Source organism: Felis catus, chromosome E3, assembly GCF_018350175.1.
Source record: "Felis catus isolate Fca126 chromosome E3, F.catus_Fca126_mat1.0, whole genome shotgun sequence".
Taxonomy (NCBI): Eukaryota; Metazoa; Chordata; class Mammalia; order Carnivora; family Felidae; genus Felis; species Felis catus.
In genome coordinates this window covers 5,896,372-6,017,105 of record NC_058383.1, presented here as the reverse complement: position 1 = coordinate 6,017,105, position 120,734 = coordinate 5,896,372, and the positions used below count along the sequence as shown (strand labels likewise).

The window sequence follows — 120,734 nt, the reverse complement described above, 5'->3', positions numbered from 1 at the left end:
AACTTGGTTAAAAAGTTATTACTAGTTTGGGAAGTTCACTGCATCTTAAATTAAAAAAACAAAACAAAACAAAACAAAAAAAACAAGGCTGTAGGGGCACCTGGGCAGCTCAGTGGGTTAAGCATCTGACTTCGGCTCAGGTCATGATCTCACGGTTTGTGGGTTCAAGCCCCGTGTTGGGCTCTGTGCTGACAGCTCAGAGCCTGGAGCCTGCTTCAGATTCTGTGTCTCCCTCTCTCTCTGCTCCTCCCTCACCCATGGTCTGTCTCTCTCTCAAAAATAAACATCAAAAAAAAATTAAAAACAAAAGCCTTTTTATTAAGGAAAATTTCAAATACAAATAACAATAGAGAAAGTAAATGTCAAGTACCCCCCACCCCCACCCCCACCTCAGCTTCAGTAAGTGACCAACTTACAGTCACTCCCGAGGGAGAAACTTAGCATGTCTGACTCCATGTTGCTAAGGTTTCCCTTGCTGCTGTGACCTATTAGCTTAGGAACTTTTTTTTTTTTTTTAAGTTTATTTTACCTTGAAAGAGACAGAGATAGTACTAGCAGGGGAAGGGCAAAAAGACAGAGAGAGAGAGAGAATCCCACGCAGGCTCTGCACTTTCTGCACAGAGCCGGATGCTGGGCTCGGTCTCATGAAAACGTGAGATCATGACCTGAGCCGAAACCGAGAGTCACGCTTAGAGTTCCTCTAGCTCAGGAACTTTTCCGATTAGCCCTGCACATAGGCCTGCTGCTCATCGAAGGAATTTTGCTTACAGCTCAGATTTGCAAAAGCTGCTTTTTTACCCAAAACCTACCTCACCTGAGGAGGCAAGGAAGACAGAAATGACTCCATGTTTAAGATTTATGGGAATGGCATGACCAGATTCCTGTACCCCCACATCAACTGACTGAGAACAAAAAAGTTGCGTGACCTCCCGCCCCAGGCTACAGAGGTTAGTGATCTTTTGACTCCAATGCCCCTCACTCGTCCCCCTTTCTGCGGGCAGAAAAGAAGTTTGAATTTCATGGCGAGAGGAGTTGTTTCTTTGGGACAAGAGCCCACCACATGCTCTGTTTGCTGGCTTTCCGAGTAAAGTTGCCTTCCCTGCCCCCAGCATCTTGTTCCTTGACTTACTGGCCCGTCCGGTGAAAGGAAGGAGCTTGGGCTCAGTTACACTCGTGTTCCACCTCTGTCCCCCACGTCACACCCACCCTCCCCACCCGGGGCTGTTTTGAAATAAACTCCAGCCATCATCTCTCATCAGCAAATGTTTCGGTAATGTGTCTCTAACAGATAAGGTTTTGCTTTTTTTTTTTTTTTTAATGTTTATTTATTTTTGAGAGAGAGAGAAAGGCAGAGAGAGGGGGGACAGAGGATCCGAAGTAAGCTCTGTGCTGACAGCAGAGAGCCCAATGCGGGGCTCGAACTCACGAACCGGAAGATCACGACCTGAGCCGAAGTCTGCCACTTAACTGACTGAACCACCCAGGTGCCCCAAAGACTTGTTTTTTAAAAAACATGACCACAGTATTATTATTATACCTAAAAATTTAACGTTAAGTCCCCAATACCACCAATATTTTCAAGCATTCGATTTTCTCATTTCCCCAGTTCTCTTAAAAATGTATATATTTTCTACAGGCTATTTGACTTTTTTTTAACTAAACATTGTTTTTAAGTTTATTTATTTTGAGAGAGAGAGTGAGGGAGGGGCTGAGAGAGAGGGAGACAGAATTGCAAGCAGGCTCCAGGGAATGCTGTCAGCACAGAGCCCAATGTGGGGCTCAAACTCACGAACCGTGGGATCATGACCTGAGCTGAAATCGAGAGTCGGATACTTGGCTGACCAGGCGCCACCCAGACGCCCCCACTACAGGCTGTTTGAATCAGGATCCAGATGAGGTCCACACATTGCAATGGAATCATCCTATGTCTCTTTTATTGTGGAGAATTTCCCCTCCCTGGATCCTTCTCTTTATTTTCTCCCCTCCCTCCTTTGTGATTTATTTGTTGAAGAAACTCGGCTGCTGGCTCCGTTGGATTCCCCAATCTGGATTTTGCTGATGCAGCTACCTGGTGTCCTGTAACCTGTTCCCTGTCCCCTGCACTTAAGTCAATCAAGTAAATCCAAAGATTTGTCCGATTCAGGCTGAGATTTTGGCAAGATCGCTTCATGAGTGACGGCAGGACATGTTTTATGGCAGATGGCCTCTTTTAAAGATTGTGTCACTGCTTAGTTTGCAACGTCTATGTTCTCTTCTGTGTGTATTAGCTGGAAGATTTCTACAAAGGAAAAAATGCCCTTAACTATTTGGTTTTTCTGAGGAAACATTTATACAGAAAAGGCAGGATGAATGCTTGATTTTTTTTCCCCTGCTTTTATTAACCAACTTCCAAAAGAATCGGTTATTTCAATCATTGCAATGATTTCTCTCACTGATGTTCAAAATCCCCTCTCTTAAGAAAGCAGATATTTAGTGAGGACCTTGGAAAAAAAGCGCAAACCAAAGGGATCAGCTGGGGTGGGTTTGGTGGAGAAACCCCTTGATTGGGGTTTCTGTTCTTCACTTGGGGACTTTATATTTGAAAAGTCGGCTCGATCTAACTTGTTATCAACATGTTAAACACTCTCCAGGGAGGGCTCCTGGGTGGCTCATTCAGTTGAGCATCTGACTTTGGCTCAGGTCATGATCTCACAGTCTGTGAATTCAAGCCCTGCATCAAGCCCTGTGCTGACAGCCCAGAGCCTGGAGCCTGCTTTGGATTCTGTGTGTGTGTGTCTCTCTCTCTGTCCCTCCCTCACTCATGTTCTGTCTCCCCCTCTCTCTCAAGAATAAATATAACATTACATTCTCCAGGGAGAGCTCTCAAAGATTATTAGGCCTCAGATGCCGGATCTTACTTTTGAACGAACCTCAGAATAAAGCTACTTACATTTTATACCATAATTACCCCGTTGCATTAAATTCAGTAACTCTTCTTTCAACGGCCACGCAAAGCTACGCACGGGCTTGGGTTTGGTATATAAATGATATCTTGGTAGTGAAATTATCACTAACATAATATGTAACTCTAACACGAAGCCTGCTTTAATTGCATGACAGACAAGTGGGCCATTTTGCCAGAATGTTGTACTTTGGTAAATGTATCCAAATGTCTTTATAATGCAGAATGCTGTATTACGGGCTGGTTCTGTTAATTTTACAAATTTGAATCTAACCAGAACACTGTAAAGTCATTTCCTGAATTTTGAAACACTATAAACTTTAAGCTGAGAAACAGCTGCTTGTATCTTCAGTGCGTTTCCTTTGCCATGTGACAAGTCATTCCCCAGCAATTGCTGTGACATCGATCCGTTTATTTAATTTAAATGCTTAACTACCTTTTCCTTTTTGAAATAAATGGGACCTCGTGAAGTATTTCTTTACATGGAGTCCTGTACATGACGTGATTAATTTCCTGCCCTGATATGAAACACAAATCCCAACTATTAATAATCCGGTGGCATGGGAAAGAAACACTAATCACAACATGAAATTGCCCTGAAGCTTTTATTTATGGGAAATCCTTCTTTCTGGTGTCAAAGGGTCGGCCGGATGTCCCAAAACACAATCCAGTAAAAAGTAATTTGTTTACTGGCAGAACACCATCAGCAATTAAAAAGTATTTCTGACATCCAATTATTTCCGTGATTTTGATGTGGCATATGGAGTATTCTGTTCCAAGCAAATCAGGCCTTCCCTTTAATTTGCGATGTTTAATGTAAGCGATAACGTTCGGCTCCAGTATATTGCGGAACAGCTAACGAGGGCTTGTCTGTGAGCCACTGAGACAGATGATCCCTGGATTATGTGAAAATCAGTCTCTGTCTACTTAAGATATCATTTGGTTTGAGATTTTTAAAATACGTCTGAAAAAGAAGCTCGAATCTTAAGGCCTGTGGTTTCTTTCTGTAACTGTAATAACGTTCCAGCCACACAGAAGATTCACTCTTGCTTGTATTTGATAGAAGGTTGGCTGGTTAACATCCCGCATGCTAAGCTTATCCTGGAAAAGCTGATGCTCTAATGGCAGCATATTTCTAAAAATTCCCGAATCTTGTTGGGGCTCCTGGGTGGCTCAGTTGGTTAGGCGTCTGACTCTTGGTTTCAGCTCAGGTCACGATCTCACTTTTCATGGGTTCGAGCCCCATGTCGGGCTCCGTGCTGTCAGTGCAGAGCCTGCTTGGGATTCTCTCACTCCCTCTCTCTCTGTCTGCCCCTCCTCTGCTCTCTCTCTCTGTCTCTCTCTCGCTCAAAATAAATAAGTAAAAACATTTTTTCAAAATTCCTGTGTCTTGTTAAAGTCTCAGCCATGCGATCCGTGGCAAATTACATGTACAACTTTTATTTCGAGATGCAGTCACTTTCGTTGATAAGTAGCCGTCGGATGCGGCTTCATCTGACACGCACAATAGGCACAGAATCCATGGAGTGATTCTCCAAGAGCTGAACAACTGGTTCAATGCGCCACAAAATGCAGAAGTAACAAACGCCATGAAGAACGAGGATCCGATCACGGGGCATGGGGCCATGCGGTGACCTGGGTCGCTGGGCACCTGTTGGCCCATCAGAAGCACCCTTTGTAGCTGTCTGCAGAAGTCCAGGAAATCGGTGCCACCCTGTGGCCCGGGGCATCCCATCACACCACTGGGAGGCTGATCCGCTGATCCCTTGGGTGACTGACTGAGCTCCAAGTCCCTGGGAAGCCAGGTCTGGCCAGCAGGCCATGCAGGTGCTCGCTGAAGGTGAGCACAATCCTCCAGCTCTGGCCACAGAGCTGAAGCAGCTCCACCTTTGAGCCACATGCCCTTGTGGGGGGGGTTCTGCAGCAAAAGCGCCAGCTTCTCCGGTCCCCACGGGTCCTAGTCTCCTGGCAGGCCTGGTCTGTCCTGCCTGCCTCCCCTCCCCTCCAGCTCATACCTGCCACTGGCCAGGTCAGGAGCCACAAGCCCCTCGGGTCCTCAGTGGGGGAAAGGGTCAACCCTATTGTATGAGTTAACCAGCGCTGCATGCCTGAGGCTTAAACAACAGAATTAATTTTCTCACAGTTCTGGAAGCTGGAAGTCCAGAATCAAGGCACTGGCGGCATTGGTTTCTTTGAATTACCTCTTTCAAGAGTCTATTTCCAAATACAGCCACATTCTGGGGTACCGGATTTCAACCTGTGAGTGGGTTGGGGGAGACACAATTCAGCCCATGACACTGACAGTAAGTCTCCGTATGGATCGCTCTGTGGCTCTGATGTAGCCCTGACTCATTCGCCACCACCCACTGTTCGTGTCCTCTTGAGTTGACCCAGTGGCACCCCTGCAGGTGTATGGGGGTGGGGGCGGGGGTGGGGAGGCACGTTTGCCTCAGTGGGTTGTGTGTTCCTCCAGAGCATCTAGCCTGTCACCTTCTCTGTCACCATCGACCTTTGATTATTCACTCAACAAACCCTAGTTGAGTACCTACTAATGTCAGGCCCCGTGCTAGGCCCTGGGGTCTTCGTAATCGGGAAGGCAGCCCAGGCATTTGCATCCAATAGGGCGGGCAGACAGTGGACCGCACATCCATCACGGGGCACAATCACTTCAGACGGTGGTGACTAGAATCAAAAAGGAAGGGACCAGCCATGGGAGGATTCGGAAGAGGCCCTTGGTGGGGAGGGCTGCATGTGGCCAAGAAACAAGAACACCGGGGCCCCAGATGGTTCGGCAAGCCCCAATCGTTAGGAGCCTAGATTTAATTGTAAGAGAAATGGGAAATCTTCAGAAGGCTCTAAGCAAGAGACTATCTGGTTTATACTTTAATAAGGTTACCCTAAATGGGTATAGAGTTTGTTTCGCAAGATAAAAACGTTTTGGAGACCGGCTGCGTAACAACGTGAATGTATTTGTTTTTTTTAATTTTTTTTTTTAATGTTTATTTATTTTTGAGACAGAGAGAGACAGAGCATGAACGGGGGAGGGGCAGAGAGAGAGGGAGACACAGAATCGGAAGCAGGCTCCAGGCTCCGAGCCATCAGCCCAGAGCCTGACGCAGGGCTCGAACTCACAGACCGTGAGATCGTGACCTGAGCTGAAGTCAGACGCTCAACCGACTGAGCCACCCAGGCGTCCCATAACGTGAATGTATTTAACGTGACTGCACTGTACCCTTAAGAATGGTTAAGATGGTAGTTTCTGTTATGTGTATTTTGCCACAATTAAAAAGAAATCTACGTGTGAACTTTACCCATATAGGTATTTGATAATTTTGTTTGATTTTCTCCTCTGATTTGGGGGGTAAGGAGAAAAAAAATGGGATGATTTAAAGAGAGTTTGTTCGGGGGTGCCTGGGTGGCTCAGTCGGTTAAGCATCAGAGTTCGGCTCAGGTCATGATCTCATGGTTCGTGGGTTCGAGCCCTGCGTCGGGCTCTGTGCTGACAGCTCGGAGCCTGGAGCCTGTTTTGGAGTCTGTGTCTCCCTCTCTCTCTGACCCTCCCCTGCTCACACTCTGTCTCTGTCTCTCTCAAAAATAAATAAAAACATTAAATGATTTTTTTAAATAAAGAGAATTTGTTCAATATATGCATAGAATGATTAATTCTCTAACCACAATAAGGAGCAGTATGAAGACCTTCGTTATCCTGAAAAAAAATTCCAAATATCCAAAACAAATGTATGGCCTAAGCTCATTTTAAGGTGCCTGTGTAATTTAGATATTTTCGTTAAACAAGTGACATATCATTCATTGGTACCATTGAAAATGTTAACGTTTACAAGCATACAAGCAAATTTAGTTATTGTGCAGAATAGGTTGGGGGTATCTTATTTTTTTCATAGGAGAATGTACTTTACTTTCTGACAACCTGGAGTCAGTGTTAAGGGGCACCTGGGTGGCTCAGTTAGTTAAGCGTCCGACTTCGGCTCGGGTCATGATCTCACAGTTTGTGAGTTCAAGCTGTCTCCTGTCAGCATGGAGCCCGCTTCAGATCCTCTGTCCCCTTCTCTCTATGTCCCTCCCCACCCTTTTGAAAATAAACTTAATAGCAAAAAAATGTTTAAAGGACTTAGTATTAATAAATTAATAATATATATGTATATGTGTGGTTTTTCGGGTGTTAATATTCAGGGAAGCTGGTGAAGAGAATACAGGAACTCTGTAGTATCTTTGCAACATTTCTGTAAGTCTACAGTTACTCAAAAATAAAAAGTTAATTAAAAAAGAAATGATTCTGCATCTCCATTAGGATGGCTAAAAGACAATCAAATACTGTCACAGATGCCAAACACATAGAAACTTCACATCAACAGGTGGGAAGGTCAACTGGTATACCACTTTGGGAAAGAGTTATTTCAGCAGGATCGACTGAAGTCATTGATGCTGTATGACCCAATGATTCCAAACCTGGGTGTACATCCAACACAAATGACTGCTTATGTTCATGGAAAGACCTGTACGTGAAGGTCCATGCAGCAGAATGCTTTCTCTTTTTAATGTGTATTTTTGAAAGAGAGACAGAGCATGAGCAGGGGAGGGACAGAGAGGACACAGAATCCAAAGCAGGCTCCAGGCTCTGAGCTGTCAGCACAGAACCCGACTCGGGGCTCAGACCCACGAACCACAGGATCATGAGCTGAGCGGAAGTCAGATGCTTAACCTACTGAGCCACGCAGGCACCCCTCTTTTATACGAAGTTTGAAACCATGGAAGACAAATCTTAGGCAACAACAGTCAGAATAGTGGTTTCCTTAGGGCTGCCGGATAGGAAGGAACATGAGGGGTCCCTCTGGGGTGACAGAATGCTCTACATCCTGATCTGGTGGTGGTTACACGGGGCACATGCACACACATTCACTGAGCTGTGAGCGTAGATCTGTCCACTTTATCAGAAGTTATATCTCAATAAAAAAGCAGAAACAAAGAGGGAAGAGAAAGAGGAAGAACAGACAAGGCCCTGAATCGTGTGAACGATGCCTCTGGTGTCTCATGTCTCCACGTCGAAGGCGTCAGCTTTACTGACCTCTGAGGGACAGTGAAATTCCCTCTTCGATGTGATGAGTCCCTACCTCTCACGCCCACCTCCCAACAAAGTACCGACAATAGCACGTTAGGCTTGTAAAACTTGAAAGGAGATGGATTAATATATCAAGGCCACAGAAATGAGTATTTAAAACACGAAGTGCACCCAAACATCAGTCTGAGGCTAAAAATCGAGTCTGACTTTCTTGAACACCGATGTTAAGAGCCTGGGTAGCTCCCTTTCATGAAAGGGCCGTTTAAATATTGCATGCCGGGCCCCGTCTCCCCGGGATGCGCTGAGCCACGTTTCATCTTCTGTTTCCATCAAAGGCGGGATGGCTTCATCACAGATTCAGAGCGTGCCGTTGTCAGCCCCCTGGGCCAGCCCACAGAATTAGCATTTTCTGCATGCAACTGATGAGACCTGGAACGAAATAAGGCGGACGTGCTCAAGAGAGAAATGAAAGCTCCGGCCGCCGAGGGCTGCAACTTTGTAGGAGAGGGTGGTCCCTGCGGTGGGTGCAGTCAGGGGAGGCCTCTTGGAGGAGGTGGAGATTGAGATGGGACCCCGTTGACTGCTGCTGCTACTCCTACTAGTATATGGGGGTCTTAATTGGAATTCTGCCTAGAAGTAGACCCTGAGACAAGGATTCAAGCGCATGCTGTTTATTCAGGAAGCCCACGGAACATCGGTGGAAGAGAGGGGAAGTGAGATGAGGAAGAGAAGGCAGCCAGCAGAGGGGGTGACGCCAAGCCGGCCTCCCCCCAGGGACAACTGGAGCTTCACCCCACTGAGGACTCTGGGAAGCGCTATGAAACACGCACCTGGATACCCAGACCCAAGTGTGAGGGGGCTGGTGTTCACACGTGGTTGGCGGGAGGCTGTTGGAATAGGGGTGGCTGTATGTCCCTGTCTATTGTGCCATGGGCACCATCAGAGCTTCCAGGAAAGCCACAGGCAGAGGGACGCAGATGGTGCCGGGTGGAAGGTGCCAGCTGCAGGACGTCCCAGCGCTGTGTGCTCATCACGGACCGGGCGCTGGGCAAAGTGCTCTACCTGCACATCTCATTTGGTCCTTGCAGCAGTCCACGTGGAGGCATTCGCGAGGAAACTGAGTTCCGGAGAGGGTGTGGAGTTAGCCCAGGTCGGAGTGCAGGGAATGACCCAGAGTCTGTGTTAGCCACTGGCAGGTGTGGGCCGGCCACCTGTGAGGCTCCATCCGTATCCACAGCTGTTCCGCCTCACCCGGCCCCTCCCTCCTCCAGACCTGAAATGTCCCCAGGACAGAGTTTGAATCCTGATCAAGGAAAATGTGTCCTGTATCTTCAAGGAGAAACACACTCTTGGGTCTCAAAAAAGCCAGTGGCAGGAAAGACAGAACTCAAGTGTCCACCAGCAGATGGATAAACACAGTGGAGTACATCCGTACAACGGGTTCAGACATAAAAATTCAGACATAAAAATGGATGAAGAACTGGGGGTGCCTGGGTGGCTCAGTCGGTTGGGCGTCCGACTTCAGCTCAGGTCATGATCTCACAGCTCGTGAGTTCAAGCCCCGCGTCGGGCTCTGTGCTGACAGCTCAGAGCCTGGAGCCTGCTTCGGAGTCTGTGTCTCCCTCTCTCTCTCTGTCCCTCTCCCCACTCACACTCTGTCTCTCCATCTCTTAAAAAATAAATAAACATTAAAAAAATTTTTTTTAAATGAATGAAGAACTTACTGACACGTGCTACGACATAAATGAATCTTGAGGACATTGTACGAGGTGAAAGAAGACAGACACAAAAGACCGTGTACCCTGTGATTCCGCTTATGTAAAGTATCTGGAATAGGCAAATTCGTAGAGACAGAAAGTAGATCAGAGGTTACCGGGAGGCTGGGGGAAGGAGGGTGGGGGGGTGTCGGTTACTGGCTAACGGATACAGAGTTTCTGTCTGGAGTCATGAAAAAGCTTTGGAAATAAATAGTGGTGATGGTTGCATAGCATTGTGGGTACACTTCATGCCACTGAATTATACACCTACACATGATTAGAATGGCAATTTTTACGTGATCTGTATTTTATCACAATTTAAAAAATTTTACATAATATGCTAGAGATCACTGGCTCGTCTGCTTTGAGTGGGTGTAGTGTGGAGTATGTGACTTATATCTCAATAAAGCTATTTAAAAAGTCCAGTGGCAGGGGCGCCTGGGTGGCTCAGTCAGTTAAGCGTCCGACTCTTGCTATTGGCTCAGGTCACGATCTCACAGTTCGTGGGATGGAGCCCCACGTCAGGTTCTGCGCTGACGGCGTGGAGCCCGCTTGGGATTCCCTTTCTCCTCTCGCTTTGCCTCTATCCCACTCTCCGTCTCTCAAAAAAAAGAAAAAAAAAAATCCAGGGGAAGGTGTCAATCCAGAGTCAGGCCTTCAACCCCTGCCTCCTCTGGCTTCTACTACCATTTGTGGAAGAAAACGCAGGTCCTGTTGGAGGGGGAAGGTCATGCCGGTGGTCACACACCCACATGACCAGTGGCTGATCAGGCAAACGGTGGGACTCACAGAGGATCCCCTGAGGGTCAGGGCCATGGAGGGAGGCGAGTGAAGGCTGTTCCCGAAAGCCACATCCTTGGAGGTCACTGCAGAGCCCCGGACACAAGGCTGGGGACCCTGGTCCAGGAAAGAGTCAATAATTGAGAGGTTGCACCTAGCCGTGGGCTTTGGGATGACTGACTCACTGTAGCATGACCCTCTGCTCAGCGAGGACCGCTCAAAACAGTTTTTTTTTTAAGCAAAAATTTTTAATAAAAACTCTATAAAAAAGCTTGTCCTGTTTTCTGGTTATATAAAAATACCTGATAATTGTAAAGAAAATTGCAAAAACATAGACAATTATAAGGAAGAAAAACCACCTACATTCGATCACAAACATTTTGGAGACCAACTTCTCACGAAAATCTCTTTAAATATTTACACATATTGGTGAGGATGCGGAGAAAGGGGAACACTTTTGCACTGTTGGTGGGAATGCAAACTGGTGCAGCCACTCTGGAGAACAGTGTGGAGGTTCCTCAAAAAATTAAAAATAAAACTACCCTACGACCCAGCAATTGTACTACTAGGTATTTATCTGAGGGATACAGGTGTGCTGTTTCGAAGGGGCACATGAACCCCCATGTTTATAACAGCGCTTACCAACAATAGCCAAAGTATGGAAAGAGCCCAAATGTACATTGACTGAGGAATGGATAAAGAAGATGTGGTCTATATGTACAATGGAGTATTACTCGGGAATCAAAAAGAATGAAATCTTGCCATTTGCAACTACGTGGATGGAACTGGAGGGTATTATGCTAAACTAAATAAGTCAGTCTGAGAAAAACAAACATGTGATCTCACACGTGGAATTTAAGAAACAAAACAGATGAACATAGCGGAAGGGAAGCAAAAATAAGATAAAAACAGGGAGGGAGACAAACCATAAGAGACTCTTACATACAGAGAATAAACTGAGGGTTGCTGGTGGAGTATTGGGTGGGGGATGGGCCAAATGGGTGATGGTACTAAGAGGGTACTTGTTGGGATGAGCCCTGGGTGTTATATGTAAGTGATGAATCACTAAATTCTATGCCTGAAATCATAATTACATTATATGTTAACTAACTTGGATTTAAATTAAAAAATAAATTAATTAATTTTTAAAAACCAAACATTTACACACAGACACACAGCACACTGAATCATGGGAAACTTTTCTTTGGCTTATCTTCTCTCTCTCTCTCCCCCATTCCTTCCCTCCCTGCCTTCCCTCATCTCTGACCAATGTCAACAGCCTGGCATACATCTCAACCCATCCGTTCTCTGTTCATATTACCTTGAACAAACATATAGCTATATATCTCATTATCTGTTGCTGCATAATGAGCTATCCTAAGCTAAGTGGCATGAAACACAAATGTTTTAGAAAGCTCACGGTGTCTGTGGGTCTGGAATCCAGGCAGGGCACATGCTGCACTCCACACGTCTGGGGCCTCAGCTGGAAAGACTCCTACAGCGACAGGGGACTGGATTGTCTGGAGGTTTCTCCACTCACGCAGCCACTGTCTGAACTGGGATGTCTTGAAGGCTGGGCCCACCTGGAAGTGATGTTCCCGAAGTGCCTAAACGTGACCTTGCGTGTGGCGTGGGCATCCTCACAGCATAGCAGCCAATTTGCGCACGGAGTGTCCCAAAAGGAACTGGTCTGGAGAGGAAGGGTTTCAAGAGTCTCCGAGTCATAGGCTTCCCTTTCCCCTCCGTTTTATCAGTTAAAAGTGAGTCACAAGGCCAGCCTAGGTTCAAGGGCAAGAGAATTAGACCCTCCCAGCCTTTGGTAAGGGAGTATCGAGGTCACACTGCAGGAGAGCTGGCAGGGAGGAAATGAGGTTTCAGCCATCTCTGGAGCATAGACTCATCCTCACTGTAAGGGTATCTATGACCACACACACACAATCTTAAATGTAAGATCATGCTGCAAATCCTCTTCTGGCTCCGTCCTTCTTCGTGCTAAGACTTGGAGTGAGTCACGTGGTGAAGCTTCATCCGCTGCTCCTGTGGCCGCATTGATATAGCGCATGCATTCAGCTACTCGAGGGCAGCGTCTTGGCTGAGAATGAGCTGACCCCGTGCCGCTTGTACAAGCATGGAACTTACACTTGGCCCTGACCACAGAGCATGGAAATCTGTGTCCCTTGGCTCACCCTGTTTGGGCATCAGACCAAAGTGGAGAAAGCCCAGAGCTCTGGGGGCAGTTCAACCAACTGGTAGACCAACGACATGGGAGGAAGCACACAGCCTCTAGAATTTGTTGCTGATGTTTAAAGAATAGCAGTGGTAGTAAGAAACAGACATATTATGAAGCTAATGAAATTCAGGCTTCAGCTCCCTCCCTTGCAAGGGCCCGTTCCAATACCTGCGTCTTTCTTTCTTTTTAATTTTGTTTTAACATTTATTTATTTTTGAGAGACAGAGACAGAGCATGAGCAGGGGAGGGGCAGAGAGAGAGGGAGACACAGAATCTGAAGCAGGTTGCAAAGAGCCCGATATGGGGCTCAAACCCACGAGAACCGTGAGATCACGACCTGAGCTGAAGTCGGACGCTCGGCCAACTGAGCCACCCAGGTGTCCCTCCAATGCCTGCTTCTAATGCTTTTGTGATAGTTTTGCATTCTCTTCTTAGCCCCCAAATCATAGGTGCTTCAGAGCCTGCAAAACCTAGACCCTGCCCTGCCCTGCCCTGAGAAGTGCGATCCCAAAATTGTACTTAGAGTGGGGTGCCAAGCCTGTAACTTCAGAAATTTTCTAGCAATTCCCAAAGGACAGTGGTGGAGAAACCCCCAGCTGCATTTTTAGTTGTTGAGTCTTTGCTCGTTCTTATTTCCGTCAGGGGCACAAAGTTTCACAAAGGGAAAGAAGTGGGGAAATGGGAAATGTATTTGCATGCTATCAGATTATTAAAAATAAATACTTATCACACTGTATTCGCTTCCCAAGTCCAAATGCAAATGCGGGCGGAGATCCAGCCTTTGGAAAAGAGCCCTCTTTAAAAAAGGCAATTTTAAGATTTCATTTTCAACAGTGTCTTTTATTGTCAAGCCCTTTGGCAAAAAGTTGACAAGCAAGCCAAACCTGTAATGGGTGCAGTGACAAGTGGCATGTTAATTCATGGGCTCTCGTTCAGACCGAGAAAGTCACAATCTTGGACATTCCCAGTACGCCAGAAATCAACATACCAACCTACTGTGCTCCAAGCTGTGTCCTGATAGAAACAGACTCAGCAGGGCTCCTGGGTGGCTCAGTCGGTTAAGCATCCGACCTCGGCTCGGGTCATGATCTGGCAGTTTGTGAGTTTGAGCCCCGCATCGGGCTCTGTGCTGACAGCTCAGCCTTGAGCCAGCTTCAGATTCTGTGTCTCCCTCTCTCTGTGCTCCTCCCCTGCTCACGCTCTATCTCAAAAACAAATAAACATTGAAAAAATTGAAAAAAAAAAAAAAGAAAAAAGAAACAGACTCAGTGGATGTGGCTGATGCAAGCAGGAAAGGAGGTCACTAAAAGGAGGTTGAGTGGCTCCAGGATCACAGGCAGGATTTGAGGAAGCTGGTCCAGAGTCAGTCACAGGCCTGACATGGTGAGGCCCCTGCTGCTGGGCTCTAAAAAATCCAGTGGGTTGGGCTTCACTTCAACACTTGATAGAGGTCACTAGTCAATGTGTGTGGCCACTGGTACCACGGCAGCTGGTGTTACCACCAATGCAGAAACATCCCTACTTGTCCAATCACCAGCTCAGAAAGCACAGATTGGGCCGGGTGCCTCGGATTCATCAATCCTAGATTTCACGAGTACAGGCTAGCTGCAAGGGAAGCTGGGAAAGTGACACTCAGGATTTTTTTTTTTTCTTTTTGGTTTATGTGGGAGGCAGGCTTTAAAACCATAGGAGTGGACAGGAGATTTGAACAGACCTTTCACAAAAGCAAATGCATGAATAGCCAACAAGCACATGAAAAGATGGTCAACATCATTAGCTGCCAGGGAATTGCAAACTAAAACCACAGTGAGATGCTACTGTACACCCACTAGAGTGGCTAAAATTTAACACTGACAACACCAAATGTTGACAAGGATCTGGGGCAACTAGAACTCTTATACCTTGTCGGCCAGAACGTGAAATGCTACAACCACTTTGGAAAACAGTTTGGGAGTCTCTTATTAAGTTAATTATACACTTATTGTACAACTCAGTGATTCCACTCCTAGGTATTTACCCAAAAGAAAACATATGTCCACACAAAGACTCATACACAAAGGTTCATGAAAGCTTATTCATAATAACCCAAATCAGACAATGTTCGAATGTCCATCAACAAATGAACAGACTGACAAATTACAAATTGTGATACATCCGTGAAATGGAATACTAGTGAGTCTTAAAAAGGAATACAACAACATGGGTGAATCTAAAAACATCGAGGTGAGTGAAAGAAGCCAACCTACTAAGAGCACTTGTAGTCTAATTCTTTTATTACACTTTAGGAAAGAAACTCTATTCCATTTGGACAGCAGACCAATGGTTACCTGTAGTTTGCAGTGAGGGTGTGTTTAGTGGGAAGAGGTTCTTACATATATATATATATATATATATATATATATATATATATATATATATACACACACACACATACACACACACACACACGATGTATATGTATATATATGTATATATATATATGTATATATGTATATATGAGTCCCTGTGATGAGTCTTATACATCAAATATGGGGACTCATATTGGTTCATTCTTCATCATAATCCTTAAGATTCACCAATGAGAAAATGGAGACTCTTTGTCACTTACCACAACTAATAAAATATTAAATTATTAAATTGCAAATAATGACGTATTTACTCAACCAACATTTATGGAGTGCCTACTGTGAACAAGGCTATGTGCCAGGATTCTGAGCTCCCACATCCAGCAACTCAGAGCTGGTGAGTAAGGGCCTTAGCGGATAGCAGCGATCCAACGGGGAGGGATGTGTGGGTGTGGAAACAGGGCTGCGCAGATGAGGGGAGCCTCCTTGAGTCTTGAAGCTTAAGTGGGAGGGATTTATGGATTTGGGAAGATGAGAATGTGGGGGGGGGGGAAGACTTCCAGCTGTTTAGAACTATGGGCCCAGGCACAGCTTTCCCATGGATGGGGATGGTGTGGGCAGATGACTTCAGGTCACACAGGCTCAGAATTATTATGGCAGGAAATAGGGAGTCATAGCAGATGTTTGAGCAGCACAATGATGCGATCAAGGAGCAGATAGAGAAAGATCTTCCTTACAGTGGCATTCATCTGGAAAATTTCTTGCCCATTCTGGTCTAGCTGAGATGCCACCTCTTTAGAGAAATCATGAAAAAAAAAAAAGCGCAGGGCCCCATGTAGAGCATCCTCTAAGGCTTTATGGGCAATGTATCACATTGTATCACAATGTAAATACATCACAGTGTATCTCAGTCAAAAACAGTAACAGCATATATCAAGCACATATTACATGCCAGGCATCTGGCACACATTATTTAACTTAATGCCCCTAACGGCCAGTTGTGTTATCCTTCCCTTCTTGTGAATGAGGAAGCTAGATTATAAGAAGGTTAACTTCTTTCTATTCACAAGGCTGGTAAATGGCAGAGCCACGATTTGAAACCTGATCTGCCCGGTTTTGATTTCACAAAGCAACTTTTTGATTAGGAGAGCAAACTTTCCCTATTGGTCCTAGAGGGCTCACACATCAGGACCAACAGGCTTGCTGGGGAAGCTGGTCTGACCTGTTGTAGATGCCCCTGCCTGGTTCCTGGAGGGAGACGCAGCCGGGAGCTGTGTTTGCACCCCACGCCATGGACCAGGATTCCGTCTCCTGCCCTGGGGGCCCTCCCCCAGGCTCCTCCAAGCTGCTCTCCGCCCAGGACTGCTCTGTGCCGGCCACACCCTGAGGCTCCCTGCCCTCTGGCTTCTTGTCAGGTTTGGCAATGGGGAGCCCAGCAGGTGATAGAGTGGGGGCAGAGAGCGGGGTCTGGGATTTGTTTCTCAGCTCTTTATGGGCACTGTCAGCACCAGCTGGCTGCTCTTTGGACCAGGGCCATGGGTTCTGTCAGGTGGTTCCCTCCCCTCTGATCCCTCTGATGCCAGTCTCAGTGACCATGGCGGTGCCTGGCCCCCGCAGGCCTAGGGGCAGTCACAGAACCCAGGGCACCGCCTCAGCCTCACGGTTTTCCTCTCCCCCTGCTCACGCCTCTGATGAGTCTCTAGTCAGCTCTCTTCAAATTATCCTACTAATGCTACTGGTATCAACCCATTACTCCTTTTTTTTTTTAATGTTAATTTATTTACTTTGAGAAAGAGAGAGAGCAAGAAGGGGAGGGGCAGAGAGAGAAGGAAAGAGACAGAATCTCAAGCAGGCTCCGCACTTTTGGCACCAAAGCTGACGTGGGGCTCTGACTCACAAACCGTGACCCAACCTGAGCCAAGGCCAAGCATCACAGGCTTCACCGACCGAGCCACCCAGGCGCCCCTCAACCCATCACTCCTTTCTAACCACACTCAGCTCCTCCTCGTGTGGCCATTTGGTACATACGTGAGTCATTCACCTAAGCCAATCAGGCCCCGGCCGGGTTGGTCCCATCAGAGCCGAGCTCAGGACTCCGAGGGTTGTGGGAGGCTATTCTGCTCACTCCCCCCAACCTTCCCCACGGGAAGGAGGAGGTCTGCAGCCACGTGCCTCCTGCCAGGCCTCCTGGCAGCCGTGTTGTGACTGGGAGGGAAACCAGTGTGAGAAGGAAGCCGACAAGCCGAGGAAGGGAGATGAGGGAATGGCAGAGAACCGGGTCGGAGGCCGCTCGGAGAGCCCTGCCACAGAACCCTTCAGATTTGTAAGATGACAAAAGTTCTGGATGTTCAAGCTAGTCCGTATTGCATTTCCACCACTTGCAAAACACGGCCTCAAGAGACGTACCTACCCCCTCCTCCCCCCCCCCCCCCACGGATTCCACACTGCTCTTCTCCCATTTGCATGTGGCTCCTAGATGCGCCACCGATTAGATCACTTCTAGAATGAAACCCAGGGCTTATCTTGTGTAAGCAACCACCTTCATTTCAGGCCTGCGCAATCACTTTTATTCTTACCCCGGAGTCTGGAACCATCTTCCATTAACGTGTCAGCGTGGAGCTCCCTGAAATAAAGTACCGGGGCACAATTGTTGAGCTGGGCTAATTAAAGATGTGTATCATTGGTGGAATTGTCTCTTTGGAACCAAAAAATTAATTATGTTTCTTTGGCCTGGTGACCAGATGTGAAAAACAAACCAACAGATACACATAATTGTTTGCTATCTCCTCTTCCCCCAATAAATTCTCTCTCCAGAACTCATTTGCTTTTTTTCAGATTCTGTGGGTACCAGGTGGGGAACGTCCAATGGGATCTAAAGAAACTGATCTCACGCGGTCCGCGGTTTCTTGGAAACGTTCACTTTCCTCCGGGGACACGTGACGGGGGAGGAGAGGCAGGTGCGAAAACGGAAGGGCGGATGAGACTCAAAGGGCCCTGTCCCAAGGAGGGTCCGTAACTCTGCGGATCAGGAATGTGCCTGTTTCTTTGTTTGTTGGTTTCTGTGCGAGGACCCAGGTGGCAGCGACCTGTTCTTCTGAAGAGAAACAGCTTCCAGAAAGGTCCTCAAGGGACTTCTCCCTCGTCCTCCCTCATCTCCTCCAGGTGCAGGTGGCCGGTGTGAGCTAGACTGAGCATGTATTCTGCAAATGGTAGAAAACCCAGTTGCGGGCCTGGCCATTTCCAGAGTCAGGGGAACAGTCCACGAGTCTTTACTTCTGACGTCAGTGGTACCCAAGACCACCCTCAGGTTTGGTTAATTCACTGAGAGGACTCACAGAATTCGCCAAGAGCTGTTACACACAAGGTCAAGGTTTATTACAGTGGAAGAATACAGATGAAGATCAGGACAAGGAAAAGGCTCATGGGGCAGAGGAGAGAAAAGATGCAAACACAGAGTTTCCAGCTGTCACCTATCAGTGGAGTCAAGGGCAGTGCAGATGTCTCCCAGTGACATGTGACAATATGCATGAGCAGGGAAGCCCCCCAGCCTCGGTGTCCAGAGTCTTATATTTTTATTTTTATTATTTTAGAAAGAGAAAGAGAGAGAGCACGCAGATGGGAGAGAGGGGCAGAGGGGAAGACAGAGAGAGAGAGAGAGAGAGAGAGAGAGAGAGAGAGAGAGAGAAGCCCAGCACAGAGCTCGACACAGGGCTGGATCCCACGGCCCTGGGATCATGACCTGAGTCAAAATCAAGGGTTGAATGCTCAACCGACTGAGCCACCCAGGCGCCCCCAGGGTCTTTACTGGGGATCCATAACACAGACATGGTTGACTCCCTGTATGGCTGACCTCAGTCTCCAGCCCTTCTGGAGGTCAAGGTGACCATTGTGACCCAAAGCCCCCATCCTAAATCATATTACTAGACTGTCTGCCATTGCCCAAGGCCTCCAAGTAAGCAAAGACACTCTTATCAGGTGGAGCATTCCAAGGGCTCAGCGGATCTTTGCACACATAGCCAGGTGGTCACCCCCCAGATGAAAACACGGAACGCCTTGTCTCTTTCTATCTGTCCAACAGAATCCCACCCAGCTGGAGAGGTGACCACCGGTCTGTCTCCTCCTGGAAGACCTCAGAGACCTTCAACAGTTTGGATCCCCCCCCATCCCCCACAGCCTCCCCAGAGGGCAGCCGACACATAGGATTAGCTGCAAAAGCACTGGGAAATCTGCACACAAGTTACCCCCCCCAAACCCCAGCTCAGCCCCCCAACAGACTCTCCCTCCAGGGTTTCAAAGAGCCTGCAAGGGCCAGGCTGAATCAACCTGACTTGGCAAATGGGTAACAAGAGTATCTCCCCAGAGTCATTTGAGCACTGAGCAGCCAAAATGTCCTGGGTATCTGTTTCTCAGCCTTTTTACCCAATTCCGGACTGGTTCCTACAAGGTGGGGTTAAAGGACTGTTACAGAAGCCATGTCCTAGGGAGTAATCAGGGTTTTAGAATTTTACGGGACGGGGCGGGGGGGGGGGTGGTGGTTCTTACAAGGAGGCAGCCTGGATCAAACCCCTCCTTTACAGGAGAAGGAATGGCTCCAGGAGGGGGCAGGCTTGCTTTTTAATCCACCTGCCCCCCCCCCCACCCCAAGCCACCACCACTCTGTCTGCTTCAGGTAGAACCAGTAGTTCAAGGGCTTTACAATTAAAGTAATGAATGTCATTCCGTGGGCCTTCTGCAAAATTGCCAGCTTAGAAAGGCTAAAGTCAGATCTTGTCTGATCACATTTTAAGCTCTGTGATTAACCAACAACACGGCTGGAAGCCACACAAAGTGCAAGAAATGCTCTCAGCCAGCACAAAGCTTTCGCCGACGTTAGTGGCTGAGACGTGGGGAGGCCGCCAAGACTGGGCACTGCCTGACTTCAAGAAGAAAGGGCAAGACTGCCGAATCACAAAAGAGCCCCCAGATCACCGAGTTCGTGGAAACAGACACCCCACCAATGGCAGCTTCCACACGCACACAGCAGGCACCGTGATATCTTTTATGGCTTTGCCGAGTCTTTCGCTTTGCTACCAGAAGCGTGCTCTTTAGGTCTGTGTCCAATTTACGGATGCACGCGTATAATTACACCCGTATTATATGACTGCACATAAAAGCTGGTGCCTGTGGAATCTTATTAGTTTTCACTCTGGTAAATCACCATCTTAGCTCAACTCAACAAAGAAGTGGCTTGTCCGGCCGACAGGTTCGCCCGCCAGAGCGCTCCCTGATTACGATACACACTCAAGGGCTCATTAGGAACTAAATTACATCCCAGTCATTGAGGGAGCTGACTTCTTGCTTTGCAAGGAAGCGCCCTGGTTGGATGAAGGAGCGTTGTTGTATCATTCATTCCTTCCTTCACTCACCCACTCACTCGTGCGTGCATTCATTCAAAGTACCACACTGCACATGCTCAGTGATTGGCCACGGCCTCCTTGGTCATCTGTGCAAGCTAACTTGCACTAACTATGAGGTACTGCCCTGTAACCTTTCAGTGAAGGACGAGTTGGAGAATATGGCACCACACATCCTGAGAGTTGCTCCGAGGGACACCCAGGCTGTTGCGTGGAACCCAGGAGCATCTCTGTGTCACCTCCACACCCAGGATCCCTCACGGGAACGGCTGGGGCTGTCCATCCTGTCTCCGCTGACTCTTCTTCTTATGGCTCTGGCCCCTCGTCTCTTGGCCAGACCAGTGCGACAGCAAATCTTCCTATCTCCCCCTGAGCACCGCCTCCTGCAGCCCCCACCCCACAACAGTGAACTGTCCCCAGGATGGCACATCCCACTTTCTAGTTCTCACTTTAGATCGTGGCCTGCCCTTGCTGAAAGCCCTCAGGTGGCTCCCTATTGCCCCCAGGTAACCTCCAGACTCCGGATGACCCGGGTTCTCGCTCTTTCTGTTCTCATCCCATCTCCCTGCCTCTGTGGGCACAAAGCCCTCTGGTGCCCCCGTCCCCAAGTGCTCACTACTCCCTGGGTCCCGGGCTCCTTCCCGAGGCTGCTTCCTCTGCCCTGAGTGCCCTTCCCCGAGACAACTCACCTCTCCTCTCCCTTCCAGACTCAGCTCATGCACCCCTCCTCTATGATGCCTTCCTGATGTGAGTGAGGATGTGGAACAAAGTCTCATTCGAAGGGTGGCAGGGAGCACGGGAACTCAAGAGGAGAGACTGAAATGCCAACCAGAGGCCAGACCGTATGTGAAGACAGAACTTGAACCCCCCCGCAGCAACGGGCCCCAGACGGCCAGGACTTCATCGGCTGGCCGCTTCGCTCGTTTTTGTTCCTGATTCCAACTTAGGACAAACCAGAGAAAGCCAAATACGGCCCCCTAACCGATCACATAGAATGTCCCACTTCTAGGGAGCCCGCCTCCAGCTTCCTCAGGCCCCCCAGCCAGGGCAAGTCTGAGTCTTCCCTGTGGCCCCTTGTAAAACTCCACCACCCCGCTGCCCGCCTTTGCATCTCTGCCAAACACGAATGACGGGTTTATTTGCTTTAGGAGGCTCTGAATAAATAGCCGTGACTGGTCCTCATTTGGGGGGGCCTTCATTTTTGTCCACACTGACCCCCCCCCTTCTCCTCCCTGAGCACGAGGCCTCACCCTCCACAGCTCACCCCTGCCACTGGTGTCTCCTAGCTGGGTTAGGGTCGCCTGTGAGCGCCCAGCACGGGGCCCGCACAGCGAGTGCTGGTGGATGGAGGGAGTGAATGAAGGCATCGATGACGCGGACGTTGACGGGCTGGGCGTCACAGTGCCGGCACGCACAGAGGCCTTGCCCTGCACCCGCGTGGGTATCAGGCCAGTGAGGACCAAAACCTGTACTGCCCCGGCCTCTAACTTCAAGAAACAGGCATTTGAATGCTTCTCTGTAGCACTTGGCACCACTGTGCATTTACATGTGTGATTCCTGAGGGTAACTCCCCTCCTCCAGGCCGTGTGCTTCTTGACCGTGTGCTTCAAGGACGTGGCTGTGTCGTTGGTGATATTTGGTATCTTTATGGGTACTTGGCACGTAGTGGGTACTTACTAAAATTTTTTTAAAGTTTATTTTGAGAGAGACAGAGACAGCACAAGTGGAGGAAAGGCAGTAAGAGACAGAGAGAGAGAGAGAGAGAGAGAGAGAGAGAGAGAGAGAGAGAGAGAGAGAGAGAGAATCCCAAGCAGGCTCCATGCTGCCAGCACAGAGCCCAATGTGGGGCTCGAACCCACAAAGCTGTCAGATCATAACCTGAGCCAAAACCAAGAGTCGGACGCTTAACCAACTGAGCCACCCAGGTGCCCCTAGTAGGTATTTATTAAATGTTACAGGAAGGGGACACCTGGGTGTCCAACTCTTGATTTCAGCTCAGGTCACGATCTCACAGTTTGTTAGTTGGAGCCCCATGTGGGGCTCTGTGTTGGCAGTTTGGAGCCTGCCTGGGATTCTCTCTCTCTCTCTCTCTCTCTGCCCCCCCCCCCGCTCTCCCTCTTTCAAAATAAATAAATTAACATTTAAAAAAAATTTTGTAGGGGCGCCTGGGTGGCGCAGTCGGTTAAGCGTCCGACTTCAGCCAGGTCACGATCTCGCGGTCCGTGGGTTCGAGCCCCGCGTCGGGCTCTGGGCTGATGGCTCAGAGCCTGGAGCCTGTTTCCGATTCTGTGTCTCCCTCTCTCTCTGCCCCTCCCCCGTTCATGCTCTGTCTCTCTGTGTCCCAAAAATAAATAAACGTTGAAAAAAAAAATTAAAAAAAAATTTTGTAAAATTTTTAACATTTTTTTTTGAGAGACAGAGTGTGAGTGGGGGAGGGATAGAGAGAGAGGGGGAGACCCAGAATCTGAAGCAGGCTCCAGACTCTGAGCCGTCAGTGCAGAGCCCGACACGGGGCTCGAACTCACAAACTGCAAGATCATGACCCGAGCCGAAGTCAGCCCCTTAACCGACTGAGCCACCCAGCTGCCCCATCTAAAAAAGTTTTTAATGTTACAGGAAGGAAGGGAGGAAGGGAGGAAGGGAGGAAGGGAGGAAGGGAGGAAGGGAAGGAGAGAAGGAGGAAGGCTGGCAGAATCTTGGGTCTCCTGGGGTCCCCCTCTCCCCTCCACCTTTACCATCTTCAAGACTCTCCCCTCCTCCCTGGTTTCTTCCGGCTTCTGCCAGACACACGATGAAGGTCAACGCAGGACAGTTGTGAGGATTCCAAATGAATTTGCCGGAGGCTAACACGTTTCTGAGCATCTTTAAATGGGGTTTTAATCCCACCACTGACCCAAATTCCCAGGCCAGTGCCGCCAGGAGAGCCCGGCCACACGCCCCTAAGGAGGGCACGATCCCCGGGCAGGTGTGCCTGACCCCGGTGAAGGCGGCAGGGAGGGTGCACCTTCTCGAAGGCTGGGAGCCTCTACTGCAAACACCACCAAATGCTAGGCACCACAAATTATTCTGTGATTTCTACAGGAACCATAAATATTACATAGCACATTTCCTCAGTTCTACAAGCACAGGAAGCAGGTGCTACATGCCCTCCAACACGGTAATTAGGAGGACTCAGCCAGAGGACCAGCTTGCGCTATAAAAACACCGCCACTTGCTGTCTCCAGGCCTGTCATTAGGAGAGACCACAGTGAGAAGAATCCAGATTCAGAGAACGTCCGGAGTTGACTTGTGGGTTATCTCATAAGAGCTCCAGATTTTATTTTAGCTCCAGTGCTATCTGAGACTGATAACGGCCCCACCAAATCCAAATGAAATACATATTTTAGGGATTTTAATCTAAGCAATACCAGCAAATGTGCCACTTTGGGGATGAATTATTTATTTGTTTGAGGCTAAGAGAAAATCCACACAAGCAGACCAAGGCCCCGAAATAGCGGAAAGTAAATTAAAGCGGCAGCCTGTGGCCGGCTTAATGGGCAGACAGCCCCTCACCGCCCTTAAGTGTCACCAGAAATGAACTAGATGGGCCCCACCCGGGAAATGTTTAAAGATGCGCTGGTCTCAGACTTTGCTTTTCCACACGTTCTTGGAAGCATTGGTCTCTGAAGAGCATATTGAAATGTTTAGGTTCCAAGGCCCCATCTGGAACACAAAGGTCTAGGGGGAATATTGAATCAATCCACCTTCTCATTCTGGGCTTTCTTGCCCACGTCGTTTGCAGAATTGTGTTTGAGGGTTGTAAAGGCATTACGAGTTTCACAGATGGGGGTGCCAGGCGGAGCGTGCGTCTCCACCCCAAACCCCTCGGGGGTGAGGTGAGGGTCCGAGTCAGCATCCAGACGGGTCCCAATTCATTGTTAATAAGCACCCCTGTCCAAAGAACACAAAGGCTGGGATCTGTTGTGTCCAACAGAAGTCTCTGCCCAGTGGGATGTTCTCGATCTACGCTGCCCAGTTATAGTGGTCACTGGCCCCAAATGTTGTTAGAGTGACCAAGGAGCTGAATGCTTCATTTAAAATTTTTGTTTGTTTTGTATTCATTTAAATGTTAAAGTAGATGCTTGACACAGTTCTTGGAAAACCCTCAAGGATGTTTGGAACAACTTGGACATTTGAATCTGCTTAAAAAAAATTTTTTTTTAATGTTTACTTTTGAGAGAGAGAGAGAGAGAGAGAGAGAGAGAGAATGAGTGGGGGAGGTGCAGAGAGAGGAGGAGACACAGAATCTGAACAGGCTCCAGGCTCTGTGCTGTCAGAGCCCAACGCGGGGCTCGACCCCACGAACTGCAAGATCATGACCTGAGCAGAAGTCAGACGCTTAACCAACTGAGCCACCCAGGCGCCCCATGAATCTGTTTTTTTCAACCACAAATTTTATGAAGTCTAAATACAGATCAGGTGTTTCTGGTGAAAATTTAGGGGTCTGAATAGGGATATGCAGTAAGTAAAACATTTCATTAATAAATCTTACATTGATCATATGCTGGAATGATAAGCATTTTGGGTATTTTGGATTACATAAAATATAATATTAAAATCCTTCTCCTCTGCTGCATTTGCTGTTTTAAAATGGCTCTTAGAGAATTTAGATCACACGTGTGGCTGGTGTGATGGTTCTGGTGGCCGTGTTGATGGCCCGGCCTCAGCTGGGCACGCAGCACAGGGGTGATAAAGACTCAGCTCACATGGGGCTCGGGGTTGGAGGGACACGGACAAGCAAATGAAAAGCATGAGAATAGCAGGAAGGCAGGAATGCTCTGGAGAAATCCCCGTGCATGGAATCCTCTAGGACCATGTGTCTATGACCCTGCACAACTGTAGACAACAGACCTGTTGGGGGTCCCAGATGCTGCAGCCCACCCCCCCCAAATCAAGAGTAGAAAAGTCAACAACCAGGACCGAGGCAAAAAGTCCTGACACAGGGACCGCTGACACAGATGCCACCGAGGCCTCAGTGACCTCAACTTCAGAACACAAATCAGACCCCACGTCTGGCAGCAAGATCGCCATTTGGAGTGTCACGTATCCTGGGAAACCTGGACATCACCTGTGAGGTAGCCTCCCCCAACTCCCAATTCCCTTCCTGAACTGGCACTGCCCACGGCTGTCACCACACTGCTACCCTGGGTTAATGGCCTATGTTGCACCACGGGGCCCCAACCTTAATCAGGGGGAGGACCCCTTTGTAATGTCAGAAAAATCCACTTAGCCTGTGGATGGAGACACCAGTAGAGAACAGCTATTCGAATGAATTCAGGCACACTTTTTTTTTTAAAGTTATACCTCAGTTAGTTAGCATATAGTGCAACAATGATTTCAGGAGTAGATTCCTTAATGCCGCTTATCCATTTAGCCCATCCCCCCACCCACAACCCCTGCAGCAACCCTCAGTTTGTTCTCTATATTTAAGAGTCTCTCACGCTTTGCCCCCCCCCCGCTTTTATATTATTTTTGCTTCCCTTATGTTCATCTGTTCTGTATCTTAAATTCTACGTGAGTGAAGTCGTATATTTGTCTTTCTCTAATTTCACTTAGCATATTACACTCTAGTTCCACCCTCATTGTTGCAAATGGCAAGATTTCATTCTTTTTTATTGCTAATATTCCACTGTGTATATACACATATATCTCACCTCTTCTTTATCCATTCATCTGTTGATAGACATTTGGGCTCTTCCCATACATTGGCTATTGTCAATAGTGCCACCATAAACATTGGGGTGCAAAGGCACCCCACATTTTATTTATTTTTTTTAAAATTTTTTTTTCAATGTTTATTTATTTTTGGGACAGAGAGAGACAGAGCACGAACGGGGGAGGGGCAGAGAGAGAGGGAGACACAGATATCGGAAACAGGCTCCAGGCTCTGAGCCATCAGCCCAGAGCCTGACGCGGGGCTCGAACTCACGGACCGCGAGATCGCGACCTGACTGAAGTCGGACGCTTAACCGACTGCGCCACCCAGGCGCCCCGGCACCCCACATTTTAAAAAAGAATTTAAAAGTTATTTATCACACCATCTCCATGCATTTGAAAACTAATCCACTGTGGGGAGACTGTATCTATGCCAGCTGCAGAGTGGGAGTGAAGGGCAGATTCTCTACACTGGTAGGAACTCGGACGCATGCTGGGAACAGGAGTGGACAGGGAAGGGTGTGGGTGCCCTTGGGATCTTCAGGCCTTGAGTGCTGACACCAGCCTGGATTCAGGAGGGATTTTCTGCTCAGGAAAGAGGAGGTGAGTTTCCTGGGGAGGTGAGAGACCCATAGAAGAAGCAGGCCCTCAGGGCTGGATGAGCTGTGTGTGTGCAGCCCCCCCCCCCCCCTCCCAGGCAGTGATACTCAGAGAGGAGGCAGGACCACATGGTGAAGACTGACTTTCCCTGTGTCTTCGTTTGGGCCTCTAGAAGCTGACTCAGAGACAAGGATTTGAGGACAAGTGGCTTATTTGGGAGGGAAGGGTATGGGGTGGGAGAGTGAGATACAGGAAGTAATCCCGTGGGGACACCCCAGGACTCGGGCGGAGCACCACCTCCCAGTCACCCCATCAGCGTGCAATGCCCTCTGGTGGGGTTTTATACGCGACATTAATCATCTATTGCGGCATTAAAAAGTCATCCCAACACTTGGCTTAAAACAAGAGTACTTACGAGGCGCCTGGGTGGCTCGGTGGGTTAAGCATCCGACTCTTGGTTTCGGCTCAGGTCATGATCTCACAGTCGGTGAGTTCGAGCCCCGTGTTGGGCTCTGCGCTAACAGTGCCGAGCCCGCTCGGGATTCTCCTTCTCCTTCTCTCTCTTCGCGGCCGCTTGCGCCCTCTCTCTCTCTCTCAAAAATAAATAAACATTACGCGCTGCCTTTGAGCCCCTGCCGCGCCTGCGCGTGGCGCCGGGTTCAGGCTGCACGCATGCGCTTGCGCATAACTGGACCCGCCAGGTCCTCCCCCCCCCCGGCGGCCCTTATAACCGTGAGCTACACGAGGACACCCGGCTGCGAGCGGGTGGGGGTCCTTGTGGAAGGGGCCCCGGGGAGACGTCCTATAGGCCCTGCTACTCCGTGTCCGCACGTTCCTGTTCCTTTTGTGGAAGTGCTGTCCTCTCCGTGATCATCGGGACCTGCGGGTTAACCGCGTCGTGGGGGGCCCCGAAGGGAGGGCAGTGAGGGGCCGGGAGCAGTTTGAGGACCGCGGTCTACTTGACAGGAGCTGGTCTCGGTCCTGAGGCTGCGTGAATTTAACTCACCTGGCCGAGGTGGGGCAGTGACCTATTTGAGAACAGCTACCGTTTAGGGCCAGCTGCTTGTATGGATACTGTACCAAGCATGGGAATAAAAGCTTTGGACAAAAATTAAATAAATAAATCTAGATAGATAGATTGATGATAGATAGATAGATAGATAGATAGATAGATAGATAGATAGATAGATAGATAAAATATATAAACCAACCAACAAACAAACATTACCCGCAAGAGTACTTATGATCTTGCTTTCTGTGGCTTGGGAACTTGGGAGTGATGCAGCTGGGTGGTTCCAGCTTAGGGTCCAGGTGATTGCAGTTGAGACATCAGTGGCAAGTCTCACCCGGGGCTGGAGGATTTGCTTCTAAAATGGCTCCACGTGGCTTGTGAGTTGGCTCCCTGCCACCTGACCTCCCTGTGGTATCGCTCCAGTGTTAGCTTGCTGCGGGGCTGGGAATCCAGGAAGGCTTCTCAGAGGAGGCGGCTGTGGAGAGGCATTTTCCGAGGAAAGAAAGCATTCCCACCAGGAGGATGTGGTTCGTTAGTTCGTTGGCTTCGGGGATCGTGGCAGGTGCTGCAGCTGAGGGGAGCAGTGGCGTGTGGGGAGGGTGGAGGGTTGGCGGGAGATGCCGTGTGGCCTTCAGGGCAAGACGGCTAGGAGGACAGGCCATCCCTACAATGACAGCGACGTTCCTTTGTTGCTCCTCTGTGTAGGGCTCAGTTCTGAGGCTCTATGTGTATGACTTCATTTAACTGTTACACGTTCTTTAAGAGGGGCAATATTACTATCACCCCCAGTTTACAGAAGGGGAAACAGAGGCACAAGATGGTAAGTGACTTAACAAGGTCGAGCGGCTGTGAGTGACAGAACTGAGCTCAGAGGCCACGCCGCCCAACCTCTGGGCCCAGTCGATGCACCAGACGCCTCCCAGGGAGGTGGGATGCTTGGCTTCAAAGGTCACTGCCCTTCTCAAGGGAGCAGGACCCAGGAGGGGTAAGTTATGACAGAAACAAGAAGAAGCCTGGAAACTTCAAGAGAGTGGGGCTAGATGGAAGGAACACGAGATGTGGAGACCCAACACCTGGATTTGAATCCTGGCACTGACTCATTTTGTGGACTTTGGCAACTCTGTTAGCCTCTGGGCCTCCGTTATATGATCTGCCAAATAGCGTTCTTTCATTTGCTCGATAATGTTTACTGAGCACTACCACGTGCACGTTCCTTCTGGGTACTGGGGTCACGACACCGGTTCCCGGGTGAAGGGAGGAGGATAGTGAACAAATCAGCAGCGGAGAAGGAGACGTCTCAAGGTAAGTGTTAGTAAAGAATAAAACAGGAGAAAGGGCATAGGGGTTGAGTGACCACTCTTAGTTAGGACGTCATGACATTTGTGCTGACAGCTAAAGCCTGAGAAAGCGCCTTGTGAAGATCTGGGGGAGAACCCATTCCCTGGCTGAGGGCCGAGCAAGTGCAAAGGGCCTGAGGCATGAATGACCTTGGAGGTTAATGAGAAGCTCAAATAAATGAGTCAAACCTGCTTATAGGTCAGGCTCTGGGGATGGGTGGGGGCTGGCAGGGGGAGGGATGGACGGATGGACGCTATTCCCCCTGTCCCAGCTTAGCCCACAGGCCCCAGAAGGAGGCCCTATGTGTCAGTTAACAGCCTCTGGTTTCTTTCCCAAATCCAACCTCACGTGGGGAGGCTGATTCCCCAAGAGAGCCAGCTGCTTGGTGTCTGTTTGGATTTGCCATTAGGACAGGAATACTCCTAATTTAATTTCTCCTTTGTGTCTCTCTGAGCGACTAACTCCATGAGTCGTCTCTAAGAAGAACGTGCCGGAGATGAAAAACAGCAGATTTTAAATGAAAATCGAGAGCTGCATACAGACCTTTGGCAGCCTCCAACGCTGGGCGCTGACCCCTTCTGGCCCAGGGCCGTGCACACAGATGGTGCTCAATGTATGCTCACTAGGCGTGCGTGACCTCACCAGTCAGGATGCTCTGTTTCTAGTCCCCCTTTGGCTCTCCTGCTGCAAAGGCACACTGGAGGAGGCGGGCCAGCTGGGAGGTGGCAGGACAGAGGTCACTCATCAGAGGGAGTCAGGCCAGGCATCCAGCCAATTCAGTAGTGGCTGTGTGCATTTCCTGGAGCGGCACCTGACATCTGCCACCCCAGCCCGATTTCTGGAGCACCTACAACATCCCGGATACTGCGTCTACCCACTCGGCCCACACGGATTGTGGCTGCTGCCTCTACACGACCCCAGGACACTTCCACGTCCCTTCCTTAGGATCAGCGGTGACGGGGCTCCTAGGAGACAAGCCCCAACCAGAATGGTCTTGGGGGCGCCCAATGGTCGATCCGTCCATTCTCCCACTCTTGACCCCTTGGGGCTCCCTGGGCCAGAGGAGCAAAGACTGGAACTTTCCTCCCCAGGAGTTCAGCCTGCCTGCTCTTCTCATTCTCTGGTTCTCATCCTCACGGGACCCCAGGGCAACCAGGGCTGCAGCCCGCGGCTCCAAAGGGCAGTCAGTTCAGCTGCTGCTTCCTGCTCGGAGATGTTTCCAGTGGCCCGACCAGCCGCCCCCAGCTTTCTTTCATCTTTCATCTTTCATCTGTTTGTTCCAAGAAAAAAATGCATCATAGTGAGTGGGGGTGGGGAGGGTCCCAGCTCTGTGGGGGGTGGGGGGGTGGTAAGGGTGGGCCAGGCAGGCGGCTGGGTTCCTGCGGCTCTGTCACTCTTCTGTCTCGTCCGGTCATGAGTCCTGCAGGGGCCAGGCAGGCTCAGAGCTATGGCCCTGGGAGCGCCCCACCCCGGTCACACTCTCCTGTTTCCTCCCTGCTCTGCTCCCCTACAGGCTGCGGAGGGAAGCAGGTTAGGGGTTTCCACCTCACCCTCAGGCCACTTCAAGCAGAACTCTAAGCTACCTCTACAGGGACTTTTGGAATACGTTTCTGTGTGATTTGGGATAGTTGGGTAATTTTCCAGAAATATATTAACTGGGTCTGCTGCCTGCCTTTTACATAAATATTGTTTTCCCATTGTAATAATTAAAATAATATTTACCATGTATTCACTATTTTCTGTATTCCAGGCATCGCGACTCTGGGAGGGAGGCGCTGTAATTGTCCTCATTTTCCAAGTGAATAAATAGAAGTTCAAAGGAATACTTTGTGCAAGGTCATTGTAAGTGATGTTGCCAGATCTGCCTGTCTCTGGCAGCCAGAGAGCATCCGGTGCCCAGAGCCATTCCCGACCTGCTTTCTTTCTCTCCCAAAGAGAATGGAAAGCTAAAACACTCATCTCGTCAGACTTCCTTGCAGCTAGAAGTGACCAAGTGACCAGTTTTGGCCACCGACGTGTAAGCGAAAAGAACCAGGAAGAAGCTCTTGGAGCAAATTCAGCCTTTCAAATTTTGCCCTTTAATTCTGTCTGGAGTCCAGGTATGATACCTGGAGGCGTAGCAGCCATCTTGTAACCATGAGGTCAAATCCCCATGCCAAGGATGGCAAAGTAGGAGTGTAGAAATAATCTGGATTTCTGATGACATCCATGGGTAGCCCTCCCCAGGCTCCTTGTTTCATGATGCAAAGACATTTCTTACTTATTTCATCTACCATTTATTGGATTCGTAGCTTCTTATGAGCAAATAAAAATAATTGACCCCTGGCCTCCACAGCCCATGGTGTTGCACACTTTTGAGGCTGCTCATCAAGGGGGCATTGGGCAGGGCCCTGGAAAACAGCATTAGAATGAACTTCAATTTGTCAAAAGCCAAGAATTCTGACTTTAAAACACCACAAGAGTGTCCAGAGAGTTTTAGGGGTAGAAATTTCCATTTTTTCAGTGGCTCAACCGCGTCATGACTGGGACAAAGATTTTGAGGTCTCTGCAGAGAAGCTGCTCCCCGCAGGAGAGCTGGGAATCTGGTGTTGATCTCAGTTTGTACCCTGCTGGGCCGCTGCCACCACTGCCCCCTCCCCCTCCGAGGAGACTGGAGTCCAGCCCCAGCCAGCTCTGGGGGAATCCAAGAAGCTCGGGGTCTGCTTTCTGTGTCCCAATCAGTGCTATTCATCTGGAGGGGGCACCCACTGGATGGCTGTGCAGGCCTTGGGCAAGTCACTTCATTCACCTGAGCCTCAGTTTTCTCATCTGTAGAAGGGGGATAAGAGTAGATCGCCGTGAGGATTCAATGGGTTCACACACAGCAGCTGGATCACGGTGAGTGCTGCGAGGGGCTGGCTGTGGGGGGCATTACTACTGCCCCCCACCCTCCACCTCTCCTCTCCTTCTGACCCCGAGGATGCTTGCACCTTCCTGCCTTCCTCTGGAACCAGGCATGGATGTGTCATTTGCCTTGGCCAATGAAATGGGAGCAGCAGGGTCATGTGACCTTCCATGTGAAACCCTGTGAAAGCTAGTGTGACTCTCCAGGACCCCTTTTCCCTGGGAAGGTCGTGCTGACGGGGAGACTGAAGACCACAGAGCTTGTATCCGTCAGGACAACATATAGAGGAAGGTTGTCTGGGGAGTCACCCGGACCAGCCACGGAACTTATGTGAGCAAGAAATTAACATCAACTGGGTTAAAGCCATGAGATTTGGGAGCATTTATTACTGCCATAGAGCCTTGCTTAACCTGACTAATATGCTCTCCCAGGTAAACTACTCAGTAAACTGGTAACAAGATCCAGGATCCTTGCTGGGGTGATTGCTACCATTGCAAACGACATTCTGTTCTAGGCTTTTTGTTCCTAGGGTAGAAAACCAATACCATGTTTCCCCAAGAGGGAGCATCAAGGGCATTCTGGAAGGAAGTCGTTGGCTTTTATCCACTCATGAGGGCTGTCCCAGGCACACAAAAAGCAGTGGCTCTGGGGCGCCTGGGTGGCTCAGTTGGTTAAACATCCAACTCTTGATTTCAGCTCAGGTCATGATCTCACAGTTCGTGAGATCGAGCCCCATAGGGGGTTCTGCACTGGAACCTGCTTGGGAGCCTCTCTCTCTCTCCCCCTGTCCCCCGCCCTCTGCCTCTCTCTCTCTCTCTCTCTCTTAAAAAAATAAAAATAAAAAGGCAGTGGCTGTGTGAGGGCTGATACTCAAGATGCAAACAGGCTTTGCTAAGGGCTGGCCTGGCCTGGAAGGCACTGCCTGGGGAAGCTGTTTGGGCGGATGTCCGGCTCAGGGCAGAGATGGGGCCCCTGTGCCCAGGGGATGGAGCAGAAAGGATGTTCTGTCTGGACCAAGGAAGTCAGGGAAGGCAGAGGACAGAGGCACGGGCCCGTGGGTAATTTGCTCCCTCAATACAGAAACAGGCAGTGGCTCCGTGCATTTGCTGCACTCTCACCACGCAGAGTGCAGGGGCTAATACCCTGGCAGAGGGTATTAGAGGCAGTGGGCCAAAAAGCCCCTGCAACAAGGGGTCGCATGACAAGAGAACCTTTCATGAGCCAGCTGGGACAAAGCCACTGCGCACTCTGCGTGCGATGATCCGGATGAGCACGATGGGACAGGAAGAACGAGTGTCATTAATCAGCCATCAGAAGGTGAGGGAACCCAGGTTCGGGGAGACCGTGGCCTCTAAAAGGATCTGGGATTTGTTGGGATGAGCACTGGGTGTTGTATGTAAGCGATGAACCACGGGAATCTACCCCCAAAAAGCAAGGGCACACTTTACACCCTGTATGTTAGCCAATCTGACAATAAATTATATTAAAAAAATAAAATAAGAAAAGGACCTGGGACAATGATTTAAGCACGAGCCCGAGACCCCGGTGCAGACCCGACCCCGGAGCTCCGAGCCAAGCTCAGACCCAGGAAGCAGAAAGAAACTCAGAATATGCGATTGAGCAGAGCCAGTCCAGGCTCCTTGGTCCCCCGTCTGCAGGGGACAAATTGGTTCCTGTGGAGGGTCACCCTCCCCCCCGACCCCACTCCCCCGCTTGCCTGACACTCCTTCCACAGACTGTCAGCAGAAGGCAGGCGACACTTCCCTTGGTACCTTTGCATTAAAATATTGTCTGCATATGGTGGGGAAATTAATGTCCCTTTTCCTTTTTTGTGTTTTAATGACTTAATATACAACAAAAGGAGAATTTTTCTCCTGGGAGGTTTCAACAGATGTTGCTATTTCAGTGCAGGCTGTTCCTCTCTTCCAGCTGCCTATCCCAAATAAGGCATATTATCCAAATAATCTGGAAACTCGGTGGTGACGCTCCCGTGTCAGAACACAATCAGGATGCGACCCAGCCAGGCAGTGGGGTCTGTTGGATCCAGTTTGGGCTGTTTCGTGATGGGGGTGGGATTCACGTTGCCGTCAGGTGTGGCTGGTTTTCTCCCAAATTGAAATGATAGTATGAACAACAGCAATGCTGGCTCATAACCAGCCTCTCGGGGACTCTTTGTCTGCCTGAAGAAAGCCCCAAACAGCCTTCCTGGCTCCTGTTCCCCCCCGTTCCCACCTGCAGCCTCCCCCGGCTCATCTCTGTTCAGACATCAGTGTTTGCGGTCACTTCCCTTGAGCTCTTCCCAAGCTGCATTAGCAGGTCTCTGCTGCAGAGAGAAAATCTCACTGTAGACGGGCTAAGAGCATGGGCTCTGAAGCCAGCCCACCTAGGTTTCTGGTCCTGTGTTGGGTGACCTCGGGGGACCATGTGCTGCTGACGTTTTGACATCTGGAGCCTGCTGACCCTGGAGAGACTGGCCCATCCCAGGGCTAAGCCAATTCCTGGGGCCTCTCAAGTGCTCACCTTGTGTCTTTCACATGCATACCAACCAGTCTGGAGCTCATACCCTCAACCCCCTTGTCTATCAGGCTCTCACCTTCTGGGCCACGACCCCCTGCCCTCATTACCCCACAGCGAGGTACCAGACAACTAGCGATAGCCCTATGCCCCGGAGCCTTCTGAACTTATTCAAACTAGCCAGTCCTAAGCCCGCCTTCCCCTGGAAGCCACAATAAAGTCTCTTGCCCATGTTTCTCCCTAACTGCCTCTGCCTTCTGACCAATGATAGTGATTTCCCGTGTAACCTGCGTAGCGTGGCATGGTGTGGCGTGGCCTCTTGGGAACTATGAGAAACAAACTATCTTTTCTTTTTTAAATTTTTTTAACGTTTATTTATTTTTGAGAGAGAGAGAGAGAGAGAGAGAGAGAACGTGAGCAGGGGAGAAGCAGAAAGGGAGGGAGACACAGAATCCGAAGCAGGCTCCAGGCTCTGAGCTGTCAGCACAGAGCCTGACATGGGGCTCGAACCCACAAACCAGGAGATCGTGACCTGAGCCAAAGTTGGACGCTCAACCGACTGAGCCACCCGGGCGCCCCAACAACCTATCTTTTCAATGGCAATTGTCTCCTGATCTGGTGGCCTCAACACCCCTGAATGCTAATACAATCTACATTTTTTAAAAAAAAAAATTTTTTTTTTCAACGTTTATTTATTTTTGGGACAGAGAGAGACAGAGCATGAACGGGGGAGGGGCAGAGAGAGAGGGAGACACAGAATCGGAAACAGGTTCCAGGCTCTGAGCCATCAGCCCAGAGCCCGACGCGGGGCTCGAACTCACGGACCGCGAGATCGTGACCTGGCTGAAGTCGGACGCTCAACCGACTGCGCCACCCAGGCGCCCCTACAATCTACATTTTAAAAAAGTTCCTTAACCATCTGGACCTTAATTTCCTCATCTTTATTTTTTTTTTTTAATTTACTTATTTTGTGTGCGAGAGAAAGAGAAAAGTAAGTGCGAGCAGGAGAGGGGCAGAGAGAGAGAGAGAGAGAGAGAGGGAGAGAGAGAATCCCAGCACGGAGCCCAACAGGGGAGCTCAATGTCACAAACCGTGAGGTCATGACCTGAGCCAAAATCATAAGTCAGACGCTCAACCTACTGACTTTGACTCAAGTCATGGTCTCATGGTTCGTGAGTTCAAGCCTTGGACTGGGCTCGCTGCTGTCAGCACAGAGCCTGCTTCGGACCCTGTGTCCCCCTCTTTCTCTGCCCCTCCCCAGCTCCTTCTTTCTCTAAAAATAAGTAAACTAATAAAAAATGTTGAAAAAAAATAAAACGGAGATAAAAATTTTTTTTTATTGTAGGGTTGTAATTAGTGGAGATAAAAATAGTATTTGCCTCCTAGGGTTGTAATTAGGATCAAATGAGTTAACAACTCTAATTGCTGAACACACGGTCCGGCATCCAGTAAGTGTCCGTTAAATGTTGGTGGGGATGATTACAACAAACAGCGTAATTACTATGGGATTGCTGTAGAAAGAACATGATTCTGGGGTCCGAACTCTGACACTCCCAAGCGGGGTGACTGGGTTATTCGACTTTCGGGGGACTTCAGTTTTCTTACAGAGAAAATGGAGATTTAAAGGATCAATTGCATGGGGTCCCCTGAGTGGCTCAGTCAGCTGAGCATCCAAGTCTTGGTTTCAGCTCAGGTCACGATCTCACGGTTGGTAAGGTCCCGCCCCAAGTCGGGCTCTGTGCTGAGTATGGATTCTGCGTGGGATTCTCTCTCTCCCTCTCTCTGCCCCTCCCCTGCTCACACGCTTCCTCTCTCTCTCTCTCTCTCTCTCTAAAAATAAAATCTTTTTAAAAAATATCAATTGCATGATATTGCTGAGATAAATCACCTAAGGTGTGCTGAATGCTGGCACCTAGATCACTCCTAAAAGAGAGAGCTATCCTGGGAACAGGATATATTTTTGACAAACATGAAAGACTAGGTTTTAAGTCCGAACTATTGATTGAGAGTTTATTTTGATCCCAGCCTACAAGAATAGTCGGTCTCTCTTTAGTCTCCAGTCCTGACTTTGCCACTTGGGGTTTCCTGAGGTGTGTGGTAACCCAACCCTCACAGCACCCGCTGGTTATAAAAAGCTCTCACCTTTGAGAAGAGTGACTCAGGGTTCCTGTTCTGGACGCCCTGGGCCCGGGTTCACGTCCTGCCTCCACCACACTTACCACCTGGCCAAAGTGCCACCTGGTCAAAGTGACTTTATCTCAATGTGCCTTGGTTTGCTCATCTGTACAATGGGCTCTGGTGGTGCCGGGCTGGTCCATCCGTGCAAAGTGCTCAGCATGGTGCCGGCCTGTTGCCACATGGGGCCCCACATTTCTCTGGCCTTCTTGCTCAGACCTACGCTCGGGGAACCCAGGGAGCAGAGGAGATGCTCCAGGTCCTGCTTCGTGCTCGAAAACGGAGGAGCTGGGGGTGTTTAGCCTAGAAGTGGGAAGGCGCAAACATAGACACACAGCTATTGAGCACCTACTGTGTTACTAAGTGCTCTCCTGGATGCTAGGGATTCAGCAGGGAGCGAGATGAACCCAGTTTCCGCTCTGATGGAGATGACATTCTAGCCGGGGAGAAAGACGATAAAGAAACAAGGAAAACCTACAGAAAAACTTCGCATAAGGATGTGAGCTATGGCGAAGAGAAAACCGGGTTCTGAGAAGAACCCGGAAGGGGCAATCTGGGAGAGTGAGATCGGGGAGGAGGGTGGCCCGTGAGCCGAGGCCGGGACCCCGGACATCCCACATGAGAGGTCTGCGTTCTGTTCCAAGCTGTCCTGGGATCACTGCAGAATCACGCTGGCCTTCCCTGCCGGGGCCTCCTCCAGCCAGAGGGAGAGGCCAGAAAGCCCCAGGAGAGCAGGAAAGCCCCTCAGAGCTGTTTTAATTGAAAGATCGCTTCTTCCCTGTGTTCTCTGTAGGCAGCGGGGGCTTTGAATTAAACATGAGTGGTGATTTATTTATCAAGTCTTTGAAAAAGTCTCTGTGATTCAGTGCACTCTTCTCCAGTTAACCCTTCCGGCCTCTGACCAGGGCGGCCGAGAGCACCACATGCTAAGTCCCTGCAGGACATGTGTGCTGGTGGCAGGGAGGGGGGACTATGCAGACTCACGTGGAGAGGGGGTGGGATGAGCCTGCAGAGGGAAGGGGCCTACTCCCCACTCTGTTTGCCCATCCAACTACCCCCACCTCCCTGGGCTTCCAGAACCTGACTCTGAAGACTATCCGCCCCCTTCCCTAGTTGATGGATCACCGCTCCTGTTTCCTCACTCCCCAATAACAAAAATACACCCCCATGCTCTTGCCATGGCTTGGTGGCAGGCAGAGTGGTCCTCCCCACCCACTGACCTGGCCAACGGGAAGCCAACGGACGTGAGGAACTCAGGCTAAAATGCGCTTGCCTTCCTGTGCTTCTATTCGGCCACGACAAGGACGCGCCCTGGGTACCGGCTGGGCCACAGGACGAGATATGAGATAGATGGAGCAGAGCTGCCCCATTGATCGGAATATCCTTGAATGTGGGAATAAGTGATTGTTGTTTGAAGCCACTGAATGTCACGTTACCAGCATGATAATGACAATAGCTGACCAGTGCACACCCAGGCTCTGTTGGAAGGCCTCACCAGATCAGATAGCTGGAGGAAGGATGTCAGGGTATCACTGCCCCATCACCAATGGGCCTGCCACCCCTCTGCTTCCTTGTGGTTCTAGAAGCTACAGTTCCTGCTGAGCAGCCCCAAACACTCCCTGGACTCTGCTACCTCCTCTCCTTGACCTTGCCCATCAGGCCTTGGAGGTGGTAATGACTTTCCACTCTTGGGAGTCTCTGGGTGTATCATCATTTTTTGTTGGTTCTTCCATTTTGCCCCTAACTCTGTCAACAGACCCTTCATTCAAGTCTCTTCAGAAATCCCTGGTGAGTAAACCCGTGTTCATCACATTATCCATAATAGCTAAAATGTAGACGCAAGCCGGGTATCCATCGACAGGTGAATAGATAAACAAAATGCGGTCTATACTTACCATCGAATATTATGCAGCCTTTAAAAAGGAAGAAAATCCTAGGGGTGCCTGGATGGCTCAGTTGGTTGAGTGTCCGACTTTGGCTCAGGTCATGGTCTCACGATTCATGAGTTTGAGCCCCGCATCGGGCTCTCTGCTGTCAGCCCAGAGCCCGCTTTGGATCCTCTGCCCTCCTCTCTCCCTGTCCCTCCCCCACTGGTGCTCCCTATCTCAAAATTAAATAAACATTTAAAAAAAAAAAAAAGGAAGAAAATTCTGACACATGCTACCACATGGATGAACCTTGAAGACATTATGTTATGAAATAAGCCAGGCACAAACATGCACATACTGTATCATTCCACTTATATGAAGGACCTAGGAGAATCAGATTGTAGAATGTTCAGAGGAAGTAGAATGGTAGTTGCCAGGGGCTGGAGGAGGGGGCTGGGGAGTTAGCATTTAATGGGGACAGAGCTTCAGTTTGGGAAGATGACTCTGGGTTCACCCGCCCCCACGGGCAGCCCCTGGACACACTGGCAGCTTTGCCTCTGGTGCCCGGGAAGGAGCCGAGCCCGTGGGCAGAGAAGCTCAGGCAATCCAGGGACTTAACACCCTCGGAATCAGCATCAGCTGTGGAGGAAAGGAACATGGATGAGAAGTAGCTAAATAGTCTCTTGGTGGGACAATCGTGAGTCCCAGTTCCCACAGGAGCCCGCTCATTAACACTCCCCTCACTGATTCCCTGTCCGCCTTGCTCTCCCTGCTCCTTAATCCGTGCCTACCTGGCGCACCTCCCCAGTCACCACCTGCACCTGAGTCCTTGTTCCGGGTCTGCTCCTGGGGAACCAAAGCTAAGACACATACAGGACAGGGATAGAAGAGCTTTTGCAGCTTCTGGGTGGCCATTTGGCACCTCGGCCCAGACAGTACGCTCTGCAGGGAGAAGGGAGGTGGTGGGAGGGAAATCCAGAGAATCCAGAGCGGCTGGGCTCTGGTGGGCAAGCGAGCCTGCTCTCTGACCCTGGGGTCTGACGTGCCAGCCAAGTAAAGGATAAATTTGCCTGGTGGGTGCCCACCAAGACAATGGATCACTGGCCCCTGTGGATGAGGGGGTCGGGCCTGCCAGGGAACTGGGTGGGGGCCATAGCAGTCCTGCAGCTCGGGAAGCCAGTCCTTCTGAAAGTCCTTGCTACTGTGCTGACTGCCTCACCCAGTCTGGACTATCAGCTCTGGGAGCACAGGAATGTGGTCTGGCCGACCCACCGCCCGGAAGGGTGGCAGGAGCCCACGACACATCGGTGGGAGAGCAGACGCTCTTCGGCCAATGGCAGCCCTTTGCTCCTCTTTCTCCTGCGCAGGAAGCTCAAGAGAAAAGGAGTATGGGAGTTGGCGGGAGGTCCTGACTGAGCTTGCTGCCCTGCGTGAGGTGATGAACTCCGAGGGCCTCCGGGCTCTGCCAGGGTCTCCCGTCCTGTTACCTGCGGGCATCTCTGTGCTCCTCCTCCACTGAAAAACACCTCTCACTGGGCCCAGCGTTGATCCAGGAGGGCCAGATGGCTCCAAGAAGCAGCAAGGCACGGCTGGACAACTTGATTAGCTTGCCTAACGAACTCTGAATTCACTCCGTCTTTCTCCCACGACACCTGTATTTTCTCCCTAAAATTGCCATTGATTCCTCATATTTAGGGGCGTAGGTGTAACGGGAAAGAGTGTTCTGCCCATGGCGGACAAGGAGCCAAATTGTGGGAGGTGGAGAGAGGCCGAGGTGGGTGAGGGGATGACTCTGTGTTTCTCTAGCCAAGAGGTCGGTGGATGGCCTCTTCACAAGACCTGGCCGTAAATCCTAGTGGCGGGAAGCAAGCTTTAGCAAATGAAAGGTTGCCAGACTTAGCAAATAAAAACACAAAACACCCCACCACGCTTAATTTCAGATAAACGGCAAATACCTTGGTATCATTAAGTATATCCCATGCAGTATTTGGGATATACTTATACTACCAAATTATTTGCCGTTTATCTGAAATTCTGATTTTACTGGGCATCCCGTATTTAACTGTTAACCCTAAGAGTACGGCGTGTTGTGCCCCCCTGGTGCCAAAAGCTAGACTGTAGCCCAGACATACCCCCGCCCCCAAAGCTGGCCGGGGCAAAGATCCTCCTCTGCAGCAAGACCTACAACAGTCTTCCTGTCATTCCTTCTTTCCATCCACGATATCCTGTGATGCAAGGGGCGGGGCTCATCCTCCCTGGTGAATTCCACAGATCACGTCCCCACCTGGGCACGGTGGGGAGCGGAAGCTGCTATTTCTAAGAGCCTACTCTGTGCCGGGCCCTCCAGGCAGACCTCTGTGGGTGAATTCAGGCCTTCATGATGCTGTTGCTCCCATTTGTCAGGTGAGGACAAAGCAAGGCTAAAAAGTAGCAGAGCAGGACTCGAACCCCGGCCCCCCTGGACACAGAGGTCTCATCTAGAGGCTCCCCACAGAGAGTCACTATATGTCTCGGCTGCGGTGTGTCAGGGTAGGAGGAGGACAGAGGGGACAAAGCAGAGTGGGTCAAGGTGCAACCCTCTGGACAACCCTCTGGATGTCCCCGGGGGTGGGTTGGCAACAGAGAGGGATCTGTGTTCGTTTCCTGGGGCAAAGCGCCTTGAAACCGTGCAGCTTCAAAAACAGAAATTTATTCTCTCCCAGTTCTGCAAAATCAGGTATCTAAAGGGCCATGCTCTCTCTGCAGGCTCCAGGAGAGGACCTGTCCTCACCCCTGCCAGCTCACAGGTGGCACTCCTTGGCTAGTAACTGCATCCCTACTTCGGTGACCACATCACCTCTTCCTCTGTGTCTCTGTGTCTCCCCCTTACGAAGACACCGGTCACTGAACGCAGGGCCCACCCGAATCCAGTATGACTTCATCTTAACTGCGAAGCCCCTATAACTGAGGTCACACTGAGGGGCCACGTGGACATGAATTTGGGGCGGAAGGTATTCAACCCAGCACACTTGGCAGGTGGTCGCCTGTCTCCCTCCTTCCCAAAGCGTGCTGGATGCCACACTGCGCATTTTCGTCCTGTCCCCAGCTGCTCCTACTCAGTTCCTTTCCTCTCCTGACCTCTTAAACTGGGGTGTTCAGGACCCAGCGCCCCCTCAGGCACCTGGGTGCTGTATGGCTTCATGTTGATGTCTGCGCCTCAGCTCCCACATTCCCATCCCCAGCCTGACTCTTTGTCTCTGGACTCTGATGCATGTTCCCACTGGATGCCTACAGACCCCTCCAGCTCCAGCACCCACACCGGCCACGCCACGTCCCCAGATCCACTGCCCCTATTCTCAGGGTCAGCACACAGCACCAGCACACCCCGGGCTCTGCCCCAAACCCTCATCCTCACAGCCAACCTGCAGGGAAACCCTGGCGGCCCTACCTTGGGAGTCAGTCTGGAAGCTAAGCCCTTCTCGCCAACTCCCCTGCCACCACCCGTGGCTCAGCCACCGCCATTTCTGTCTTGAATTGCTAGACAGGCTCCCCATTCTCCTTGCCTTCTCCCTGGGTTCCCACGGCCTGTCCCTGCAGAGCCAGGAGGCTCCATGGTCTCATCTGTGTCTCAAAATATAATGGCTATTCCATTGGGCATGGCAGGGGCTCCCCACCAGAAAGTGGCAGCTTCCTCTCTCCTCCTTCATTCACTTTCCTACAGAAACGTTCGTGAGAACCTACCGGGTGCTGGCACGGGGCTGGGCTCAGGGGATACAGAACCAGGCGGGGAGACACAGTCCAGCTTCTCCTAGAGCCCTCGGCCCTATGGGAGACGGCAGGTGAACAAGCCATCCTAAATGCAAGGTAATGGGCACAGCACCATCTGTGCCCTGCAGAAGGCAAAGCAGGGTAGGGGTCAGGGGAGGAGAGATGGGGCCCTGGAGACGGGGACTTCTCTGGGGGCCGTGTCATTTGAGTAGGTTCTTGGGTGATGGAAGGGAGGTGGCATGTGGAGAGAATCTCATTCCAGACTGCATCTTCCAAGCACTTGAGCGATTGTTGAATTCATCCCTGGGCCCCAAAAAGGGTGAATGAGGCTTCGAGAATACAGGTGAGTAGCAAGGTGCTCAGGAGAACGCACGAAAGTGACTGGTGCCTGGAATAGACTCATATCAGAAGAAACCCTAAGAAGCCAAGCAGAGCTGCTCCCAAGACTTCACAGTGCATGTGGACACAGTGTGCATGGGACAAGCAGCTTTAGAGGGAAGCTCCAAGGACAAGAGTGCCCAGGGTGTCCCCGCCACCACAGCCTGCCTGTCTGCTCCGTGGCGTGTCACCTGGATCTGGCCGTAAGTGACGGAGGCTGTCCCGGCCCTATCTGTGCCTGGCCCCCGCCAGTCTCCCCTTGAGGGATCCCCTCCTGCCCCTCCTGCTGGCGCTGTAAGTCTGGTCACCGAGTCTCTTTGCCTGGCCCAGGGAACGTGTCTCAGCTGGCACCTGGAGCCTTAGTTCTCAGCCTGTTATCTTTCCCGCATTCCCTTCTCCAACCTAAGTCATTGTAAGTGCTGCATAACAACTGTATCGCCTCCCGTACACCGGGGCACTGGGTGGGCCCTTTCCAGGGGTGGTAGCCTACCTCCAAGATGGAGCCCCGCGATCTCCACCTCCTGAACACACAGCCTTGAGTAGCCCCACCTGCCCCTGTATCACATCAGGGCTTTCGGAGCCGTGTAGCACACAGCAGAAGTGATGGCACGTCCCCCGAGATTAGGTTACGACAGACACCACTTCGGTCAGATCTGCTTCATCGCGAGCAGCCCTTTGGAGAGGCCCACGTGGTGAGGACCTGGGGTCTGCCAACAGCCGTCTTGAAGTGGCCCCTGCGGCCCAGTCAAGTTTTCAGAGACCACAGCCCCAACCATTGTCTTAATCACAAGCTTGAGATTCTCAGCCAGAACCACCCAGCTAAGCCACTCCTGGATTCCCGGCCCACAGAACTGGCGAGACAATAAATATCTGCCTGGCTTCAGACCTTCCGCTTTGGAGTAATTCGTTACACAGTAACAGATAACTGATACACGCATTTTTAGCTCCTTCAGTTCTTGGAACAGCCCAGTGCTGTCCATTGTTTCTCTTCCATCACACAGGCAGGAAACTGCAACTCAGAGACGTGGAGTCCCCGGCCCCAAGTCACCCAGGGGAGAGGTTGTGCAAAGAAACTTGGGCATTTGCATCTATTAGAACCAGACCTCTGGGCCTCCCATCCACTGACAACCACGCTTTCCTACTCAGAAAACATGTCCTCCTCTGAAGGCTTCACTCCTCCAAATAAGCCCTGGAGGGCTAAATTGCCCTTCTTTTATAGATGAGCAAACTAAAGGCTCAGAGAATCGAGATTTTCCCCGGGCTCACACCTGGGATGGAGGGTGCCCGATCAGAAATCAGGCCCCAGTCCGCAGTCCCCTGGCGTCACTGGAAGCTGGGTCCCCGCTGCCCAGAGGAGGCACCTCTTTAGAGCAGAAACCACCCCCGGGTGTCCCCATAAGGGGGCCTGCGTGGCCTCAAGCTCTTCTTCCCCCACCTGGGACTGTGGGGCCCTGGTGCGACCCTGGAGCCCTGCCTCCACCACTCTCAACGCCTCCGCCGGCAAGGGCCTTGCAGTCTGGAGTGATGGGAGCACTGTCACCTGCAGGACTGAGCTTTCGAGAAGCAGCTGTTTACTCTGGGTCTTGAATTTTAAAGAGGTTTAAAGTCCGACTTGGACCCTTAGCTCCTGGGATGCCTGTAACCATGGCAGCACCTCGCTGAGCAATAGCAAATATTTGCTGAAGGAGAGAGAAAGAGCCAGGTAGGAAGGAGAAGAGACCTGAGGATATGGGAACGAGGCTTTGCCGTGGGTGCCTGCAGCTGGCTGGGGGCTGTCCCCAGGTCCTCAGGGGGAGGGGGCACTCAGATGCCTCTAGTAATACCCAGGGGTACGTGCCCCACTTCATGCTCCTATTCCCCAAGTCTCTGGGTGAAATATGCCTGCAGGACAGCATGTGCAAGGCCAGATCCTGGGTGGGTCTCCTCTGTGTCAGTAAGCCCCTTCTTTTGCTTGGGTCTCATTTTCCTCATCTGTGAAATGGGAACAACAAACCTGCCTGCCTTTTCAGGGATGCCACGTAGCTTAAATGAATTCCAGCCCCCTGGAACATCCCCATGAGGGATTATTATAAATATCCCCTCCAGCTGGGTTCCAGGACAAAGGGATGTCGAGATCTCTGGGCCACATTCCAGATAGCCCAGAGAGGGGAAGTGGCTTACTCAAGGCCACACAGCAAGTGCAGCAGAGCCCAGAACCAGCCACCCGGCCCTGCTGTCATCTCAGGGCATGAGGCCCCCCTGACCAACTGTCACCAGCTGAGTGGCTGTGAATGATGGCATCAGTGTGCTGCCCTGTGGATGGGCTCAGGGCTTAGCCACATTCTGGGTCAGGGCTCGGGGTGTGCCAGGCACGTGGACAGTTTCTGCCAAGTATGTCTCAGCAGAGAGAGCCAGGGAAGCGGAGCCCGTGGCCCTGCACTGCCGGGGGGGGGGGGGGGGCTCAGTGTTCTGCAGAAACCTGAAGAAGGGACCTGGGGCTCTCCCTGCGGGCCGTCCCTGTCACCCCGGGTTGCAGGTTAACGGGTCCAGGTACACACCTTGATTTGTAAGTCAGCCAAAAGCTGCATCTATTTTTAAATTACGTCCTAGGGAGTAAAAAAGATTACATCCTATTACCAAGAGAATAATACGTGTAGACCAACCATGCAGGGTATACTACTAAGAGGCCTGAGATTGAGTCTTGGCTTTTCTGGAAGTCTGGTGCCTCAGTTTCCCCACAGGTAAACGGCCCCTACCCTCGCCCACCTGGGAGTGAGTCTGATTCTTCTCAGGAGACACTGTTCTCAAAGTCTCCTTGCAGCCATCTACACTCTGCCTCCTCTCTCTGCCGGAACACAAATATATGTATTTATTCCTTTTTTCCTATTTCTTGCACCGGAGACTCTTAAAATAGAACAGGAGGTGGGCTGTAAGGAGAGGTTCCAGGCAGAAGTTCCTCTCTGAGGGTCGAGAGGCAGCTGGGTGGGGATACCTGAGCTCAGCCCTCCACCCCCCCTGCCCCCCCCCCCCCCCACACACACAGCGCAGACAAGGGCCGGGATCAGGACAGTGTGATCCTCCTGGGCACAGACTCTGTCTGCCACACGTGGATTCCTCCGCTCTGCCAGAGGCTCCGCTTCTAATGGGCTGCTTGGGAACCAGTTGAAGTCTTGCCCTGGGTGACAATGAAGACCCAGTCCACGGTTCTGGTCCTGCAGAACAGCTCCCCGAGGGGAAGGGCATGGGCATGGCCACATCTCCCAGCGACACCGGCTGGCTCACGACAGGCTGGGGCTGCTGGGCCTCATGAGCATGTGCCCAAAAGAAGGCCATTAGAAGGCCCTTCCCAGTCAGGCCTGCCACCCTCCCGGGGCAGACAACTCAGTCATCCCACTGTGTCTGGACAGAGGGGCAGACAACGTCAGAGACGGCAGACAGACCACACTCCTCCCCAGACTACTGAGCACTTGTGGGGCAGGGCTCCTGGAAGCCAGGCCCAGAATTGACAGAGATGTTAAAATAAAGAGACAAGGACAATAAAACAATTATTGTAAGTGTTCATTCAATATGTTTAAATTTTTTTCTGGGGTGCCTGGGTGGCTCAGTGGGTTAAGGGTCAGACTCCTGATTTGGGGTCAGGTCATGAACTCACAGTTTGTGAGTCCCAAGGAGGGCTCTGCACTGAGCGCAAAGCCTGCTTGCAATACTCTCCCTCTCTCTGCCCCTCCCCTGCACTCACGAGCACACACACACACACACACACACACACACACATACCACACACACACACACAAGCGTGCTCTCTCTCTCTCTCTCAAAAATAAACTTAAAAAGTTTTTCTGCTCTGTATGCCCAAAAAGTTACGTGAGGCATTATGAAATAATAAAATATATACACATTGGTTTCTGACCCCAGTTCCTGAAACTGAACTCCTAAATACTTTGTCAATTTCCTGGGTGATAGAGCATCTTTTATTTTAATGAGGCAATTCTTGGTGGGTTCCTGGATGGAACTGGTCACAGAAAGACCAAGCCATGATTAGATGCTTGGAAATTTCATCGCTTACCCTGGAGAGGGGAGATGGGCTGGAAATGGAGTTAATAGTCATGCCTATGTGATGAATACTCCATAAAAATCCCCAAAGTGTGAGGTTTGGAGATGAACACATCCACGTGTCGGGAAGGTCATCGATCCAACTCCATGGGACAGAAATTCCTAAACTTGGGATTCTTCCCCTGTGTGTCTCTCCACCTGGAAGTTTATCTGTTATCCTTTACTATTTCCTTTATAATAAACCAATACATGGAAGTATTTCCCTGCATTCTTGGAGCCATTCTGGCAAATTACCAAACCCAAGGAGCAGGTCATGGGAACCCAATTTACAGCCAGGTGGCCAGAAATACAGTTGACAACATGGGATTTGTGATTGGTGTGTGTTTTAGGCCTGTCGCCTCGCTTCTGTTAGCTTCAGGTGCTCCCTGGCTTACAGATGGCCTTCTCTCTGTGTCCTCATGTTGTCTTCCCCCTGTGCTTGTCTGTCTCTGCACCCAAGTTTCCTCTTTTTATAAGGATACCAGTCATATTGGATTGGGGCCCATCCCAAAGACCTCACTTCAACTCCATCTTCTGCAAAGACCCTATTTCCAGATCAGGTCATACTCACAGATCCTGGGGGTTAGGGCTTCAACATATTTTGGTGGGGACATGCATTTCCAACCATAACATTTGGTTAAATGTGAAGACGTTCCTACCTTTCAGCCCAGCAACTGCACTCCTAGGCATTAGCCCTGGAGAAAATTCTTGCAGGTTGCACCAGTAGATATCTGCCATCCAAGAAAGTTCATCGGCTAAGGAACAAATAGATGAATGAGGTTTGGACATTCAAGAAAGACTACACAGTGGTGAAATTTAATAAATTACAGCTACACACACCATCCTGGAGAAATAGCAAAAGTGTCATATTAAGTTATTTAAAAAAAAAATCATGTCATAGATGAGCCCATAGTCTGATCATGCAGAAAAGATCTGTGTGGTCAAAACTCCCACCTCCTTCAAATCTTTGCTCAAACACCATCTTCTCAATAAAGCCTACTTAATTGACCTACCTTTTAAAAAATGTTTATTTATTTATGGTGGGGGAGGAGAGAAGAGAGAGAGAGAGAGAGAGAGAGAGAGAGAGAGAGAGAGAGAGAGAGAGAGAATCCCAAGTAGGCTCCATGTTGTCAGCACGGAGCCTGATGCAGGGCTTGAACCCATAAACAGAGAGACCATGACTTGAGCCAAAATCAAGAGTCAGATGCTTAACCGACTGAGCTACCCAGGTGCCCTCCATCAACCTACCTTGCTGAGAAATCCCCACAACCACACTACTATTCACCCCACTCCACTCTACTAGTCCTTTTCCCAGAGCACTCACCAACTGCTAACAAATTCTATAATCTGTTCATGCAAGCATCTAGGAGTTACTGTTGATTTCCTCTCTCCAGAATGTTAGATCCACAAGGGCAGGATTTTTTTTCTCTTTCATTCATTGGCATCTATCAAGTATCTAGAAGAGTATCCGGCACAAAGCAGACCCTGAACAAATATTCCTTAAACCAAGTGGCTGGTACACTAATGTTCACTTAGGATTATTTTTAAACTGCACACATATATTACACCTAGTCTGTTGTATATAGGATGTCTCAAAATAGTCTTGGAAGAAAATAGACGTGGTATTTCTTGCAAGACCTGAATCTCAAGTGGAGATATAGACCCTTCATGATCTATGCCATTCCCTTGAGCACAGAAAGCCAGGATATGACTGCATTATTCCCTCAGGACGTGCTCTCTGGGGCATGATAATGAGTGACAAAGAAATGTGAATCTATCCACAAGCTGCAGTCTTCTGTGTTTTATTTCTGCTTGAACAGGGTTTTAAAATGTGCTCGTGGATATTTGCACTGACAACTGCAGAGAGCAGGACTGCTTTGTAGAGAGAAGTAAAACCACCTGGTAAATTTGCCCGGTGCTTCCCTGAGAAAACAATAGGCCAGCAGCCTGTCAAGGCCAAAGTCCCGTAACCAAACACACGTAATCCTGGCCTTGACAAGCTTCCCTGTCCTACTGAAATCCCTAGTAACACTCAAGTGGCTTCTGTATGACTGCCCAAAGCCAACCCCAGGCAGAGTCAACTGGCTGCTCTATGAGCCATTGAGGTCAAGGTCAATGGTTGGGTGGGTTCAGCTTGCCGCTGAATATGGAGCAAGGGGTCATTAACAGACAAGTCCCTATGGAAACTGCCCATACCCCAGCATTGGCCTCTATAAGCTTTCAGAGACGATGATTTGCTTACTTGGCTTAATCGGTTTGACTGTGTCTCACAACAGACTGTGAGAGGAGGTCCAACCTTCTAAATACTGTCCCAAATAGGATCCATAAATGCATGTCGAATTAGACTGGCTTGTGCATGAGTACGGCTCCTACCAGGGAGGAGGAGCCTGTCGTCCACTGAAGGATAAGCTCAAATGCTTCTTTACATTTACTCTCAAAAAGTGCAGGGGGTGGGCAATCACCCTGGTAGGAGCCATGTTTTTAACCCCAATTTTAATCTCCACATCGGACCTCTTGCAAAATCCAATTGCCCACTGGACAGCTCCACCGAAATGAGTTGAAGGCATCTCAAATCTATGTTCAAAACCAGAACTCTTGAGTCTCCTCCCTCTCAAACCTGTTTTTTTGCTCTCCCCCATCTCCCCATCTCAAGAAATGGCATCTACCACCTGTCCAGGTCCAAAACCTCACATTTCTCTTTTTAAAATTGAGATCTAATTTGCATGCCATAAAATTCACTCATAAAATGTACAATTCGGTAGATATTAAAATATTCAGACGTTTGCAACCATCACCACAATCAATTTGGGAACATTTTATTTATTTTGAGAGAGAGCACCCATGTGAATACGTGGGAGAGGGGCAGACAGGGAGGGAGTGAGAATCCCAAGCACTGTCAGTGCAGAGCCCAATGCGGGGCTCAATCTCATGAAGCATGAGATCATGAGCTGAACCAAAATCTAGAGTCAGATGTTCAACCAACAGAGCCATCCAGGCGCCCCAATTTGGGAACATTTTTATCACCCTGGAAAGAAACTCTATACCCGTTAGCAGTCACTTCCCATTTCCCTCCATCCCACACCTACACCCAGCCCCCGTCAACCACTAATCTACTTTCTGTCTCTATAAATTTGCCTGGTCTGGAAATTTTATATCAATGACCTAAGATGTGGTCCTTTGGGACTGGTTTCTTTCACTCACAGCATAGTGTCTTCAAGATTTATCCATATTAGAGTGTATATCACTATATCATTCCTTTGTATTAAAGAATAGTATTCCATCGTATGTATGTATCACAATTTTTTAATCCATTCATCAGTAGCTAGGCATTTGGGTTGTTTCTACTTTTGGGCTATTATGAATAACACTGCGGTGAACATTTGTGTACTCATTTTGTGTGGGTATATGTTCTCAGTTCTCTTGGGTATATAGTTAGGAGTGGAATTGTTGGGTCATACGGTAACTATTCAATTTTTTGAGGAACTGACAAAACACTTTCTCCAAAGGTGTATGCACCATTTTACATTCCCACCAGCAATGTACAAAGGTTCCATTTTCTCTGCATTTTCTCCAACATTTGTTATTTACTTATTTTTTAATTTCAGTTGTCCCCAGCGGATGTGACATAGTATCTCATTGTGGTTTCAATTTGCATTTCCCTAATGACTGATGATATTAAGTATTTTTGCATGTGGTATTGGTCATTTGTATATTTTGTTTGGAGCAGGACCTAGTCAAATCTTTTGCTCACTTTTATATGTATTATTTGTCAATTTTTGTTACTGGGTTGTTAAGAGTTTTTTACATATTCTGGATACTAGGCTTTTTAAAATCAGATATATAGCTGCAAATATTTTCTATCATTCTCTGGGTAGCCTTTTCACATTAACAGTGTTCTTTGAAACAAAAAATTTTACTTTTGATGAAATTCAATTTATTAGTTTTTCCTTTGGTTGCTTGTGTTTTTGGTATCACATCTAAGAAATCAGTACCTAATCCAAGGTCACAAATATTTACACCTATGTTTTCTTCTGTGAGCTTATAGTTCTAAATCTTTTCTTTTCACATTTATTTTTGAGAGAGTACAAGTGGGGGAGGGGCAGAGAGCGTATAAGACACAGAATCTGAAGCAGACCCCAGGCTCTGAGCTGTCAGCACAGAGCCCAACGTGGGGCTCTAACTCACAAACCACCAGATCATGACCTGAGCCAAAGGTGGACGCCCAACCGACTGAGCCACCCAGGCACCTCTATAGTTCCAATTCTTAAACGTAGGGTCTTTCATCTATTTTGAATTAATTTTTATATTATGGCGTGAGGCAGAAATCCAGCTTCATTTTTCCCCCCATGTGGATATCTAGCTATCCCAGCAGGATTTGTTGAAAAGACTCTTCTTCCCCCACTGACTGGTCGTGGCATTTCTGTCAAAAATCAACTGACCATAAAAGTATAGGTTTATTTCTGGAGTCTGAAACCCTTCCATTAAACCATACATCTGTCCCTAAGCCAGTAGTCTTGTTACTATAGCTTTGTAGTCAGTTTTGAAATCAAGTAGGAGTCTTCCAACTTTTGTTCTTTCTTTTCAATATTGTTTTGGCTATTCTGGGTCTCTTGCATTTTTTTTAACGTTTATGTATTTTTGAGAGAGAGAGAGAGAGACAGAGTGTGAGCGGGGGTAGAGAGAGAGAGACAGGGAGACACAGAGTCAGAAGCAGGCTCCAGGCTCTGAGCTGTCAGCACAGAGCCCGACTCAGGGCTCAAACTCACGAACCATGAGATCATGACCTGAGTTGAAGTCAGACGCTCAACTGACTGAGACACCTGGGATTGGGATTGGGATTGGGATTGGGATTGGCCTGCCAATTTCTGGAAAAAGTCAAGTTGGTTTTTAATGGGGATGGTGTTAAATCTGCCCATCCAGTTGGCGGGTACTGTCATCGCAAGGAAATCCTCTGACTCCATTTTTTGATGTCTGCCTTTCCCTCCCTCTTCCTCTCTGCCCCACACCTGGGCAAACTGATGAGAGAGCCCAGGTGCTCTCTCCCTTGGTGCAGGTGAGAAGTTCAAACTATACATGGACACCTCACCCCAGTCCCACCCTCTAACCATTGTAAAAACCCCAAGCCAGTGTCCTTTCCCTGTCCTCAAGCCAACTGCACACCAGCTTGGGAGTCACTGTTACGGATTTAACTGACTTGCATCAGAAGTTTAGGTAAGTGGCATTTTAGACAGGAACGTGGGGTGGGTTCTCTCCTTAAAGTGGCCCTGGGTCATATGCCTTGGCCCACACTTATCTGTGTGTCACAGATTGAATCCTGTATCTTGATGCAATTATAGCAGATCATTGTCCTGCTCTCACTGCAAGACCCCTAAACCTCGGTTAAATTCCTAATAACCGTTTGGTAAACTGAAGGCCATCCCATCTCGGACATTGCCAAAAAATGGCTATTGTCTCTCCGTATCCTCAACGTTAAAACAAGCCTAACCTCTTCTAGGACTTTCTTGGGTTCTGGAAGCAGTGCAATCTGCATTTACAGACTTTATTCAGCTCACTTGTGCTGTTACTTGCAAATCGCCCACCTCAAGTGGGGCCCCCACAATAAAAGGCTCTAGAATCTGTCCAGATTGCAATGCAACGAGCATTCCCAACAGTGCCCCCAGAGGGTGCTTCACTACAGAGGCTTCAGCAATCCCCTCTCACGCCTCCCAGAGCCTGTGGACCGCTCTAAGTTACTCATGGGCTTCTAATACAAGAGATTCCTTGGCCTCATGTTCCATGCCATTAGAGCAGCAATTGCTAGTTGCATACTATGTGATTCTGGAAACAGTCCCTGTCACAGGCCCTGGCCTGAGGCCTCCCATGCCCAGCTGTCCATATGTCTTGGGTCATGAAAGCCAACATCCCAGCAACAAGCTCAGCACAGTCACCAAGGCCTTTTTGCTACATAACAGAGCTAATCTTGGACCCTCTGGCATAGCTCACCTGCAGCAGAGGGTGGCCTTCCTTGTCCTCAGTCCCCTGCCAGATGCCTTGGTGCTGGAGGACGTCACCCTGCTCCCAGACCCCTTGGCCACCTGAGGAGCCCCTTGCCGTCAGCTAAGGAAACAGCAAAGGGAGTCCTCACATTTTTCAGATGGCATTACCACCATGACACCTGCTAGTGTTCCTCGGGGAGTTAATGTTTTTTTATCCCTCACCCAGGATGTTGCTGAAGGATAGTAGGACCCAAGGGTCAGCACAACTGGCCAAACTTCAGAGAGTAATCTTAGCACTAGCGGCCCTGGCCAACAACTGACCCATCTGTACATCTTTAGATTCTTGAACCAGAATCTTGCCCCTTTGGGGGTAAAGAACTCTGGGAATGTCCTGTCCCACAGATACCCAAAATATAAATCAAGATCACACGAGTCTCTCTACTTATGAAAGCCACAATGCAAGACCTCACCAAGATACTGGTCTCCTACACAGTTCTAGATATTATTGACAGGGGTCGAGATACTCACCGTACCTCTCAAGATACACAATTCTGGGCCCCTGAACAGGCACTCGACAGGACTCTTACCTCCAGAATTCTTACCAGCCTCAAGCTACAGACCTCACAACGACTTACACAAGTTGAAATCTAATTAAATGCAACGTGGTGCATTTCAGGCATCGAACATCTGAGGTGCGCTGTAATCACGTGTCTGTCTACACTTTTTGATGTTTGACTGCTGACAGCGCTTAAGCCTCACTTCTCCCTCTTTCCCCACATCTGGACAAGTAACAGGAGAGCCTAAATTCCTCTTCCTTTGACACCAGTGAGGTGTGTGAACTACACGGAAGAATCATCACTCCGGCCCTACCCACTAACCACCATAAAAAAACCAAGCCAGTTTTTTTCTCTGTTCTCTCAAGCCATTTTCGGACCCATGTGGGTATCACCATGATCTCCCCCATTTGGTTATTAGTCTCATGATCTAATAAACCTTTTCGTGCCCTCTCAGGGGTATGTGAGTGTCATCGGACTTGACATCTGAACCAAATTTTTCCCACCACGTGTCCACAATGGCAATCTTGACAATATTAGTTCTTCTGATCTATAAACACAGATACGTTTTCATGTATTTAGATTCTCTTTGATTTCCCTCTATAATTTTCTATCAAAAAAAAAGAAAAAAAAATAATCGTGTTCTGTAGTTTTTCAGTGTACAGATGGTCCCTGACTCACAAGTTTTTGGCTTCACAATGGCATGAAAGAAACACACGTTCAGTAGAAACGGTTTCGGGTTTTGATATTTGATTCTTCCTGGGCGAGCGATAAGCAGTACACAATACTCGTGATGCTGGGTGGCTGAGCGAGCCACGGCTCCCGGTCAACCACGCCATCGCGAGGGTAATCACGGCAGGGGCAGGGCCTCCAGGGTCTCAGGACTGCTTGACCCCCAGTTCTGCCCTTAACCAGCCGTGTGACCCAAGTCACCGTTCAACCGTTCCACGTAGTCACCTACGATCGGGATTCACTTTCAGGGGGTTGTTAGGAGGGGTAAGCGAGACATCTGGTGAACACACACAGAGTGGGTGGTGAGCAGGGGTCACGCCTGGGACGGGCTGCTCAGTGACCTCTAGGTAAGCTCGATTCCTGGTTGAGAGAACGGGGGCTGGCTGGAGGCGGGGAGGCAGGGCAGAGCCCGTGGGGCATCCGCAGTCCGCGCCTGGCACCGAGGAGGGGAGGGGTCAGTGCTGCACCTCGGCGCCCCCAGGTCCGACAGACACACAGGCCCCGGACGTGCCGACTGTGGCAAAGCCCCACCCCCACCCTCAGCCCCAGACCTGGAGCAAACAGACACGGAGGCATCTTCCAGTGCACTTTAATCAGAATTCCATCATCCGAAGAGTTCTCATAGCATACAATGTTGGGATGGGCATGTCAGCTTGGTCCTACAAATGGAATTTCCACAATTCGCACTTGAAACATGTATGAAAAATAAAATATATAATATTTAACTTTATAAATTTCCCCCACTTTACCACTTTGTCCTTAAAATAAATTACTATCCTCTGTCCAATAAATTAAGCAGCCTGGAGTCACTAAGCAACTAGCGGCCGAATGACTTCCTTTTCCTGAAGAAGTTCTGGGGGAAATCCTTGAGACAGTCCACAGCTTATAGCAATCAACGTGAATGAAAACTAGCACATTCCTCACAGTGGGGCGAAACATCAAAAATGGGAGCCTGCTAATAATGGCTGTTCTTTTCTGTTAGGAAAAAAAATGAAATCCCCCTGACCACACCGGATGGTTGTAGAAGCTGCAACTGAACGTTTGGCACCAGAGGAGTGAAGAGGCTTTTCAGAGAAGCCATTCCCAGCGATGATCCCATCAAAGCATCGGTCAGAGGGAGAGGTGACAGAGGGGGATGGAAGGCTGCCGCGGCCCTTCTCCAGAAGGCCCTTCTGAGTTCCAGCTCCCAGCCCCCTCTAGAGGCAGTGATGCCCCCTCCACCTTGGAGAAGGCAGGGCATTGTCTGGGCAGCCTGCCTTCCTCAAGCTCAAGGGTTCCTTACAGCGGAAAGAACACCAAGAGAAAGCCCTTCCGCGGGTGGTGGGGGCTGCTTTGCTGCGTGCTCAGCGGACAGCAGGATACACTCGATACATAAGAGACACAGATACTCGGGTGGGATGGCCACACGGCCTCGAAAGGGGACAGACAGAAGGCGCACGTGAGACACCAAGGATCCGGGAGGGTGGGCAAGGCTGTGATTCACTAGCAACTGTAGGGGCTCTGAACAGGGCCCCGAAGACCTTGATCCCCCCACCCCCAGCAGGAAGTCAGGTATCTTCCCACCTGCAACTCAGGGCCTCTTCCCTACTCGACACAACAAAATCTTGGGAAGGAACAAAGAATCCAGTGACAGGTGCTGCCACAGAGCCTCAGTCTTAGAGATTCCCTGGGAACAAGCTTTGGGGGCCCCAGGCCACTGTGGCAGGGGCTCTATACACAGTTTAATTGGGGGAGCAGGTGGCCTTGCACTTCCGACAGGAGACACCAGCCCCAGGCCCCCAGACAGAGGAGAAGGTAGCTACAAGTCAAGGAGACGCTCCTCACAGGTCTCCACGGGCCACTTTGAAGCCCCTCCAAACACATCAACGTTGTTGTCCACCCAGGGTATGATGTTGCCTGGCATGTTTGTGGAGCAGTTGGCGATGTTGACAATTTCTTGTGCGCGAAGGACGCGGTCCCATATGTTGAACTGGCTGAGCTCCCCCACAAATGCCTGTGTGGCGTCGAACCTGCCCCCAACAGTGTCCTGGGAAGGGGGGGAACAGAACCACATCGGCACAGGTTCAGAAAGCAAACGTGCCCACTAAATCTCCAGGGATGTAATGGCCTTGGGAAGGGGTGCACAGTGAGGAGGGAGAGGGGGAGACTGAAGCATTTTCCTGATTCCCCCAACTCTGACCTCACTCCTTCCCTGACCCGATTCCTGCACGTTCCAGGCCTCTAGGACATGCCAAACTACCCTGAGGCTACAGTGGAAAGACACTGGCCCAAAGTCCCAAAGCTAACACTAGACCCGGGTCTCCAGACTCCCAGCCCTTCCCAGAGGGGAAGTCACAGGGTAGTGAGGCAGGGAGTGGGCCAAGGATGGGCCCAGACTCAAAGCTCTCAAAGGAACTGGTCTCTACTCCCTGGCTTTCAGCAAACCTCAAACACAGACCCAAACGTCAACTCTTATCTGCCCAAGAGCAGACAAGCAACTTAGATTTCCTCTGTCTCAGGGAGTGAGGACAGCCTCTGCGGTCACGTTCCCACCCCTAGCTCCCCCGAGGGTCTGAACATCACACAGGCATGCCCCACGACATTGAGCCAGCAGCTCCCGGAAGATGTCATATCAGCCCCGGGCACCCTGAATCAGTGCTGTGCCCGGCAGAGGTCAAACGCCTAGAGAGAGAACCCACGGTCACTCCATGGCAGCATGAGCTCAGGGACACTCCATTCTGGAATCTATCTGGACCCATCATACCACAAACGGGTCCCCCCGCCCCCGGCCCCTCAGGCCACAAGACAGAATGGACCCAGGTGGCCATCACACCACAGTGGCCAGGTGTGGCAGGCTGACAGCTGGGCGGGCTGTGGGCGTAGGAGGCAGCCTACAGGCGTGGCCTCGTGACGCGTGGCTGGCCAGCACACCCCATCCTGCATCCCCTGCACCTACCTGTTCTTGCCCAAGGATCAGCACCCCCCCTGGCTTGATAGGGTGCCAGGGGGCCAGGTTCTCCCCCGTGCCGAGTTTCTCTCCATCCTGGAAAGCTTCCCACATGCCATCCCGTGTTGTCCAAGTGATACAGATGTGGTGCCACTTGCCGTCACTGACGAACAGGGGCAGCTGTGCAACCTGTAGGCAGCAACATGCAGGTGAGGGCCCCCCATGGGGCTCCCAGGAGTCTGATGCGCACAGGGACCACAGATCGTGCTGCTCCCAGCTGGTTACCCCTTCTCTGCTATGTGGGAAACAGGGCCTCGGTCTGTGTGTGTGCGAAACACAGACACTCAAGAGGAAAGAGACAGCCTGGGGACATGCCCCTAACCCCACGGTGGCCCGGCTTGCAACTGGACACCCTCAGTCCATGGCTTGGCTGAGAATCTGGGACACTGTGCAGACCAAGCAGATGTGAAGAATGAGCCCCCGCCTGGCCACACTCGGCCCGAATGCCTCGTGCTGAAGAACCTGAAGGAATCTTTGGAAAACAATCAGACTAGACATCTACACTCGAGGCAGGGTCTCAAATTCTATCACGGCACTTGGGGACTGTGTGTGTCCTCCTGTGCAGAAAACCAAAGGCCTACAATTACGTGGGAGAGTGTGCTGGGGGGGGGGGAGGAGTTTGCACATTCAGACCCCCATACAGAACCAGGGGAAGGGCATTTCTGACCCACGTGGTCGCCTGCAAGCATCCTGTGAGCACCACAGACCAGCCCAACCAGGAACTGTCCTGTTGTTACTGCTGGTATCCTAGCAACCTGGCGCTTCCTCCTGGGAATTGGCTGTTTACATGCCACCGAACCCAAAAGGAAAACAAGGTTCTGGGCCCTCCTGTGTTCAAGAGCGTTATTTAGAACAATTAATCCCTGACTCAGGAACATGGTCACCGTGAGACGGAGCCTGGCAGGGAGATTCCACGCCATTTCCCACTTACACAAACCCCACCCAGGGCAGTTCAGTAATAAAAGCAGGGTAAGGGGCCAGGGTAGAGGCAGCAGGGAGCCGGAGAGGCCATTCAAGTGCTCAGCTCCAGCAAGGATGTGAGGACACATTTTTGGCTATGTTGAGTCTGCCTTCAGAATGGAAGTTTAAGTGGGGCTCCTAGAGGTCTCACAGATGCCCAGAGCCAAGTTCTCGAGGAGATCATGCTCTTGAACGATGAAACCAGCCCATCTATTAAAAAAGGATATTTACTCTACAAAAGGCCAATACTATAGGGGCAGAGAACAGATCAGTGGTTGCCATGGGCTGGGGTAGAGGCAGAAGCTAACTACGCAGGGGAATGAGGAAATTGTGTGTGGAGAGGGGGGACTGATGGAACGCTTTCATATTTTACTTGCAGTCACACAACTGCATGCATTTGTCGAAAGTGGTCAAACTGTATGCTAAAAACTCTCGGCCTTACTGTATGTAAATTATATCTCAATAAACCACCCCCAAAAGATATGCTGAGAAGTATCCTCCACAGAGAAAGACACACACACACTCCCCCTCCCTTAATCAGCACGGCCCTGGAGAACAGCCCTCACTGACTGGCCCAAGGGCCAGTGACGATTCAGGCTGGCCCACAGAGACCTCAGCTCTGTTCCTTCGATGACCTCTGGCCTGGACCCTGAGATGCTTCTAGGCCAGACTCCCACCTTGGATCTCCACCAGCCATAGCCGCCCACCCCTGCTGCCCTAGGCCGGGCTGAGTCTGTCACCATTCCAAGGAGGACAGCCCTACAGCAGCTGGCTGTCAGACTCTGCAGCACCCTGACCGTTGCCGTGATGGGGGAAGGTGGCAGTCTAAGCAGGCCTCACCTTGTCGTTGATGAGCAGCTCGATGGGGTTGTTACCCCACTCAATCAGCACAATCTCATTGGCCTGCCCAGGCACCGCGTAAGAAAACGGGGTGCCGATGCCCGGCAAGGCGCTAGATCGCAGCCACAGGCAGATGGTGAAGGCATACAGTTCAGGCAGCGTCTTCTTGATCTTGCCGTACAGGTAGTTTGTGCGGAGGGGGAGGGACACTTTGAACGCATCAGGAGACTTGAACGCACTGTTGCCTAGGGGGGTGGAGAAGAGAGGCCGCGGGGCGTTAGCCTGCTCCCCGCTGGTGTAGCCCAGAGCGACTGCTCTCCTGGACCCCCACTTCCCCCAGACTGGTCCCTTGAGCCCCAGAGCACCTGCTACTGGGAAGCCGCTGTTCAAAGTTCTACAACCCAGGAGTAAACAAGAACCTCCCTGCTCCTAAAAGCTGGAGGAAGGAGGAAAGTTGGATTTAATTTTCTGGTTACAGGCGCCTGGGTGGCTCAGTTGGTTGAGCGTCCGACTTTGGCCCAGGTCATGATCTCACAGTTCATGGGTTCAAACCCCACATCGGGCTCTGTGCTGAGAGCTCGGAGCCTGGAGCCTCCTTCAGATTCTGTCTCCCACTCTCTCTGCCCCTCTCCGCTCATGCTCTATCCCTGTCTCTCTCGCAAAAACAAACATTTAACAAAAATAATTTTCTGGTTAAATTAAGCCAGAAAACCCTTCCTCAGCTATTTTCTTGAAATCCTGGCTCCTTCAGCAAGGGCAGGGTTGGAACCCTGATGGACTTGGAGGCAGGAAGTCTTAACAGGGACCTGGGCATTCAGTAGACACTTGTCAAGTCCCTGTCACTTCTCACCCTAAAGAATCACTGCCACCCAGGCAAAGGAGTCCACGGCCATGTTTGGACACTACAACTTAATTGAGAAGTGGCTTTTTGGACTAAATCCCTGACACGGACCACCTTGCTCATGATTCGCCCTTTCCTCAAGAGAAGACTGCATCTGTTGACCATTTCCTGCGGTTTGGAACCAGCGGGAGGCAGAGAAATACGGAGGTTTACCTCCCCGCTGAGGTTAGCACACCTCACCAGAGCCTGGAGCCTTTGGGGCCCACCTGGGACTGATGAGCACCCCCTGACTGTCCCCACGTAAATGGGGTTTCCAAAATCTTTGAAAGCAACTGGTACTCTTCACGGGGTCTAAGTAATTTCCAAGAGTTTTGATTTAATCCCAAAATTAACAACAAAAATAAATACATGGAAGGCAAGACCCGGTCTCTGGTTATCACAGATTCTGAAGTTTGCGGGGTACCACCCAACCCTGTGAGTTGTCAGGGCAAAAGCTTCCCTCTTATTTGGGCACTAGATGCTGCCAGGGAAGGAGCCTGAACACCCTTCGCTCATTTGACAAGTATTTATTAGATATCCGCGAGGGGCCAGAAGGACTCCGTCACCATGAGAAACAGCCAGGCTCTCTGGACCCAAAACCGACGGAGCCAAACTGCCTGTGTCTCTGGTGGATGAATCAGCCCCTTCTGTAGAACGCAAGCCAGAATGGATGAGCCCTTCTCCACTACAATGCCCCCAATTCATTTGTGTTCATAGTATATAATGCATAAGAAGCTCTTTGGTGCCGTGGTGTGAACCATAGAACCAAGGAAGACCTGAACAGAAAGGCAACAGGGCTCAGCATCGCCCTTTCAACCTCTCTGGAACAGGCGGCAGAGAAACACTAGACTCTGGGTCTCATGGGTACTATTTACTCGGATCGGCTGATTGTGTAGTCTTGCCTCATCCGTCCTGACCTCCCAGGCCTCGGGGCTGCTAAGCACCTGGTGAGGGCTGGCAAGACCTGGTCACCTGGGGAAGGCGAGGGGGCCCCCGGCAGGGCATAGGCCGGGGTGAGCCCCGTGTTAGGCTGAAGCAAAATCAAGAGACTACAAAGCCCCAACTCCTGATTTTGCAGGTTGTGCAGCCGAGACACCGAGGCTCAGAGGAGTGAGGTGACTTACCCCTCAGTCACACAGCTAATGAATGACAGAGCAGGGAGTGGCAGTCCTCCCTCAACTACGTGCAGCCCCTAGTATTTAGTCTGCAAACGGCCGTGTTCTTCACGAAGGCATGGTTATCTAATAAAGAGAAATGGCTTCTATCCCGGCAGGTGGGCAGGCTTGCTGATTTAATAAGGCTCAGTGTCGGTAATATCGTTAGCTAGGTGACAACAGATAGGTTTAATTAGACCTGGGAGAGCCGAGGGGCAGAGGAGGGGGCCCACACCCTGAAAGCTGGAGCCCTCTATTTATATCAAACAGCTTGGAGGTTCAGAGGAAACTTAGTTAAAACCAATTAAGGCATTAAAAGGCCTGACCAATAAATCAGAGGCTGCAGGTGGCAGACAAGTGAAAACGGGTGGGGGCAGTGGGGGGCCAAAGAGAGAAGTGTTCTTCCCAGTGGCAAGGTTTACTCAGACTCTGAGGCGGGCTGTGCCTGGCTGGCTGGCCCCCACTCTGGAGGCCCCTGCAGACGAGCAGGTCCCACAACAAAGAAAATGAGCATCCATGGGTCCAGGGGGCACTCAGGGTTGGACGCTCACCACTGGGCTCTGGGGAGCCTGCTGCTCAACAGGGCTAGAGCCCACACACTACTCTAGGCTACAGCCTCCAAGCCTCTCATCTGCGGGGGTCACCACCAAGTTCAACCCCAGCTCTGCAATCTGCTGGACATGTGGATGCAGGCATCTGATTCGGTCCCTCATCCATCACTAATACCTACCTCATAGGGTTGTTGCAAGGGTCACAGAATGTGGAAGTCACAGCCTAGTGTCTGGCCCAGAACAGGCACTTAATGGGCAGGAGATGATGGACCGAGGGCCAGAGACCCCCTAAGCTCCCTACTTTGCACATGCTTGAGGTCCATTTCCTTGGGGCTCAGCAGGATGCTCTGAAGAACACGTTATATTTTCCACTCGCGGTCTATCTGGGGACTGGGAGTTTATCTACCCCTTTAGACTGACCACAAACAGGACAGATACAAACTCAAAGTTACCCAGGAGACAAACTGGTTAGCAAATGACCACTTTCCTCGAAAGACTCATCCCCGAACGGGGTGGAGCACACAGAAGAATTCTAGAGTCAAGGTCCTGGGGGCCCTACAGGAAGGCCAGTCAGGGGCCCTGGCCTGCAGAACTGGGCTCCAGCTAGGACATGGCCCTCCTTTCTGTGCCAGAAGAGCTCCGAGGGCTTCTGCAGAACTTACGTACCGAGAGTGTGGGTGCTGGAACGAGGCTGGGGATGGGAGGGACGGTGACAAAATGGCAGCTCCCGTGTGGCCAAGGCCCAGGCCCCACCTCGGCCCCCTCCGCCCCCCCTCCACAACACACTTCTGGCTGAAAGCTTTGGAACATTTTTCTCACTGGTGTCACGGGTGTAAGAGAAGTCCCGTCTCACCGGTGTGACGTGTCCAGCACACTGCCTGGCACTACTCCACACTAACTCGGCAGCCTTCTATCGACCTACATCCTTGTAGCAACTTGGCCACCGTGCCTGGCAAGCTACACAGCGTATCCGTGCATAACGCCAGTGGGCCAGGGTTGGGGCTGATTCCTGGCAGGACCATCCTCAATCACACTTATTATTTGCTCAGCCAGCCACAGGCCATCCCCACGCAGTGCCCCATCACGGCAGACCCTCCGGGTCCAACTGCAAGGGATGGAAACCAGGCCCCTCCCAGGAGCCATCGGCACCTTCAGTCCCCACCGAGTCGGAAGACGTGTCAACGAGGCTGTGAAGCCGGGCAACCTTCAGGCAGAAACCCTAAACCCCTGTGCACCAGGAGAGACGCCTCAAGTTGAAAGAGACCCCGTCTCATTTGACAAACGGAGAAGGCAAAGTGGAGCGCTGCTGGAATGGTAAAGAATCCCGTGGTTTTCCGCACGTAGGACGGGCAGGTTCGGGGACGATGTGGGAGGAGCAGCCGCAGAACCAAGCGCAAAAAGAGTCAGCAGGCGGAGGGGTCTGGAAGCCACCACTCCCTCAAGGGCCCTAGTGGCCTGATGTGTAAATGGGGAAGACCGCTGCGGGGCCAGCCTCTCGGCCCCGCTTGGAGCCCAGCCGCCCTTACCCTGCAGCCAAACACCAAGGCAGTGGGGTGGAGGGCTGGGAGGGACGTCAGCCAGAGGGCGACAGAGGAGCCGGCCAAGAACTCACCTCGCTCCAGCTCGGTCACCCTTAGCAGCAGAGCGTTCAGCGCGCTCTCAGTCTTCTGCCGGTGAGCGGAGGTCTCATTGTGAAGCAGGGACTTCTCGTCCTCCAGCTCGGCCACCTTGCGCAGCAGCTGACTCTCCAGCTCCCCCAGTCGCCTCTGGAGGACCTCTCGGAAGTCGCCGGGCAGCACCGCGGTGGACACGTTCACTCGGAGCTGGTGCTTCCAGTTGGAGAGAGGGACGCGTGAAGAAGCATTAAGGCCATTTAGACAGAAATTGTGAAACGCAGCTCTAAAAGCCCAACCACACAGGGAGAAGCTTCCCAAACGGGAGTGTTAAACCGTGCCAAGGGGCGCACTTCACTGATGCTTTTTTTCTTCTTTTGTATGGGAAGGATTTCAAAGTCAAACAAGAATTACCTTGCTGCAATATCTGAAACTTAGGAATTTCATTTTTCTCTCTCAGAAAGCTGGTTTTCTCCTCTTGCTAAAAAGTCAAAATTTTAATCACTATCCACCATTCTTGGGTTAAGACTGCAACAGAGCTACGACTAAAAAAAAAAAATTGCTTATCAAATGGTTCTCAAAGCTGATGAGCCTTCATCGGGAAATGAAAACAGCTTCCAAATTCCCGTGTGGCAAAAAGGTGAATAACCATGCTTGCCAGAGATGTTACTGGAAATTGAGAGCTCTAAAACATGACACTTCTGAATTCCAGGAATCTCCGCTTTTAATGCTGTTTCTAAATCCTCACTTCCTCTTTATTTTACTCCTCTACCATCATGTTGGCTCTGGAGGCACACTGCCACTGCCTAGCCATGAATCCTTGGCAAGCTACGTACCCTCTCTCTAAAGCATTCCGAATTGTAAAATGCAGTCAGTAGGATCTGCCTCAAAGGACTGTTGTAAGGGTTAAAATTAGACAGCACGACTGGTGCATATTTAGTGACTAGAAACGTTCGCTGTTGTTAATCATCATGAATCAGGGAATATACAGATGCTGAAAATACTGTATTTAGCCATCATGCCGCAGGAAATCCTCAAATAATTTAGCAATAATTACCACCTGTAATTGAAACCTAGTTTCCCTAATAAGTATTCTGGTAAACGTTTCCAACAGAAACATCCACGCTTCTTAAATAGGATTTGAAAGTGAAGATGAAGTTACATGAGAATTTCTTTCAAAGTTCCAAACTGCATACGCCTTCCAAGAAAGCACGGAGTAAGGTTCCTTCTCCTTTGGAAGGGCACCTCAGAAGGTCGCAATTTGTGGACAGTGTCTTTGAAGTTAACGGGGTTTCCTCCAAGGCGCGAACTGGTGTGGCCCGTGACCGGCCCGCGATCGCCCCCGGCAAGACCCTCAGGTCTCCGCCCGCTCGGGTCCAGCCCGAGCTGATTTATAAAAGGAGAACACGGGACGCCCAGGGCAGCTGACCTCACGCGGCAGCCTCATGTCACCGGGCACAGCTTTTGGGAGCGCGTCCGGCTCCGGGGGACTCGGAGATCCACAAGAGGTTAGAGGTTCGCTCGCTGGAACCTCGGTAAGTGACTGTCCACACGGCGGACAGTCCCGGCGCACGGGGAGGGAGTTAACCCCTTCCTTCCAGCAGGAAGCGGGGTGGGGGTGGACTGCGAGCCACCCAAGTAAGTTGACGAGCAGGACCGAGAAGCCCTCCCCTGACCCCAAGCGCAGCTCGCCCTGCGTCCGGGCCCGCCCAGGCTGGCAGGCAGGACCCTGCGCCCCGCCTCTGCCCCTCTCCTCGGATCCTCCCCCCACCAGAACCCCCGCACCCGGCTACCTCGAGGCTCTCCAGGCGGTCCTTGAGGGTCTGCAGCGAGCGGCTGAGCTGCTCCACGACGTGGCCGGGGTCCCGCGGTAGATCGCCCATGGTGTCCTTGCCCGCGGCCGCCCGGCCCGGCGCCTTGCCGCCCGCCAGCCCCTCGCAGCGCGCCAGCTTGCCCGTGAGCTCGCGGATGGCCTCGCGCTGCGCGCCCAGCGTCTCCTTCTGCTGCACGACGGTCTCGCGCAGCTGCAGCACCGCGGACCGCAGCTCCTCCTCGGGGCTCAGCGCGCCGCCCTGCATGGGCATCGCGGGCAGCGGGCAGCCGGCGCGCGCCGCCTCCGGGGGCAGCGCGGTGCACACGAATCGGCTGCCGGGCGCCGGGCCGTCCTGGGCGCCGGCGGCCACGGCGAGCGCCACGCCGGCGGCCAGCAGCGCCAGCATCCCGCCGCCGCAACGCTCACTCCAGCATCTGCGGGCGAGCGGGAGGGCGCCGTCGGGGCGCGCGGCGGAGGCGCCTCCGCGGCGGGCTGCGGCCGGGCACGCCGCTCGAGGGCAGCTAGAGCGCGGGAGCCGGTGGAACCGTCCACCTAACACACCACGCTCGCTCCGCCCGGCGCAGCGTTCTGCTCTTACCCGGCCCGCGCGCCCTTTCTTAAGCTGGGGGGGGAGGGGGGTGGGAGAAGGCCCCGGCGCGTGGGGCGCAGCGCCGCGAGCTCTGATTGGCCCGGCTGGGCGCACGTCAGCGAGGGGGCGGGGCGGGGGCGCCTTCTCGCGGCTGGCGGGCGGGCCTGTGGGGCCGAGCCGGGGGCGCGAGCGCGGGGTCCCGGGGCCCACAGCAAGGAAGAACTGAGGAAAAAGGGGGGAAAAACACTCTCGAGTGCCTTCGCGAGCCTTGGCCGGCGTGTCCGGGCGCCCCGAGGACCCACCCGAGGACGCAGGCGTCGCGGGCTGAAGAGAAGCCGGGAGCTTCCCCGGGGCGCCTTCTGGGCTTCCGGCGCGGCGCGAGGCCTCGCTCACCGGCCACCGCCGCCCCTGTGGGGAGGGACCCCCGCCCCCCAAGTGAGGACAGTGAGGAGGAGCCCCAGGAGGAACTCGAACCCAAGGCTGCCGTCGAGAGACCCCTCCTCCCCCGCGGGCCTCGTGGGCTTCCCGGTGCGGGCCGCCGCGCCCGCGTCACCCGAAGGCGGGAAGGAGACGCACGACGGTCGCCCCCGTGCACGTCCACCCTCCCGGTCCCCACTCCCACCCGCCGCCTGCGGAAGACTTCTCAGGTCCGCGGGCACCGGAAACGCGCGCCGGCTGCCGACTGCGCGGAGGGGGCGCCCGCACACCCTCGCGCGCGCGCGGCCCCCACCGGGGGACCCGCGCGGGGGCCGGAGTCACGAGGCCGCCCGCAGAGCCGTCGCGTGCGGGCCTGGCGACAGCCCAGCAGGTGGTGTGACCTTACTCAGCGAGGCCTCCGCGGCCACGGAGATGTAGTATACCGGGGCCCCACCCTTGCGAGCGGGCTGCCCGTAGATCCACTTTCCCAATTTGACGCCGCTGTCCGCTCGTTCTTGGAGAGCACAGCTTTGGACAGAAACCCCAAAAGGCAGGAGCAAATTTGTTTGAAAATCTTGGCTGTGGCGTGCAAACAAGTTCAGAGGGATTTTTGAGGCACAGCTACAGACTGAGCTGGTTTACTGCACATTATAAATGGAAACTTTTTTTTTTCCTCCGTGTTTTTAAGAAATCCTGTTGCAAGGTCATTAATCACATTATCCATTATACCAGAAACAAATGGATTTGTCACTTGTGCACAGAAGCTGAGGTTGATGCTGAAAACAAATTGTATCAAAATAAATGAAATTATTATGATAATATAAAACAGACTGCAGTGATTAATCTCCAGAAACCAAATTTTGACCTGCTTTGCACTTCAAACAATAGCTTCTGTTATGTAAATAGTCGTGGGGTTTTCAAGGACAATGTTACTAAATTACGAGGAAAGTTCTATTCGTGGAAATCTCTTCATGGATAAACATTAGAGCCAGAAAATCTGTTCTCCACAACACCCAAAGCAGAGGACAATGGAAGTGATGATGGCTCAGGTAAGAACATAAGTTTGTAAAAAAGGTATGAGGTGGGGAGGAGGGAGACTGGGTAATGGGCTTATGCTGCTGCTGGTAGGGGTCACCGGGAGGCATCAGCTTCACCTAGTAAGCATGACTTTGAACGGGCTCATTCCTTCTACATCCTTACTTCAGCTCCTTGAAAACCCCCAAAGTTCCAGCGAGCCCACATATACACAGGCTGCAGTAATGAAGGCAGTCAGGTTGCAAAACATGTTAAAAAATGTTACGTTTTAGATGATTCCATAAAGGCACCAAATCCAGACATGTTCAGAATGATCCAGGTAAGGATTTCGCTCTTCAGTTTTCACTCCATAGGTTTGATGATTTTTCCTGAGACCAAAGTGGATCTTAATTGGATGTCAAAATAGAGTAATATAGCCTGTATTGTTCCCATACATCCATTCTTGACGCACACCGATGACATTTACGTTCGCAACTACTTGAAATGGATGCTTGTCCCTTTAATAATTAAATAAAGTCAAGTGCATTTCCAGAATCCTAATTTTCTCATGAACAAAGAAAGCAGTGTGTAAGAAGGCATAAAAATAACAAAGCATATATCCGAAAATAATTACTCTTAAAGTTCTCAAAAGAGATTCCAGTACGGGAAATTGTCAGTGAAATTGCCAAAAGCCCGGAGAGAGAGAGACCCAGGCATTTAAGATGTTATTTCCTTTGGAGGCAGTATAATTAGAGGGCTTAGTTCACAGGGTATATGCTATTTAGGGTTTGACTTTGGCTTGCTGGTGCAGCAGAGAGTCTGCTGGCTTAGGAACAGGGGAACTGAGTCCTCATGCCCACTCTGTCACTAGCTGAGTGGTTTGGGGCAAGTCATTCCTCTTCCCTGGACCTCAGTTTGCTGTGTATCAAGTATCTAGTAGACTAGACTCTTCCAAAGACCCTTCTGGGGTCTGATAGTTTGGAAAAGAATCACCGTTCGGTGTGACGAACGTTCCGGAGCCTTGTCCTTTCCGTTTGTGTTACGAACCACCTGTAGCCCAGGAGGAGTATGGGAAGGCGGGGTGTTTGCGTATCCGGCGGATAAACCTTCACACAAAGATGTGCCGTAGCTGTGGTTGAGACCTGCTCTCGGCAACGTGAAAGCTTGCCCTTGGTTTACTCACGGCACAATACTGTCTACCTGCAGGATCCCACACGTGTGACTCATGCTGTCCATAAGGATGGTTATGCGAGTGGCTGAGACCAGGGCCCACAGATTTTCCTCCTCTTGAAAAGTCGTGCCGATCCTGCCGCAGTGAATCAGCTCCACCTAATCTCTTCGTGTAACTGATGCTGCAGCATAGTAACCACCCACTCATTCACTATGTCTCCTGGCTCCCAGGTCAGCTGAGAGCCCAGTATGGACTTAAACCGTGTGCTGGAAATCCTGATGAGCTCATTCCGCCTCCATTTTATTGCCCCATCTGTTTGCTTCCCTTGTTCTTCTCACATGCATTTTTATCTTGGTCTTCTGGGAAATGTGCTAATTTCCACCACGGTGTCAGAGGATCCCATCTTCTACTTTTCTTACATTTCCTCTTCTCTTTCTCGGTGCCACTTGGGAAGTCAGGAATGGGGGTGTGAGCTCAATAACAGAATCCAAGGACAGCTTTCTGTGAACATGACTCAGGAACTGTCCTCCCTACTGAATTTCAGTTGGGAGGGGAACTAAGAGCGTGTGTGATGTTTTGGGATGTTTTTGTTTTGTTTAATTTTTTTTCGATCGGACTCAGTGCAGATACAACAGAATTTGGAGGCTCCGGTGAATTGTAACAAATACTCTTTTATGCCTCAAATGCTAAGACCTTTTCAAGAGTGAATTTTTCACTAGACTGAACTGCATGGTAAAGTAGAACATGCTTGAGCTTTGGAGTCTTGTTTCAGCTCTTGTTTCGATCCTAGTTTTATAACTTGCCATTTGACCTTGAGAGGATAGCTTAACCTCCCTGAGCCTCATTTTTCTTATCTCTAACACCAAAGCTAAATTTACTGCAAAGTCTTATTGTCAGGCTTGAGTAAGATAATGTACATGAACATGTAGGGCATATAACAGGTGCACAAAAGATGCTAACTGTCCTTTTTTTTTCTCCTTTTCTCCAGCGAATTTGGAGCTGAGTTGTATGTTCTTTCAAAAACAAACTTAAATTTTTACCCCTTTATTTTCTACAATATCCATTTGGAATTAAAACAAGAATTCTTGAGAAAGAACAGGCCAACCTCTCTGGAGGAAAGAAAGGCAAGGGATGAGAACTCCAGGAAAATTTACTGGTGTCTCAACAAGAGAAAGTTATCCTATCCTCGTGTGTGTGTGTGTGTGTGTGTGTGTTAAAGCGAAGCATTGTTTTTTAACTTTAATCGCAAGATTCAATCGAACTACTTCACACCTACACTAACTTCAAATATATTACGAAACTATGTGCTTGAACCCAACTAAAAGTTTTATAGTACTTAACATTTCAGTGATTCTGAGTTTGTATTGCTATAGGATCCTGATAGATTAAAAGCCCCCAGATAAAGCAAATGTTCTTTCTTCAGTGCATCTGGGTTCTTCTTGAATAACATTTCTGGTTTGATTTTGTGATATGAGACATTGAGTTTCAGAAAATGCCCTTGTACAAGTATATGATCACACATGGCTGGAAAGCCATGATTTGGGGATTGATTGTTAATACTACCCAATAGACGTCAACAAACAAGAAAGGCTTTTGGGGGGCACCCCCTGATTTTAGGCAATAGGACAAGTTGCTGGATAAACTAGAGACACTATCTTAGCTTAGTTTTTAAAAGTAAAGGACTGGGGATGGGAGGAGGCTGGAGGAAGGTTTCCTTGAAGCAGATACTTGAAGAATATGGTCTGAATTATTTTGTATTAGGAAACACTTAGAGCCTCACTTTTACACAAGTTACAAGTATTGAAATTGGCATATACCCGATAAAAATCGGTAGCTCAGGATCTCCGTAGAGTTTAGGTCCATAGTTAGCTTACTTGAATCTTTGGAAATGATAGTCAGGAGAGATTTTATAGAATTTTGAAGACTGAGAAACAGCTCAAGAGAGGTTAAGAGGTCATACAGCAGCTTAACAGCAAGGCCAAGCTGGAACTCAGGGTCTCTGGTTCCTAGTCAAGGGCTCTTTTCTCTGTCCCACTCCCTAACTTACTCATTAACCCTTTAAAATGCTTGGCTTCTTCAAAAACGGCTTTCTTAAAAATCAGTAATTTGCCACACCAGATCCAAAGACCACTTTTTGTAATTCTCCTAGAACTCATTACAGCATTCAACATTGTTAGCTAAGTCTTTTATTATTATTATTATTAAAACTTTTCCACAACAAGCAAGCAAACAAACAAAACTTTTCCATTGTTAGTTTCTATAATAGCGTATTCTTCTGGCTTTCTTCCTTGTTTTCAGAGCATTTTTTTTTTTCTGTTTGTTCCCTGGGTCTTTTTTCAGTAAATGTGTCGAAAGTTGCGTTGTCTTATCTCTCTCCTTTCTCTCACAGTGCTCTCTACCTTAACAAGTTTTATGCTTTTAAGCAATGATCTCTACATTAGTGACTCTGCCCCTGATCTACACAGAGTTCGGGAACATCATAAACCAATTGCATGCTGGACATGTCAATGATATACCACCTCCACTTCTAACTCAACATGTTCTCAATGAAATTCATTGTTCCTTTCTTCATTTCTCTTTCCTTCCTCCTGTATTCCCTACTGCGATGTGTGAATGCTTTCCAGGTCCTCCAAATTGAACACTTTGGAGTTATCAGTGTCTCCTCTCCCGCCCTCCAGGTTCGTTCAAATTCTCATCAGTTTCTGAGTTCCAGTTGTACTTTTACAGTCTGTCAACTCTCCATTCACTGCCACAACCTCATTACTTCTGTTCTAAACTATACAACTGCTTCCTAACTGGATTCTCTAACTCCACCGTCTCCATTTCAGCATACATGCGGTTCCCAGGTCAGTTTCCTGAAAGCATATAATTTCTCAGAAACCTCCCGTGTTTCCCAATGCAAATTTGTAAACTCTTTGGTCTCCATTATGTGCCCCCCCCCGTTTCCTATTTAACCCCATTTTATAAAATATTCCTTGATCACTTCCCTGTAATCAAAGGAAACTATTTGATGCTTTTCACACATGATCCATACTTTCCTTCCTTCAGATTTGGAGCCCGCGTTGTTTCCTATGTCTGGAATGACCTTTCTGCCAATTCTAGAGCCACATAAGCCATTCATCTGTCACAGCTCTCCACACACCTTACCTTCTTCCCAAAGTTTACCCTGATTTTGCTCACTCCAAAGTGACACTGTAAAGGACAGTAGTTTATCTTTGCATTCTTTATTTTCCTTACTACTTTCAGCTTGTAATATAGCTATCTTCTCCACTGGACTACAAGCTCCTTAAGGGCAACATCTAGGTCTGATGTACATTCTCCTTTCAATAAATATCTCGTTGGATGTGCACAATAGTGATATGATAGTACTTTGAGAGAGAAACAAAGAAGATTTTGTTCAATGTATGATTTGTTCGGTGGTTTGGCAGGAGGAAAGTCACTATGTTAGATTGGCAAGGGACTTTTTCATGGAAAAGTTGGGAATTAGCCCTTTAAAAAGATAGTGGAAGGTATACTTGATAGGAATGTTGGGTATCCGAAGGAGCAGGCAAAAGAAGAAAAAGTTGAAGCCCTTGGAGGAAAACAAGATATGCAGTTAGCAATCTCTGACTTTTAGTCCTCTGTTCCAAATCTGTTGTTTCCAAGGATACCTTAGGATAAATTTATCTCATTTCCAGTAGATGTCACTCGCCTAGTCTGCATAAGGAAAGACAGGGTCATTATTTTGGCCAGGTGACCATAGTAAGCTACTTGCAAGAATGAACAAAGTGTAAGTAGTAACAATGTTCAGTTTTAATTGAGCAAAGGAAAGTGGGAATTTGTGTCTGAAATGTCTACACATTCCAGACTTTCTGAAATTCTCCCAGATGGATACCCAGATGGAAGTGTTACAGAAATGGTGGAGGAAGGGTTAGCATTTTTTCCTGCTTGTTCTATAACACCACTTGGCAGGGGTTAAGGTGAAATTTAAAAGAATGAACCTCTCTCCCAGCACTATCAGAGGTTCCGAGCCCTCAGAGCAGTTGGTAATAGAGGGTTAGAGCCAAAACAAGTTCTCCATAATAGGAGATGTTTATTCTCAACATATTAGGTTCGGAGTTTCCTTGAGCTCTGAGCTGAAATTCTTATTGGCTCTTTCATCTCAGCTGAATTATTTATTCCCCGTGGAATCTTGATGTTCATACCTGGAACAGCCTCTCTCTGGCTGAATGAAAGGTGCAAAGAGAGTGCATGTTTTAGATTGCTAATCAGAGAGGAATTGCACTGCTCCCAGCCTCCATCAGGGAATATGTTCATCTGTGTTCCAGATGTCCCATTGCCTTCTCCACTCAGCCCTGGACCACATGAAGCGAATTAAACCCTTCATGTACGTGGCTGCTTTTGTTGAAGAGGTGGCAGCCTCCAACCAGACTCTTTCTGCTTCTGCTTTGTGATTCAGCCTAGCTAATGAACAGCCCATCTGAGTGGAAGGGGGGAAAGGACATTTCTCTTAAATGCAAGCAACCTAAATAAATACGTTCTCCTATTAAGATTTTCCTTCCTCTTCAGCAAGAGCCAGTTAAATGATCCTTGTTCCACTGCCCAACCCACGTGCATCCCAGTTGGAATTCATTACAAAATATTTAAAAACTCTTAAAATGAAGGAAAAAATCTTTGGTGGAAAGAGACACTGTGTTATGATTGGTTTTTTAAGTCTAGCTTCCTGAAAACTACATAAGATAGTAAAAGGGTTATGAGAACAAAGGCATAATGCTGTATTGCAGCCTTGAGTCTTTGGGTTTGACAGATAAGGTCAATTTAATGCCAAAAGGAAAAGAAAAAAAAAAAAAAGAACCTCTCGTGGCATATGAAAGCAAAAAGAATCAGAGTCAATGTGTAGCACTTTAGGTCAAAGCTTAGACTCCAGTCTCTTTATTGTGTTTCATATTTTTCTTTGCTATTTTGGCACAAAAAAGAATTCTCTCACTTTCCAAACGCTGTAACAAAATAAATATGCATTGAGTATGCTACTTGAAACTGCGGCTAATGTTTTGATGTTTAGTGTTTATTTTTAAACAAATAAGCAGTATCATGAGTCCTGGTTTGAAAAGCACCTAAGCCACGTAGTATAAAGAATGTGTGTGTTTGCTAGGTGTCATGGCGGGTGGGTAGTAAGGTAGGGACATTGCCATTTCCTTTGCAGTTGAAATCAATGTAAATCCTCCAATTACTACATAAATGTAATTCACAGTGCTTTGAGTCTTGCTGAAGATCATGCTCACAGAGTAAACTGGCCAGGGAGTATTATCTCAACTGGATAATGATAAGGGATAAATACTTTGTTTTTATTAACTTCTGTGTCTCTGGCTTCGAATAGTGCCTGGCACGTTGTAAAAGCTCAATATTCGTTGTGAAAGGTGTGTTGTGGTAGAGGGGCTGTATGCTTCCCAAAACATCATTCCCATGAATAGGCGGTATACTGATTTAGATAAAAGATGCATTCCTAACTTCTTGATCTAGAAGGTTTATTGATAGCTTAATTTGCTTCTGAAAACTACAGGAAAGACTACTACTATGTTGCAATTGTAATTATACATTGGAGATGTGTAAGTCCAGGAAAAGCAATAGAGACAGAAGCCCTCCTAATTTTGACTGCCTCTTGGGGAATTAGAGAATGGAATAACAGCCTCACTCCAGAGAATAAAAACCTTAAAAGGGCATCCTTTGAGGAGAAGGAGCAGAAAACAGAGAACAGGCCTGAAAAGGCTTTTCCACTAGGATACATAAGCCTCAACTATTCTCTCTACATCATTGCAATTAACACTCCTTATGGAGCCTCAGTCACCATCCAAGCCACACAGACACACGTGTAATGGACGTTGTGAATGGAACTTTGGAAATACAAAGCAAAAGAATGAGAACGGTTACCTCCAGCACTGCTTATATCCTGTTTGCCATAATTCTCAAGCTATAAGCACGACACCTGGGGAATCTTTGAGTTGGCCTGGATTGAACAGGAGTTATTTCTGTGATGCCTCCTACTCATGTGGGCCACTGTTGACAACCGGGAGGTACAAAGGGCTTGTTAGTTTTCCCAGGCCCAAATTAAAAGTGACCCCACTGAAGTTTTGTTGACTTATCAATCATCCTTATAAGCACATGCCTTTGGAAGTCTATTTTGGCAAATCTAAAACAGAAATGCTTTGTTGGGAGCTAACACATTGACCTGTTTCATGATTAGTATCTGAGCTGATGGATTGGAATAGAATGATACTGAAACTCAATTTCACAACATGCCTGACAGTTGGGAGAAATGAAAGCAACTGGGAAAGTAAGTGGCAGAATGAGGGGGAGGTCCTGCCCAGCAAAATTGCACATCTTTTCCAGAACCTATGGAAGGCCTAGGAATATGGTTTAAGAATTTCTGGCTGTGAAATAAGAACTTAGAGTCATGTCAAGTAGTTTAATGATCTAAAAGCTCAGCTTGAGCTCTCTTACATAATGACAGTTTTTGTTCCAGACAGAACATCCAATCCTTGAACACAACTAATATTAAATAAGGAATTCACTGTAGAGATGGACCGTGTTCTTAAGGTCACGGTCCCATCCATTGGATGAAGATAAATTATGTCATCAAATTCTCAGTCACTGGGAACATCCTTATCTTTAGGGATCTAGGCCAATGATAAATCAATTCCCTGGACAGGCAAGCATGGCTTCAGTATTCTGCTTATTTCTCTCAGTTCCTGATTAGCCTAGTAATTTCACACAACCTTGTCAGGCTCTTTGGTGTTTTTAAGGAATTTTTAAAAATTCAGCTTTTAGTTGTTTTAAAAGAGAGGATTGGTCCAAATAACCAAGTTCTTCCCTAACTCTGTTGAGCTCAGATTGCTCAAACTCGTTACGCTAAGAAGGGAGAAGATGAATGGATACTAGACACATGTGAAGATATGAGAATGAATGCAGTCCTTTCTTTCCCCTTTCCTCTCAACAAAATTCACCCAGCATCAAAAACTATGTAAGTTGATGAGAACTTCGAGTGTCACCTAGAACAACTCCCAGATCTCACAGTTGAGAATATTGAAATCCAAAAAGATAAAGGGGCGAATGTCAAGTTGCATAGTTAACTTTGGTGCAGTTCAAACAAGGAACTTCTGACTTCTCACCCAGCACATTACCCATCTCGCCTTGATTATCTCTTTCTCCATCTCATTTGCTATGATAAATCAAAGACCAGTTGTATTACCTTCTCTGTGTCCCATCCATCTATGGGCTACAGTTATTTATTTTTTAGGTAATCTAAAATAAGCCAATGAGGTCATTGGAGTTTGAAGGAGAAGATAGAGAAAGAGAACAGAAAAAATGCTTGCAGAAATAATGTTCTAAAATTTTCCAAAATTGATGAAAGCTGTAAACTCATAGATTTAGGAAGCTCAGTGAACCCCAAGCACAATAAACATAAATGAAACTACACTAAGGCACATCATAATTAAATTTCTTAAAACCACTGATAAAGAGAAAAATCTTACAAGCAGTCAGAACATCTTTAAATTACTGAAAGAGGGGCGCCTGGGTGGCGCAGTCGGTTAAGTGTCCGACTTCAGCCAGGTCACAATCTCGCGGTCCGTGAGTTCGAGCCCCGCGTCAGGCTCTGGGCTGATGGCTCAGAGCCTGGAGCCTGTTTCCGATTCTGTGTCTCCCTCTCTCTCTGCCCCTCCCCCGTTCATGCTTTGTCTCTCTCTGTCCCAAAAATAAATAAACGTTGATAAATTACTGAAAGAAAATCTGTGAATGTAGAATTCCATAACCCAATGAAAATATCTTTCAAAAACAAAAGCAAAATATGACATTTCAGACATACAGGAAAGAAAGAAAGAAAGAAAGAAAGAAAGAAAGAAAGAAAGAAAGAAAGAAAGGAAGGAAGGAAGGAAGGAAGGAAGGAAGGAAGGAAGGAAGGAAGGAAGGAGAAAGGAAAAGAAGAAAAGAAAAGAAAAGAAAAGAAAAGAAAAGAAAAGAAAAGAAAAGAAAAGAAAAGAAAAGAAAGAAAAATTGTCACCAGAACATCCACGGTGTGAGAAATATTAAAGGTAATTTTCAGGCATAAGAAAAACTATACCAAGTGGTAGTAATATGGGTCTGTGAAGGGGCGCCTGGGTGGCGCAGTCGGTTAAGCGTCCGACTTCAGCCAGGTCACGATCTCACGGTCCGTGAGTTTGAGCCCCGCGTCGGGCTCTGGGCTGATGGCTCAGAGCCTGGAGCCTGTTTCCGATTCTGTGTCTCCCTCTCTCTCTGCCCCTCCCCCGTTCATGCTCTGTCTCTCTCTGTCTGAAAAATAAATAAACGTTGAAAAAAAAAATTAAAAAAAAAATATGGGTCTGTGAAGGATTAATAAACACCAGAAATAATAACTATGGAGACTCTATGATTATCTACACTGAAAATCCTATGGAATCTGCAAAAAAAAGCTACCAGAACTAATAAGTGAGTTTAAGAAGATTTCAGGATTCAAGGTCAACAGACACAAATCTGTGGCATTTTTATATACTAGCAGCAATTAGAAATTGAAATTTAAAAATATATGATAGCAACAAAACAATGAAATGCTTAGAAATATATATATTGTGGCACCTGGGTGGCTCAGTTGGTTAAGTTTGGCTCAGGTCATAATCTCAAGGTTCGTGAGTTTGAGCCCTGCATCAGGCTCCATGCTGACAGTGTGGAGCCTGCTTCGGATTTTCTCTCTCTCCCTCTCTCTCTGCCTTTCCCCCACTTGCTCTCTTTCTCTCTCAAAAATAAATAAACTTAAAAAAAGAAATAAATGTCAAAAGATGTGCAAGACTAGTACATTAAAAATACAAAATACTGCTGAGAAAAATTAAAATGTAAATAAATGGAGAGATATGCCGCGTTTGTGGATTAGAAGACTCACCATTGTCACTTCTTCCAAAGTTGACCTATAGATTTGGTGCAATCCTAGTAAAAACTCTACCATGCTATTTTTTTTTTTTTAATTTTTTTTTCAACGTTTATTTTATTTTTGGGACAGAGAGAGACAGAGCATGAACGGGGGAGGGGCAGAGAGAGAGGGAGACACAGAATCGGAAACAGGCTCCAGGCTCTGAGCCATCAGCCCAGAGCCCGACGTGGGGCTCGAACTCACGGACCGCGAGATCGTGACCTGGCTGAAGTCGGACGCTTAACCGACTGCGCCACCCAGGCGCCCCTCTACCATGCTATTTTAATAGAAATTGATAGTCTACTTCTAAATTTTATATGGAAATTCAAAGGACTTAGAATGGCCAAAACACTTTTGAAAAAAAAAAGAACAAATTTGGAGGATTTACATTATGTGATTTTAAGTCTTGTTTTAAAGCTGCAATTATGAGGATAACGTGGTTTTGGAGGAATGATAAGCAAATAGATCAATGGAACAGATTAGAGAGTCCAGAAATAGACCCCACATATATAGTCAATTGATTTTTGACAAAGGTGTAAAAGTACAGTGGAGAAAGGAACATCTTTTAGAATTAAAAAAAAATTTTTTTTAATGTTTATTTAGTTATGAGAGAGAGACACAATGTGAGCAGGGGAGAGGCAGAGAGAGAAGGAAACGCAGAATCTAAAGCAGGCTCTAGGCTCTGAGCTGTCAGCACAGAGCCCAATGCGGAGCTTGAGCTCACGAACCAGGAGATAATGACCTGAGCTGAAGTCGGACGCTTACCGACTGAGCCACCCAGGTGCCCCAAGGAACATCTTGTAATAAATATTTTGTATCTATGCCAAAAACAAATGAAGTTTGACTTATATCTCACGTGATATTAAAAAGTAATTCAAAATGGATCATAGATCTAAATATAAAGCCTAAAGCTATAAAACTTCTAGAAGAAACAAAGGAGACGGGACGCCTGGGTGGCTCAGTCGGGGAGGCATCCGACTTCGGCTCAGGTCATGACCTCACGGTTCGTGAGTTCAGGCCCCACGTCAGGCTTTGTGCTGACAGCTCAGAGCCTGGAGCCTGCTTTGGATTCTGTGTCTCCCTCTCTCTCTGCCCCTCCCCTGCTTGCGCTCTGTCTCTCGAAAAATAAACATTAAAAAATTAAAAAATTTAAAAAAGAAACATAGGGGAGAATCTTTGTGACCTTGGAATAGGCAAAGATTTCTTAGCCAACAGAACAATCCATTTCTAAGAGTAATACATTGGATTTCACAAAAATTAGGAACTTGTGCTCTTTGAAAGACACTGTTAAATTTTTTTAAATGCCATAGAATTGGAGAAAATATTTTCAAATTACAGGGCTGACCAAGTCCTTGTATCCAGAATTCATACAAAGTCTTAAAAGTTAATCATAAGAAAAGAGACAACCTAATAAATAAGTGGCAAAGGATTTGAACAGATGCTTCACCAAAGATGATATACAGATGGGTAATGAGCACATGAAAAGATATACAACATCATTAGTCATTGAATAAATGCAAATTTAAACCACAGGATGCCTCTACACACCCACTAACATGTCTAAAATAAAAAGTCTGACCACACCAAGTGTTGGCCAGGGTGATCTCTCATATACTACTGTAGGAGTAGAAAATGGTACAACTACCATGGGAAAGTTTGACAGTTTCTTAAAAAGTTAAACATACGCCTAACTTATGAACCATCCCCTCTACTTCAAGGTATTTACCAAAGAGAAAGGAAGCTGTGTTCATACAAAGACTTGTACATGAATGTTTATTTCAGCTTTATTCATAATAGCCAGAAAGTGGAAATAATCCAAATGTTCATCAATAAGTGGATGAATAAATAAATTGTGGTAAATACTCAGCAACAAGATAGAACGAGCCACCAATATATGTAACAATATAGATGAATCTGAAAATAATTATGCTGACTGAAAGGGGCCAGAGAAGGAAGAGTAATACTCATGACTCCATTTGTATAAAATTCTACAAAATGCAAAATTAAAACAGATCAGCAGGGGGAATAGGAGAGTGGAGAGGGACTGAGAAGGATTACAGATGGCCAAAAAGAAACTTGGGAAGGTGGATGTATTCATTATCTTGATTGTGGTAATGGTTTCATGGGTGTATACGTATATAAAAACTTATAAATTGTACAGTTCAAATATGTGTTTATTTCATGTAAATTATACCTCAATAAATCTTAATAAAAATAGGAAAAAATATGCCAATGATCGAGTATACACGTGATGCAACACAAAAGTACACATGAGACCACGTACATGAGGACATACTTTTGTACATATGGGAATACGTACATTAAATAATGCAGGCATGGGATGTAAATATACGTGTAGGTTAACAGATATGCCTAAGAAGCCATAAATGTACATTTGAGATAACATAGCACATGTTATGTTGTTTGTAATGGCATAGATTGGAAATGTAATGTGATTTTAATAGAGGAAAACCCAAGAATAAATTTTCACCCAGTGAGCATTAATTTCCTTCCTCCCTCCTGAACTTACGAGTCCTAGCTTATTACATGAGTGACCTGTTTCCTGCTGTGAACTACCTTCTCTTGTTACTCACTTTGACCTCAGTAAGGAAAACACGTTGACCTCAAGCCTTCCGTGGCTCTCAGACACAGAAGCTGGCAATCTAGTGCCTGGCTCACACAGCACACCATTTGTTCTGGGACATTGCAGGTTAATCCGAGAGGATTTCTCTCTGAAACAAAATACTTTCAGTAAAGCTGCAAAGAGAAGCTTAGAGAAGCACATTGGATAAAGATACAGAATTTTTTTTTAAAGAAAATTATTCTTTGTTTTCTGCAAGAGGCCAAGGCCAGGACTTGAGTTAGTACAAATCCACAAGGAAGAATAGATGAGCAATTCTCAATTCATTTGGACCTTGACTGATTTTTTTTTTCAAGGTTAAGTAAAACTGATCTTTAGAGAATGTTTCTGTCATAATATAGAATAAACCAGTTACATACACTTGTAAAAGTAATAGAAGTCCTTTACAATATTTACTTTCTCTCTCTCTCTCTTCCTCTCTCATTCTCTCTCTCTCTCTCTCTCTCTCTCTCTCTCACACACACACACACACACACACACACACACACACACACACTTTCTCCACCCCCCCCCCCCCTTGTAGTAAATCTGTGAGAGAATACCTCTGGGCGACATTTCCTCATCTGTAAAATGAAGAGTCGCATTATCTCTGAGGCCCATGAGAGAGCATTCAGCTTGCAAATGCTATGAGATATAGTGCACAGTTGATCACTGTGGTTCTTGCAAAGCCAAATCTAGGTAGTATTTTAAGACAGACTAAAAACTTCCCCAGTATTGTGCTATGTGATGTCAGAAAGTTGAAGAATTTAAAAATCTAGCAAAGCGATCTGTTTTTAAGATCCGAGTGACATCAGAGAGCTGATCTTTCTGATTTTAAAAAGAGATTAAATCAGTTAAGGGCTCAGTCAGTTAAGTGTCTGACTTTGGCTCAGGTCATGATCTCACACTTTATGAGTTTAAGGCTCACGGCGGGCTCTGTGCTGACAGCTTAGAGCCTGGAGCCTGCTTCGGATTCTGTGACTCCCTCTCTCTCTGCCCCTCCCCTGCTCATGGTTTGTCTCTGTCTCTCAAAAAATAAATAAATGTTAAAAAAATTTTTTTTAAAGGGATTAAAATAACATCTGCATAAATGAGTGTCAACCCTTGCTGCACATTAGAATTGCCTGGGATTTAATTAGTCCATGGGTGGGGCAGTGAGGTGTTTTGTTGTTTCTGTGGCTGCTCACATTCTTCTGTACTCCAGGGCAAGTCTAATCTCCAGCTAGGGATGAGAACACTTCTTTTTTTTTTTTTTTTTTTTTAACGTTCATTCATCTTTGAGAGACAGAGAGAGACAGAGCATGAGCAGGGAAGGGACAGAGAGAGGGAGACACAGAATCCAAAGCAGGCTCCAGGCTCTGAGCTGTCAGCACAAAGCCTGACATGGGGCCTGAACTCACGAACTGCGAGATCATGACCTGAGCTGAAGTCGGACGCTCAACCGACTGAGCCACCCAGGCGCCCCGAGAACACTTCTTTTATTCTATACCAAATATATGGATAGAAGCAGGTACTTTGGGTACTTGAATATTTGGATCTTTCTGACTTTGTTTGGGCCCAGCCTAAATCTGAGACAACATCTGGGACTTAGGGCTATTTCTTCCCTGAAACCCCAGACCCTCCCACCCCTGGATGGGTCACACAGGCCACTGTGTAAATTTAAAAAGGTCAGTTCAGGGTGGCCTGGGTGGCTCAGTCATTTGAGCGCCCACTTTCGGCTCAGGTCACAATCTCTCGGTTGGTGAGTTTGAGCCCCACATCAGGCTATCTGCTGTCAGCACAGAGCCTGCTTCAGACCCTCTGTCTCCTTTTCTCTCTGCCCCTCCCCTGCTTGCACTCTCTTTTTCTGTCAAAAGTAAATAAACATGTTTAAAAAATAAATAGGGGTGCCCGGGTGGCTTGGTTGGTTGGGCGCCCAGCTCCTGGTTTCGGGTCAAGTCATGACCTCACAATTAATGAGTTTGAGCCCCACATGGGGCTTTGCGTTGATGGTGGGGAACCCGCTTGGGATTCGCACTCTCCCCTCCCTCTCTCTGCCCCTACCCCAGTTGCTGTCTCTCAGAATACATAAATAAACTTAAAGGAGTTAAATAAATAAGGTCAGTTCGTGCAAAGCAAGTAGATTTTCAACATTAAAAAATTTTTTACAAGTAATACTTGTTCTTTGTAGTAATTCAAATAATTCAGGAGTAAATAAATTTAAAAAGTAATAGTGTTCCTCCCTCTCCCCCCGTCCCCACCTCCCTAAGACAATGACCGTGAGGTAACATCAGGAGTTGAGAGTATATCCATCCATATACCATGTATTAAAATACACGTACAGGCACATACAAGTATAGAAATCCTATATCGTGGTTTTGTGCTTTTTATTTCTTTCTTTGTTAATATAGAATCTAGTTTTGGGGTTGGTTTTTTTTCACCCTGCAATGTGCTTTATTCACTTAATCTATATCATGAGACTTCAGTTAAGCCTGGTGGATTAAATACCCTCCTGCAACCTCGCTTAAAATGGCAGCCAAGGGACTAAAAAGGACATGCGCTGCAAGGAGAAACAGCACCGCAAAGGAGGCGAGAACAATAAAATCCAGGGACTGGAAAGCAAAAGGCGGAGCTAAAACTGTCTTAGGAAACCAGAGGAGTGAAAACTGGAGATGGAAGAAAGACCCCAAATTACTGCTTTCCAATACAAAATCTCAGGCTGTGGAGAGAGGGGCCCAGGGACTTCTGGAGATGCTGGAGACCGGAGGAAGGCCTGCTCCAGAGCTCCTGGATCCTCAGGTCCCCTCCCACACTCTGAGCACCCACGCAGTCCCTGCTCCCCGACAGAAGCCCAGAGGAGTAGCCCCCAAGCGTGAGCAGGCATCAGAATTCCCTGGAGGTTGCTGGGCCCCCACTCCCAGAGGTTTTTTTGTTTTGTTTTTGGTTTCTTTTTGAGAGAGAGAGCGAGAACACAAGTGGGAGAGGGGCAGAGAGAGAAGGACAGGGAATCAGAGGCAGGCTCTAGGGTCGGGGCTGTCAGCACAGAGCCTGACACAGGGCTTGAACCCTTGAACCATGAGATCATGACCTGAGCTGAAGTCAGACGCTCAACTGACTGAGCCACCCAGATGCCCCCCCCCCCCCCAGAGTTTCTGATGCAGCAAGTCAGGATGGGGCCTGGGAATTGGCACTTCTAACAAATTTCTAGGTGTTGCTGATGCTGGACACTAAGCAATGAGAACCACTGGACCAGAGACTTCCTCTCTGATTCCAGACCTGTGCACACAGGGCAAAGTCAAGGGTGCAACCACTCTGCAGAACACCAGGTTGTGTGAGTACCTATGTGCTGACTGGGAGACCCTCAGCCCCTTTTTCCAGGAGGGTCTCAGGATGTCAGCAGTCAGATGCCAAGGTAAGAGATGGAAAGTTTCTTTTCTGAGGGATCTGATTACTCTGGGGGAAAAAATATATCCTATATTGGTAGTTGAGGACCCCCCCCCCCCCGCCTCGGGCCCCCACAGGGATTCCTTCCCCTGTACAACAGAATCATCTAGGGAGTTTTAAAAAATACGAATGACGAGGCGGGGGGTGCTTGGGTGGCTCAGTCAGTTAAGTGAGGTCGTGATCTCACATCTCACGAGTTCCAGCCCTGTGTTGGGCTTTGTGCCGACAGCTCAGAGCCTGGAGCCTGCTTCAGATTCTGTATCTCCCTTTCTCTCTGCCCCTCCCCCGCTCATGCTCTGTCTCTGTCTCTCTCTCAAAAGTAAATAAACATTAAAAAAATTTTTTTTTAATATGAATGACAAGATTCCAACCAATTAAATCAGATACTCCAGGGGTGGGCTTTGGAATTTGTATTGGTTTTAAAGGCCCCTAAGTGATGAAAACACAGGAGCAGGGGTGATCACCATGCAATAAACTTATAACTACACACACAGAAATACTTTTGAGTGCTTCACTCTTAAGTATGAATCGGCAGTCACCAAATGTTTGAGGAAGGTCTACTATGAAACTCAGAGACCAAAACAACAGAAGAAGAAGAAAAAAAAAACTCAGAAGAAATAAGTAATGCAAAAAGCAGAAGAAAACTCCAAAAAAAGCTATAAGTGATATCTTCAGAGATAAAAGAAGACATTACATTCATGAAAAAAAGAACAGAATGTTACAAAAAGAATGTTCAGAGGGGGGGAAAAAGGGCCTCTTGCAAATTAAAAATATTCTGCTGGAAATACAACTTTCAATAAGAGGTGTGGAGCTTTAGTGGGGGAAATATCCCTTACACAGAACAGAAAAAGGGAGATGGAAATAGGAAGGGTAAGAAAACTAAAACATACCTGAACATACCCAATACCTGAATAAAAGACATTCCAGAAAGAGAGAACCAAGAAAATTGAGGAGGATTATTAAAGTAATAATTCAAAAGAATGTCCCCCAAAGTAGATGGGTGATTACTTAGAGCTGGTGGGAGCAAATAGGGGATGATGACGAGTGGGTACAAGGTTTGTCTTGGAGGTGATGGAAATGTCCCAAAATTAGATTACAGTGATAGCTGCACAACTCTGTAAATATACCAAAAACTATTGAATTGACTCCTTTCTTTAAGTGGGCAAATTTTATGGAATGTAGATTATATGTCAATAAAGCTGTTTTTCTAAATGTCCCCCAGAAATCCCAGTGCTCAGATTGAGGGGACAACCAAGAGCCCACTGCAAAAATAGACCCACACTAAGGCACGTAATCGTGTACTTTCAAAATACCGGAGACGAAGAGAAATCCCTAAAAGCAAAGCTCCCGAGGAAACAATTCATAAAGAAAGGATCAGGAATTAGAATGGCATCCTATTTCTCAGTAGCGACACTTAACTCTACAAGGCAGTACAGCATCGCCTTCAGATTTCTGAGAAAAACATCATCACCAACTTGGAACTCGACCTAGCGTAAAGATAAAGAATGGTTGAAATCCATTGGCTAATGCCCAAATGAATGAAGGCACGCAAACTTTATTCTGAAAGTCCATAATGCTATACATCTCATTTTGTTAAGGCAAAAGCGTGACTCATGCTCCCGTTGAAGCTGACGTGCAGACGCTGCTGGTCTGCTAGCTGGAGAGACCAGCCAGTGGCCCACCTCCACTTCTCAGGGAGGGTCTGTTGTTTTCCATCTCCATGAGTCCAGGGCCTCTCATAATGTGAAAAATAGCTGGGGTTAAATTGTGAACACGATCCTGAAAAAAGAAAGCCCACAGCCAGCGGTGGCATAGAGTTTAAGAATCCGGCTTTAGATTAAATAGCCTGGGTTCAAATCCTGTTGGCATCACTACCTTCTTGTGACTTGGGGCCAGTTACCTAATTAACCACTGAGTTTTCACTTCCTCTCCTGTAAAATAGGACTGATGCTATCTGCTCATGGGATTGTTGTGAGGCTTTGGGGAAATGCTGTCTGTCAAGTAGAGGGCGTTGTGCCTGGTACAGAGCGATACTCGTTAATTAGTAGTAGTAGTAATAGTAAGACTAGTATTGGTAGTGATAGCAATAAAAAGAGCAGGTCTAATAACGTGATGTAATTGAACAGTTTGGATTTGATAGCACATAAGTGCCAAAGACTTGTACATGCTCAGAGTTCGGTTTGCCCCTTATTATACCGATATTCTTTCAAACAAAAACAAAAACAAACTGTATGTGTTTTTTCGCCCATACTGAGATAGATTTTTCATTCTACTCGTGTTCTTCTGGGAAAAAGCCTAATAGCTTGTATCTCTATCTGTAACTATTTCTGAAACACAGCTTCAAGGTTTGAAAGCCTTCCCTTCCCTTTTTCTCATTGTTAACATCATACTTCCGGCATCTGGAAAAGATTCAAGCACACAGTTTATACAAGGTGTGATTTGTCGATAGCAGGCATATATATTAAGAGAGAAGCAGAGAGGGAGCGTGAGTTAGGAGATGACCGTATACAGTCATAGCAATTCATGGCTTTGGGGTTTGTCCTTTACTGCATCGCAACACTGAAAACCTCTCAGGCAAAATACCAGGTTAATGTTGAGGAAGCAATTCAGATACAAACGTCTGTCGTCAAGAGGTAACAAAAACACCCCAAAAAAGAGCGAGCACATCTAAGCATGCGGTTTTCTGTTTGCTTAGCATCTGGCACCCTGGTGTAAGAAGAGAGGATTCCAGGTCAGCCAGAGCAGAGGCACATTCTGAGATGGCTGTGGCAGGGCGTAGCTGTTGTCCTTGGATGGGGATCAGTGAGGGCCTGAGAGGCTGGGAATGGCCACAGACAGGAGCGGTGATATCCCTCCCTTTGGATAGATTTCTGTACCTTTGCTCCACAGAGGGGGCGAAATGCTTTCCCCTGGGGTCTGTGCATGGGCTTGTCCACCATCCATTCATGGCCTCTCAGGAAACATACCGGGCACACTCCCAGCATCAAGAGATTATTCTACACTTGATCTTAGCCAAAAGGCCGAGAAGCGATAAGAGATTATTCTTAAAAGACACATACAACAGAAACTGCTTAAAGGAACACACACACACACACATACACACACACACACACACACACACACACACACACACACACACACCTTCTAACTCACAGGCAGCACTTTAAAACATATGCAGAGAGGGACACCTGGGTGGCTCAGTCTGGTAAGCGTCTGACTTCGGCTCAGGTCATAATTTCACGGCTTGTGGGTTTCAGCCCCTTACTGGGCTCTGTGCTGACAGCTCAGAGGCTGGAGCCTGCTTCAGATTCTGTGTCTCCCTCTGTCTCTACCCCTCCCCCACTCACGCTCCCCACCCCCTAAAAATAAATGAACGTTAAAAAAATTTTTTGAACACATGCAGAGATTTCTTAGGTGCTTTGTCATCTGATATCCATAACAACCCTGTGTGGGGTATTACATTTTCTTTCTTACCAATGAAGCCAGAGAGGTAAATGGCCAGCCAAGATTGCATTATTACATATATTCAGTTATTTAATCCTTGTAACAATCCAGCTTTACAGAGAAGGAAACTGGGGCACAAAACGATAAATGGCTGTCTAGAGAGGCTGTGTTACATTCAGGAGAGGTTCTGTGCTCTAAAGGACTGTACTTTGAGTTTATTTTTTTTTTTCCTACTAAAAGCCAAGGTGCTTTGCCAAATTATTTATGTATTTTTCATAACTGAAGGACTTGTTAACAACCACCAGTGAGATGCCTACTGTGGATGCAACCCTGACTGTGTGGGGCATCATGAGGAACAGATCCAGTGAGAGAAGGGCGATCCTTCGGGCCCATGCCTCCCACTTTGTTGGAGAAGTGAGGCAGTGATGTCTCTATCCAGGCCTTCTCCAAGTGAGGGATATGCCCATTTTTGCCTCCGTTACTTCTTGGAAGTGGAGTCTGTATATCTGCTTCCTGCCACAGAAAGTATTTTTACATTCCTTATGTTGATGTCATGTACCAGGATGCCTCTGATTCCAGTGTTTCAGCCTCCACACATTAGTCTGTGTTCATATCCTGTATTATTTTGGAGACTTCAGCCTGTGCCGTTTGGCCTAAACCTTCTAAGCCAGGGTCCTAACCTGTCCGGTGCCTCTGTCTTTCTGCAGGAATCACTTTGACTCCCTGACTGCTTAGTTGGCTTTCTTTGAGATTCCCTCCAGATCTCTGGCCTTCCCGCTCCCGCCCCGGGTTCCTGCATCCAGAATGGCACCAAGCTCTTCTGTAAAGGTCAGTGTTGAATCCCGTTTTCACTGGGTGAGTTCACCTTCCTCACCTGCTTGATAGATCCCACTGGCTTCTGTGCTCAGAGAGAATCTGCACTAAGAACTAGTTCCGTTCTCTTTCTGAGCCTGTTTGACCAAAAGTGGTAATAATTACCTTCAGTGGTTAATTTCCGTCTTTTCTTTCTGTTGAATGGTCAGACTATGCCTCTTTCTGCTCCCCTCTCCAGCCACCACATATGTATTCATTCGTTTAGGAGACTGTGCACCAGGCACCCTGCAAGGAGCTAGAAATACAACAGTGAATAAGATAGCCACGGTCATTGTTGTTTCAGGGAGACTGAATAGCAAACAATTAAAACATAGGACGAACAGCATGGTTGCAGGAGAAGTACAGGAAGTATGAAAACACAGAGGAGAAACACCTTCCTTACACTGGGGGATCAGGGAAGGCTTCTCAGAGGAGCTGAGTGGTAAGGAGTGAAGGATAAGGAGGAATGAGCAAGTCAGAGGTGCTTGAGGGAGTGGTCACGGGAAGGGAGGAGGCGAGCGCAGAAAGAGTACCCTCCAGACACCCCTCACTTGCCCCACCCCGGACATGCACGCACACGTGCACAGGCCTGGCATGGCGATGAAATTAAATGGTCTTCCTGTGGTCAGAAGCAAGACATTCAAGAGGAGTGTTGAAAAATGAGACCACAAAGATAAGCAGAGGTCAGACCATGCAAAATTTTCTGAGCCATGTTAAGGCAACTGAATGTTATTCTCAGGGCATCGGGAGACCGTGATAGGGTTTTAGGCAGGTCAGCCATCGTGTGATTGGATTTGCGTTTTGGAGAGATCCCTGGCTGCAGGTGGAGGGGCCCAGGGAGGAAGGAGGTGATGAGGCAACATCATCTGCATGAACAAAAGAAGGGTGTGCCACGTGTATACCTCCAACGTATGCACCTCTCGGCCCCCCCGGGCCAGGGCACTTGTCCCTCAGCTGCTTGGGCAGGCGACCATCCCTGTTCTCAGCTGAGTCCCTCCCTGGGAACTGTCCATGGCCCACTGCTCACCAGGGCAGCCACATCCAATGATTGGGCAATGGGACAGTTTCAGGTTTCAGGCCTTGTTGTCTCCAGGCAGGGCGGTCCGGCTCCAGAGCTCCTGTGGAACATGCTGAGGCCTCTGTTTCAACCATATTGCGGCTCAGCTCCTTCCTCCTGCATCCCTCCACACAGAGTGGTAAAACTGGAAGACTTTCATGAAGGAAAGTGGGGCTGGGATTGGGGGAGGAGTCCCGGCAAAGCCAATGTCTCCAGCCCTTGAGAGGTTAAGGGCCTAAACTAATATTATAATGAAATGAATGTTCCCAATAAGGTGAGATGCTTTTTAATGAGTTCCGTTGACACCTTGGCAAAAGACTATGAAAAGCAGAGTGGTGGTGGGGGGGGGAGGCGCCTGGGTGGCTCAGTCAGTTGAGTGTCCAACTCTTGATCTCGGCTCGGGTCTTGATCCCAGGGCCATGAGTTTGAGCCCCACGCAGGGCATGAAGCCTCCAGTCCCCCAGAAAGCATTGCATTCTCAACCCCAGCAAGTCTGCCGGGTCCACTCAGGACCTGTGTTGGGAAGGAGGCACCCTGAGGATGGAGATGGGGTCATTCTGGGAGATGCAGTTGGGAACCTTGAAGCCCCAGATCTCTTGAAACCTCGAGACCCTGCCGTGGTGCCCTCCCTCCCCCAGCTAGAAGAGGACCGGAAGACCATGCAGGTATTGTTGCCTCTCGAGGCAATGAATGTGTACCCCTCTCGGGATGTGCCCCTGCCTCCCCTCCCTACACCAGACCAAAACCAGGGGTCGAGTCTTAACCCAGTCCAGCTGGGGAAGAGCAAGGCCTGCTGATGACTGAAGGTGACTGTCCTCAGGAGAAGGTACATAGGGACTGGATTCCGGGGCCCTGGACCACCCAGGGAGAGGGGCCCAAGATTGCACACGAGAGAGTTTGTTGATGTGGAAGGGCTTCTATATCCATACACTGCATTTGACCCCTGGGGAAGGCGACAACGTGCCGTGAGGGCTGATCTCAGAAGCTTGGAGAAAGCAGTGTTGCACATCAAGTGAGGCAGAAATGTCTGCGGGGCTGAGGTGGGTGAGGAGGAAAGGCTCCGAAGGGGACACTCCTCAGTTTGCTTCCCGCACGCAGAAACTCTGCTGAAGGCCAACAGCTTCAAGTGGCTGGGAAGGTGTGCTCATTTGAATAGCTCCCGATGAATTGGCCTCCACTCTCCCCTTTTTTTGTTTTTTTTTGGAAAGTTTTTAATTTACAAGAAACTCTATCTCAGTTCGCTTGAGGAAAATGCCTTTTGTGGCTCATGATCATTCTGAATACGAAGTATTTACTTAGGAAATTTTCTTTCCTGAGAGAACTTAGTAAGCAGATTGTTCCATTTTTCTTTTTCAGAGAAAGCTCTCTGCCATATCTTTCTTGAGAACAAATTTGCTTAATTCTTATCTTCCTGGCTGGTGAAAAGGTTTACCCTGGATAGCATCGCTGCTTGGTTTTCATTATTCTATTTTCCAGGCTGGGCCGTGTAATTTCTCTCCTTGTAATTTTCCTTGGTGTGCTGTGTGAATCACATACTAAACTTCTGTTGAGTCATTTCCTATTAGTTAGGCTTTTGGGTAACGTTTAATTTTACCAATGGCATTTTATTTTTTTTTTAATTTTTCAATGTTAACTCCACCATAGTTAATGTACAGTGTTATATTAGTTTCAGGTGTACAATATAGCAATTTAACAATTCTATATATTCCTCAGTGCTCATCGTGATAAGTGTCCTCTTATACACTTAATCCCTGTCACGTATTTCACTCACCCACCTCCCCTCTGGTAACCACCAGTTTGTCCTCCAGAGTTAAGAGTCTATTTCTTGGTTGGTCTCTCTCTCTCTCTCTCTCTTTTCCTTTGCTCATTTATTTTGTTTGTTAAATTCCACATATGAGCAAAATCATATGGTATTTGTCTTTCTCTGATTTATTTCACCCAGCATTGTACTCTCTAGATCCATCCATGATGTTGCAAATGGCAAGATTTCATTCCTTTTTATGGCTGAATAATATTCCATTGCATGCGTGCGTGCGTGTGTGCGTGTGTGTGTGTGTGTGTGGAGAGAGAGAGACACCACATCTTCATTCACTCATCTGCCAACGGTGTTGTAGGCTACATCAAACAGTAATAACACCTATACAACAGCCCCACAATGTTAACAGACGCTTAAAGAGCAATTACTCTGCATCAGGCGCTCTTCTCAGGGCTTTCCATGAGCAGCTCATTACTTCCTCACGGCAGCCTTTTCTGTAGGACCACCATCCCCCAGACAAGGAAGCTCAATGGTTAAGGAACCTCTCGTGATAAAAGGTGGCCAAATTGGGAAGCTCGTCTCCAGGTTCTAGATATAGAAGCTGAGCCACAGAGGCCGTGAGGTCTGTCTGGGAACCCTGTCCACAATGGGCGGCTCAGCCTTCCCCAGGCAGTCCTGGTCAGGTGGGGCTTGGTATCCATACATCCAAAGGTTTGGGACTTAGAAGTCTAGCAATTTCCATTGCTGAGCCCCCAACACATAATGAGGCAGGCTTTATGAGGTCACCAGCTATAGGTGGAAATTTAGGTAACTTGGGTTCTAGCCCTACCCAGGAACAAGTAACTTTTCCCCCCTGGGACTCGGTCGGTCTCTGCATCCATAAAAAGAGGGCATAGACCAGATCAGGAATTGCACATTAGTGGCCTGTGGGACCCTTGAAGCCCACAGATGTGTTTTATTTAGGCTGCATGTTCTGTTTCGTTTCGATTTGGTTTTTCATTGTATTAAATTTGCATTCCTTTAAGATGGCCAGTTGAGACACTGGCCCCACAACTCCTTATTGTCTTAAGCCTGATTTACATGTTTACACACTCACCTGGCACATATCTCAGCAGGCTGTTGAGATTGCAGATCTGGATGAAATTATCTCTGAGGCCCATGCCAATGGTGTTTATTTCCCCCCAGGAACTCCCTAAGGAGATTCGAGGGCCTAGGAGGGCAGAGTAAGCGAGGCAACCAGAGTGGTTTGCTGGCCCTGCGTGTTCTTAGTGCCCTGGGATCATGGACACTTGGCTGGCCTTGCCCACTACTGCCCACCCCACAGAGCCAAGGAGGGTGCAGCACTGATGCGTTTTCACAGGGAAGGAGGAAGCGGGTGCCATGTTCCGCTCGCATTCACAGACTGGGAGGGATGGTCGGCACGCCCGTGAGGGGAGGGAAACATCAGCAGCCAGCAGAAGCAAGGACCTGTACTTTTTGGCAGGGTCTACCATTGCAGTCACCCACACTGGGGCAAGTGGGACTTGCCTGTGGCTGCAAACCTATTCCCCTGGGAGCAGATCAGCCTTGACTGCGCTAAGCGTCTACCTTGACAGATCCAGCTCACTGCTCTCTTTCGCTGTTTGTGGTTGTCATAGTTACAAGGCTTCACTGCCCCTGATTCCCCCTCTTTGTGATGAAGGGGTTCAAACTTACTTCTTACTGGGACCAAGAAGCCAGCTGCCAAGTGCATACGTGGAGTTCACCCTGGGATTGCACGGCCAGTGCCAGTTTGGCTCCCAAATGTCCCAGAGAGTAAAGAGGGCCCAGTTCCTTCGACATGTGTGAATGACCTTGACTTTCTTCCTTGTGGTCCCCCTTCACTTACTTATTCCATGCCCAGCTCTGTGACTGACACAATCAGGGCTGGTATTATCCCTCAAACAATATGACATTTCAAAACACCCAGGCATCAGGTGGACCGAGATAATGTCAGGGAAGCTCAATAGGGTTCCTCTCAGGCCCTAATGAGAAACACAAAGGAGCAAATTATGGAGACTTTCTATGGAGCCTTCTGGTGAGTGCAGGAAGGGGGTGGGGAAAAAAATCCATTCAGTAATAAGAGCCTTTTTGAGAGGAACTAGTGTTATCCATCGGCTCTTGAATCCAGATTGAGTTTTGTAGGTGAGAGAACTCTCTTCTCTCTTGGTAGATTTCTTCGTGTGAGCTTAGGGAAAACATTGCAAGCCGAAGAGAGAATTAGATCAGCAAATGACAGTGTGTCTGTGTACCCCTGGCAGAGAAGTCCGTAAATGAATTTCTTTCCTTTGTTTTGGCTCTCAGCGAGAATACTCTGTTTAAATTAATGTTTTTAACAGGATTATTTAAGCTGTAGCGTTTTACAAGGGATTCTTAAGGTCAGAACTTTTTATAATTGTTCATTTTCACAGAACTCCTCTGAGGTAAAGTAGGATTAAAATTGTGTAATAGGGGAAGCTGAGTGCTTAAAGATGCAATGCATAAGCTGATTTGTAAAAAGACACTATATGTTGTCACATTATTGTGACATAAAATACTTAGGAAGCCAAGGCTACTTGAGAAATTATTTTTTTCTTGCAAACCTTATAGCATTGAGCATTATGCCTCATACATATATAGTAGGCACTCAGTGGATGTTAAGTCGAATTGAGTTTATCAAATATTTATTAAGTCTTCTACATTTAATTATATAGTTTTGCTAGAGTAGGAATCCTACTCTAATAGCTTTATTCCAATTCAGGTTTTGCAAGGTAGACTTAATTTGCTTAATTTATCCCAAATAGATAAAAAATTATGAAATACTTTATCGTTAACATAATCATCGTGAAGTAGACCTAGGCTGAACATTTTCCCTATGCAGTGCAGCTCATACGTAGTTTAAAGTTAAGCTGGCAGAATCCTTAAAAAGATTTTTAAAATCGTCTTCCCCTTGATTATCAAACAGCATTAGTCTTATCCTTTGGAGTCCCGGTCATCTTAGAGCTCAAAATAAGTTTGTGAGCACTGCAAAGCAAAAGGAAAAGAAAAAAAAGAAAAGGAAAAAAAAGGAAAGGAAAGGAAAGGAAAGAGAAAAGGAAAGGAAAAGAGAAAAGGAAAGGAAAAGAGAAAAGGAAAGGAAAGAGAAAGGAAAGGAAAGGAAAAGAAAAGGGAAGGAAAGGAAAGGGAAAGAAAAGAAAGAGACTCACCATCTAGCCAGCTGTGTGGAGAAGGAAATCCATTCCCACCTGTCTGCATTTGATTGAACCTCCGTGAACTGCCAGAGCCACACTCCCTGGAAGAAACAGATTAAAGACCCACAGGAGACGTCTTACAGATCTTCTTAGACAGGTGCTTTTCACACCTCTACCGTTTATCCAAGGCTCACTTCACAAAGACTTGGAGGGAGCCCTACCCTTCCTAAAGCACATGAAGTAAACCCAGAGCTAAAGACAAGATGTTCAAGGTTCAAACTCAGAACGGTGTAAATGACACACAGAAGGGAAAGAGCAGGCCTCCTTTTATTAAAATCCCATATATTTGGCATTTCCAAGATTCGGTGGAAGTCATCATGGGTCACTCACTCATTTGTTCATTTATTCACTCAGCCCGTTTGGATGGAGTGACCACTGTGTGCAAGGCACCATGCTAGGAGCATATGGGTGATCTCTGGCAGGACTGTTGAGATGACTCTCCACCCTACAAGTTTACGAGCGGCCCTGTAGATGTGATTACTGTGTGGATCCATCTCATTGTTAACACCCAGGTATTTGGGAGTAAGAGTCCTTGATCCAGTTTTCCCAGTCAACCCACATACTTTAGGTAAGGGTGAATGTATATAATACGTTAGGTAAAATCTCCCATAGACCAAAAGTATCTGTGATTCAAACTTAAAAAAAAAAAAAAAATCTAAAAATTCCAGAAATAAACTGTTAGGGATTGAATTGTGTCCCCCCCAAATTCATTTGCTGAAGCCCTAACCCCCAAATGTGACCATTTGGAGATTGGGCCTTGAGGGAGGTAATTAAGGTTAAATGAGGTCATAAGGGTAGGACCTTCATCTGATGGGACTGATATCTTTATAAGAAGAGGAAGAGACACCATAGATCTTTCTCTTTCCACATGGGCACAGAAAATAGGGCATGTGGGGACACAGGAAGAAGGTGACAGTCTACAAGCAAGGAAGGAAAGGCCTCAACCAGAAACTAGCTCTAAGCTAACTCTAACTAGCTCTAACCAGAAACTAAGCACCTTGATCTTAGACTCAGCTTCTGGAACTGTCAGAAAACAATTTTCTGTCATTTAAGCCACTTAGTTTGTACTGTTTTGTTACGATAGCTAGAGCAGACTAATACAGAAACATTGCAAAAATCCCCTCAACTGTTTTCACAGGCTCGTGGCACTTAATACATTGCAAAGTACACGGAGTAGACAATAGGCATTTGCCAAGTGAGTGGTAAAGAGACAACTCAGGGGACCCCTGGTCCATGAGGTCATGCAGTGGGCTGGAAGATGGGACCAGTTACCAGGTGACGACCTCTCCTCTATCTGGAAACTGCAGTTGCTCAGCTAATTTAGGGCCTCTCTACTTTATGGGAAGACTCTGCAAAGGTTGGATGATGACCCTAAAACAGCTTGAACTTGAAAATAAAAATGAGAACACTTGATCTTTTTTTCCACATGCTCTTCCCTGACCTACTTCCTTCTTTAGCTGAAGAGTAAAGGCAGGATGACAAGCCAAGTTCACCCGCACTCTTGACCCAATGTTCATGGCAACCCCTTCTTGAAGAAGATGCATGGCCAGTTTTTTGGTTACAAATTGTAGTCCCTTTGGATATTGGGAGAAGGCCTGCACTGAGCAAAGTTATAAAGAAGGATTTGCTTGTTTTCAGTGTGACTTCTTCCTAGCCCACACGTGCCAACCACTCCCAAGTTACCTGGCTGCCTCACCACACATCTGATCTGACAAAATAATCCTCAGTAAAGTCTTAGAGATTAAGATTTAGTGACTGATACTGGCCATGCTATAGGTTAGGTTTGACAGAATTTACACAGAGAAGCTATTTCTTTCTTTCTAGGTTTCCTAGCTGAAATTTGAGTAACTCACAGCAGGTTAATAATGGCACTTAAGCTAGAGAGATGGTCCCAGTGGCCAGACTTTCTGAATAAGAAGTATACAAATAATGAGCAAAAGTTTAGGATGCTTTTCCACTTAATTATGTTATTTCTATTAAAACAGAAGGTTTTATTAAAATAGTCAATTAGCTAATAGGAATCTTGCTAATAATTGTATGGTTTGCCTTTGGAAGGAGGATCTATAATTCAGAGCATAATTTAAGAAAATGCACATACTTTGCTCAGTGACGATTTGCTGTCCCCACCGTCTGGTTATATTGCAAATTTGAGAAGAATGGCACAATCTAACTCAGCCAGTTGGAGGATTGTAGGAGGAAACCTACAATTTTCCATACTTTCATAGGTTTTGAACTCCCTGAAACCTGTTTTTACTATAAATTTAGCTGCCTTACCCAACCCTAATGCTTTCATTTATACTTAACACTCTCCCTGTTAATCCAGGAGGCATCTTTCCCACTCCCAGTCAACTGAACTACTTTTTATAAAAATTCAAACTGTACTTTTAATTATTTTTAGTAAAGCTAAAATGTCATAGTTAAAAATACATTTTAACAGGGGCGCCTGGCTGGCTCAGTTGTTGGATCATGTGACTCTTGATCTCATGGTTGTAGGTTCGAGCCCCACATTGGGTATAGAGATTACTTTAAAAAGTAAAATCTTTAAAAAATAGGGGCGCCTGAGTGGCTTGGTCGGTTAAGCCTCCGACTTTGGCTCAGGTCATGATCTCACGGTCCGTGAGTTCGAGCCCCGCGTCGGGCTTTGTGCTGACAGCTTGGAACCTGAAGCCTGCTTCAGATTCTGTGTCTCCCTCTCTCTCTGCCCCTCCCCTGTTCATGCTCTGTCTCTCTCTGTCTCAAAAATAAATAAACGTTAAAACAATTTTTTTTTAAAAATAAAAATAAATATATTTTAGCAGACTTCCAGTTAAAGATAGCAGAGTCAAGATAAGTTTTACCCTACCCTTTTTACTTAAAACCCACAAAAAACAAGAATAACAAAACATGAGGGAGAGGAGACAGAATCTTTAATGAAGCAAGGGAGCAGCTACCACCCCCGGCATGGACTTTGACATTGGACTTAAATGTAGGATGCACCCGAGTAAGCAAGTTACGGGTGTCCTCAAGGATACAGTTCACATGCCTGTTTTGAAAAAATAGATGGCGTGCCTGGGTGTCTCAGTCAGTTGAGCGTCCAACTCTTGATTTCAGCTCAGGTCATGATCTCATGGTTGGTGAGACCGAGCCCTGAGTGGAGCTCTGTGCTTATAGCGTGGAGCCTGCTTAGGATTCTCTCCCTCTCTCTCTTCCTGTCTCAGACTTGTGTCCATGCGCACTCTCTCTCTCACTCTCTCAAAATAAACATTAATAAATGTTTAAAAAATATTAAAAATAAATGTTTTTAAAGATAAAAATAAAAGTAGATCCCTCCTACTTCGTATCATATACAAGAATAAACTCCCCCTGGATCGACTATCTAAAAAGCTATCTACACCTCAAGAAACAACAAATGTTGGAAAGGATTTAGAGAAAGAAAAAGGAACCCTTGTGCACTGTTGGTAGGAATGCAAACAGTGCAGCCACTGTGGAAAACAGTATGGAGATTCCTCAAAAAATTAAAAATAGAACTACCATAGGATCCAATAATTCCACTCCTGGGTATTTACCCCCCAAATTACAAAAGCACTAATTTGAAAAGATACATGCACCCCTATGTAAATTGAAGCATTATTTACAGTAACCAAATTATGGAAGCAGCCCAAATGTCCATCAATTGACAAATGGGTAAAGAAGATGTGGTGTGTGTGTGTGTATGTGTAGTATATGATGTGATTATATTATATGATATATATATATATATATATATAATGGAATATTACTTGACCATAAAAAAGAATGAAATCTTGCCATTTGCAACAACATGGATGGAGCTAGAGAATATAATGCTAAGTGAAATAAGTTAGTCAGAGAAAGATAAGTACCATATGATTTCATTCATATGTGGAATTTAAGAAACAAAATGAATGAACAAAGAAAAAAAGAGACAAGCCAAGAAAGAGACTGTGAAGAACAAACTGCTGGTTTACCGGAGGGAAGTGGGGGGGGGGGGGGAGTGAGTGAAGGAGATTAAGGTACACTTATTATGATGAGCACTGACTGATGTATAGAAGTGCTGAATCACTATATTGTACACCTGAAACTAACAACACTGTACGTTAGCTAACTGTACTGTAATTAAAATTCAATTTTTTAAAAAAATTAAAAAGCTATATAAATCTAAATTTATGTAAATAAAATCCTACAAGGACTAAAATAAAACATGCATAAGTATCCAGTAAATTAGTAATTATATAAATAAACATGTATTAAATTGTAAAAATTAAAATTAAAAAAAAAAACATGGATGGACTCCTCTTGAACCTGGATGTAGGGAAAGGCTTTTAACTGTGACTCAGAACCTCAATGCGATAAAAGAAAAATTAGTAAATTAAATTACATTAAAAAAGACTTCCTCATATATATAAAGTTAAAAGGCAGCTAACAACCTTGGAAAATCATTTCAACATACATCACAGGTAATGAGTTAATATATGTATTATATAAACAACTATTTTTAAATGGGGGAATATTTAAAAACCATGAAATAAAAATGGGCAAAAGCATGAATCAACAATTCACAGAAAAAGATACAAAAATGGTCCTTATATGTATAAAGATATGTTCAGCCTTATTCATGATGAGAGAAATGCAAATGAAAACTACATAGAGATACCATTTCTCGTCATTGGATTGACAGAAATTAGGAAGCATTACAACACACAGTGTTGGCGTGACTGCAGGGAAATAGGCTCTCTTACAGATTACTGATGTGAGTGCAAATCGTTACAACCCTCATAAAGGGAATTTGTCTAGCTAACAAAACCACATATGCTTTTACCTTTTGACCCAGCAATTCCACTTCTGAGGATTTTCTCTGGAGATACACTCCAACGATAGAAAATACTAGAAACAACCTAGTTATACACACTCAGCAGAGTGATGGAATAAACTGGTACAGTCACACAATGGAGTACTATGCAACTGTAAAAAATGAAGAAGATCTCTAATCATTGATTGAGCATGATTTCTAGGATGTACGTTAAGTGAAAAAAAAGTAAAGCATGTAAAATCATCTACAGTATGCTGTCTTTTGTGAAAAGAAGAGAGGAAATTAGGAAATATGTATCTTTCTATCTACTCATTTGACCAAAGAGAAATACTATAAACTAGAAACTAACGAGATTGGTTACCTACAGGATATGATTGGAAATGGACAGAAAAGGATAGAGGGAATGAGAGGGAGAATGACACTTTTTCAAATATAACTTTTTGTTCAATCCCTAGCTTTGGAACCACCTTAATATTTCACACAGAAAGAAAGAATTTAAAAAGGAAGAAAGCAAGGAAGGAAGGAAGAAAATCTGCAAGGATGGGGGAAGAATTTCAAAACTGAATACAAACAAAAACAAACTGAACCATAACTCAAATGAATAACGTGACCACACTGAAATGGAGGAAAAAGAACTAACCCAATTAACTTTTGAACACAGTATTTGGACTCAATACTCTTGGGCTAAAAACAAAAACAAAAACAAAAACAAAACCCACTAAATAAATATTGAACTCTAATTAGTAGGCTTCATTTTCTCAGAGGCATGAGCTAGCAATTCTGAAATTACTTTCTGAATATTCTAGGATTGAGCTAATAAGTACATTTATTGTGGATAATGGATATCAGGTTTATTACCATCAGAAAAAGGAGTTACAAATATGGAAAGAGAGAATCATAGAATGGACCCTCTAGCATTATGTTGAAATGGGAGGTATTGGTGTAAACTTGTAGGTTTTAGTCCAGTTAAATATAGAAATGGATGTAGATTGTGAGGGCATGTATGTGTATGCATGCATGTATGTACATACATATGATGATTCAGATTTCTGTAAATCTCAGTTCTGTTTGCTGAGAGAAGCACTGACACCCCACCAACAATGAACACACCTCGTGCCCAGATCTTGGTTTCTAAGTACTATTCTCCACCAAGAAACCAGGGCTCTTTGGAACAATGTCTGGCCCCAGTCTGGAAAGGAAAAATGTAAGATAAGCCTGGGCTATCATGTGCCAAGAAGGAAAGAAAACAATAGTAAAGAAATGCTCCAGGAATTACCAATATACGTCAAAAGGACACAGTAGCCAGCTTGAAGGTGTTCTGGTGGCAAAACAGGGGGCAAGCTGAGCATCAGAATAAATGGTAATGGCAAAGGATTATAACCTATTGAATCCATGAATCCATATTGATATAAATAAATAATAGGGGGAAGAAAGGTTCTCCCTTTTTATAAATCTAATATTTTTTATGTTTCTGTACTGATTTTTTCAGTAGTTTCATGGAGACAGAATTCATATACTGTACAATTCACCCATTTAAAGTATATAGTTGAGGGACACCTGGGTGGCTTAGTCAGTTAAGCAGCCAACTCTTGATTTCAGCTCAGGTCATGATCTTGCGGTTTGTGGGATCGAGCTCCAAGTTGAGCTCTGCACGGATCTTGCTTGGATTTCACGGATTCTCTCTCTTCCTGTCTCTCTGATCCTCCCTGCCTCAAAATAAATAAATAGGGGCGCCTGGGTGGCGCAGTCGGTTAAGCGTCCGACTTCAGCCAGGTCACGATCTCGCGGTCCATGAGTTCGAGCCCCGCGTCAGGCTCTGGGCTGATGGCTCAGAGCCTGGAGCCTGTTTCCAATTCTGTGTCTCCCTCTCTCTCTGCCCCTCCCCCGTTCATGCTCCGTCTCTCTCTGTCCCAAAAATAAATAAACGTTGAAAAAAACAAATTAAAAATAAATAAATAAATAAATAAATAAATAAATAAATGTATATATAATGTTATATATATATTATACATATATATATATACTTAAAGTATACAGTTCACTGGTTTTAGTATACTCACAGAGTTGTGCAGCCATGACCACATCTAATTTTAGAGTATCTTTATCACCCTAGAAAGAAACCCTGTCCCCATCAGCAGTCACTCTTCCCTTCTGACCCCATCCTCAGCCCCAGGCTGGTCTATTCTCTATCTTTGTAGATTTTTCTACTCTGAACATCTCATGTGAATGGATTCACACAATATGTGGTCATTTGTCACTGGCTTCTCTCATTTGTGTCTTCAAAGTTAATCCATGTTGTAGCATGTATTCATTACTTTACCCTTTTTTATTGCCAAATAATATTCCACTGTATAGACATACCATATTTTGTTTATCCATTCATCAGTTGGTGGACATATGGATTATTTCCACTATTTAGCTAGTATGAATAAATATATGAACTATGTGTACCAGTTTTTATGTGTACAGATTCATGAAAATTCATGTACATATTTTTATGTGGATCTATGTTTTCATTTCTCCTTGGTAGATTTCTCTAGGAGTGATTTTGCTGGCATATGGTAACTCTGTGTTTAACATTTTGAAGAACTGCCAAGCTGTTTTCCACAGCAGCTTCACTCCTTTCACATTTTGCATTTTATATTCCCACTAGCAAAATATGAGTGTTCCAGTGTCTCCTTATCCCATTATTATCTGTCTCTTTGATGATAGCTGTCCTGCTGAGTGTGAAAAGGTATCTCGTTGTGGTTTTGAATTTCGTTTCACTAATGACTAATGATGCTGAGCATCTTTTCATATACTTATTGTCCATTTGTAGGTCCTCTTTGGAGAAAAGCCTATCCAGATCCTTTCCCATCTTTTATTGGGTTATTGATCTTTTTATTATTGAGTTGTAGCAGCTCTTCGTGTATTCTAGAGAACAAATAGGAGGTACAGAGAGAGGGGGGGACAGAGGATCCAAAGTGTGCCTTGTGCTGAAAACAGAGAACTTGACATTGGGCTCAAACTCACAAACTATGAGATCATGACCTGAGCCAAAGTTGGACACTTAACCAACTAAGCCACCTAGGTGCCCCAATGTTTTTAATTTTGATGAAGTCCAATTATCTATATTTTCTTTTGTCATTTGTATTTTTGGTGCCTTACCTAAGAAGGCATTGCCTAACCCAAGGTCTTGAAGATCTACTCTAATGTTTTCTTCTAATAGTTTATTTTTAACTCCTAAATTTGGGATTTTGGTCCTTTTTTTTTTTTTTTTTTGAGCATCGTATAATATAAGGCATCCAACTTCATTCTTCTGCTTATGGATATCCAATTGTTCAACACCATTTTGGAAAAGACTCATCTTTCCCACTGAATTGTCTTGGCACTCTTGCCGAAAACCAAGTGACCATAAATTTAAAAGTCTACCTCTGGACTTTCCATTCTGTACTACTCATCTGTACATTTATCCTTTAATGCCAGTACCACACTGTTTTGATTAGTGTAGCTTTGAAGTAAGTTTTAAAATTAGAAAGTGTTAGTTCTCCAACATTGTTCTTCTTTTTCAAGATTGTTTTGGTTGCCCTGGGACTCTGGCATTTCTTTATCAATTTTAGAGTCAGCTTCTTAATTCTTGTTAATTTCTGCAAAAAAAAAAAAAAAAAAGCCAGCTAGGATTCTGATAGGAATTGTGTTGACTCTATAGATCAATTTGGGGGAGTATTACCATCTTTAGAATGCTAAGTTTTCTGGTTCATGAACATGGGATATCTTTTTATTTATTTAGACAATCTTTAATTTCAGAAAGCTTTTTTTTTTTTTACTGTTGAAAGTCAACTTATAATTGCAGAAGGAATGATGATATTAAAAGATCATCATTTGGCAGTCATCCTTTGGCAGTAATGATTGATTTGGGTGAGAAGCATCAATGAATACTAAAACAAGTGGGTTAAAGTTTGAGAGGTAACAAGATATTTACATACTCTCAAAGTATCTCCTCAAAAGATACTTATTAATCAAAGGGAAGATGAAATAGTATCTTTGCAGTGGAGAAATGCTGTAAGCACCACCTTAACCTTACTTTCTCATTTAATCCTCCTGCCAAAATTCATTGAAAGACACCCTGCCTTTAACCCCATTCTACAGATGAGGCACCTAAGGCCTGTAGAGACTTGCACAAGGTTACACACCTAATAATTGAAGTTTTTCTGATCCCAAAGCCTGTGTTCTTAATTGCAATGTTATACTGAACATTTTATTCCTGCCAACAAGTCTATTGTGTCAATAATTTATTTAAGTGGAGAAGTGTCAATATTGTTCTGAAGGAAAGTCATTTGCCTATCAATAAAAGTCACAAATAATGGCTCTTTATGCAAACATCCTCCTTGGACGCTTAGCCAGGAAAGAGCATCTCTCTTGAGAAATTTGTCTGTGTTGTTTTATCAGACAACTCATTTCTCTTTTTTCTTCTCTGCCAGGGAACTCAGGCTAAAATAAATGCTCAAGTGGAGTAACTCATTTGGATGCCTGGCAAAGTCTGTTGATAATTGGGGAGGTGTACTGTTCTTATTAGTTGTCCTGTTTGTATTGTGTTTAATTTTGTAAGCAACCCCAAATCCTATTTGGAAGTCAGTAGGACACAAATAGCAAATTAGTTAATGGGAATGTGCTAAACATTGTGGAATTGTACCCTTCAGTAGTGAATTGTCTGGTCTGTATAACTCAACTAAGTTACATTTTAAATATAACTCATTTTTAAAATGAGTACATTCATTAAGGAAGTTTAGAGATACAAAGAAAAGCCAGGTGAGGGGTTGTGAAGCTGTCAAAGACCTTGTACTTGGAGAGGAGGCACACAGCCTCTGGAAATCAGGGAGGGTTGAATGATAAGAAATGCAGGGCAGGTCGGTGCCAATGTGCATTCTTCAACTGGATGAGCGGGAAGACTGCTGTGTAATGTGTACCGTGGAATAGAAGGAGAATTCTCTGGTGTACGGGCTCAGGTCATGAATCCTTGAAGAAAAGGCTGGGTGGTGGACTGAGCAATGCCTCTCATATCCGGCTGAGAAGCGTGGAGCTGATTTTCCACACCAGGGGTGCAGACCGGCAGCTGTCATGGCATATCCGGCCACAGATTGTTTTCTCTGGCCCACACACTATTTTGACAAATTTTTAAATTAGTTGCCAACATTACAAATAGGAAAATTCATGCAAAAAGCCAGATTTCCGGCTTACCCGGGAAAATCAGAAAACCTGTCCACATGGCCTGTATTCTCACTTGACAAGGGTAACCTGGAGTTGAGAAGCACTTGTTCGCTGTGACCAGGCATGTATGTGCTCCTACTCAGTCCTGCCTTCCTCACTTAGTCATGCTTCCTGCCTGGTCCCCATAGGCATTGGAGTCTGTGACTGTCGCCCAGGCAAGAGAGAGTTGTTGACATTTTGTGAGAATAAAGAGAGACATTGATGCTTTATGTTTTATGATGCTGAATCATAGGATGGACTGAAGGGGAGAGAGGAGATTATAAACAGAGAGACAAATAGGAGTCCAGAATGAGGGTGGAAAGAAAAATATTGTGGGGAAAGAACAGGCAGGAATCCAGAGGTGACTGAAATCAGGAGATGGAAATTTCCCCATGCACAAAGCAGTCTCAGAGTTGCCGGGGAGAAGACACTGCAGGGTTCATTTGCTGGGCACTTGGGGACGTGGTGCTGTATGCCAGCCACCCTTCATTGTGCAAAGGTCAGTACTTGCCCGCTCCCTCTTTCTCGTCCCTCAGGCGTATCAGGGGAATAGGCTCCGGCCATTGTACCCAGAGTTCTGAGTTGTGAGTTGTCACACGAAGAAAATGATTTGCAACAAATGGGGATCATGGGGAATAACTTCCAAAGCCGTGACTCCCTGACTGGGGGATGAATGGGTTTCTTTTATTTAGAGTTAGGATGAATATTCGGAAAGAGGAGTTTTGTGATCACATATAAAGGGGGGGCCTAATGTTGTTACACAGGCATGCTTCGAAAACATGCCTATACGTGCACCCTGTGTTATGTTAATGAGGTTGGTGCTCCTCTTTGGGTGGAGATTTTAGCATTGTAAAGAGGTAGAGGTAACTGTGGACACTCCGTGGTCCATCTATGCAGGTGTGAGTCAATGGTCAGGTTCAAACTGGCCTGGGCCGGCTAGAGTCTTCCTGTCGTTTGCTCCTAAAGGTTAAGGTTACCGTTTCTGTGAAGAATAGGGGTCAGTGGGACTCTTGCTTGTGGGTTTTAGCCTCCTTAACCTTATGGGGCGTGTTTTCACCGTGTCACCTCCAATGGGCTCGCCCTGCATGGCTGACACACACACAGACTCAGCCCCAGTGAATGGCTGTGTCTGTCTCAGTGAACAACTGCACATTTTAACTGCTAATTGAGCCACACCTTTCCACTTCTTGTGATTTAGCAAACCTCCCCCATCCTTGTCTTGGGATACCATGTCCTTGGTCTGCTCGTACATCCTTCTTCTCCATTAGTGAAAAGTCTCCTTTCTTTTTCCACGGTGGTTTATCCTCCATTTTTCTTGTTCCTTCCTATTCAAAATGGATAATTCTGTCTCCGGTTTGGATGAAGAAAGGTAGAAAGAATGTCACTCCTACCCTAACAACAAGAAAACCATACCTTTTATTGAACCCATCAGAAAGCCGAGGTTGCAGGACAACCAAGTAGTCTGAAAACTAAGTAAAGATGGGCCCTTTTAAGGAAAAATGAGACACATCACTGAATCATCTGTGGCAGGGGCACAAAGCTCAGCATACAGGACTCCTGCCTCCTTTGGAATAAAACCCTAACGTCCTAAGAGGGGAGGGACAGAAAACTCTATCACCCCCAGAACACAGGTAAAGACCTATTGCAGGTGGCGTAAGGGTAAAAAAAATAAAAGTCTACCCCGAAGTGGGGTCAGGAGGAAACCATTCTGAGCCCAGAATCCTATACTAATACCCTTAGAGGTCTTCTGCTGGTAGAGGAATAGGAAACTCTCTCCTTCACAAGACCCACCAGTTACAAGACAGAGTTTGGCTGCCACAGGAAGGTGGGCTGGATCACGGAGAAAGCCCCACCCCCAAGACCCAAGGACACAGGACCTGCCTAAGATCAAAGCTGGGTCAGGAAACAATATTTTTGTCCACCAGCCCCAGACTAGCACCAAGGGGGAGGCGCGTGACCATGGACACCCTCTTTGAGGTGCAGACATGCAGAGAAGACTGAAAGCTGAGAATGTAACAGAAATGATAAAAACTCTCAGCACCCCAACCACCACCCTAAACACAAAGCATCTCTAGAAAAATTTGAAGCTGGTGGTGCACTGAAGGTAACTACATCAACAAAACCCAAACCCAGTTTTATTCCTGACTAGTTTGACCCACCCCCCACACTAGCAGCCAAGCAGAAGAAAAGGCTTGCCCATTTGCAGGCATAAGTATTTCAGTCTCTACTGTTCTACATACCGTGTCTGGCATTCAACCAGAAATTATAAGACATTCAACAAAGCAAGTGAAAAACAATTCCCTGCAAAGAGATATAATAATAAAAAGAACCAGACTCAGAGACGACCCAGATGTTAGAACTAGGAGACAGAGATTTTTAAAATAACTATAAATAAGGGTGCCTGGGTGTCTCCATCAGTTAAGCACCCAGCTCTTGATTTCCACTCAGGTCATCATCCCTGAGGGGTTTGTGGGTTCGAGCCCCACGGGAAGCTGTCAGTGCAGAGCCTGCTTGGGATTCTCTCATGTGCTCGCTCTCTGCCCCTCCCCCACGTGTGTTCTTTCTCTCTCAAAAAATAAATAAACTTTAAAATATTAAATAAATAAATATGAATAATATGTTGAATGATCTGGTGAGAAAGGTGAACAACATTCATGAACAGCTGAGAAATTTTAGCAGAGAGATGAAAACTATTAGAAAATCAACTGTGTCAGAATTTTTAAAAATAGTAATAAAGAGAAGAGAAATGCCTTCAAAGAGCTTATCAGAATACTTCACACTACTGAGAAAATAAAAGTGAACTTTTAAGGGAGGTCAATGGAAATTACCCAAACTAAAACACAAAGAAGAGTTTTAAAAAGAGCAAAAAACCATGTTGAAGGATAGAGCATCCAGTAGATATTGGACAATAACGAATGGTCTAACAAGTGTAGTTGAAATCCCAGAAGGTAAAGAGAGAGGCAATAAGGCAGAATAAATATTTGAAGAGATAATGGCCAATAATTTTCCAAAAATAAAATAACATCAAATTACAAACCCAAGAAGGTCAGTGGGCCACACCAGAATAAATAGCCTATTCCCCACAATGCAAACAAAAAACTCAGACAAGTCTTACTCAAACTTCCGAAAACCAATGATAAGGACAGTATCTTGAGGGCAACTAGAAAACAGACATGTTATATACAGAGGTGTGATTGTAGAAGATTTTTCATCAGAAACTATGGAAGCCAGAAGATAACAGATTAACATCTTTAAAGTATTGGAAGAAAAAGACCTGTCACCCTAGAATTCTCTCTCTCAAAAAATAAACATAAAATAAACACCTTAAAAAAAAGCAGAAAGAATTCATTATCTGCAGATGTATAGTGTAAGAAAATTCTTCAGGAAAAAGAATATGGTACTAGACAGAAATCTGGATCTACACGAAGAAATTAAGATCTCCAAGAACAGTTTAAGAGAAGGTAAAGATTTTTAAAACTTTTTTTTTGCTTATTTTAAACTGTCCTAAGAGATAAACCTGAGTATCCAAAGCAAAAATAGTTGCAATATATTTGACAAAGGATTTGTGTGTTGAAGGTATAAAGAACTCTAAAAAAACAAACAAACAAACAAACAAAAAAACCTCAAAACGCAATCTAATTTTTTTAATGGGCTAAAGTTTTGAGCAATTTACCAAAGAAAATATACACATGGCAAATAAGTACATGAAAAGGTACTCAACATCATTAGTCATCAGGGAAATGCAAATTCAAACCACAGCAGGATGCCACTGATTACCTATTGGAGTGGCTTCAAACCAACAAAAATCTGGCATCACTGAATGCCTGTAAGGATGGGCAGCTGACACTCTCATGCACTGTGGGGGTCTGGGGTGTTTTGCTTTTGTTTTGTTTTGTTTTTAATTTATAAAAGGAGTTTATAGTTTAAATATAGAAATTAAATTAAAATTTTCCACCACAAATATCCTAAGATTAAATGAGTGTTCTTGGCTCATATTCTGGGGAGACATTAAACAAGAATTTTTTAGTTAACATTGTTCTTTCTATTTTTTTTTTAATTTATTTGAGTGTGGTTGACACACAATGTTCCATTAGTTTCAGGTGTACAACATAGTGATTCCACACATTTAAGCCTTAAGCTCTGCTCGCAAGTATAGCTATCATCTGTCACCATACAAGACTATTCCAGTATCATTGACTGTACTCCTTATGTGTGCCTTTTATCCCTCTGACTTCCTCATTCCATAATCGGAAACCTGTATCTCCCACTGCCCTTCTTCACCCATTTTGTCCACCCCCCCGGAACCCCTCCCCGCTGGCAACGATCAGGTTGTTCTCTGTGTTTACAGGCCTGATTCTGTTTGTTTGTTTGTTTATTCATTTGGTTCTTGGGTTTTTTTAGATCTCACGTATGAGTGAAATCATATGGTATTTGTCTTTCTCAGCCTGACTTATTTCACTTAGCATAACACATTGCTGACAGGAATACCAAACGGTATAGCCATTTTGGAAAGCAGTTTGGCAGTTTCTTACGAAGTTAAACATACACTTAGGATAAGACCAGCACATCTCACGTCTGGATATTTACCTGAGAGAAATGAAAACTTATGTTCACATAAAACTTGAAAATGAACACTTAAAGTATCTTGATTCATAATCACCAAAAAATACTGGAAACCTTCCAAATGCCTTCAAGAAGGAAAGGGATGAATGAACTGTGGTCCATCCACACCACGGAATACTACCGAGCAATAAAAAGGAACGAATGACTGATACGCCCAATAACAAGGCTAAATCACAAATGCATTGCTAACTGACAGAAGCCAGACTCAGAAGGCCACGTACTTGGGGCGCCTGGGTGACTCAGTCGGTTGAGTGTCCGACTTCGGCTCAGGTCATGATCTCGTGGTCTGTGAGTTCGAGCCCTGCGTCGGGCTCTGTGCTGACAGCTCAGAGCCTGGAGCCTGCTTCATATTCTGTGTCTCCCTCTCTCTCTGCCCCTCCTCCGCTCATGCTCTGTCTCTCTCTCTCTCTCTCTCTCTGTCAAAAATAAACAAACATTAAAAAAAAAAAAAAAAGAAGGCCACATACTGTATGACTCCATGTATACGATATTCCGGAAAGGCAAAATTATAGAAACAGAACACAGACCTGGGATGCCAGAGGCAGGAAATGGGTACACGAGTTGACTATGTGAGAGGCGTGAGGGAACTTTCTGGGGTGATGATATGGTTGCACAACTCCGGGCCTTTGTTGCAACTCATAGAACCAACCATATGCTAAAAAGGGTGCATCTTGCTCTGTGTAAAAGATACCTTAATTAGAAAAATGGACAAACCAGGCGCTCTTAGCTTCTGTCTTGGGGTCATACTGTTGAGAAGCTGCTGGGCTGTGTGGTATAATGGCTCCCAAGTCTTCCCTGCATCGACACTGCAGCATTCTGGACAGGAAAGGCCTAAAAACAATCCAACCAGAATGTATCAAATACCTGCTACTGATAAGACCAGGTCAAGACAGTGTATGGGGAAATTGACTTCTGTTTATTCAGTGCCTCTTTGCTCTTATCTGAACTCACCACAGATTGTCACCCACGCAAAAACTTACAAAGGGCTTCTCCTGCCAAACCACCCATCTGAGCCCCTAGTGGGAGGGACACAGTCTCCTTGCAGGACTGACTGGACGGTGGCTCTGCCAATGGATCAGAGGTGGAGCCCTCTCAGTGGCTTCGCAAACAAGGGTAAACCAGGGCAAAGCAACTTCCATCTCCCATGTGCAGCATAGGAACATTTTTATGTATGTGGAGTTTGGTTAAAATGGGATTCAAGGTCTTGAAGGGGCGGAGTGGAAAGAAGGAGGCATTGGAAACGGGGTGGGGCACAGGCCAGCACTGGACAGGCCTGGGTGACAGTGAGGGGGCCGTGGAACACGTACTGCCCCCCCTGCCCTTGTCAGGCAGAGGGGGCTGTTTGCAGTGCACCCAGGCAGCTCCTTTTAGTGGCTCCAGGCCCTCCTCAGCCATAGCTAAAGACTTGCCCAACCACAGCCCACCCCAAAAGGGACACCAGACTTCTTTCCCTATTGCTGGTGCAGACCTGCCTCGGGGGCCCGGATGTGCCTCACCGAAGTGTCAGTTCCAGAGGCCTTGTCTGTCTTGGCCGTCGCTATCCTGCCAAGACCTGACACAGCGCCTGGCCATACTCGGGAAATGCTTGATGAGGGCATGAATGAATGGATTGGTTTCTCCGGACAAAGTCCTCTCTAGAAACAGCCTGCACGTCTAGAGGCCAAGTATCATCAGGCAGAGGCCTTGGCTCACAGAAGGATCTGACCCTTCTTTGCAAGTCCTACATGGGGCCAACGTGGCTCATGGAACCAGAGCCCCTCTCTTGGGCCACGTGGGTCTTTATCATTATAGGGAGGTTGGGGGAAGCAACCACAGAGAGAGTCTTCCCCGACCTCAGCCCTGCCCCATTCTCCTCTGTTCCAAGAAAAGAGAAGGAAGAACAAAACAGAAACCCGGTCCAGTAGGGCCACAGCCAGCCAAGGGTGCAGCCCAAGCATCACCCACTAAGCCACACTTCGGAGCCTGCCATAATCACTGGGCGCACAACCAGTGCACCCGGAGCTGAGACCGAGAGCCAAGTCAGATGCAGGGACGAGCAGAGACAGGCCAGGCCAATCATGGCTTGTAGAATGGAGTGAGGCCAGTCCCTGGCCTCCCTCCCATCCCCAAGATCCAGACCAGGTGTTCCTCCAGCTGGGGCTTCAGCCACTGGTGTGGGCCCTGGTTCTCAGGGCATCAGGGTCACAATAGGCCCCTGGGATCTTGGTCTGCTTGCCTGGCCTGGCTGGAAGGGGCCTGAACTGTGGTGCAGTGATCCCAGGTCCATGCCTGCCCCTCGGAATATTCATACCGCACCCAGGCCTTTGGACCCTCCGCGACACACAGGCCTGACTCCCCATCCCCACATCTCCCACGGTGTCAGCTTGCGTCCTGTGCTCTAGACACATGGATCAGCTCGCCTTGCCTTTCCCCCAGCGCATCCTGTACATCCCCCCGACCCACTCGCACTCCTGCCTGTGTCATTCTCTGCACCTGCAATGCCTGCAGTCCCATCTTTGCTTAACAAAATTCTGTCCATCCTCCAAAACCTATCTTGGATGATGCATCCCCCCACAAAGCTTTTCCGATCCTGTTGACTCAGCGGTCACCAACTCGTGATGGGGGAGCCCAGGGAACGTTACCATAATTACACCCCACCCTCCAGTCCCCTTCACTGTGATCCTGCCCCTGGAAACCATGATACTTGATACCATATGATAGCTTCCCCTCACCAAGTTGAGAGCTACCGCTGTGACCAAACATGACTGTTCCATCTTGGTGGTGCTACATGGTGTTGCAGTGATCTGTGAACTTGGCTCTGAGGAGTTTCTTCTGGCTGCATGGCAGTGTAGCTTAAGGAAGGCTGGCTGGCTGTCAGGCCACGTGGCACAGACGTCTGCCACACGCCGGCCCCACGTGGTAAACCTTGCCAGCGTCTCTGAGAGCATCAGCCTCGGGCTTGTCTCCTCTTAACCACTCACAAGAGACTGGTGTGTAAGGCCAACTTGACAATTTATGAGGAGATCAAACTAACAAATGATATTAACATAAGCCTGACCAGCTCCTCCTCTCCCTATAGGCACCCTGTACAGGAAGCCAGTTGTAAATAGAAGGTGGTTTAGAGAGCCGGGAACCAGAGCAGCAGTGAGCAATTAAGCCACTTCGTGATTGGCGTGTTCACCGCATTGGGCTCTGTGTATCAGTCAGGTGTTATATGATGATGTCACATAACAAACCCAACACCTCACTGGCCTAAACCACCAGTGTTCATTCCCCATTCACAAGTTTGCAGGTGGACTATGGAGGCCCTATTTCGGGCTGCAGTGTGGGGTCAGGTCAGCTCCACGTGTGTCTCATTCTGGGGACCCGGACTGAAGGGGCTTCTGGGACAAACTCTTCTCGGGGCAAATGGCAGAAGCATAAGAAGCAGGCAAACACGCAGGCACGTTTAGGCCCCTGCTCACATCACGGCTGCGAACATTCCACTGGCTGAAGCAAGCCAAGGCCAAAGACAACGGGGCTGGGAATAGACTCGCCTCAGGGAAAGCATAGCAAGGGCAGGGAGGGAAGGAAGAGTTGGGTACGAATAGTGCAAGCTGCCACCCACGAGCAGCCCGGGAAGTGCCTCCGGGCCACAAGGACACCCCTGCCGCAGGGTGGGACCAGGGCGCCAAATCCCCAGCTGTGCTGGGCAGGCGGGGGAGGGGGTCCTCTCCGGTGATTTGTTTTCTGCACCGCACGGTCTTTCTTGATGTAAGTTCCGCATTAAATCCAATTACAGCCCTGCTGACCGACTCTCTCTTAAGGTGACTTTGCGCACTGAGCTCTGATGTAGGAGGTCTCGAGTCCATAATTCAGCTTCTCCAAGGTGAACCTTCTCGCCCTTACTTCCCCGATCTTTCAGGATGCCTCACCACTGCCCGCGGGTACCTCTTCCACGAGAAGGCCACTCTGTGAGGGCAGGGACCATATCTGCATGTTTGTGTCCCCCCAAATTCCTATATTGAAATCCGACCCCAAAGGTGGTGGTGTTAGGAGGTGGGTTCTTCAGGGGCACCTGGGTGGCTCAGTCAGTTGAGTGTCCTAATCTTGATTTCAGCTGAGGTCATGGTGGGGCCCTGTGCTGATAGTGTGGAGCCTGCTTGGGATTCTCTGTCCCTCCTCTGCTGCTGCATTCCCTCTCTCAAAATAAATAAATAAACTTGCAAAAAAAAAAAAAAAAAAAAAGTGAGGCCCTTAGGAGGTGACTAAGTCATGAGGGTGTAAGGGTTCTGTCCTCATGAATGAGACTAGTGCCCTAGTAAAAGGGACCCCAGAGAGCCTCATAGCCCCTTCCACCATGTGAGGACACAGCAAGAAGACAGTCTAGGAGCCAGCTCTTACTAAACACCAGTGCCATGATCCTGGACTTCCCAGCCTCCAGAACTGCAAGAAATAAAGGTGTGTTGTTTGTAAGCCAGCTAGTCTGTGGTATTCTTATTGTAGCGGCTGGAACAGACTAAGGTAGAATTTCCCCAACTATCTCAACACACCTACACGGAATTGAGCGTTGGCTCCCAGAAGCTTCAGGAAAACTGATAGGAGAGCACCCATTTTCCTTGTCTGTATCCCCGCTAAACTGCATGAGAAGGACGGTCCCTTGATCGCCGGCATATTTGCAGCGACTGGAATGGTGCTGGTCACGGGGAGAAGCCTAATAAATAGCTGTGACTAAATGAATGGATTCTTGTTCTACTCCTTTCATCACGAGCTGCCAGTGACGGCCCCATCTTCGCTGCCTCTCAGCCTGACAGCCTGAGAATTGTCAAGGACATCTCCCAGATCATTGTCCCTGCCACAGCTCTGCCAAACAGGCACTTCTCACGGGAGGACAGAACAGAACGTTCCCTCTCAACACCTTTTCCCACTGGTTTTTGCATTTGCCTCCCTCAGACTCAACAATGGCTGATTCAAGGCCATGAGTCATGCTGGCTCCGAGTGTGAATTAATGGGGGCTGTTGGACGTCACAACGTCACAGGAATCACACCCACTGACAAGGTGCTGCTCCGTGTATGCTCAGAGACCAACAAGGAAATGGTCTTCTGGCCACTTGGGGGGCCCGGAACTCCGGCCCCAGCCTCCCGCAGGTCATTGTGCGGATGAGCCTCTGCCTTCTTCCCGTGGCACATCCACGACCCCTGCTCCCCGCCGCGGGGCGCGGCTCTGACCGGGCACGCCTCTCAGGGAGGCCACTGTGTCCTGCTCATCCGTGCAGAGCGCCGTTTCTGGGAGCAAGCTCAGTTACCTGTTGCCAGAGAACCATTCAGAAGCGAACACTGGATCTCTACTGACTGTTCTGTTCAGTTCTTACTCATTTTTAGTACACATTCAGTACGTGAGAAAAAGGTGTCCCTCACCATCTCCAGACACGGATGGGAAGGAGTGGGGGTGGCCTCCTGCCACAGCACGTTTCCTTTCCTGTTCCTTGTTTTGGAGGTTAATTGGTGTCCACCAGGGTCTGCTGGTGCATTTTTAACAGCATTGTAGCGGCCAGGGGGCATTTACTGATACTAGGAAATCAGATAGAAATGAAAAACAATTTTTATCTCCGGGGGGCCCCTTGGGGGCCCAGCTGCTCCTCCAGTAAGGCAGCCAAGGCGACCACGTTGTCACCACTCGTCAGCTGAGTGGCCTGGTTCCTACCATCAAGTCGGTCACTGTCCGTGATCGTGACAGGACAGGGACACAACTGCCTCAGGTGGGAGCAGTGGTGAAGCCCCAGAGGAAGCGGGGGATTCCTTTGCTTGTCAGGCTCACTTTTCTCAGGAAGGAAGAAGAGTCCTACTTCTGGTCAACAATGGCTGGCAGAGCGACTGGAGTAGGGGGAGAACGTGGTGTTGGGGGTATCAGAAGAAATCTCTGCTCCTCTTGGACTCTTCCCACTCCGTTCTCTTCTCCAAAGGTGCCCTTGACACAGCACAGTGGGCAGCAACCAGAATGGCAACATCACAAGCACAAGAGCATTTTACAGCTTCCATTTTTTCCCACAGCTGTTTTCTTATTTATCCCTCACTGCCCTTTATATAGGTGTTGTCGCTGTGCCCATTTTATAGACAAGACAACTAAGGCTTGGGAATTGTCAACGGCTCACCAGCCAATGAGTGATGAAGCAGGGGGCCAGTGTTGTCTGGGGTCAGCCCATCCTATGTGGATCATTTCCTTTGACCCCACACAGAAGGAGGGGGTGTGATGCTATTACCCTGAGACTATTGGTTCCCATCCAAGTGGGGGAGGCTCCTCCTGGCTGTGAGCTCTGGGCTCACACCACCAATGCTGCCATCATCTGGGAGGAGCAAACCAAGATAAGGGATGCTTGGGAACTAAGGCATCAGCTTCTCCGGGCAGGACGGGATCCCCTGGCCTTCTGTAAAATTGTGTCCATGTTCGGGCTGGTTGCCAAGGGCATAGCTGATGATTCCACCCTGGCAGCTCGTTAATACCCATTAACTTTGCTACCTGGGAAGTGAGACCCCAGCTCCCACCAGAGTGGCCCCCTCCACCTGTCCTGAAGTTTTTCCCTATTTCCAAATTAATCCACATCCTGCCACCACTGCAGTAATTGGGGGCAAAAACTTCAAAACCGTATACCGCGTGAAGATGGAACTTTTTTTAAAAAAAAATTGCTCCCCCAACCAGTGGTGCCCCTAATGGAATCAGAAAACAGTTCTCTCTGGCCTTTCAGATGCGTCTTACAGGCACTAGGCTTCCTTTGTCGGGGGAATCATTTTGTTTCTGTGGAATGTCTTGTCTTACACCGAGCCAGGGTTTCGGGGCAGGGGAACGAATCTGGACAGAAATAAAGAGATCTAGGCTCCTTTTGTTCTTTGCAGACAGATGCCTGAGAACTTTCCAGTGTCAGCCAATAAAAGGAAAGTCTATCTGGTCACAAGACTTAGTCTATTAATTTAGTTAAGCCTGTGAAGCGAGTTCTTTATCAGATTGTGTGTGTGTTTTTTTTTAATGATAATTGCCATAGCATCTGGCCCGGACAGAAAGGAACTCAGCATCAGAAATAGTTGTGGTGCCAGTGTCCTAATGACACAGGGAGAGCAGCCTCCATGGAGAAAAAAGACAAATGTCAGCACAGACTTTCAAATCCGAGCCAGAAATGTCTCAAAGCAAAGGCCAATGCTGTGGATCAAGGGTTCCCCCAACACACACACACACACACACACACACACACACACAGCTTTGTCTTGCCTGCTCTTAGATTAGCTAACCTAAATAGAAATATAAATTTAGATTGAAGCTAAGACTCCCCTCACCCCCACCACCACCACCGCCCCGCATCATCAGTGGTTACTCTGGAACTCAGGACCCAGGAACTGCCACGTTCTTGAAAGCCAGAGTGACCTCCAAACATCCAGAAATCCACTACCACTATTTAAATATGATTGTCACAGCCTAGGGTTCCTCATCCCCAGCCTGGGTTCATCCCTCTCCCTGTGGGAACAGAATAGGCATGGCCTCGTGGATTCCTCTGGGAACCTCCCTGTCTTCCTTTCTCGATTCAGGGATTCAGGAATTCAGGATCACGCGATGGAAGGAATGCAGATTGGACCCCACCCTCTTCTCTGCAGTCCTGACCCTGACCGCAGCCACTGGCGTCAGCCTTGCGCTGGCTGCCCCAGGCCCTGAGCTTTCTCTCCCCCAGCCTGTTGAAGAGCTCCTTCCCTGCCTGGGGGGAGGTGGGGCTCACGTGCTGGGAGCCAGGATTAATTGGGTGCCCTGGATTTCAGTTCTGTTGGTGGTGGCGTATCTCAGCAAGGGTCCTTGGAAATAGCTCTCCCAGGACGCACACCCTCCTCGGATGAAGAATGCCCCTGGCCTCTCTGCTCTGACCGGCACTTCCTTCCCGAGGTTCACCTGGGGGTTTTCTCAAGTGTGGCACACGCCCTCCAGGAGTGGGGAGCAGCCCCCTCCTCCACCTAAGGCAGAATCTACTAAAAAGTGAAAGGGAGTCTTCTGCTGTTCTCTGAGGCAGAAAGTCTACGTGGGGCTGAGTCCTCCCCAGACTTGTGCTGTCCTTTCTGCCAGAGGAGCCGGACTAAAACGCAGGAACTCAAGGCTGCTCACGGGAAACCAGGAAGTCCTCACTCCTGGGTGTCAGGAGGACAGACAGACACTCACGCCCTGTAACGGACTCTACCTAAGGATTTATGATGAGGACCAGACAGGTCAGTTACAGCATGCCAAGGAATCCCTGTGAAGACGAGAACAAGTTCCTCCTTCCTTCCTTCCTTCCTTCCTTCCTTCCTTCCTTCCTTCCTTCCTTCCTTCCTCTCTCTTTTTCTTTCTTTTCTTTTCTTTCTTTCTTTCTTTCTTTCTTTCTTTCTTTCTTTCTTTCTTTCTTTCTTTCTTTCTTTCTCCCTCCCTCCTTCTTTTCTTCTTTTATTTTTCTTTTCTTTCTCTCATCAGTCCATCAAGCCATCCAGTCGTCCACAATAGGAGCCTGTTGGTCAGGCCTTGTCACAGATAGCACAGTGCTGAGTCCGCGGTGGGGGGTCAATCAGTCCACGAAACTAAGAAACTGCCACATGGGCTGGGCTTCATGCCTGCCAGAGTCTCATAGATTCTCAGATGCATTCCCCTTCTTTCGTTGGCATGAGTAAAGGTGTACAACCAGCCCCCCTACTCAGTATTCTTCTGATGGGGTATCAGAGAAACTGTATGAAATATAACTGATGGGAGCAAACCAGATGTAACAGAATTTTCACTGCAAAAATTCCACTTCTTCTAGCCACTGATCTCCAATTCGTGCCTCGGATTTTGCATGATCTTTTGGGAACAGCCTTTGAGGTCTGACTGAGGCTGGAGCCAAATAGATCCTGATGCTTTGGACACACGGAGGCCCTGAGGTAGGAGGACCCCAGGTGGTCCCCGCAGCCGGAGTTTCATCAGCCCGGTGGTGAGGGCAAGGCCTTCACTATTTGTCTCTGCTCATTACTTCCACTGAAATCACGAGTCTTCAGAGCCAGAGATGTGGATCAGCTGTTCTCCTGGGCTCCGCGTATGCATCTCATTGTCTAAAGCCAGAACACAACGTACGAGAAATGGGAAAGTGAATGTCTGAGCGGTGCTTGTCATTCACGAGGATCAGGCAGCAGCTGCCCCTCATTGGAGGCCCTGACGGTTCGGGGTGTTGATGCCCGGTGCCGCTATCAGTGGGCCCTCCAAAGGCTCTTCAGGAACAATCCTGTATCGTGTGAATTAATTACAGCAGGTAAAACCACCTGACCCTGCATCCAGTGGTCCTGCCCTCGAGCAGGTGGAGGGGAGGAGCAGGCAAGAGACCGAATTGTGTTCTCCACGTGCCCTGCTGTGTAGCAGCCCAGCCACATCTGTCCCAGAGAGAACCACCTGAAAACCGGAACCCCCCGAAAACCAGAACCCCTTGACAGCCTAGGCGCCCCCTCAGAGAATGCAGGAGCAACGCTTCCTTTGGTTTCTGTGGAGGCAGCCCACCAGGGCCATTCCTGTCCAAGGACCGGGGAAGTGGCGTGGTTCAGAAAGCAATTGTGCCCTGGCCTTCCTAAGCGCATACACACATATGTCATCCCAGCGGCTGCCGCTGTGTCCCGCTCACACGTCCTGTGCCAGGCACAGAGCTGACCTCATCATCTCAGTTAATGCCCGCGACAGCCTTGTGGGGTAGAGACTGTTATCCCGGCATCGCGGACCAGGAAACAAGGCTCAGTCTGGCGACTTGCCTCGTGCCTGGTGGTCATGGGAGCTGGACTTCAGCCCACGTTGTCTGCATTTGGGGAGCTGCGTGTGCCTCTCACGGGAACAAACACTGGAAGGGAATGTGCAAAATAAAAAGGGTGGTGTGTCAACTCCTGCGCCCCCATCCTTGCCCTGCATCTGTGCCGTGCCCTCTGGACACTCCGGAACGTCCCAAGCGCACAGCGTGCTGAACCGTCATCTCCCGACTTGAGCCTGGCCCCCATGCCTGTGTCTTTTAACCAGATTTTCTAAGCCACACAAGTACATTGAAGGTAACCTTGTCTCTTGCCACCTGCTACACCCGACGGGAAATCCTCTCTGCCTGACCCAGCATTCCTCCCCTGATGCCTGTACCACCCCCTCCTCGACCCCCTCCATCTCACTGCCACAGCCTGCCAGATGCATTAGGTCCCATGAACCCATCTGCCTGCAGGCGTGCGTCTCCATTTTCTGTTCCATTGAGACGTCTCTCCTGAGGCCATTACTGTCCAGCCTCAGTTTACCCCTAAAGCCTCATTTGCTGCCACCACCCCTCCCTGCACACAACCAGTCCCTGTACCCTCTTGTTTTACTTCTGTTCCCCAAACATACCACGGCCTTTCATGGCTTGGTGCCCACATACCTCCAGGGATACTCAGTGCTTCTCAAGTTCCTCTCTGCCCGGGTGCTCCACAACTCACCCCGCCGAGCGTCTCCCTCCTGCCCCCCTCGGTCCTGTGCGCTCAAGGGCACGGGCTACCACCCATCTCTGCTCGGCCAGCACTCAGCTCTGGGCTTGACTCCCAGGTGCAGCTCAGACAATGAGAGCTGGACAAATAAACCAGGGGCAAGAGGGAAGAGCCTGTGGGCGCTGCCTGGGCCAGGACCTATGTGAACTTGAACCGGCTCCTGGCAGTAACAGAGGATGGATGCATGAACAGCCTGGGGCCCACAGTTAACTAACAGCCTTCTCTTCATCCACACCTCGTGGAAGCAGAGTTGATGTACCCTCTGGGTTGGGGGAGATGGGGTTGAGCACCTCATCAAACACTCTGGGTGCCTGAGTCTCTCCACCTGGGTGAGTTGGCCTACCACCATGACTGCCCGGGGCCCGGTGCCGTCAGCTCCTAGGGCACCCAGGCAGAGGCACCCACCTTCCCCTCCTCCCACCTGCCAAAGGGCTCCTGTGCCTGAGTCAACTAGGCAACAACAAGCCCTGATGTGGGCTCCGTTTCTGACTGTGCGCAAGTTTGCAGGGATCACGAAAAATGTCCTCCAGAAGACCATCGAGAACACCAAATCCTTTGAGAGCCTCTTCATCTAGCTGTTTCCTTCCCTGAGAGGCTAGAAATGCACCCATGCATCCAGTCCGAGGCTCTGCTGCTTCCGTGAATATGCAAAGCTGTTTGTTCAGTCCTGTGAACGTGGAAAAGAAGCCACCAGCAACACTGGGGACTCCGCCGGCTGCCTGCCAGCGTCCCCCGCCCAAGCACATAACAGGGCCAGACTCCCGTGAAACATCGGGCTTCCGTGAGCTGTCCACCTGTGCATGCGACGAACTCTGGCCCTCTAAACAGGGTGATCCCGTCCCTGCTGCCACGGGTGACTGTTTCAGGTGACCCAGGGCTCAGCCAGTCAGCCCACAGCATTCCTGACACCGCCTCAGGGACGGACCTGTGTTCCAGTTTGGGGGAATGACACGTAAGGAAAATTTGCTAGGAACCTCCTAGGAAAAAAACACACCTTTGCTTTTCTGATTTTACCATATCTCAAAAGGAAAGTGTGGTAGTGGTTGCTCCAGGTTGAAACTCTGGAGGCCCTTTTGCCACCGCGAGGGAGGCTGCTTGATGACGAAGCTGCCACCCTGGAAGGCAGAGCCTGAAGGAAAACCGGGTGCTTGATGGCTTTATTGAGCTGCTGAATCAAACCAACCCTGCAATCCACCTCATCGTTGAACCTTCCCATTCTGTGAGCCAGTCGGGCCCCTTTGGTGGTGGAGCTAGTAGGAGAGGAGTTTTCTTTTTCGGGCAACCCTGACAGCCTCGCTCCAGCCTGGAAAACGGCTTCCCGCAGAGCTGGGAGCTCTTCACCTGCATCAGCCGAGCCTCAGTCTCTCTGTCAGTGAAAGTGCTAGTTCACCAAACTCGCAGTGGACCGGGAGAGTAAACGTGGTTGTTGCAGAGTTCCCAGCACATAAAAGGTGCTCAATAAGTGATGTTTTCTCCCCTTGCCTTAGGCCACTTCAAGAGTCGATACTCCAGGATTTCATTATAAAATGGCGGTCGTAACATTTGCCTTCCTCTCCTGAAGCGGCTGCTTTTAGGGTCAAATAAAAGAGATGTGAAAAAACTGAGCAATACGAAAGCCTCCACCTGGTTAAGGCATGAATATTGCAGACTCAGAGGGGCCCGATGGCCGTGATTCACTTAGGCTTCGCTATCCCTGCTGCCTCCTCCGGGAAGCCCACCCAGACACTTCCCTCCTCTGGGCTCTCAGCCCCTGAAGTTCTCCCGTGACCCTCCTCACAGGCACAGTAACGTGCACATTGACTAGACACTGTGAGCACAAGTCTGCATTTGTCTCCTTTGCCCTGTATCTCGTACACAGGCAGGGGCAGAGGCTGGCCCTCGTTAAACGGTTCCAGAGAGAGAGAGACTCCCAAGGCCACTGTGAATGGCACCTTGGGAAAACTAGAAAACAGCATCCCTCCAGGCAGCTGGTGATCAGTGGGCACTGGTCTGCAGACAGTTGTCCCAGCTGCCCCGTCAAGGTCATGGTGATTTTCCGTTGTCATTCTCTGCTGTTGTCCACCCATTTCTTTTCAGTAACCCCCACCATGTCTCCGTTTCTGCCACTGCGTCTTCTGGTTTTGCCCCTTGCTCTCCACACCCCCACCTTGAGCTGGCTCTGGGGACTTTGGACACTGCCAGGCCTCTCCACCCTGTCTCTTGCTTCCATTTCCCTCC

The 120,734-nt window shown here is 47.9% G+C and overlaps 1 protein-coding gene, 2 long non-coding RNA genes and 1 other non-coding gene across 7 annotated transcripts; 2 read left to right on the top strand and 2 right to left on the bottom strand.

Moving 5' to 3' along the window:
* Positions 1-8,122: 8,122 nt before the first annotated feature.
* On the bottom strand, positions 8,123-27,292 carry LOC123382589. 2 transcript variants are annotated; one of them, XR_006591176.1, is made up of 2 exons: positions 27,233-27,292; positions 8,123-8,447 (listed from the first exon to the last, which is right to left on the bottom strand). It is a non-coding gene; the product is annotated as an uncharacterized LOC123382589 (long non-coding RNA). The 2 variants fall into 2 exon arrangements; XR_006591175.1 differs by lacking the exon at positions 27,233-27,292 and adding an exon at positions 8,849-9,498.
* A 140-nt stretch (positions 27,293-27,432) lies between these two features.
* Positions 27,433-27,562, top strand: LOC111558323. The gene has a single exon (XR_002739044.2). It is a non-coding gene; the product is annotated as a small nucleolar RNA SNORA76 (small nucleolar RNA).
* A 27,076-nt stretch (positions 27,563-54,638) lies between these two features.
* Positions 54,639-65,444, bottom strand: NPTX2 (neuronal pentraxin 2). The gene is made up of 5 exons (XM_019820247.3): positions 64,843-65,444; positions 63,049-63,265; positions 58,852-59,096; positions 57,001-57,180; positions 54,639-56,091 (listed from the first exon to the last, which is right to left on the bottom strand). Exons 1-5 carry the CDS (start codon positions 65,266-65,268, stop codon positions 55,864-55,866), a joined length of 1,296 nt encoding a protein of 431 aa, XP_019675806.2. The 5' UTR covers positions 65,269-65,444; the 3' UTR covers positions 54,639-55,863.
* Positions 65,445-65,601: 157 nt separating this feature from the next.
* Positions 65,602-120,121, top strand: LOC109495115. Of its 3 annotated transcripts, none has more exons than XR_006590978.1 (3): positions 65,602-66,917; positions 87,183-87,303; positions 115,578-120,121. It is a non-coding gene; the product is annotated as an uncharacterized LOC109495115 (long non-coding RNA). The 3 variants fall into 3 exon arrangements; XR_006590979.1 differs by having other exon boundaries at positions 65,603-66,917; positions 116,804-120,121; XR_002150325.3 differs by lacking the exon at positions 115,578-120,121 and adding an exon at positions 98,651-99,992 and having other exon boundaries at positions 65,604-66,917.
* Positions 120,122-120,734: the final 613 nt, after the last annotated feature.

Excerpts from the sequence above, each read along its gene's own strand:
- NPTX2 (XM_019820247.3), bottom strand. The coding sequence starts at position 65,268 with ATGCTGGCGCTGCTGGCCGCCGGCGTGGCGCTCGCCGTGGCCGCCGGC. Across the intron at positions 57,181-58,851 it reads AGCTGCTCATCAACGACAAG|GTTGCACAGCTGCCCCTGTT; the intron begins GTGAGGCCTGCT and ends TGCTGCCTACAG. Across the intron at positions 56,092-57,000 it reads TGATCCTTGGGCAAGAACAG|GACACTGTTGGGGGCAGGTT; the intron begins GTAGGTGCAGGG and ends CCCCCTTCCCAG.